This window comes from Miscanthus floridulus, chromosome 17, assembly GCF_019320115.1.
Source record: "Miscanthus floridulus cultivar M001 chromosome 17, ASM1932011v1, whole genome shotgun sequence".
In the NCBI taxonomy this organism is placed as follows: Eukaryota; Viridiplantae; Streptophyta; class Magnoliopsida; order Poales; family Poaceae; genus Miscanthus; species Miscanthus floridulus.
Genome location: NC_089596.1, coordinates 101,613,915 through 101,756,571, shown reverse-complemented (window position 1 = coordinate 101,756,571; position 142,657 = coordinate 101,613,915). Strand labels below are relative to the sequence as shown.

Genomic DNA, 142,657 nt, shown 5'->3' with positions numbered 1-142,657 from the left:
TGGGCTCTGAAGGCAGTACGGAACTTAGCCTAAGTTATTAGAATGCCAGCAGGTTGGCATAGCCACTAAGTTTGCCCACCAAGCACTTGCTGCTCCTCTAAGTTGCTGGGCGGCAAACACAGGTTTCTGATACTCCGTGCATGGAATAAGGTCAAATTTCTGCTCCATGGTTCGAAGCCAGTCATCAGCCTCCAATGGTTCATCTGCCTTAGTGAACACCGGTGGTCTTGTGTCTGTAAAGTCAACATATGTAGCCTCCTGTCTGTTATGGTGACGACCATGGTTTCCTTGCATCTGATTCTGATTACTTAGAGCGATCTCATGAAGCAAATGGGAATTTTCAGCCGTCACATTGACAAGTGTGGTTATAGCATCAGCTAGATTTGTTGGAACTGGTGGCAGATCTAGAATACCATCCTCATCTTATGAAGTTCCAGGAACATACGAACCCCGTGTACGACGCATCTGCTCATAACAAATCAAACTTTATTCACAAGCCTTTATTGAATTGCACAAAAGCTTACTCTAGACACATTACATAGGGTTTACTACTATAAACACCAGAACCTATAAGTACCAAAACAAGATACATAGCTTAACCATAATTAACTATTATACAACTCTACTCTTTTCCGTGATTACTTTAAACTTCAGACTCGGTATCCATTCCGGAATTATTACCGCCTTCATCATCACTTTCATTGATCATTACTAATTCTTTAGGATCTTCTTCTTCTTCCTCTTCCGATTCGTTATCATCGGCAAGGATGACACCGGGGTCCATGGCATCAGCTTGAGGCTCATGATTCGGGTTTAGTAGATTGCTAAGCCTATGAACTTCCTCATGTAGATAGGTATTATGTTCTTCTAAATCTTCTACATAGAATTCTAGCTCATGAGTTCTCGCTCTAGCTACATTTTCCCTATGCCAAGCCTTATTTTGTCCCTCCACCGTATGAACTAACATGCTTTTATAGTTCCTGTGTGCAGTGGTGAGACGCCTCAATTGATCCTATAATTCTCCTACCTGTATAGCATCCAAAGCCCTATCTCTAGTAGCTTGTGCTAATTCTGCAGAAATCCTCTGTATCTCTGTTTAGGGATCAGGCCTAGAACAACTACTGCTAGCACCATTATTTCTAGGGGCAAGTTGGTGACGAGGAACTCCTTTGGGTCCAGTGGACTTATGGGGCATCATCTTGGCATGAGCCATACTGTAGGAAACCAATTTAATCCAAGTAAGACCATTTGATCAAAGTCTAAAGAGCAGCTATGATGGATTACATTACTCAAACTAGACTCACTACTCAACTCCAGACTAAGAGGTGAAGGAAGTAATGAGTGAATTATTCATGATGCATGAATCGTTCTTACGAACAAAAACATCAAAGTTTATAATGCACATAAACAACAATTATTTTTATATAGGGCATAATAAGATTACTACTCCACCACACAAAACCTTTTTAATCAAATATGGAATGATGAGAAAGAAATAAGATAAGTCAGAAGCAATTTGGACCAAATTATCAAGTTAGATTTAGTCATCCCAAATCATTTTAAAGTTTTTGTAAAATAATACAACAAAAACCTTGTAACGATCGCTCTGATACCATTCTGTGGCAGAACCTCCTAAGTTATAGGGCCCACATGCACCTGTCACTGTCCGACGACCTTTGACATTTATGCATATGTTCCTGGTAACTTAAGAAGACTATCGGGTGTCCTCATGGAACCCTGAATCATCCACGATTTCCGAGCAGGATCACATTACAAAGTCATTGCAGTATTACAACATTTATTCAAATATCAGCACCAGAGTAAAAACAGCGGAAGTCTTATGATAACATAGTTTACAAACCAGTTGTTTCAAACCTTACAAACTAAGTTTGATAATTATTACAAACCATAGTAGTAGTGGAGTGGCATAATTAACATATACATAACACATAAAATAAACATCCTGCCCAAGGATCACACATTTACTTCTCACCGTCAGAACAAACGATAGTCATGCAGCACGATCCAAAACAGATATGCTCATGAGGCTCACCTGCAACAAGGGGTCAATGAACCCTGAGTACAAAAGTACTCAACAAGACTTAACCAAAATAAAACTGATAGAACTCAGGAATGCCGGCTCATGGGATTCAAGGTATGGCTTTGACAATAATCAAAGTTCTTTTGCGTAAAAGCTCTTTAACAAAATTCTTTACTTCAAAGGTAAAACTTTATAAGTACCACATATGAATCTGCCATGATCCGTAATGAGAACATGAACTTCATATCAATCTTTTTCGTAAACCTTTCTCAAGTTCCAGTTATTAATACTACAATGATGAACAGTGAGTTGAGTCTCCATAATCGAGGAGCAACGACGATTCGAACCGATTAAACCTAGCTGGGGATTCCAGATCACACGACATATGCAGGTCCCCGACCTACATATATCAACCTACTCTCGGATCCTCTAAAGCAAGAATGGGTCCGCACCACCCGAGAATACAGTACTCCACCAATCCAGCCCATTGCCACGTGGGTACATGCTATTCCCGCCATCTCTCCACTCCCAGTGTGCGAGTAGCCATTCTTATAATAGAATTGCCAAGTTCAGGCTTACCGGAGTATGTGGTTAGTACTACAAATTCTCACCTCATGCAATTCAACAACGGACGTGCCTTAATCAACACAGGCGGAAAGAACCCGCTCATAAGACCTCCATGTCTTGTGGCTCACACACACTGAGTCCGCTCGGTCTAGATTTATTACTCCACATTCTCATATCACATGATAACATAAGTAACCAAGGTTCCATTTGAAACTTGCATGTGACAGTTAATCACCTGACTTCATCGTTCTACGCATAGCTAAGCAAAACTAGGCATATACGAATTTAAAACTGGTAATATGATAAATATGGAATAACAAGGTTGGTAATGCACCAATTAGGCTCTTACTTAACTCCTAATCACTTAATGTAGTAACGGAAAGCAAAAGCAAAATTAATTTGTAAAACACAAGATAGGGTTGTATGCATCCGGGGCTTGCTTTCGTTGACGGAAAAGTCTGGCTCCTACGACGTTTCACAAGTATTCGATCCGACCTCAACAGACAGATTAACCTCCTCAACAACTTGATTAACTACCATGTTTTCACCTTCGTTCACTATACGTAATAACAATGCCATGCTTAACATGATGCGTAATACGAAACATGATGCTCGATGATGGATGCAAAATTAATAATTTGAATACAACTTTCCTTCACGGTACAGTTGCAAGTCAAACAGACTAAATCTTTTTCGTAACACATACATTAATTGCCAAGGATCATTATCAACTAATGACCCAAGGTCATCACTCAATCCAAAATTTCAAACAAAACCTAAATCATTAAAGGTTACTATTTGCTTTTATGAATTAATTATTTAATTCAAAATTATGAAATAAATCAACTTATTCTAATTGAACTTAAAATTTTAGTACATGTTCATTACATGATAAGTAAGTGGCAAAACAAATTTCATAATTTTTGGACAATTAAATAAGTCTAGAAAAATCATAGAAATCCATTTATTAATAAATTGAGCAATTTTTATCACATTCAAAAATTACTAAAAAACATTATTTCATATTTTTCTTAAATACTATACATCACAGAGAAGTCACACAAAAATTTTCATAGTTTTTGGAGCTCTAAATAAATCTACACAAAAATAACAAAAACAGACACTATTCATTCAAATCTGAAAATAGAAAAATCCATTTGAACGCTGAGTCACTGACAACGGGTCCCACCTGTCATCCCTAACCTCGCGCGTTTGACCACGATGGCGATGGCGCTGACTGACGTAAACTCGTCGACGGTGAGTCCAACGGCGACGGCCAACGTAACAAAATAATCACCAAGACTAGGCGTATCGATTGACGTCCCTATCAGCACTGATTACGGCCCTATACTGCTCGACGTCGGCCATGGCAGACGTGGTGGCATGGCAGCGCTGCGCCGGTGGTGTGCGACCAGTAGAGCTCAAACAAGGGATCCAGGAAGCACCGATGGCTCACCCCGAACGCGTTGAAGCAAGGAGTGAGGTCGGAGAAGCAACAGAGAGGCGTGACGGCGATCACGGTGATCACGGTGGAGCAAAGATTGTCGGTGAGGAAGAACCGGCGACTGTAGTGATCAAAATGAGCAAGCAACATAGGATTAAGCACCACAGCATCGAGACGAAGCCGTAGGTACACCGATCAAGGCCAACGGCTCACCGGAGTAGGCTGGCCGCGGTGAAACGGAGTCTCGGGTGAAGTTGCCGGCCGCGAGGAAGAAAGCGACGAACGGCGAACTCACGGTGAAATCAATCGACCAGAGCTAGCTGGCTGGGTGCGCAAGGAAACTGCAAATCTATCTAGTAGTATGCCGTGACGACGTAGATGCAGGTTCGACGGTGAGGGCTCAACAGAGCTGCGGCGACGATGACTAGAAAACAGAGGAGAAGAGAAAACGAAGAACGGCAACGGTGGCTGGCTTATAACGCGACCAGGAAGCGCAAAGAAGCCACGCGGAAGCCTTCGCCATGCCAACGCGACGCCCAGACGGCCACGCGCGTGACTGGAAGCTAACCAAAGCTCGCCGGCGGTGTAGCGCAAGCGGTGAACACTGTTCATCGAAATTATAGAATTGCCATTCGCCAAATTTCACAAATTATTCCCAAATTTTCATAACAACTCAAAAATCTCCAAAAACAAAAGTTGTTCAAAATCAAAAGTTCTACAACTTTGCTTCTATAACCATCTCCTAATTCGGTCTAGATTTTGAAATGAACTTTTGAATTTGAATAGGGAAATTTAACGAATTACGCCTTTTTGAATTACTCGAAATTTTTCTAAACAACTTGAAAAACTCCAAAAACAAACTTTATATAACTTGTCAAGATCTACACTTTTGCTTTTGGGCTCAACCCCAAAATATGCTTAGATTTTGAAATGGATTTTCAGGGTAGAATTTAAATGCTGAAAATCAGGGTTTTCTCGAAAAATTCAAAATCCAAACAAACTTTGAACTTAAGTCAAACAATACAATTCAATACATACCACATGAATATAAACTTGTTTTAGTGTATGCATCTCAAAGTTTTTAATATGACCAATTGCCTTTCAATGCATATGATGATATGGCAGTTTTAGTATTTTAAACACCCGAGGTGTTACAGCGCCCCGTCCCTGTTGCTGATGCCGCCGCGTCTCCCAACCTCGCTCCCCACACTGCTCCACCCCACCAACGCAGCGCCTTGCTGGTCCATCCATGCCGGGCCACCCAACTTCTGACGTGCCGCAGGGCTCTATCTCCACGCTACCCCATGTTGTGTCCCCGTCCGTGCCGACCTTAGCCTCACCTCCTGTCGACCGTCATTGGTCCCTCCTCGCTCCTCCTTTCGTGCTACTGGCCGCATTGCCCCGCATCGCTTTCCTTTCTGGGATGGCCATAGCACCGCTGCCCCTCTCTGTAGCTGCCCAAGCATGGAGCATCGCCATGGTTCCATGTTGGACCGAGCCGCAGCGCTCGCCGTGGCCACGCTTCCATCGCCGGCCACCGCGCACGCAGGCTCCACAACCTGCCATTCCGACCACGCTGCTCCACCATAGAGCACCATGCCGTTGCCGCGCCTCCCTCCACCATCGCGTGTGCGCGCGAGCACACATGCCCCATGGCCACATCGGGCCTCCGTCTCCTCGGTGTTGCCCCTTCCGCAGCGTCATGGCCGCTTCCACTACCCAGCCAGGTGTGCGTCAGGTCCGCTAGAGCCTTGGTGCTTGCACCTCACCTCCCCGGTCCCCTCCATCGCCGCAGCACCGCTGCCGCCTACCGAGTCCACCGGCAGCTGCCAACTACCATGGCCAGGCCGCCATGGACTATTGTGGACCGGATTCAGGCCGAGCATGGGTGCAGTCGGTCACCGCCCTGTTGTGTGGCCGGCCAGCTTGCCCTCACCACTGTCGAACCGTGCATAGGCCGGTGGATTGCTCTGTGCTCTACTTTTGGGAAGAGAAGGCAAGGTGAGAAACAGAAATAGGACTTTTCCTTGGATCTAGTTGCGCAACGCTAGACTCAAGTGAATAGTGTTCATGCCCTGTGGGTAGATTTAAGAAAAGTAAAGGGACCTTATCACAAATGTGTCGCTGGCCATGCGCCTGCCTAGGCCTCTGGCCGGACTACTCCCGCGTGTTGGGCTCCCCTGCTGGGGCTGGCTATTTCTGGCCTGTTGGGCCACGCGCCCTACGCATCCACGGCCTTTGCCTACTTGATGCCGTGCCCCGCCTGGGCTGGCCTAGTTGTCGATGCGCCTAGGCCACGCTGAGCGCCTATGGGCCAGCCTGGTGCCACACGCGTTGGGCCACGCCTACTGCACTTGGGCTGCTGGACCGAATGTGTGGCCGCTAGCCCTTTAGTCTTATAAAGCGATTGCTAATTTAGTCTCAAGAATAAAATTGTAAAATCAATATAAAATAGTATAGGGATCCAAAAATTAGGAAACCAGTTTTGTTGAGTTCCTAAAATCATAGTCTATCTAGTAGTGTAATTGGTTCATCTAGTTTTAAAATGTTTTCAAGGTTGCTCTAATTATTTTAACATGCTTAATATCGTTAAAATGTAAACCTGTAGGAATTTCAGTGATAAATCGGTGATAGTGTTAACTCTAAAAACTTTATAGTAAATTACTAATATTATTAGCTGCTCAAGGTAATTTCTGTAGCACCAGAATAATTAGTTTACTAGATAGATAATGGTGCCCTATGTCGAATAATGATTAAATTGGTAGAATGGAATAAAGAAACAACTTGGGTTGTATAGCTAAAATAATTGTTGGAAAATAACGTCTTATTCGACAACGTGTATATGTAGCCTAAGTACGGTCATCATTAGAACTAGCCTGTTAACTTGAGAGGCGTAAATCGTATTTTTATGAGTCACGATTGCAGTCGATTAATTACGTCTATGCATTTGCATCAATGCATGTCATATAGGTACGATGATGGGTCAACGGATCAATTGAAAGATGATTGGGAATCCAAAGATGGTGTAATGGTATTCTCTCCATAAGATGATGCAATAGGCTTTCTATTCAGTTGATGGTGGATGATCTGACGATGGAGATACTAACTTTTTAATATATATCTTACTCAGGCAAGCCCCGATGCATAACCTCTACTTTTCTGCAGTTTAAATTATATTTGTACATTAAGTTTTAAGGAGTTGAATAAAACCCACTTGCATATATATATATATCTTTATCCTATGAGTCTTACTAGTATGATATGATCGTGTAGATTACTATGCTATAGGACTCCGATAGAAGTCAAGTGATGGCTGTCACTCGCGAGAGATAGGAAATATATTATTGGATTATTATCACTTAGAAAATATAAATGGTGGAAAAGAAAATTATAACTGGGTAGGGATATGGTTGGGTATTGGTGGGTGTAAGAGGTTGTGTCGCTGTGGATGCGGGGCATGGCTTGGTTACACCGCTTTCCCTGTCTGTGTCGGTTAAGGACCGATCGTTGCATAAGGCATCGTGGATAAGTCACAGATTTATTATCCCGAGCACATACTTGTGTATGGGCGCTTGGAAGACTTATTGCTCTCTTGTCGTGGGTTTTGGCTCTTTTCTAGACCGACTGTCAGGGTTTCTTTTTGGTGGAGGAGGTTCTTGCACTGCACTGAGTCCAGGACTTAGGGGCAAGGGCTTCGAGTCCTAGTTTGGATGGGGACCTAGGACCCCTGTAAGTGCAATCAAGCCCTATTGTGGGTTTTGGCATTGAGGACCACCAAATTAGAGAACTAATGAGATTTATCGAGATGACAAGCAGAGAATTAAAGAATGAGGATGATATATAGGTTACATGTGTCGTAATTACAAAAGGTGGCCAGACCGAGCTCAAAGGAGGTTTAAATTCTTTTATGTTCTGAATTTGAGTTTAGGAAAAGCCATACTATCAAGATGGACTTTAGGATAGTTGGTCAACTGTTGAATCAAATGCTCAAATTCATAGATTTACATCCTCCCACCTAGTCAAAATAGCCAGCCAAATTTCATATCATACTACATGTTTTAGCTAGGGCGGTAGTGCCACCCTGTTAACAGCAGCAGTGCTGCCCTTAACTGATCATTGGGCTTGGGGGGGTATTTATATCCTTCAGGCCTGGCCCACAACGGTCATCTTCTTCACTGAGTCACTCTACTCGAAAACAGACAGAACCAAAGCTCACCCCTCTACTCCATTGTTGCTCCTCCATCCCTCAAGCTAACCCTTGATTACAACCATCAAAACTTGAGAGAAAAGGCAGCAAAACTCGATTGGAGAGGAGATCTACTAATTCCCAAAGTCTAAGAGCATTTGGTTCACGTTTGGCCAGCGGTTCTAGGGTTTGTTACTCTTGGAGCTTGCTCCTAGCCAGCTAGGCGTCGCCCTTGTGCTTGCCAACTCGTGTGGTAGTCTTGGGAGGTTTGTAACCTCACTTGAAAGCTAAGAAATCACCCCTCACTTCAAGAGTTCACTCTCTTGATTTGAGAACGAGGGTAAAGTAAGCCTTTGTGGCAAGCTCAAGCCTTTTGTGGCTTCCTCAACAACGTGGACTTAGGCAAACCATAGTGGTGAGCTGAACCACAGGATAAATCTTGTGTCTTGCATGCTTCTTCTTCACTGTACTTGCTGTTTACATTATTGCTAACTGTTGTTAGGGTTTAGTTGCTCGATTCACCTTTGTGTGAAGTTTCTGTGGTATCTAGTCTTTGAACTGGATCTTGACTCTATATTGTAGGATTAAGTAGCTAGTGGGGTCAGGTTCATCTCTGTTAAATCTCAATTGTGTAAGAGTATTTTTCATAGAGCGGCAGTGCCGTCCTGTAAGGCTAACAGTGTCGCCCTCTGTTCTAATAGAATTTCAAGTTGAATTTTTACAGGCCTATTCACCCCCCCCCCTCTAGGCCTTCTTTATCTTCCAGTAGATCCTACAAGTGGTATCAGAGCAAGGTTGCTTCGTATACGCTTTACCACATGAAGTATGGAAGAAGGAGAAGGTTCGAAGAACGTTCGCGTTGCAGACGCAAGTGATGTGCACATTGAGGATGTCGGCAGCAACAGTGAGCTGTTCATGTCCACAGCAAGTGATGCCATCATCAAAGAACCAAAGACCACCAATGCTGAAAGAAGAAAGGTAAGAAAAGAAAGAAAAGCCGCCAAGATCGCAACAAGAGAAGCTAGAGAAAAGAAGAAGGAAGAGCAGTGGCTCAAAGACAAGAAGAAGAGAAAAGAAGCTAGAAGAATCGCAAGAGAGGCAAGAGCTAAGAGAAGGGCAGCAAAAGCTAAAGAGCAAGAGAAGAATGAGTATGATGCATCATCTAGTGAGCTCTCTAGTAGCTCAGACGACAGAGATGATGATGTGTCATACCATGCTTCAAAAGATAGCAAGGAGGTGAAGAGCAAGGACAAAAAGAAGGATAGCAAGGACAAGGGCAGCAACAACAATAAGAACAAATATGCCGCCGTATCCTTTAACTATTCTTATTTGTCTAACCATAACAAGAGATCTTTTGTCAATGTGCCCATGGGCAAGTTGCCTTATTTTGATGGGACAAACTTTGCCAAGTGGAAGCACTTGATAAGTGCTTATCTTATAGGTCTTCACCCCGGTCTTTGGGAGATTGTGGTGAATAGATTGCAGCCACCGGAAGATCCCAAAGCACCAACAAATGAAGAGCTAGTTGTTGTCCATCTTAATGGCCAAGCCACAAGTATTCTTCTTAGTGCCTTGGATGGAAATGAGTACAACCGAGTGATGAATGTTAATGTTGCAAAATAGATTTGGGACACTTTGCATCTAGCACATGAAGGTGTTGATAAAGTAAGGAAGGCAAAGATTGATTTATTGATAGCCAAGCTCAATAGGTTTATGATTGTTGATGGAGAGGGGCCATAAGAGATGTTTGATAGATTGATGACCTTGGTGGGCAAGATTAGAGGCTATGGATGTGATGAGCTTGATGATCACAAAGTGGTGAAGGTCATGTTGAAAGCTTACTCACCAAGAAATGAGACCGTAGTCACCTTGATTAGAAATAAGAAGAAGTTTGAGCACTTCACACCAAATGATGTGCTTGGAAGATCATTGACATTTGACATGCAAAGAGAAGAAGCAAATGAGAGGAGAAGACTTGGTGAGTTGCAAGCCAAGTTAGAAGGCATGAAAATTAAGGAAGTGGCTCTCAAGGCAAATAAATCAAGCAATCAAGGCACCTCCAACAAGGCAAAGGGCAGCAAGCAAGCATCAACAAGTAAACCTAAGGAAATCAAGTCAACTCCACAAAATGATGATCCAAGTTCATCCTCAAGTGAAGATGAAGATGATGGGGCTGATTATATGAAGATTGATGACATGGCTTTGTTCATGAAAAGCTATCACAAGGGGTTGAAAAAGAATGGGTATAAGATAGTGCAAAGAAGGTTTCCCAACAAGAAGAAGAGGACTTGCTACAATTGTGGCAGCACGGAGCACTTCGTTGCTAAGTGTCCCTATGACAAGAAAGAAAACAAATACAAGAGGGACAACAATGAGGGCAAGTATGAACACAAAAAGAGATACAAGCAAATGGGAGAGGCACATATTAGGCATGAGTGGGACTCAACTAAGGAGTCAAGTGAAGAGGATGTGAAGATTGCAACTGTGGCTATTCAAAATTCATCCTCTACACCAAGGCTCTTCAACAATATGTCCAATGATGATGACCACCGCTCCACTTATGTTTGTCTTATGGCAAGGGTGAGAAGGTAAAATGAAGAGCCAAATCTCCTCCACCTCCTAGTGATATCTCTAGTAGTGAACTTAGTGATTCTAGTGATGATGATACTAGTGATGTTGAGAAATATGCTAAATTGACTAAGAAGTTGGATTCTAAAACCAAGCTCTTTATTATGAATCTAATGGAGGAATTAGAAAGTGTCAAAGCCGAGCTAGCCAATAGAGATTATTATCTTGAGAAAACCAAAAAGATGTATATTGGCTACAAAAAAGCTCTTGAGTTAGAGAGAAGTGAGTTGGACTCTTTGAACAAGGCCTTGGCCGAAGAACAAAGAGAACATGCTCTCACAAAGAAGGCAAATATTGCACTCAATGATAAGTATTGTGTCTTAATTGAAAAGCACAATAAACTTGAGAAGCAATATAACCTTCTATGCGAGAGCACCTCACATTCCTCCAACATAAATGACACTCCTATTCCCTCCACTAGCTAAGGATGTGGAAAATGCTATAATCTTGACTTCAATGTTCATTCCACTAACCTTGCAAACTTGGAGGTTATGAAAAAGGAGATTGCTAGGCTCAATGCTATGTTAGGAAAAAGGTGCATGGAAGGAAAGAAACCTACTAGTGGCAAAGGTGAAAAAACCAAAGAGGCCATAATACAAAGATGGAAGAAATCCACGCATCAAAGATGGGCTTAGGCACACTCATGTAGGTAAAACCAATGGGAGAAAGGTAATCAATGGATATGAGTGTGTTCAGTTCATGAGTAAAGGGCAGAAAGGTACAGATAGCTCTGCACAGATGGTGGCACAAGGCCAGCCCAGAGCAGCACCGCGGCCTATGGGCGGTAGTGCCGCTGTGAAGGGCGGTAGTGCCGCCCCCCACAGAAAAGGGAAGACCACCTTCTCCTCCTCTACTCATGTCAAGCCCAAGAAGAAGGTGTCTCATCCAGAGCAGATTGTCCAGAAACCAAAGAAATCTATCTAGGTCACTCTAAATAGATATACTTATCAACCAAAGGCAAAAATACCTCCTCAATGTTTGGATTCTAACTTTGTTTTGCAGCACAACAGCAAGGGGGAGGTGTTTGCTAAGTTTGTTGGCAATGGTCGAAATGTTTATCATAATGCTTCCATTCGGGTTCCTAAAGTTCTTGTGACTAACATGCAAGGCCCCAAGAATATTTGGGGACCTAAAACTAGGAACTAAACTTGTTTTGTAGGAGTACTCCTCCGGTAGGTCAAGTTGGGTGCTTGACAGCGGCTGTACAAATCATATGACCAAAGAAAGGAGTATGTTCTCATCATATTCCCCAACTACAAATTCATATGAGAATATTATATTTGGTGATAATTCAAAAGGGGGTGTGATTGGACTTGATAAAGTAGCTATTACACTTTATCATTCAATTACAAATGTCTTACATGTTGATTTCTTGAAATACAATCTGTTGTCCATTTCTTAATTATGTGAGATGGGCTACAATTGTCTTTTCATGGATAAAGGTGTGGAAGTCTCTAAGAGGGAGGATTCCTCTATTATCTTTATGGGTCACCTCAAGAACAAGCTTTACCTAGTTAATTTCAACAAAGGAAAATCTAAACTTGAGACCTGTTTAGTGGTAAAATCTAGCATGGGTTGGCTATGGCATCGCCGACTAGCTCATGTTGGAATGAGGAACTTGGCCAAACTCCTAAAAGACAACCACATTCTTGGACTGACCAATATTCAATTTGAGAAAGATAGGATTTGTAGTGCTTGCCAAGCCGGAAAGCAAGTAGGTGTACCTCACCCACCAAAGAGCATCATGACCACCACACAACCGCTGGAGTTGATTCACATGGATCTCTTTAGATCGGTTGCCTACATAAGCATCGGGGGTAACAAATATGGTTTAGTTATTGTTGATGATTATTCCCGGTTCACTTGGGTGTTCTTTGTTTATGATAAGTCCCAGGTGCAAGAGAAAGTCAAGATATTTATGAGAAGGGCACAAAAGGAGTTCGGTCTTCCTATCAAGAAGTAATAAGTGACAATGGGACCGAATTCAAGAACACTCTAGTTAAAGAGTTTCTTGATGATGAGGGCATTAAGCATGAGTTTTCAACTCCTTACACCCCTCAACAAAACGGTGTGGTAGAGAGGAAGAACCGTATAATTCTTGATATGGCAAGGACAATGCTAGATGAATATAAGACGTCGGACCTCTTTTGGAGTGATGCCGTCAATACCGCTTGCCATGCCGTCAACCGTCTCTACTTACACAAGAAACTCAAGAAGACTTCATATGAGCTTCTAACCAGTAACAAGCCTAAGATGTCATACTTTAGAGTGTTTGGGTATAAATGTTTTATACTTAATAAAAGACTCAAAACCTCTAAATTTGCACCTAAAGTTGATGAAGGCATTCTTCTTGGTTATGGATCAAATGAGCATGCTTATCGTGTCTTCAACAAACCATTGGTAGAGTTGAAGTCACGGTAGATGTGACATTTGATGAATCTAATGGCTCTCAAGTGGAGCAAGTTGATTCAAGTATTGTAGGAAAGGAGGATCCACCATGTGAGGCAATCAAGCAAATGGCTATAGGCGATATTAGGCCATAAGAAGATCAAGCCACTGATGATGAGGATCTCTAGGCTGTTGCTGCATAAATTTCCGCTGACATACTCCATCGACAAGGGTAGCACTCACCTGCTAAACATCAGCAGGGTGGTAGTGCCGCTCATAAGGGTGGCAGTGCCACCCCATCTACCTCAGCAGCAGTTCCCTCAACTCCTACTTCACCACCTCAAGGACTCAACCTAGAATCTATCTTTGAACAAGAAGAAGCTGGAAGGTCAGAAGAGGAATAGAGAGGTGTTGAGCACCCAAGGCTACGTCAAACTATACAACGGGATCACCCCATTGATAACATCCTTGGAAGTATTCGAAAGGGGGTAACAACTCGTTCACATTTAGCAAATTTTTGTCACTATTACTCGTTTGTTTCCTCTTTGGAACCTCTCAAGGTAGAACAAGCACTTGGAGATCTGGATTGGGTCATGGCCATGCAAGAAGAGCTCAACAACTTTGAAAGAAATCAAGTGTGGAAATTAGTGGAAAGGCCCAATACCAATGTCATTGGTACTAAATGGGTTTTCCGCAATAAGCAAGATGAAAATGGCGTGGTGATAAGGAACAAGGCAAGATTGGTGGCCCAAGGCTTCACTCAAGTAGAGGGTTTGGACTTTAAAGAAACGTATGCACCGGTGGCAAGACTTGAGGCAATCCGAATGCTTCTAGCCTTTGCTACCCATCATGACTTCAAGTTGTACCAAATGGATGTCAAGAGTGCATTCCTCAATGACCCAATACAAGAGTTGGTGTATGTAGAGCAGCCACCGGGGTTCCAAATTTCCTCACCATGTCTATAAACTCCAAAAGGCGCTCTATGGGCTCAAGCAAGCACCAAGAGCATGGTATGAATGCCTTAAGGAATTTTTACTCAAACAAGGCTTTGAAATAGGCAAAGCCGACCCTACACTCTTTACTCACAAAGTTAGAAATGATATATTTGTGTGCCAAATATATGTCGATGACATAATATTTGGTAGTACTAATCATGTGTATTGTGATAAGTTTAGTAGAACTATGACTAAGAGATTTGAGATATCCATAATGGGTGAGCTGAAATTCTTCCTTGGATTTCAAATCAAGCAAATGAAGGAAGGGACGTTCATTAGCAAAACCAAATACACCCATGATATGCTCAATAAGTTCGACATGGTGAATGCTAAGCCTATCAAAACTCTCATACCAACTAATGGACATCTTGATATAAATGAAGAAGGGAAAGCCATCGATATCAAGGTATATCGTTCCATGATCGGCTCTTTACTTTACTTATGTGCATCTAGGCCGGACATAATGCTTAACGTGTGCATGTGTGCTAGATTTCAAGCTAACCCGAAAGAGTGCCATTTAATGTCTGTTAAAAGAATTTTGAGATATTTAGTACACACTCCTAACCTTGGCTTGTGGTATCCCAAGGGCTCCAAGTTCAATCTACTTGGCTATTCGGATTGATTATGCCGGTTGCAAGGTAGATAGAAAAAGCACTTTGGGGACATGTTAATTCCTTGGACGGTCTCTAGTGTCTTGGAGTTCTAAGAAACAAAATTGTGTAGCCCTTTCCACTGCCAAGGTTGAGTATGTTGCAGTCGGTGTATGTTGTGCTCAACTACTTTGGATGAGGCAACCCCTTCGTGATTACGGATGTTAATTCACCAAAATCTCACTCTTGTGTGACAAAGAAAGTGCTATAAAGCTTGCAAACAATCCCATAAGCCACTCAAGAACCAAACATATAGACATCCAACATTATTTCTTAAGAGACCACGAAACCAAAGGAGATATCGAAATTCGTCATGTGATCACCGAAAAACAACTAATCGATATCTTCACTAAGCCTCTCGATGAGTCAAGGTTTTGTACTTTGCGTAGTGAGCTAAATATACTTGATTCTCGTAACTTGGTTTGAAATATAGCACATCTCTATTTGACTACCTAGTGAAGTAGGAAAATGATTTAAAAAGATATTATATTGTGTTTCAAAATCATTTCAAAAGACCAACTGAGTGTCATGACCATTGTCTGTATTGTTAATTGCTTACTGGTCATGATATTTAGAGAATATATATCCATATCTGAGGTGAAGGAGGTCATAAATTTTAAGCGTAATCCCTGTAAAATTGGCAGGGCGACAGTGCCGCCCATCCTGGCCGGTAGTGCCGCTCTCTAGAAACTGATCCATTTTTAGCCAATTTTGGCTGGGTTGCGGGGCCTGTTTCCTTCTACTTATTCCTTCTCTGGCCCCTGACCCAACTCTCTCCTTCTCTCCCAGCCAACGCCGATGCCCGTGCTTCTCTCTTCCTCTCTCTCAAGCACACGTCGCTGCTGTTCTTCGCGACCTGCCACCCCGGCAGTGCCGCTCCTACAGCCGGCCTGGTCCATACTTTGTTGGTCACTACAGGAGGCTCTTGGCTGAGCCGTTTCTTCTCTTCTCCCTCCACTCCAATGGTTTGGAAGCAAGGTGAAACCCTAACCCCTTTTCGATCTATGCAATGTGAAGCTTTTAGTCATGGATTTCAGTTTCTAGGGAAAGTATGAATGGTTTAGAAAGGTTTTTGATGGTTGAATCGAATTGATTTTAGATTTCACCGGTTGGATGATTTTGGGGAGAGCAGTAATGCCGCCCATGGGACCATTAATGGCATCCCCAGCAGATTCTAACTGATGTACTCAATCTCACAAATCCGATGAAGTTCAGAATGGATTGGATTCATTTATCAAAAATTGTTACTAAAATTTTCATACCCAATCTTTCAAGTTCATGGCTAGGGTTTCATGTATTCTTTGCTTCGACTGTGATTATGAAATTATGATGATGAATAGACAATGTTGGAAATAGGATTTAGCCAGAACGAGAAAATTGAAGATGAAATAGTGAAGCAACTGAGGGTGGCAGTGCTGTCCTACCATGCTGATTCTAAATCCAGCAAAGCTTCCTGATTCATCTTCAAAATTCTATTTCTTGTTAAAACCTGCTTGCAGCTGTGTCTAACTCATTATCTTATACAGTTTCTTATCAAGTCTCATTTAATTGCATAGATGGACCAAGGAAAGAGGAAAGTACTGACAACCAAGCAAAAGGTCAAGAGAGGCAGGGGACATGCAAGCTATACTCACAGAGACAGAAATCTTAATGAAGACCTTGCTGAAGAGGAAAATATTCAGAGGATGGGAAGAACCATTCGTGTGTGGCTTAATTCTCCTTTACATCTTTCAGAGTTTGATAGCAACTACATGAGAGATAACACTGATAGGTTCAACCTCATACCTCCACAAAATAGTGATGGTCATAGAGTTGTTAATTATTCCATGAGTTGGAAGAAGACAGGTGAAGCTAGAGAGATTGATCCATACTCCTCTGACAGATCTGATGGCATTGATTATAGATTTTGGAATACTTTCCAATCTGATTTTTATATTATAACCATTCTATCCAAGTCAAAGAGCAAGATTAGCAAGATGCAGTACATTGACTTTGGTGACTTAAAGAGCAGGAATGATCATCAGTTTGCTACAAGAATCAAGACCTATGATCGCTTTGAGATGACAGATATCATGAGTTTCAGGTATGATTGGAACAAGGAGATTCTTGCTTAGTTTCATGCCACTTACTTTTGGAATAGGGAAATGGATGAGCTTCATTGGATGACTGATGAGCGACATTATCGCATTGATTTTGTCACCTTCTATCGTATTCTTGGCTTTGGTCACATCCACAGGGGATATGAGAGGATACATAATGAGCATCGTTTTGAGCCAATGAAAGTAAGCTTCATGTGAGAGGATCAAAATCTTGCAGTTCCTGATTGGTCAAGGACAAAGCTCAAGAGCTTTTATTACATCATGAACAATCTCTTTAGGATTACTCTCAACCCTAAAGACAATGCAGCAGATTTGAATGGCTATATTACTAATGTGTTGTCTAGGTTTCCCAACAATGAAAAATTTAATGTTCCAAGATTCATTTGGGTTGAGCTAGCATATGCCATGGATGATGGGAGGAGATCTTTGCCCTATGCTCCTTACCTCATGTTTATGATTGAGAGAGTGACTGGCATGTGGTTCCCTAAAGATTATGAGCATACTGTTTACAAGATCAAAAAGACCCATGGTGGCTTAGGGGAACTTGGTTCAGCTACTCATCACACTAGTTCTGGAGGACTTGGAGGTAGTGGGGCAGCATGTCTTCACCCTTCTGGGGCTGCACAGAGAGATATTCCTGAGCCATCCAGGGTTAGGGAACAAAAGAAGAAATCAAAGTGGGGAAAGATGAGTGCATGGATGAAGGCAATCTTTGCCCATTATGCATATACTTCATAGACTATTTATGAGGATAGAATGGAGAATAGGGAAGCTATGAGGCATGCTAGGGAGATGGCAGGGCTACCACCACTTCCACCTATGCAGTCGCCACCTCGATTTCCTGACTTGCCTCGCCTTTCTTCTTCCGATGAGGAGCAGGATCAGTCACATGAGCACCATGATGAGCAGCAGGATGATCAGCAGCAAGAGCACTCATATGAGCCATTCAGTCAGTACTATGGATACCCATAGAGGCAGCATTTTGAGGATCCTCCATCGCAATAGGACCTTGGTGCAGAGATTCACCCTACAGAGGCTGATCCACAGGTATAGGCAGCTTTGCTTCGCACATACTCTAGGAGACCGCATCCTTCGATGGATCAGGCATGGCCTTCTACTTCACTTGGGGCTACACCACCGCAATGTTCAGCATGCTTCACTTCACACACCCATATTGTCGGATGTGCCCGCGTCGACTCCGACAGCGATGAGTGACTTCTCTTCTTTTTCTTCTCTTTTTGGTATTTGATGCCAAAGGAGGAGAAAATTAGAGGGGTCAATAGTTTTTTGATGCCATGTGTTCTTTGCTGCTGTGTTTGATGTTCAGATCCATTGAGAGTAGTTAGGTTGTGAGTTTGAGAGTCATTCAAAACTCTATTTTATGAAATTATGCTACTCTGTGACTTAATTTGCTTCGGATATGGACATGTATTCATGGTTGTTGTTTTAGCTTGTCATACTCTCAGTTTAAACTGTTTTATATTCATATTATCTGCTATAGAAATCTGATTGCTATCTGACTGACATGGTCAGGACGATAGTGCCGCCCTGTGGGGCCGGTAGTGCCACCCTGTGCTGTATCAGCCAGAATCTTAGGTGCCTGAACTGATATAAACTATCATATGTATCATGTTTATTCCTGTGACACTTTGTTCAGCACCCCACAGCAGGCATGGATGTAGGGGGAGGTTCCCCATCACACCTAAAATGTGAATCATGGCCTCTTATGCCAGATTGAGAATTAAAATCTCCATTCACATATTTAGGGGGAGGCTCCTACATCCATGATTTGAAAAATCTCAGTTTAGATTTCATATTATTTATAAGCTCTAATTGGGTTGTCATCAATTACAAAAAATGGGAGATTGTAAGTGCAATCGAGCCCTATTGTGGGTTTTGGTATTGATGACCACTAAATTAGAGGACTAATAAAATTTATTGAGATGACAAGTAGAGAATCAAAGAATGAGGATGATATACAGGTTGCAGGTGTCGTAATTACAAAAGATGGCCAGACCGAGCTCAAAGGAGGTTTAAATTCTTTTATGTTCTGAATTTGAGTTTAGAAAAAGCCATACTACCAAGAGAGACTTTAGGACAGTTGGTCAACTGTTGAATCAAATGCTCAAATTCAAAGATTTACATCCTTCCACCTAGTCAAAACAGCCAGCCAAATTTCATATCATACTACCTATTTTGGCTAGTGCGGCAGTGCCACCCTTAACTGACCGTTGTGCTCGGGGGATATTTATATCCTTTAGGCCCAGCTCACAACGGTCATCTTCTTCACTGAGTCACTCTGCTCAAAAACAGACAGAACCAAAGCTCACCCCTCTTCTCTATTGTTGCTCCTCCATCCCTCAAGCTAACCCTTGATTCCAACCATCAAAACTTGAGAGAAAAGACAGCAAAACTCGATTGGAAAGGAGATCCACTGATTCCCAAAGTCTAAGAGCATTTGATTCACGTTTGGCCGATGGTTCTAGGGTTTATTACTCTTGGAGCTTGCTCCTAGCCGGCTAGGCGTCACCCTTGTGCTTGCCAACTCGTGTGGCAGTCTTAGGAGGTTTGTAACCTCACTTGAAAGCTAAGAAATCACCCCCCACTTCAAGAGTTCACTCTCTTGATTTGAGAACGAGGGTAAAGCAAGCCTTTGTGGCAAGCTCAAGCCTTTTGTGGCTTCCTCAACAACATGGACTTAGGCAAACCTTAGTGGTGAGCTGAACTACGAGATAAATCTTGTGTCTTACGTGCTTCTTCTTCACTGTACTTGCTGTTTACATTATTGCTAGCTGTTGTTAGGGTTTAGTTGCTCGATTCACCTTTGTGTGAAGTTTCTGTGGTATCCAGTCTTTGAACTAGATCTTAACTCTATATTGTAGGATTAAGCAGGTAGTGGTGTCAGGTCCATCTCTGTTAAATCTCAACTGTGTAAGAGTATTTTTGTAGAGCGGCAGTGCCACCCTCTGTTCTAATAGAATTTCAAGTTGAATTTTTATAGGCCTATTCACCCCCCCCTCTAGGCCTTCTTTATCTTCCAGTAGATCATACAATCCTAGGATAGAATAGTGATGGGTTGGTTCTGCTTGTGCCTTGGGTACAAGTGGGGCGTGTGTTTTTGGGGTACCCAACTGGGAGCATTGATTCACGAATCACCGGGCGATCTAGTACGACTTGTTTCGTGTCTAGCACCATAGTAAGAACTAAAAGATGAAAGATGAAATAGAATAAGGAAATCTGATTACTTACCACCTGCTTGAAAGTAGCACATGTGCTTACATAGAATGGTTAGTTAATGAACCAATGCGGCTATTAATAAAAATCGAATATAAAGACGCACACTTAGTAATGCTTCCTGCAAATGCAATAAACCCATAAGCCAGATAGCCTTGCATACCCTTGGAGTCTTTTCTTTTCTCCTGTTAGGTAAGTCTTGCAGAGTACAATTGAGTACTCAGGGTTTTATTCCCCGTGTTGTAGGTAACAGGTGGATGCTAGAGTTGACCCTTGTGTGTGGATACCTCCTGGTGGGCTCAGCAAGGATTCCTTTATGCTGCGATCATAGTTGTTATTTATAACTTTTACCAAATGCTTTTATAAATGAAAGTTTCATAATTTGTTGTCGTGGTTTATACATCAATACTTCATCATGTCATGATTAGATATTTATTTCCGCTGTAATTCTAATCACATGTTTATATTCCGCTGTTACATTAAATTTTCATAACTCTGATAATATGATTACATTCCGCTGTTATAATAATAAATGTTATACTCTGATGTTGTATTAAAAGCGATGTAAGAAATGGTTAAGAATGATATAAGCTTTATTCTCTCATTTGTGATCCTGATGAAAAATATGGATTTTTGGGTTCTCCCCTGGGGTGTGCCCGACGAAACCGAGTAATTTAGTGTTCTCCCTTGAGTGCTTAGTGTCTAATAAAAGACGAGCACTCCTGGGAGGCATTAGATTAAGCGGTTCTGCCATAGGTGGTATCAGAGCACAAATGAGGAAATAAAGCTTAGAAAATATTTTCTAAACTAAAATTTGACAACCTATTCTTTTAAAAAACTTAGGGCGTTCAACTATGAAGTTATATAAACAACCCTATTACTATAGTTATGTATCTAGGATAGATGGTACTCTGCTGACTTAGGTAGACTTAATCAATTTTTCTACAGGTACGCTGACTCGAGCATATTTTGATAGTATCGACTAACTATAGGGTGAGAACGATATGCCAAAAATCTAAGAACGGTTGCCCAATATGCTGGTAGCAGTGGAAGGACATATAGGACGTGCATTCATGCATATCATGTTTGTGCATTGTAGTGTCACATTGCTTGTAGATACGCCATCCATAGGTGTCACTCGTGTCGTATTATGCACAACTAACTCATTCCTATTCTAGAGTTAGGTCTGCACTGTGGCTTCATGCTCTGCGTTCGCCCGTGGTTCACGCCGATCGTGACCCACATCTCCCCTTACCCCTTTTCTGTGCTCTTGTCGGACCCTTGCCCTATAGTCGTACTAGTCAGTAATAGCCTCGGACATCACTCGCCTCGAACGCGCAAAGTTTTGGAAGATTCGCTCATAGTGACCCCACGTAGGAACCCTTGTAGACCATGTCAGAACGCTCCGCCTTTATAAGTAGAGCCTAGTGTCGGTGTTTTGGATCGGCGAGCCCTCAACCAACTAGTGAAAGTGTACTGCGTGCCCCTAATCCCAGATGGTGATACAAAGAGACACAAGGTTTATACTGGTTTAGGCAATAAATGCCCTATATCCAGTCTAAGAGAGTGATCTTGTATTCCTTGCACCAAGGTACTTGTAGTAGGGGTTTACAAGCAGGGCGAGAGAGGAAGCTAGCCCCAGGTCTCTACGTGGAGCGGCGTGGGTTGCTTAAGATATTGATCTCTTACGGTGAGGAAGTAAACGTGTGTGTTCATGTTCATCTATCTTGTATGTCCTCCCCTCTTCTAATCGGCCCCGGTTACCCCCTTTTATAGTTGAAGGGAGGCATAGGGGCATTACATGGGGTTGCTACATGGCGTCATGTGAATAGAGGCGGCATGTTCGAGCCCTGTAGCTTGTCACTGTGGCAGTAGGGTTGGCGAAGCGGTCTTGTCCTTGATGCACTAGAGCGACGTGCCGGTCATGCCCGATCCTATGCGACGTGGGAGCTCTAGTGATAGCTTGATGCAGGGCATGACAGACAACGTGACGGTCGCTGTATGATGACAGCGTAGAGAGCTGAGGCCCAGTCGGTGCAGAGGCCGAACCATCATGGGGGGCTTGGTAGGCACAAATCCTGAGGCTACCGAGACCCTGAAGCGGATTACCGAGGCTCAGAGGGAGCAGTTGGTCCTATACACTGATTTCAAGGCTACAAGTACCTGGACTTGACTCCCCACGCCGTGCTGTCCTCGTAGCACAGTGTAGTACGGGCGTTAGTCGTGGGCACAGTACCAAGCACAATGACCGGTAACCCCTGCCCTGTCCTATCTCGGACGGCATGGTGTTGATGTGACTCCCATCTCGTTGGTCACTCCGCTGTGTCAAGCCATCGTTCGGCTGACATCACGGGAGTGGTTGGTCACGTTAGTTGGACGTGATGTTCTATCAGGGAAATCGGTCAAGGCGAAGGCGACAGGGCTGTCACCGAGCCAGCCTCGAGCGAGACAGAGAATCGATTCCCCATCCTAGGCCTTACCTGCGGGGCCTCGACCGAGACAGAGAATTGATTCCCCGTCTGAGGCCTTACGTGTGGGGCCTCGAGCGAGACAGAGAATCGGTTCCCCGTCCTAGGCCTTACGTGTAGGGCCTCGAGCGAGACGGAGAATCAGTTCCCTGTCCGAGGCCTTACATGCGAGGCCTCGAGCGAGACGGAGAATCGGTAGCCTCGGACAAGGTGGGGGTTAGCCGGTAGTTGTCTCTTGGCTTTGATTATTAAGGGTCTAAGCGATTTTTTCAATTTTTGCTTAAGGGACCCCTTTTTACGGTACCCAACACTTGGCTTAGCCATCGGTACCACCACTCGGCGCACTTTAGCTCGCTTAGCTTTTCCTTTGAGCCAGCTTTTTGCTCAGCCTTCCTCACCACCACCGCTAGAAATGACAGAAGTCTGGGTTAGTAGTTACTACCTAAACATTGAGGGTTTTCCTAGAATCCTGCATGCCACCCTACAAAAGCTTGGAGTCAAAGATCGTCCCAAGTATGAGGGCCATGAGTATGAGGAGTATGGCACCGAGCGATGTGAGGTTACCGTCTATATCGAGAAGAGTGAGGAGTTCTCCGACCTCACTAAAGCCTAGAGTGTGACCGCAATCGGGTTTAGCTTTATCGACACCTACCAGGTTGTGGCCCGTAAAGCCTTGCAGCACCTCTGCTAGATCTATGAGGAGCCCATTGCCCGCACCCCCATGAGGTTCTTTCCCCTTGGACAAGAATTGGTAGGCATGGAGGGCTCATATTGAGGCCTTGCAAGGGTGAGATGCATAAGAAGATAGTCCTACCATGGTGCACTTGACCACGTAGCTACTTGCTCTAGATGAGCAGTATGACTGGCAAGCCTTGGAATTGAGGATCTGCCTCCGTCGGGCTAAGGAAGCCGAGATCTTCACTTGGATGCTTCAGGTGCAGCTCGCCGAAGCGCATGCCAGTGCTGTAGCTGCTGAGAGCTGGGAGACTGCCATGTCGAAAGCCCTGAAAGAGGCGAAAGATCGGCATGTCCATCAGCTAGGTGAGGCCTATCTGTTCACTAGGGCCAAGCGGAGGACGCTGACTGCTGAAAGGCAGGATGCCCCAATCTTGAAAGGGATCCCTATCCACCCGCCAGAAAGAAAGAAGAACCGGTGTTGTAGTGCCGCCAGCACCTCCACCCTCAGAAATGTCAGAAGTAGAACCCTAGGTTCCTCTCACTCAGCCACTGCCAAGAGAAGAGGTAGATCCCTAGCCATGACGGTGGAAGAATCCATCGTGTCGGAAATGAAGATGCGTGGTGCCAAGTAGATTAGTCATCTTGGGATGCTGTACCTATAGTAGTAGTGCTTTTCGTCGCTGTCCTCCAGTATTGTACTCTTATCGTTGTTGTTGTCCATAGTTTTTAGGACCATCCGACTGTAGGTGAATGATGTGCCATAAATGGGTGACTGGATGCCTGTATGATGTACCCGCATAAGACCGTTGGAATATGTATTTTGTTATTTTGCTGTGTTTATTGCGTTCATCTACCCTTAAGTTTTGTTAGACGTGTTTAAAGTTTTCAAGGGAGATATTAAGTGAGTTACAAGAGAAGTTGCCATTCAGATATCAACAGATCAGCCGTGATTGGATAACATAGGACACTATATCGACTAATTGTGGATGTCCTAGTAGAACACTTAAATTTCTTTAAAACAAATTCGTCGTTGGGTTTGAATTCTTTATCTCTTGTTGTGAAGGAAACCCTTGTTGTTTGAATCTTCCTTTACAATACCCCTGTTACTTTGTGGTCTATGACCCCACCGCCTTTATGGCTTGTAAGTTGGTAATAGTTGCCTAGTTAAAAGCTTATGATGCCACGATGAAACCGATGGCTCCCTATGGAACAGCTGCCACATGGTGACGCTGCTCAGCACGCGCTGGTATCGAGGTTGTTGACTAAGTACCTTTACCAAGTTACACTACCATACCACTTTTGCTACAAAATATTTTCTTAGAAATATTTAGGTGTTTAAACGAAAAATCCACAACGGGTTGATGAAATAGTGTTCTCTCCAGTACACAAGAGAAGGTGGTTTTGGAGGAAGAAAGTATGACATAGTCTCAGTCTATATGAAAGACGGATGTGGTCGAGTAAAGGAAAGAAAAAGAAGAGTAGTAAGGGAAGTTAGCCTCGGATAGTCAGGAGTGATTGTAAAGGTCTGAATGGATGTCATGTCTCGAGTCCTGTGTTTAGTTGACCGTGCTACGCATGCTGGGCCATTCGCTGCGTGCCCTACGAAATCCATTTGTGTCGGGTCCATTAGCACTCCGTTTTTGCGTGGCCCCGACATCGTGCCACACTCGCCATCCTTGTGCACTGTGCGCTTGTCCTTTTTCTGGCGTCCGGTCGGCTCTCTACCCCATACCCTCGTCCCCTGTACCGGACCCACCCTCATTTCCTCTTCCCTTCTTTCTTCTTTTGGGGACACGACCACCCGCACGCCTGCCTCGTCGAGCGGACCCCTCTCCTCTCTTTTCCCTTATCCTCTGCTCGCTCGTGTAGGAAGCGCACCATGTCCGACCTTATCTCCATAGCATGAACCATCTGTGTATCCCATCCATGCCGTCTCCACTTCTGGTGTGTTGTGCCCCACCTCCATTCGCCACCATAAAATGCCCTGATCCTTGCTTTTCCTCTTCATCCCCATTCCCCTCGTATTTGGAGCAGAGCTACGAGATCCCGTCGTTATTGTGGAGCTAGGTTCGTCAGTATGAGGTAATGGTATAATCTGAATAGAAGGAATGATCTGGTTTTCGAAGAAGTTCAAGTTTCCTTGGTTAGTTTGGTTTAAGGGTTCACAATGTTTGAGTTCTAGGAGTCCTGTGTTTTGGATCTGTTGGTGCTATGTCATGTTTTGAATAATCATTATCCAGTTGTTTCTCTATTATCCATCTGTTGGTATTATCCAGCTGTTTTGAATCAAAACAGGATGTATAATCCACCGTCAGCTTTACTCCTTATGCACCATCTGTCCTTTGACCTTTACACAAGTCACAGATAAACCACACTTCCATTAAACGAGGCATCTACTCCATCTTATTTATCATGAAAGCCCATGTCATAAACCAAAAACACATTACTGCTAAGTCGAAGGGGTTTAATGCAAATCTAAGGCGTCTACTCACTCGAGACGCAGCCTTCTGGTTCTGGAAGCCTCGAACCTTCCTCCGCTCGTAAACCACGAGAGGGAAGTCGTCACTCCAGACGCACCCGCTCTCGTACGCAACTTCACAAAAAACAGCCTCGCCTTGTTCATTTTTACTCCGCTCGTCGGCGAAATTTTACACGCCAGCAAAACCGCCCCGAGGAGGAAATAGAAAAAACCCGAATCATACGCGTCCCCCGGAACCAGAAGTCCAGAAAGGCCAGAAAGGAAGAGGAGAACAGCGGCGCGGAGGACGAAGCGGCCCGCCCAGGAAATGGCGTCGATGCAGAGCTGGCGCAAGGCCTACGGCGCCATCAAGGACACCACCACCGTTAGCCTCGCCAATCTCAACTCGGACTTCAAGGTGTGCCTTCGATCCGGCGTCTTCTCCCCCGATTTTCCCGGGATTTTTCTCCGACCTAAGTTTGGGCGGTTGCTCCAAACCCTAGTCTCTCCGTCTGCTAGGCGAGCAGGTGGTGTGCTGGGGACGCGGGAGCAGCCTCGGATCTGCGGGTTTTGATTGGTGTCTGCTCGTTTTTGTAGGATCTGGATGTGGCGATCGTGAAGGCTACTAACCACGTGGAGTGCCCGCCCAAGGAGCGACACCTGCGCAGTGAGTTGATTCTTCTTATACCCCGTGTTTCCGCGTATTTAGGCTTCGGCCTAATTTAGTGTTTACGGGGGCGGGTGGAATTAGATCGTGCCTCTAAGTCGGTCAGGGTAGGCTAAGCGGGGAGGGGAGGCTCTGAAGGAGGGAAGGGCGTGCGTGCTTTTAGGTTTCGTGCAGTGTTTGATGATGGTTGATTTTTGTGCGGTGGTGTTGCAGAGGTTGCTGCGGCCACGTCCATCGCCAGGCCTCGGGCGGATGTCGCCTACTGCATCCACGCGCTTGCCCGCCGTCTTGCCAAGACCCGCAACTGGATTGTAAGTTCTATGCTCACATGAAAATTTTCCTTGTTCGTGCTTACTCTCGAGATTTAATTGTTTTTGGATGTAATTTTAATTGGACTTCCCTTTTGCGAACATGCTAAACATTAGTATGTCATCATATTATGGATGATATATTTCCCTGATGAGATGTGGAAGTTCTGTTGAGTTGTTTGCAAGCATGAACAAAGCCTTGATTCGTCTAAATAAAATGCTGAGCATTGGGTGAGCAAGCGTGAACAGTTTACTTGATTCATCCAAATAACATTACGACACACAATATGCTGCTTGTTAATCATCTAGCACTATGGAGTGAGGTTTGCTGATTGTTGGAGGAAAGCTAGCCATAATATTGATAAGGCTAGCATAACAGTGCTGTCATTTTAGGTGCTTGGACATTATGGATCCACAGAAACAAGTGTGTCTTCGATGGTGCTTCCCCCCTCTCTCAATGGCCTATCTGTATTTTATATGGAGGAGATGAGAATTTGGGGCCTTGGCTGGAGCTAGAAAGCTTAAGGAATTGGGCATAGGTCAGGGGCTAGGGCTAACCTGCTTAGTCCAGGGCTAGTGTCATTCCTTGATTTTCTGTTTCAGGTGTTTGTGGTTCTTCTAGTCTTTTATAAGGCGTCCCCTGCTTATTCTCCAGTGAGATATGAGGGTTGTGTTGTATGGGACGTTTCTCTCTCTCATCTCTAATACAAAGATACACAGATCTCCTGCATGTTCTAGAAAAAAAAGTCTTACTTATGGTTGATACCCTAGTTGAGTTAATATTTTTTATGATCTGAGATGAAAATCTGTGACTTGAAATGTAACCTGCACTATTTCTGGTATGTTCTTATCAAAGATTTACAAGTGGATAACAGAAGTTGCAATGCCTTGTTTCATTTGGAAATATAGTGTTTCAGTGTATACTAGATTAGTAGATCGGTTGTTTGTAGTTTCCTGATTTATGTTAATTGGGGCTTTGAAGGAAGTTAATAGTTACATTCTGTTATGCATTGAACCTTTTGGATCTAGCTTATGTAATTCCCGTGATAATTGTTTGAAAATGATTGGTTCTCTTTTGGTAGCAAAGCTAAATGTTGCAGTTGCGAGACAATCTTAAAATTCTTCTCTTAATTCATATACAACAACAACAACAACATAGCCTTTCAGTCCCAAGCAAGTTGGGGTAGGCTAGAGTTGAAACCCACCAAGAACCCCAAGTCACGGTTCAGGCACTTCAATAGCTGCTTTCAAGTACTCCTATTCAAACATAGATCTTTAGGTATATCTCAAGCTTTCAAATATCTTTTTATTGCCTCCCCCCATGTCAATTTTGGTCTTCCTCTACCTCTCCTCATATTATTAGCTTGGCTTAGGACTCCACAATGCACTGGTGCCTCTCGAGGTCTCCTTTGGACATGGCCAAACCACCTCAACCGATGTTGGACAAGTTTTTCTTCAATTGGTGCTACCTCTAGGCGATCACGTATATCATCGTTCCGAACTCGATCCATTCTTGTGTGACCGCAAATCCATCGCAACATACGCATTTATGCAACACTCAGTTGTTGAACATGTCAAATCTTTGTAGGCCAACATTCTGCTCCATACAACATAGCCGGTCTAATCGCCGTTCTATAGAACTTGCATTTTAGCTTTTGTGGTACCCTCTTGTCACAGAGAATGCTAGAAGCTTGTCGCCACTTGATCCACCCTGCTTTGATTCTATGGCTAACGTCCGCATCAATATCTCCATCCCTCTGTAGCATCGATTCCAGATACCGAAAGGTATCCTTCTTAGGCACTACTTGACCTTCCAAACTCACATCTCCCTCCTCCTGTACAACTTCGCCAAAGTCGTATCTCATGTATTCAGTTTTAGTTCTGCTCAATCTAAAACCTTTAGACTCAAGGGTCTGCCGCCATAACTCTAGTTTCCTATTTACTCCCGCCTGACTTTCGTCCACTTACACTACATCATCAGCGAACAACATACACCAAGGGATATCCCCTTGTATGTTCCTGGTAACCTCATCCATTACCAAGGCAAAGAGATACGAGCTTAAGGCTGACCCTTGATGAAGTCCAATTTTAATCGGGAAGTAATATGTGTTACCATCGTTTGTTTGAACACTAGTCACAACATTGTTGTACATGTCCTTGATGAGGGTCACGTACTTTGATGGGACTTTATGTTTGTCCAAAGACCACCACATAACAAGGAAATCATGAGATATTTTGTGACAACAGGTTGCTCTGAAAACACTTGTAGTAATCCATAGACTTCTTCGCGAGGGCGATCCTACATTTCGAGAAGAGCTTCTTAACTTTACACAAAGGGGACGGATTCTGCAACTTTCAAACTTTAAGGATGACTCCAGTCCAATTGGTTAGAATTTCTAGCTTGGTAGAAAATTGTTCCTACCCTGCTTATCATCTCATGATTTCCTTGTTTTCTGATACCGAGTTCTGTGCAGCTTGGGATTGTTCTGCCTGGGTGCGCACATATGGTTTGTTTTTGGAGGAAAGGTTGGAATGCTTCAGAGTTCTGAAGTATGATGTCGAAGCTGAGCGTTTGTCCAAACAAGGTCAAGGTCCTGAAAAGGTTTGAAACATTGCATCTCAGTTTGGTACTTCAAGCCTGCAAATGATTAGATTTGAGGATTGCAACTGTGTTTAATTTCAGTACCAATTCCAGTTTACTAATTAATTCGTCAACTAATTCTCTTTTTGCCATCAGGGTCACAGTAGAACAAGAGAGTTGGATTCACAGGATCTGTTAGAGCAGCTGCCAGCATTGCAGCAGTTACTATACCGACTTGTTGGATGTCGGGTGATTATCTCTTTTAACTTTTGGCTATCTAGTCTGCTAGCTCCTTCTCATTTGTTTTGTTTTCTTTCCTTTACTTGAAACAAAACATAACTTTGTTCCCCCCTCTGTAGCCTGAAGGAGCTGCAAATAATAACTACTTGGTGCAATACGCTCTAGCTTTGGTAAGCTCTGTTCTTTGTTTCGATTTGTTTGTGGTGTAGTGTGACATGTCTGCTATTTTAGGCTAGGAAAGCACTATTTATTTTTAACTTATATAATTCTGATTTTTAAACAAATATGTCAGCCTTGTCTCTTCAACCTATCAAAATGATGTTGGTGGAAAACTGAAAATAGAGCAATTCTTTCTGCTATAACTATAGTGCGTACAATTTCTATTGTTTATTATTAGTATCATATCTATGATACGTATCCTGGACGATAAGAAAATATTTCCTGAAATTACCTATGTTTACTGCTGGGAAATATTTCCTTCAATGCTCCATGTTGGTTGTTTCTGAAGCATCCATGAAAGCTTGTGTTATATTATTATTCATTGCTATGTGAAAGTAATCTACCCTATAGAAGTATTGAATTATGCCCCTATTTTTTCCTGCTTGGAAACTGTCATTGAATTGCTAAATAGTAAATAATAGTATCATCTATTCTGCATTTGCTTCATGCTTTAATAGTTGATTTGACCTCATGTTATGGCTATATTTTGCACAGGTGCTAAAAGAAAGCTTTAAAATTTATTGTGCGATAAATGACGGAATTATCAACCTTGTTGATAAGGTAAAGGATAGTTTTCATGTGGAAATATCTTCTTGCGCATGGCTGACATTGTGCACTTATGTTGGTTTTCGTTTTGTCTAGTTTTTTGAGATGCCAAGACATGAAGCACTTAAAGCTCTTGAAATCTACAGAAGGGCTGGCCAACAGGTAACTCCAGAGTCCAGAAGAGGATGATCTTTGAAGTATTCCAAGATTTTAAAAAGATCAAAACACGTGTGTTTTCACTGCTCTTATTTAGGTTATTTGACACATTTCAGGCTGGGAGTCTATCTGATTTCTACGAGAATTGCCGGGGTTTAGAACTTGCTAGGAATTTTCAGTTTCCCACTCTGAGGGAGGTGAGGACTTGTACTGTCTGTCTAGTCTTGACTATTTGCACTGGATTATGTTGTGACATCTTATGAGGGGAAATTCTCAGCCACCACAAACATTTCTTGCAACTATGGAGGATTATGTGAAGGAGGCTCCACGCATGGTCCCAGTTCGAGAACCCCTGGTTAGTGATTGGGTGATATCATTTGTATAAAATTTCTGTTTATGTGTACTCAATTGTTGGATTTGATATCTTGCAGTCTATCCTACCCCAACTTGCTTGTGATTAAAAATACTTTTTTCTTGTTCTTGTTTAATTATTTATTGTCTATTTATGCAATTGGGATTGGGAAATCACATGGCTGTTTTTATTTTCTGTTTTAGGTAACAAGATTGCTTTAGTGAAAATATATAGCTTGAATTCAAGCACACATTGCTGTAGCTTAAACCTTCATAATTTCTTCACCGGTTTTCCTTTATTCTCTTGTTTCAATTATAGGTCTACACACCAACTAATTATTTCATTTGCTTCTATTACTAAACTTAAATTTCACACTCAACCTTGTATTGACCAACTTGAGATTCTGTGGTTTATTTCTCATATTTGGTATTCTTCTGAGTACTGGAATAAGGTTGATTTATTTATTTTTTCATCAGGAACTTCCTGAGAGGCTTCTTCTTACATACAAACCTGAAGAATCAGAGGAAATTCCTGAGCCTGCTACTGTTGAAGAGGAAAAGGCACCAGTTGAAGAACCTGTTCCGGTACCACCTGTTACTGAAGTTGTTTCACCTCCTCCCAAGACTGAGGTGGCCGATACTGGTGACTTACTGGTGGGTAAAATAACACATTAATATTATGGTCTAAACCTTATGTGCTTGTTTCTACAATCTGAATTTTTGTTTGCTCATAGGGCTTAGATGATCCAAATCCTGCTGTATCAGCTATAGAGGAAAGCAATGCTCTTGCCTTGGCTATTGTTCCAACAGGTAGTCTGTTACTTCTAATTCCTAGCACATGTTAAGTACCTGTAAAGGATCTTTCATTAAGCGGTCGATTCTTTTTGCATCTTTATCAGATGGTGCTTCAACAACTGGTAACACTGCATTTCAAGATAAGGGGTTTGATCCTACAGGATGGGAACTCGCCCTTGTTACCGCACCGAGCAACACAACTTCATCTTCTTCTGTCGGTCAATTGGTTTGTTTCGTTAACCTTCATATCAGTTTTTATGATGTGTTATGTTTCCATTGCATGTTGACATGCTGTGGCATCTGAATATGTCACAGCTGCTATATTCACACGTCCCTCACATCATCAGCACTATTTAGTATGATGTTTCAGTCGTCCTATTAGTAAATCCATACATTTTGGTCAAAACTTTGTTGCAACATTTCTGTAGGCATATGTTCTGGAGACAATTTATGCCCTGTGCTAGGTTGTTCCGTGGATCAAGGCCACATCGCTTGATGTACTCAGTATTGCTGTGGCCCATACATCATACGCAGCCTTGCATATCTTACATATGACCATCATAGGGCATTTTTAGTCTTACTTTCCTTTTCCCCTTATTTGAAGAGTGCGGAGTGCCTAACCGCATGGATAAGTTCGGATCAGTGTTATGGATTCTTGGCTGAAGATAAACATAATGAGTAGCTCCCCTTGTCTGCACTACAGCGTTTGTGAAGATAAACATGCATAAGTCTTATGCCCTGCGTTACACCCATAATGAGTAGCTCTAGACTGCATGGTGATGCCAATGACATTAATTGCATGTTTGGCTGACCATGTGCACCTTGTGAAATGCTCCCTCAATTCCAAATTATAAGTCGTTTTGGCTTTTCAAGGTACATAGTTTTTTACTATGCACTCTAGAAAAGCTAAATCGACCTACAATTTGGAAGTAGTAATAGTAGTAGTAGTAGTATACCTTGAGCACTTGAACCAATTGATTGGTATTCTAGAATGCAATTTAGCCAGTTTAGTAGGCTAAGCATTGAATCATAGCAACAGTATTTCATACAATTTGACAATTTGTGCCATTGCGAGCTGCGTTCAATCAAAATAAACTTCTGGCCTCATTTTACAGGGTGGTGGATTCGACAAGCTCATTTTGGACAGCCTTTATGACGATGGGGCCTACAGGCAGAGGCAACAGCAACAGCTGTATGGTTCAGCAGCACCTAATCCATTCATGACAAATGATCCTTTCGCCATGTCAAACCAAGTTGCTCCCCCACCATCAGTTCAAATGGCTGCCATGTCTCAGCAGCATCCGCAGATCCCCACGATGATGCAACCAAATCCCTTTGGACCACCTATGCAGCCACAGATGGGCATGGGTCCTGCAACAAACAATCCCTTTCTGGATTCTGGCTTCGGGGCATTCCCAGTGGCGAACAACGGCCATCAGCAACACAACTCATTTGGCAGTGCCCAACTTCTGTAGGCTAACATAGTTAACAAGAGCAAATTTGTGCCCCAGCAAATGCGATTTTTGTGTGATTATATCATGCATTGTGCTTGGCCATTCTTGTATGCGACATGTATTATGTATTGGCTTCACCACACGGGGAGCTATGGCGTAACCCAACCCTTGTTGTAAAGAAATTAGTGTCCTGTGTAATGTCAGATATATGTCAATATAAACAGTAGGCAATGTTATTATGATTATAAACAAAAGAGCGGTGGTATGTAGGAATTTTCAATATTTAGCCTGTTTGTTTCGGCTGAAATGATCGTGGATTATAAGCCAGAAGTACTGCTGGTTTGGTGTGAGAGAAAAATACTGTTGCAGCTTATAATCTACGATCGAATAAGCCGAAACAAATAGGCTGATTGTTTATTACATTGCTGTTTTTTTTTTTTTTTGGAAAGCATTCCGTGGCTGTTTGATTGCCTCTCTTTTGCATGCCGTCTGATTGATCATGTGCTCAGTTGAATATTCTAAGCCCAGAATTGGAGCGTTTAGATTGATCATCATGTGCTCAGTTGGATATTCTAAGCCCAGAATTGGAGAGCAAATGTGGCTATGACCTCATGCATATACAAATTGTGACATGCATACTTTGAATTGCTTACATTTATTTAACGTCTGACTGAATCTGGTTGAGTCTTCTGCTGAATTTTGAATTGTAAGTTAGATTTAATTTTTTTAGATGTATAGGTTTTACTATATATCTTTTTTTTAGATGGTTTTACTATATATCTAAATATACTCCTTCGTCCTTTTTCAAGTGTTGCTATGGTATTCGTGTTGGTCAAATTTTTTTAAGTTTAACTAGATTTATAGAAAATATTACTAATATTTGTATCAGTTTGTTATGAAGTATCAACGATCTATCTAATGGTACTAATTGTGTATTATAAATATTAATTAATATTTTCTTGTATATATTGGGTTAAAGTTGAATACATTTGGCTTCTCGGTAAGTGAGAAGAATGACGGTTAAAAAGGGATAGATAGAGTAGCTTATATCTACGTGCAAAGTAAATTATACACATCAAAAAGTTAAAATAACTTATAATTTAGGACGGAGGAAATACATCTGAATGGAATTGGTAAGAAGTTTTCTATTGGAATTTACTTTATTAGGCGCATCCACCATACTTTGCCAATTGTATGGTTGTCGTTCTTCACCTCTTCGTTTTCCCCCGTGGCTCAATCAAAGTTGATGTTGCATCTCAAGTATAGGCATAGCAACGTATCACCAGTGCCCTGAACTCGATTGTCGTCTCTTGAGCCAGAGGAAAAGCAGCAAACAGTAGAGCCTCAATCAGTAGACCGGCTTTTCGCCTCGTGAAAGGCCTTGGGGTTATTATGGTTAGCCCCCACCTACGCAACTGCCACTATATTTCTAGTCATGTAGGGTAGATCGGAATCTTACGAGTGTTTTTATATTACATATACAAGAGGTAAAAATTGAAAAATGCTTCGAATACGGATATAGAAGGAAAGCCCTCAGAGTTCCAACTTCCAAGTAAAGTTCTCTTGCCATGTCCGAGAACGGTTAACAAAAAAACTCTTAAGCATCAATATTTTCTTGGATTTAATTAGTATTTTACGATGCAATTTTTTTTAATGGTAAATGGCATATCTGTCGACGAGATGTTTACGATGACTTCGCCAATCTTTAATCTTGAGATGTGTTCTTAGTCTTTTCGGATAGAGTTGGCTTACGTATGCGTGCGGCCGTGTATCATAGGGTAAATGTACGTACACAGTGTTTGTTTATACACTATGTTTTGTAAAGGAAAAAAGATACTCCCTCCATACTCGAAAATGAAGTCGTTTGGGACAGCGACACGGTTTTGAAAGCTCTAGTTTGGTTTTGGTGAATTGATGAAACCCTAAGTGCTAACCTAGTTTATCAAGTGATCATGACATAGGTAGCACACTTCAAGTAGAGAAGCTAATGAAGATCATAGCTTGACAATGATGATGGCATGGCGATGATCAAGGGCTTAAACTTGAAAAGAAAGAGAAAAACAAAAAGCTCAAGGCAAAGGTATAAACCATAGGAGCTATTTTGTTTTGGTGATCAAGACACTTAGAGAGTGTGATCACATTTAGGTTTGATAGCCGTACTATTAAGAGGGGTGAAACTCGTATCGGAATGCGGTTATCAAAGTGCCACTAGATGCTCTAACTCATTGCATATGCATTTAGGATCTAGTGGAGTGCTAACACCCTTGATAATATTTGTAAAAATATGCTAACACACGTGCACAAGGTGTTTGCAGGGTTGAGATGGGTTTGGGTCCCTCTCTCCCTCCCGCCGAGCTTGCTCAGCAGGATTCGGTGCTTTCGGGAAAATGAAATGTCTATTTTCTATTGCGCCGGATGCAAAATTCTTGGTGGTTGGCACATTTGAGCAAGGGTGAAGAAGTTAGAGTTGAAATGGAGTTGGTCGAAATGATGCTGGCGTCGGTCTACTGACCGGACGCTGGGTCACTCAGCGACCGGACGCTGAAAGGCTGCGTCCGGTCGAGCTGTCAGACGGCACAGTAGGCTAGGGTTGAGCACCGGACGCTGGCTGCGTCCGGTCAAGGTGGACCGGACGCGTCCGGTCGAAAAAACATGCCTCGGGGAGCTTACTGGAAACGACCGGACGCTGGGGCTTCAGCGTCCGGTCAGTTTTGACCGGAGCGTCCGGTCAGCTTCGTAGCCATTGGAATCTAACGAACAGCGTTTGAAGGGGATGACACGTGGCGTCCATCGGGCGACCGGACGCTGAGGGCTAGCGTCCGGTCAGTTTGACCGGAGCGTCCGGTCAGAGCGCGTTTTGCCCAGTGAAGGGGTATAACGGCTCTATTTGATGGAGGCTCTATTTATAGCCCCATGGCCGGCTCAAGGGCACTCTCTTGCACATTTTCATTGACATAGCAACCTTGTGAGCCTAGCCAAAGGACTCCCACTCATCTACATCATTGATTCATCATCATAGTGAGATTGGGAGTGATCCAAGTGCATTGCTTGAGTGATTGCATCTAGAGGCACTTAGTGATCGTGTTTCGCTGCGGATTTCGCTTGTTACTCTTGGTGGTTGCCGCCATCTAGATGGCTTGAAGCAGCGAGGATCGTCGAGCGGAGGTGGTGGTTGTCTCCGGCTCCGATCGTGGTGATTGTGAGGGGTTCTTGACCTTTCCCCGGCGGAGCGCCAAAAGGTACTCTAGTGGATTGCTCGTGGCTTGTGTGATCCTCATCTTGTGTTGGTTGTGCGGCACCCTATTGAGGATTTGGCGTGTGAAGCCAATTAGCGCGTGAACCTCCAAGTGAGTGAATCGCCACAACGAGGACTAGCTTGCCGGCAAGCAAGTAAACCTCGGTAAAAAATCATTGTCCTCATCATTGATTCCGAGGTGATTGGTCATCATTGTTATTCATCTTCGTGATTGATTGGTTCATTCATCTACACGGCGGTATAACCCTCTTGATCACTCTCTTTACTTTACCGCAAACTAGTTGACAAGCTCTTTAGTGTAGCTAGTTGTGAGAGCTTGCATGCTTGGTTGGTGTGGCTCTTTAGTTAGCCTTTGAGAGCACACTAACATAGGGTAGTGTCATTGCTCTTGTGTGAATTGACACTATCTAAACTAGAATTGTGGTAGGTGGCTTGCATTTTGAGTAGGCTAGCGCAACACTTGCTTCGCCTCATAATTGTCTAACCATTTGGTTAAGTGTTGTTGTAGAAATTTTTATTAGGCTATTCACCCCCCCCCTCTAGCCATTAGGACCTTTCAGGTTTTCAAAGCATAACTTTGACTACTTACTTTTATAAAGATATTTATCAAAAAGTGATATATGTAAATTTTTGTGAATGTATTTTTCAAGGCAAATCTATACATATAGTTTTCATATTTTCAAACTCAACAACTTAAAAGTTATTCATGATTTATATTCTCAATGTTTGATCCAAGCCTTGTCAAAAATAACTTTATTTTTTTAGTACGGAGGAAGTACTAGCTAGGATTCGTAGGTCCTTTGACATACCGTATAGTATCTTGTTAAGAAAAAAGATACTATACGATGATGGTCCTGCGCATTCTCACCATATTCAGGCACCTTTGCATTCAAGATACTGTCATTTGCAGCATTGGCGGAGCCTTAATTCCTTGTTAAATTACTGTAGCATCAAGCATAAATATTATTAAATCTTTATTATCAATTAATATGTCCATTACTTAGCTCCCTTCTTGATCTCATCCTGGATCCGCCACTGATTTGCAGCACAAGCTGCACGGCACACAAGGAGACGATCCTCAACATGCCGCTAAAAAATCGTGTCAACCTCAATCATGCCCGATGACGTGGCCTCTCGCTAGAGCGAGAGCAACAGCGCGCATACGGTTTTCTGCATAAACGCCTTTTCTCTATTCCTAGCAGACAAACTCGGCATTATCTTGTTTCAAAAAAAAAAACTCGTCATTATTCTATATATATGAAGGGGAAAAATCACATTTTTTCAGTGCGGTATCATGGAGAAGACGAAAGCATCAATCAAGTGGGACCCAGGGTACCAAAGGGTATCCACCTACCCAATTATTGGCCTCCACGTCAGGCAACACCCACACAATATCCCGCCTGTCCTACGAAACACCAAGATTGCCCACCAGATCCGCGCCACGCGTCTAACTACCCGCAACCGGTACTGACTGCTCCACACGTGACGCAGAAAAGAATCTAGGACCAGATGATCGCATGTCGTGATAGCTTACTCCGTAACTCCGTAAGTTTTATATTTGAAAAAAAACAAATGATGAAAAATAATTATCGAAATGTGGTTTGTGTCCTTATTTACGTGACTGAGAAATGTGTTTTCACAAATCCGCATCAAACATTAAATTTACTAATTTTAGATAGACAATTATCGAAATTTTAAACGGATCGCTAGATTACTATTATCGTGGTTTTGAACACAATGGTATTTTTTTGGAAGGATCCACCCTGCACAACAATAGGATAAAATAGCCTCTTATTAGGGTCAGAAACCAAAAAAAAAAAAATCTAGACCAATTGCAATGATTAACATTTTTTTTCCACATATAAACTACAGCCCCGTTTGGCACAGCTCAGCTAACAATGAACATGAAACGTTGCTGACTTGCGGGTTCAATTCACTTGAGGCCCCATTGGTTGGAGACCAGGAGATCTGGCTGTAGTATGTAACATCCTTACGTTCCAGTGACTGTATAGGTATATACTAGATGAGCACATCGGTTGTTTGGTTGTATCCTTCGCTGTGCTCCACTCTTTCTCGCACGGGCCACGGCGCACGCGCACTCCTGCTACCGCGAGCCAGGCTCGTAAAGAAACAGAATCGATTCTCGTTTCCCTAGAGCGGCTCAGTAGGGTTTGTTGCATGCTGCCAACCAGGCTCTGGAACTTGTCGAGGGAACCAAACACCACAGAGCGCATCTCACGGGCCACTAGCCGGTAGCCGCCGTAACCAGCCTATCTGAAGACTTAAGACCCTGTTATGCACCCAAATAAAGTTAGCTAGCTAAATTTCAAAGTAAAACTTTAGCCAGTTAAAAGTTTTTCAGCTAAACTTTAGCTGACGTGTTTGGATACTGCGGCTAATAGACTCAACTATATTTTAGCTAGCTTTAGTTGGGTTGAAATAGCTAAACTTTAGCTGGTCTTTTAACTATGTTGTTTGAATATCTAGCGGCTAAATAAAGCCGGGTAAAGTTAACATACCCTAATCACGCCAGCAAGCATCGCCGACCAAATACCCAACACATTACAGATGGTACATAAACTCTGCTGATTGAATTGTTGCAAACATGCACAACTTTCCTTTTTTTTCTTCTTCTTCTCTTGAATCTTGATTGAATGAAAAAAGCCGACATGCGAAACTTTTTGCCGTCCTGGGGCCTGGGCAGAGCGGAGCGCATGCATGCTGCCATGCATGTGCAATCAGCTAGCTAGCTCCGGTAGACTGGTAGCCATAGAACGTAGCAGCACGGCGGCAGCTGCCTGGGCCGTTCAGTTCGGCCGCACCCGCACTGGGACGCAGGCACGCTGCAGAGATCAATCATCAATTACCGAGACCGAGACCGAGACCGAACGAGAGACGCTGGAGCTGGAGACGAGCGCGCGCAGCGCGGCTGTTCGCCTGTTCCAACGGGAGCAGGCGATCCGAGGACCGAGGGCGCGCACCCTGCCCCACCCAGATCTCCACGGGGATTCTCGCTACCCCACCGCCGAGCCCCGCCGCCGCGCGGCTATAAAGCCCCGTCCCGCTCCGCAGGACCCGTTCGCCGCTCCTTCCCCTTCACCCATCACACCAGGCAGAGAGAGGCAGCCCACTCCACTCTCATCTCCACCCGGCGAGCGGACCTCCCCAGCCTGTCCCCTGACCCCCCCCTGTCCTCTCGACCCGCTCCCGTTCCCCCCGCCGCCGCGTGCGCTGGTCCGGTCCGGGCGGTCGGGCGCTGGTGATCTGGTGGTCTGGTTGATGCAGCAGCGGGGCCTCGCCCACAACTGCCGCTCCCGCAGGCTTCTCCCGCTCCCGCCTCGCCGTCGAGGGCGCCTGAACGCACCAGCCCGCCGCACACGCCACCAGCGCAACCGAAAACACGCCCCTCGATCCGGCTCTAGCTTCTCGCGTTATTGCAGCTTTTCTAACGCCGGCCGTAGACAACAACGAAAGCGAACAGAACAGAAATAAAACCCACCACACCACCGTCCGTACGCTCTCCGAAAGGAAGAGGAGTCGAGATGGACACCGCCGTCGGCGTCCCCGTGGTGGCCGTTGCGAATGGCGTCCCCGTGGTGGCTGTTGCGAATGGTAAGTTGACGGCCGATCCGCTCACTGTTTCTCGCCGTAGTGCCGGGTTGAACAGGTGGTGGGCGGACGGGAAGGGTTGTAGGTTGAGTACTCTTCTAGGTTGATGCGATCTGACATGGGTTTTGGGTTTATTTTGGGCGGTGCTGATGGCGGCGCTGCGCGCGTCGTGCATGCAGGGATTGGGGAGGTGGAGCGCAAGGTGCAGAAGAGCTACTGGGAGGAGCACTCCAAGGACCTCACCGTCGAGTCCATGATGCTCGACTCCCGCGCCGCCGACCTCGACAAGGAGGAGCGACCCGAGGTGCTGCATGAAAACATCCTCCTCTTACTCTCGCCCTCGTTTCTTCGTATTATCGGTCATTTCCGTTGATGCCTCCTGAATGATTAACTTTTGTGGGTTATGTTCTGTCCATACCGGAATCTTGCCATATCTTGGATGCAGAAAAATGATTGGTCCGTGCTGTAATGGCTTGGCGTGGTCTCTTTTCACCCCCCTGGAAAAAAAAGTTGACAGCAACTGCTTGAAATGTTCATAATTGGACAGTAATTTTTTTTCAGGACAGTCACATCGGCGAGATACTGATCAATGAAAACGTGTTTTTTTTTGGAACAAAGCACTAGAGCTGACAGCTGAGGCAGAGACACTGATGCTGACACTTGCTTTTTGAGTGTTTATGTTCCATTCCAATTATGTCCTAACACCAGCAGATCACTGCTTCAAAACTGTAAGGAGTTAGTTTCTAAAAAATTTCACCCTAAACTATCACATCGAATCTTGCGGCACATGCATGGAGTATTAAATATAGACGAAAAAAACTAATTGCACAGTTTAATTGAATATCGTGAGACGAATGTTTTAAGACTAATTAGTCCATGATTAGCCATAAGTGCTACAGTAACTAACATGCGCTAATGATGGATTAGTTAGACTTAATAAATTCGTCTCGCAGTTTCCAGGCAAGCTATGTAATTAGTTTTTTTATTAGTATCCGAAAACCCCTTCCGACATTCCCGAAACATCCAATGTGACATCAAAAATTTTCATTTCGCGAACTAAACACAGCCTAGCTTCCTCAAGAGTAGACACCTAGCCAATTAGCCAATTGCACTAGAATGGTGCCTGGTGCTTGTGATGTGGCTTGACGATGGTCAACGTGCTTGCTAATATGAGCTCAACAGAGATGTGGCCTGTATAAATAATTGTGAACCGGTACAGTTGACTTGGAGGCTTATGAGGTCATAGTACTACAATTGAAACTAGTGAAACCAAGGGTCCTACTGCTACATCTCTGTGTTGTAAAATATCTAGCGCGTCCACCTTCCCAGCCTGTGGTCCTCTCACGCTGAAACTGCCCCCACTATTTTGTTACTAGTAGCTATTATGATTTCCAAGTCACTTAGCCTCCAAGTGGTCACTTACATGATACATCTTGCTTTTGCTACGGCCACATATTATCATAATAAATGAATAACAAAATTGTTAGTCCGCTAGGGAGGAATGAGCGTCTTGTAAACTTTTATGTCCTCCCTAGCGCGCCGGGGGTGCGGCGCGTCGTTGTACTTCAAAAATTTTCTCGACCTTAATACAAAGATACACAAGCCCTTTGTGTATTCGAGAAAAAATAGCAAAATTGTTACTGAACTTTTTTTTTTGTAACTAAGACATGGCTTCTTGCTCTTCCTTCCTTTTTGTCAAAACAAAAAACACTATTTAATATTATTTACCTGGAGGGCTAATTTTCACTACTGATCTGCAGATCCTGTCTTTGCTTCCTTCTTACAAAGGGAAGTCAGTTCTAGAACTTGGTGCTGGAATAGGACGCTTTACTGGAGATCTGGCAAAAGAAGCTGGGCACGTTCTAGCACTAGATTTTATTGAAAGTGTGATTAAGAAGGTGGATTTTCTACCTCTGAATTCTCATGCATCTGAAATACTTATGTGCGTAGCTACATAAGTTTTCACTTCTTTCTCTTCTTGTAGAATCAAAGCATAAATGGACATCACAAGAACATAACCTTCAAGTGTGCTGATGTAACATCTAACGACTTGAAGATTGAAGATAACTCTGTTGATCTGATATTTTCAAACTGGCTGTTAATGTACCTTTCAGACGAGGAGGTAAGAACCGGAAATACTTATGAGTTATGAATGCTGGTGCGCTATGATCACTCTCTCCTTTTAGAAGAAGTATAAAATATTTACATGCACCAATCTCTTCCATCTTTCATCTTGTCTCACTTCAATAAACAACAGCCATACTCGAAAGGTCTAAACATTTTTTTGGAAAAAAAATCCATACTTAAAACCTCGCTTTTCTTTACTGTAAGTTTTTAACTGTTATCTCATATTATAGGTCGAAAAGCTTGTGGGGAAAATGGTAAAATGGTTAAAGGTCGGAGGCCATATTTTCTTTAGAGAATCATGTTTTCACCAATCTGGAGATTCCAAAAGGAAGGTGAACCCAACACACTATCGAGAACCAAGGTTTTATACTAAGGTACAAGAGAGCTGGGTTTTATCTTTCATATATACAGTCAGTTGGTCACTAATAAACCATACTCTATCATTGTTTTCCAGTAGCTAATATTTTTATGTACGCAGGTATTTAAAGAGGGCCATTCATTTGATCAAGATGGAGGTTCTTTTGAACTTTCTCTAGTGACTTGTAAATGTATTGGGGCTTATGTCAAAAACAAGAAGAATCAAAACCAGGTACTTTGTTATTCTTGAATGCGCTTGTTAACTCTTGTGTTGTTTCAGTCAAATTGAAATTACTGACTAGCATAAGTAAATAATATCAACAGATGTGTTGGTTATGGGAAAAGGTAAAATCAACAGAAGACAGAGATTTTCAAAGATTTCTGGACAACGTGCAATACAAAACAAGTGGAATCTTACGTTATGAGCGTGTCTTTGGTGAAGGTTTTGTGAGCACTGGTGGAGTCGGTGAGCCCACACCTTGTCTTACTGTTAACTCGCCAATCATTTATGATATACATAAATCACACAATATACCTGTTTCATGAACAGAGACCACAAAGGAATTTGTGGGCATGCTGAATCTTAAACCTGGCCAGAAAGTACTTGATGTCGGATGTGGAATTGGAGGCGGCGACTTTTACATGGCTGAAAACTATGATGTCCATGTTCTTGGTATTGATCTTTCGGTTAACATGGTTTCATTTGCAATTGAACGTGCCATTGGACGCAAGTGCTCTGTTGAATTTGAAGTTGCTGATTGCACCACAAAGGATTACCCAGAAAATAGTTTCGACGTCATCTACAGCCGTGACACCATCCTTCACATACAAGTATGTTTTATTCTGTATAATTCAATGATGTTCCTTGTAAGTAATTAGTACTTATTTCCACAGTTATATCATGGAATGGAATCGAAGGAATGCATCTTCAGATGAAAAGAACTTAAGTTGTGTCACTCCTATTGATCCTTGTATATATACCAAATTGACAAATGTACTCGAAGTTGGTTTCAGGAAAAAATATTTGAGATGCCGTCCTTTAGATTGTTGATGACATCTGAACATTAAAGTTAGCATCAAAATCCATATTCCTGACAAATGCCCCGCTTTGTTTTATAGGACAAGCCTGCTCTGTTCAGAAGCTTCTTCAAATGGCTAAAACCCGGTGGCAAAGTCCTAATCAGTGACTACTGTAAGAATCCTGGAAAACCATCAGAGGAATTTGCGGCGTACATTAAGCAGAGAGGTTATGACCTTCACGACGTGAAGGCTTATGGACAGGTTTGTTTCTACTGTTACAGCCACGAATTATCTGTCTAGTTGAACTGGAATATTTGGATCAGAAGGGTGAGCTCCTCTAACGACTGGTTATATGACAACCCAGATGCTCAAGGATGCTGGTTTTCATGATGTCATTGCAGAAGATCGCACTGAGCAGGTTATCTCCCTGTCTGAAAATCCTCTTGTTGTTGAGCAGTTCCTTTTATTATAATGCTTGTTGAAGTTGAAAACTGATATAAGGGGTTGAATATCTTTGATTTTTTAAGTTGAGAGAAGATTTGATACAATGATACATGACCCCAACCTTGTGTTTTACCACTATGCCTTCAATTTTCTTAGGAACCAACTATGTCATCAATATTTTACCCATTTCCATATGCTATTTTTTTTTTCAGTTCCTGAATGTGCTACGGAGGGAGCTAGGTGAAGTTGAAAAGAACAAAGAGGCTTTCCTGGCAGACTTCACCCAGGTGATGCATCGAGGAGCTTATTGCTTCATGGCTTCCCTAACTTGTGCTTATGCTTCTTTTGGGCGCCTGCACCTCTGATTTTTCAATTCCACCTGTTGGCAGGAGGACTATGACGACATTGTGAACGGCTGGAACGCGAAGCTGAAACGGAGCTCTGCCGGTGAGCAGAGGTGGGGGCTGTTCATTGCGACCAAGTGATTTGGCCTGGCATCATAGGCCTCTTCGGAATAAGAATGGCTGTCTTCTAGACCGGTGATTCAGCCTAGAAGTAGAGGATCTTCGTCAGAATAAAAACGTGTGCTGTTGTGTCTACGCTACTAGCATTTCTGTTGTGTATGTAAACTGCGCACCCAGAGTTGCAGAATGTGGTTGTGTCTGCGCTACTAGCATTTCATTTGTTGTAGGTGAACTGCGCACCCAGAGTTGCAGAACGTGTACTACGAGCTAGTAAGGTTGTTGTCAGAGTCGATGTCACATTGTCACCGGTGGTCCCGGTTCACTTCAGATGTGCTTTGGTACGTGCTATTCGAAAGTATATTTTATGTATAATATATTGTCGCTTTCGTGCTATTCGTTTGGACGGAGGCAGCTAGTGTCAAGTACAGTACCGTGTATCGCGATTCGGGGAAAAACAGAAACACAGCACCAGCCGAGTTAGGTGCGTCTATTTAAGGAAAAGCAACGATGGAATCCTGCAATGGGCCAGGCAGGCAGCTTCTGGGGCAGGTGGACATCACATTCAAACGTCCCACGTGGCAATCCTATGCTACCAGCCTATCACATCTTATCTAGCGGCCAAGTTAAAATAAACTAGCAGGGTCCCCGCGCGTTGCCGCGGGCACAGCAGAGCATGATGAAAAAAAAGGAAAGATCAACGGTTTAGTTGCAAGTTAGTACACTTCTGAATTGGTTGACAGTAATCTGTTTGGAATAACAGCAGTTTTGTCCATTCGATATTTACAGGAGCGACATTGGTTGGTACAAAGAGGAATGGGATTTATAAGTTGGCAACAGGAAAACTGTTTCTGAAACCTGCAACCATTGGAAGCGGTGTCCCTGAAAGGACATGTAGAGACCAAGGTTTTAATTAAACATAGCAATATCAGTCACAAAAAATATATAATTATTAGCGAAAGCGCAGATGAAAGCATTTTTCATTGCGTAAGGAAATTGTTGCCCGTATGGTGTATCCATGTATACTGTCTTCAACAGCAAGAGAATGGGAGACACGACTGGTCATTTACACATGTGCGCATACGAAGCATTTAAACAAAAGGCAAGCAAAGATATCACAAAATTATTTGAACAAAAGGCAATACGATTTTATTATTCCACAGAATATGATAGTAGCCTTGAAAGCAAGAACTCATGATATAAGGTGAGGGTGATATGACTGGAGCATATTCTACTTAACAGCTGCAGAATCATAGGAATGTAGCATGAAACAATGTGACTATGCAGAAAATATAAAAATAAATTACCAGGGAAAGAAGGGACAAATGCATGATGAGGAACGTACAGGCATGAATTGGTATACGAATAGCAATAACTTTTGAGGACATGGATTCGTTGAACTAAAATACCATCAGGTAAACATTCAAAAAGCCTCCCAGGGTAGTGCAGTATTACACAAACTGGGATGGAGAAGCATGTTGGAAAAGACGGCTTTAAGTACAACCAAAGCAATGTTTTTGTATTTCTAAAGTATGTTTGAATGAAAAAGTGATTTGCTTACCTTTTGAAACGCGCACATGATGTTTGGGCTAGTGCATATATGGACTAACCCCTGCAATGATAAATGGACCGACATTAGCTAATGTTTCGAAAATGCCCCCAGGGCAGCGCAGTCGTATACAAATTGCGATGGAGCAGTACGTTGGAAAAGATTGCTTGAAGGTAGCAGAACCAAAGTAAATGTTTTGTCGTCCTAAAGTATGTTTGAATGAAAAGGTGATTTGGTTACCTTTTGAAATAGGTACATGATTGTTGGGCTGTGCATATGTAGACTAACCCCTGCAATGGTATTATAACAAAAAAATTGTACTCAGTGTGCATAGACAGTATATGTCTAAGCTGGAAGATCTCAATCATGAGAAGTGACAGTAAAGCCCATTTATAATTAGGGAGGGTGGTTATTATACGCATGCGAGACAAATCCAATACATAGCTAAGAGCAAGCATAGAAAAAAAAGAGTGTGCAGGAATATAAATTGAAAGAGGACCTTTTTTTCCTCTCCTATTGCAGTTTGTAATCAGCTGAATTGATAGCAAGAGCATTGATAGTTACCTTAAGAAGAATAAGGTGAAGACGTAAACTGGATACATCAGTCCATGGTGTTTCAAGACCGTTACTGTCAAAGTTTTATGTACTAGGGTGTGGACCTGCTCAATATATAAATTAAAAGGATTAGCCTTTTCAGTGTTTAGCAGGGCTAGCTTGGATGTACATGTACACTAATTAGAAGTAGTAAATTGTTCAGTAGGTGATTGAAGGACACAGAACAAAGAGATAGCATTTACCATGACCTCTTGTGTGCCCGATGGCCGCTGACATTTTCAACTCTCAGGCTACATGGAGATAGGGAGATATAATATAAGCATACATGGAGATAAGGGAAAATGGGTAGACTGAGAGATGGATATGGCATTAAGCACCTGAAGTTTCTTGGGAAGGATGAGATCGGTTCGCCATGATGGGTGCAAGGCGAGGATGAATGCACTGTGAATTACCTTTGCAACTATATGTCTGGTGTGCTGCTACAATTTGGAAAAAACTGACGGCGATTGAAGACGATCTCAATTTTAGTACCATGATTCTAGAATTCCCAACCTGTCCAAAACATAATATGGAACACATTGTAAGGACAGTAACTGTAAGCATCGCTCACATATTAAGACGGGAGATTTTAAAATAGAGAACAAAAACAAATATAATGGTTAATATCCTGATTTGTTTCGTGGTCCATTGATGGAAGAAAAACTGAGAAATGCATCAAAACATTTTTAAGTAAGGTCACATGTCGTTTCGTATTAAGGTTTTCGTGGATACTGGCTCCTTGTTAACACAAACATGGAGCTCGTTGAACAAACCTAGGGAAGTTAAAAACCACCTATCATTTGAGCACCTCTACAATCTCATTTCCTGAGATCAGTTCTACAACGATTGTCCGCAAGAGAGCAGCATGTAGGTAATTAGTGCATGTAAATAGCAATGGGAAAGGTACCTGCATTGGCAACACATGTAGAATCGGTAAGGTAACATGGTACATGTTCTGGATTGTCGGCTACTGGGTCACTGTAAAGCACTGGGAAGTGGCAGTTTGAGATGGGAGCAAGAGAACGAATGGTTTTACCTTCATTTGGGGTGACCCAACTATCTGTGCAGGCTCTTCAGGTTAGGGCATGTACAACCTACAGACAGGGGTTCGTCTCTAAGCGCCTCGAATCTATCATACAGACAGGTATAAAGACAGGTCATACAACCCACAGACAGAGGGTCCGTCTCTAAACTGTTTAATGCTTTGCATGTAGTTAGGATCAACTATAAATAAATTTTTGAATACCATTATGTGGCTATTTGATAGAAAATGTATCAAGGATAAACAAGAGCAACATGATTACAATATTTTTAAAAACCATCAATATAATAATTATATTTCATATAGATGCAACGTCTTTTATCTAATTTCCTTTGTTTCCATAGCGTTGCCATATGTGCTCGATTAGATCCTTCTTGAGTTTCCTATGTGTTGGCCGAGCTTTGATAGTGGAATTTCTACGAAGTACCTCTGCGAAGGTAGGATTAGGGTTGTCACTTGTACGCACTTCAGGTGGGAGCACTATCGTCGCACTTGGATTCTCATTCAAATCCAAGACTTCTCTAATTGAATCCTTCTCATCTTCCACTATCATATTGTGAAGGATAACACAAGCTTGCATTATGTTGATAACATCCCCCTGCTTCCATAACCTTGCCGGTCGACGAACAATATCAAAGCGTGATTGCAGCACACCAAATGCGCACTCGACATCTTTCCTCGCCCCTTCTTGCATCAATGCAAATAATTTGTCTTCCGCCGACTGAGGGGCCGTCACTGTCTTCACAAATACTGCCCATTCTAGATATATTTTATCGGCAAGATAATAACCCATGTCATATTGTGTTCCATTTACATTATAGTGTACCGCAGGAGCTTCCCCTTTTATTGCTTGAATGAACAGTGGTGACTTGTTTAGAACGTTTATGTCGTTCTGAGACCCGGCGGTACCAAAGAAAGCATGCCATATACGAAGATCCCGAGTTGCCACCGCTTCAAGGATCATAGTAGGAACGCCTTTATCACCACGTGTGAACATGCCTGCCCAACCTTTCGGACAATTCTTCCATGCCCAATGCATACAATCGATGCTTCCCAACATTCCTGGAAAACCACGAGCCTCATTTTCTCGTAATATTTTTTCCAGTTCATCGCTTCTTGGAGGGCGTAGATATTCTTCACCGAATTTTTCAATCACCCCTTCAGCAAATTTTCCCAAAATCTCCAAACAAGTGCTTGTAGCTATCTTTAACACCTCATCAAGTTGATCAGCCGAGGTTCCATAAGCTAGCATCCTGATAGCCGCGGTACACTTTTGAAGCGGTGAAAGTCCATTCCTACCAGTAGCATCGGGTCTTTGGGTGAAATAAGGAGACCAATCACTGAGTGCATGCACGATACGTAAGAACAGCGGCTTATTCATCCTAAATCTCCTACGGAACATCTCATCGGTGTAGATAGGATTTGCAGAAAAGTAATTAGCGACAAGATCATCATGAGCTGCTTCTCGATTCCTTGGTATGTACCTGCGTGGTCCTAGTTTGACGGCGACGGCGAGATACTGTTGATGCTTCTCCATCGATGTAGGCCTTCAATTCCTCTTGTATCATATCTTCTAAGATTCCATCCTCTGCTAGCATATCTTCTACGGTGAACACCTCTGCAGGATCAAAGTCCTCAGCATCTTGCACCTCATCTTGCTCCATAGGAACTAACTAGAGCAGGGCGGTGGAAAATGAACTAACTGGTGCCAATTTATAGTATTCAAGCTTCTGCCTCACATTCACATAGCTAGCACATTCACATTCAGATGACATGTTCACATTCAGATAGCATTCACATTCAGATAGCATTCACATTCAGATAGATAGCATTCACATTCAGATAGCATTCACATTCAGATAGAAAGCATTCACATTCAGATAGCATTCAGATTCAGATAGATAGCATTCACATTCAGATAGATGCAGTCACTAGTAGATGACATTGAGATAATAACCAGTAGATAACAGATAGATCGCACCATCAGGTAGGTCACCACTCATCCTCTGCAATGTGCTGTTCTTTCGCAGATATTTTATCCTTAATCTGGTTAACCTGCAAAGTTCATAATATAAAAATGCAAGAAACAGTTAAATCATCATGAACAAAAGTACTCATGCCTATCTAAAAAGTAGTTGAGTATACTATCAGTCTATCATGGCTCGGATCGTGCATCCCATGCACTATATAACTTTAGCTGAAAAGATAATAATAAATATTGTTCTGCAGGTCATCAATTAAGCCTGGAGAACTTTGATTACTTTCATATTTGCATTTAACATGTTCTCATCTTTATATTCCCATGCACTATATTCCGAAAGCAATGTAGGCAACTCTGAGATAGTGTCAGCTGATTTTATGGTTTCCAGATCAAACTAATACAGAACAAGGATAGCAAACATAGATAGCAGCTGAAGTTACTGTAAATCAAAGAATAGAAGTTGAGGTGTAGAGGTGTACAGGTTGCTCAAGTTACCTGTTCAGTCACTTTCAGGAAAAAGGGCCTTCCTAAGACACTTCATGGCAGCAACTCGCTCCGCCTTTTCCACATCGGACATTGAACTTGTATCTTGTAAGATGAGGCTGTTATAAGCCTCCATCATCTTTGATTTTTTCTCAAGCATCTTTCCCTTTTTGGTCTCTTGTGCAGTAAGGTGGGCAAGTTTTGCGGTCTCAAGCTTCTCAGATGATAGCTTCTGCTGTAGTTCCAATATCTTCATACGGTTTGCATTTGTTTCCTCCTGAAATTTGCCTAATTTGTCTAGATCAATAGCAGATTCCTTTGAGTTACCATTATCTTCACTGCTGGAGCCTTTTGACTTGCCTTTTGCAGCTAGAGCTGCCTTTTAGCTGCCTTCTAACCCATTGGTCGATTAGGCATCTCTTCCAAACTTTCATCATTTTCCTGATCCCTTTCTTCTTCAAGGTGAAATGATTTCCTTTTACGTGCATTCCTCAGCTCTTCATTGTATGTTTTCCACTTTGACACTTCTCGACAAATTTTCCAAACCTCAATCCCAACAAAGGGTCCTAGTTTTGCATCTTTGTTGTCCTCCACATAGAACTTGTGGGCTGCATCAATCCACATTTGATCAGAATATCCACTTGTAAATACTCTGCGAGCCTTTACATAAGCACATTACAAAGAGAGTCCATCCACCTATTAATCTTGTGCCATCTATCCTTGCATTGCTTCAGATTTCTCTTTCGAAGTGGTGGGGTAGTCTTGTTGTAGGATTCAACAACCTCACCCCAATACTGGTTACCACCCTTATCGGCTCCACAGGTAGAGTCTGTTGAATGTTCTATCCAAGCGCTCATCAATCTAAGATCCTCTTCCTCTAGTCCATAGGATCCTCTTCTCAGTCCTAACATTGTCATTGTCAAGTAATATTTCTACTTCAGGCTGTGAACTTGCATCATTGTTGGTGGACAGTGGTCTCTTCAAAGGGCTGTTGTGAATAGGTGCACCAACCAAATGAAAGTTGTGTGGCTGATTTCTGAAGTAGCTCATGAAACCACCAGATGGACGTGGATCTTTGTCCCTGCAGGAAACAAACAATAACAATCATCTATCCAATATATGTTATTCTTCTACTAGATCTTAAACAATGATTGTAAATTGAAAAAATCACAAACCAGGAGAAGAGGGATTACCATGATACAGGAGAAGAGGGATCACTGCCGGCCGCATCAAACAAGGCTTGAGACGGTGAATGAGGGAACATAAATCCATCTATGCTGGGGAAGCCACCAACGCTGGATCCATAAATGGAGGATGGTGCCGTCGCTGCGCCCTTGCCGACACCACCGGTGGTTGGGCGGGTCCCTGCTGCTGCTGAGCTGCCGCCACGTCCGAGAGAGCGGGCCGTCAGTGCCGAGCCGCCACCACGACCGAGAGATAGAGCCGTTGGCGCCGAGAAGCCGTCTGCACAAAGAAGCTCTTTCAGTCTAACACATTCAGTTGGGTATAATACATAATTCAGAAAATCATGCAACAATCATGTAAGAGCTGTTTCAGCAAATTGATAGCTCGGTTCACATTTAGGAAATAGCAACACATTTAGGATCAAGTTCACAGAAACTTAAGGAACTTAATTGAATCTTATCTAAAAACACAACTGAAACTTAGCAGTACTGCTACTTACTGAACACCCCTGGAACTCAACTGAAACTTAACTGGATAGAGTACTAATACTTAAATGACAAACATACATACATCAATGAAATGAGAAACCAGCAGAACTGAAATGAGAAACTAGCAGAACTAAAATGACAAACCATGGTGAAAACATGAAGCTGTGCTTTCGATAATACGAAAGTCAGTATCTGTGCCCCTAAAGTTAAACATGGTTTTCAACTGTAGTAACAAACAGCAACATGTATATATGCAACGAACAACTATATATGACATGGTCCAAATTTCATTTTCATTCCATATTTTCAGTGGAAAAAATATAAGACTCTAAAGCAATCAAGACTACTCAAATTAGTAATTAACTAGATAGAAAAAGGATGCATATATAGTGTAGACATTTTTCAAATCCAAGGAGAGGATGCAACTACTCGCTTCGCCGGAGACGCATTTCGTCGAACACATGAAAGGCAGGAACTGTGATGGCACATGCCATACTAAGCCTAGGCGCCTGGCATCAGTCACCGATCACCATAACTATTAGCAAGCAAATAGGTGATGTTCCAGCACTTTATGCTCAATTTAACCAAACCAATAATTAATGACGCAATTGCAAAAGCAAATAGGTGATGTTCCTTGAGTAGCAGACTGAAATGGGAAGCCACCGCCATTGGATCCATCGTCAATGGAGACTGGCGCCGTCGTCGTGCCCTCGTCGACGCCAATGGAGGTTGGGCGGGTCGTTGTTGCTGCGGAGCCGCCACCACGTCCACCACGACCGAGAGAGTGGGCCACCAGCACCGCGCCGCCACCACGCCCAAGGGAGAGAGCCCCCAGCGCCGATCCACCACCACGACCTAGGGTTTGGGTTGGGGCCGCCGCTGCCGCATCCAACGCTGAAGTTGTGGATCCCTTCTTCTTCCTAGCTCCAACCGACGTAGACATCTCTGCAGCACCCAAATCGAAGGCGAGGAGGGCGAGGTGGATATGAGAGGGGCTGGGGAAAGTGACGAACTGGAGCACCTGTGAGGGAGATATGGCGGGCGGAGATGATTTGGCGCGAAAACTTCCCGCGCGCCCAAATCGTCGCTGCTCCCGCGCGCGCCGAAGGCTGTTGCCCACGCGAGATCCGGGCGCGCCGACGACGAGGCCGTACAACGGAGTCTCGGACGTCTCTTCTGTCTAGGAGCACGGGACAAGCCTGTCACCTCGCGAGGCGACGGGGCGCTCGTCTCTCCGCTACATTGGGGGGCCTTCTGCAAAATCGTCATCAAAGAGACGGGAAAAAGACGTCCCTTGTATGTGCCCTTAGGTTTGTGCATGGCAACACCGAAGAAAAGAACTAGAATATGCCATTAGACTATTTTCGTGCCACCTGTACAAAAACATAGATGGTTGAAGGGCTGGTGCATGAACAGATGACATTTTGGTATCCTTCATGCTTATCGTCTGAAGAGCCTTCGTGGCAAAGTCATCGTCTGAGGAGCCTTCGTGCTTAAGGAAGCATCTCGCGTCTTCAATTATCATCCTTTACTGATGCCTGGACAGCTGGATGAAAAATAATTGTCCTGTCTACAGTAGAGTGACTGCATATTCCTTTTGCGCTGTCCTTCGTCGCGCATGGTCTTATCCTTCTGGATATTCTTTGGTATGGTCTTCCACGCCCGAATGATTGATGTTGCAAACACCAAATCAAAGATCATGGCATGTAATATGTATTGTAATATATCTCTTCCCCCGGCCAAATTATTGATAACACCTTATCAACATAGGGAGTATATTTCTTGTATATATATTGATATTGAACTGAGTCTATATTGACTCTTCAATATTTTCTTCGTTGTCCACTTCTTCAGGTTGCCATATTTCATACCAGGACAACAATTCACGATATTCTTTTCTTAGTTGGCATTCTTTGCCATAGCTAGGCTTTATTAATCTTCCAACTTCTCTTTGTATTATGATGTACCTTCCATAGTATTCTCGTAAGAACATTTTGATTATTTTATTTTGGTACATCATATAATATTCAGGAGCAAATTTGGTATTTCCTTCTAATTCTTTTGCTTCACTGAAAATTCTCCAATTATCATGATTCGAGCCTTTTACAAATATCTCTTCGTAGTTTTGCCATGACTCTGAAGTCCATGTAGTAGGAAATTTGTATGAACCCTTCGTGACATATATCATGGCATGTTGGTCTTATTGGTTATGTAAATTTTGGTGGATTAGAACAAAAGTTAATTTTGTATTTCCCTTGAATACATGCTAATTTCTTACAAGCTTCTTTGATAGCTATTCCAAGGTTTGATTGGAGTATTTCTTCAAGTGTTCCATATATATCATAGACTAACCCATGATCAATAATAGTTTATAAAGAGATATTATCTCCAGTATTTCTTTGTATACTTCTAAAATATTTTAAATTTATATGAGCCCTCAATATTAAGAATCTTTGATGAGGCTTAACAATTAATTTATCATTGAGATGAAGTAAAGGAAAAGTATTTGCATTCACAATTATTCCTAGATGTCTTTCTTTACCTTGGTATAATTTCATAAAGTATTTTTGTATATCATGAAAGGTTTTGTAATGCCTTTCAGCATATTTCTTCCAAATTAGATCTATAATATCACGAGTAAAGTATGATAAAGTTTGTTCAGTCTTAAAACTTAATCTAGGAATAAGAAACTCTTGTGGAATATTGTTTAAATATTTATTTCTTTTTTCCTCTAAAATTACTTCTTTTTTCTGATTGCACTTTATTTTCTTCATATATTATTTTAGCTTCTGAGTTCTTTTTCATATCGCTTTGCTATTTTAAACATGACATGCATGCTTGTCTTAAGCATAGCCTACATGTTGCTCTTTTTGCTGGATCTTGATAATATATGCAAAATACACAATTTATATTAGAATCACCTTTTTTATGATCCCACTTGTGTTCGCAGTTTATTTGATCCATCATTTCTATTTTTAATCCTGCTAACTCATCAATTAAATTTAACTCTTCATCACTTGATTCTTTTTCTTCATCATATTCTATTTCATCTGTCTCTATAATTGAATATATCGATTCATCGTCCATTATATCATCATCACAGACTAAGGTATTTTCATTCACACTATCTATTATTTGAACCTTTTCTTGTTCTTCTTGCTTATTGAAATACCTTTTCTTGTCTTTGTTAGGACATGTTTTGCTTAAGTGATATGGCAAGTTGCAAATAAAGCATCTACATGTACTATCATAATTTTTCTAGGATTATATCTTCTTACATTCCTTTTATGGAGGAATGGAGCTCTATTGTCTGATCTTCTAAGAAAATAACGTCTCTTTGTCTTTATATTTCCTTTCTTATAATTCTTAGGATATTTCTTATTTCTATATCTCTCTTCTCCATATGTCAATGGTATTTGAACTATTTTATTGCAAAAATTATAGTCTGATTGTTTCATTGATCTTTGGGCTTGTATGTTGGTGCATATTTTTCTTAACTGTTTGAAAACAAATGTTATAGCCTAAGAGATATTATATTCTTTACCAATAGTTTCCTTTTTATATTCTTCTAATATCATAGTACCTAAAGGCTCTGGTAATTTATTAAAATATTTTTCTACTATACCTTGGTTATAGCCTTGCTTGACAGTCGTAGCATTATACAAATAGTGTTGAGAAAATTCCTTTATTCCTTTCCAGCTTGTTAGTGACAATTTTTCTATTTCTTTTAATCTTTCATTTTGTAATACAGTAAATCCTAATTCAGGATCTTCACATATTACAATGCTTGATATAATATTTGCAAAATTATATGGGTTACTACCAGCCATTTTTAATTGGGCATAATGATTAGGGAAAGCTTCTACCCATTGTTCCCATAAAACTTTGACTGATTCACCTAAAAATGTTTCTAAATATGTAATCATATCTTCTACTCTATTTCCAATATTATGCTGATTTTGTATATACTTTTGGACTATCAATCCTTTCCATATGCTAATTATATTTGACCAATCTATAGGATCATGTGCTGCTAAATTTAGTATAGCACCATCACTTTTATAATTTTGGAATTGCACCTTCTTTTCAAATTCTCTTCTTTTTGAACCCATATGCTTATATTGTCCAGGTATATATATCTATATGCAAGTTCTTCTTTTTCTGGTGGCCAAGTTCCTGGTTTTCTAGTTGGTCTCTCACTTTCTCCTTCTATCTTTATTTCAGGACCTCGTCTTCTTTTTGATGTACTTGGATCTATTTTCATTGCTTCTATAGCATTATTTTTACGTAACTCTTTATTTTCTAAGGGGTTTATGAGAGTTATTGAGTTACTGCATATCTCAATTGTATCATCATCCTCTTCTTCATAGCTTTCTAATAATAACTTATTATTAATTTCCCATTGCTCATCTTCGCTTATATCATTATCTTCTATGTCATTTATCTTATCCTTGCTATGTTCTAATTCTTTTTGGACTTCTCTTATCCTGTTATCTATTTGTTTTGACACAAAGTCATTTTTCTTTATTGGAATGCTAAATTTCTTAGCATTTAATTCTCTATCTTTCTTGATATTATCAAGTCTGCATATTTCTCGTCTAAAGTAGAGTTCCCTTTCTCTTATAGCAGCCCATTTGCATATCATGGAGGTTTTATATTCATCATGAATTTTGCTTAGCTTTTGCTTATAATGTTTTATTTCATTATCTATATCTAATTTTTCCATAAATTCACATATGCTATGCCTTCTGTTTCCTTCTAATTTTGCCTCTGAACTAGATGCTTCTAAATCATCTAAACTTTGTTCTTTATAATCTACAAACCTAATACTAGCCAATACTCTATTATTTTCATAGCTTATGTAATCTTTAGGTTGTTTTAACATTTTTGGCTCTATTAATGAGCTTATATTCCATTCTTCTCCTACTTTTTCTTCAGAACTTATTTTCAGAGGACTCATAAATTTTATTTCTTTAGATTGTATACTTTCTACAATATTGTTCACATTTACCTTATATCTGATTCCACTTCTGCTGGTTAACCTTCCTATAAATTCTATGCTTACTAGTAGATTTGTTCCTTTAAATTCTTCATATCCTTTAGTTTGAAATCTAAATGCCATCTTATCTATAAATTCTTTAACCGGCATTATTAAGTCTGGAGCTATATATGTTATCAACATATTTTCATTCATATCGCCTTCTAGAAATCCTAATGCTGCTTTATTTATTGAGTCCCATCTTTTATCTAATAAAGTTATTAGAACCTTAGTTCCTAATTTTTTCCTTGTCATACCTTTAATTCCAATAATATACATTCCCTGATGTATATATTTATACCCTGAGTATTTTAAAGCATTCTCAAATTGTTTACTAACAATTAGCAGAACTGGTTCTACCAATACACTTAATTCTACTTCTCTAGATATTCTATATAATCCATTTTTATTTTCAAACCAACCTATTTGATATATTTGTTGAGGCCTTATTTTTCTTAAAGTATCTTTCTGATATCTTTCAAGATCTCTATCTACGTCTATCATTTCTTCTAAGGTTTCAGTATCTTCATATCCTCCTTTTAGTTTATCTTTAAAACCTAGAGGTCTTTTGTCTTTATTAACTAATTGGAGTGACTTGTCTCTTCTAGAGAGGCTCTCAGATACTTCCATCTTTCTAAATTTAAAGATCTAGTGGACTCAACTATTCCTACTGATGATAACACAATTTCTTTGTTATGCTCAACAATATTATCAGTCTTCTTATATAGATAAGTTATATCTTTTTTTAATATAATCACTATTCTGGCTAATTCTTCATAGAGAAACTTTATTTTTTTTTCTAAAATTTGTAGAGCTAATTCCAATTTATTATTGGTAGCTAAATATTGCTCTTCAAGATGCTTATGTTCCTTTTGCAGTCTATCAAATTTTAGTTCTAGCTCGTCTTGTCTCTTTCCCCAAGATATGTAAAAGTTATGTATCAAATCAACTATTAAATTTATCTGTCCGTGAGAGGTATGCCAAGTATGTTCTTCTGAGCTATTTAGTCTGCACCTTATGTTTATGTTCTCTTTAGTATTGACTGTCTTTCCTGTATTAACTTCTAAATTTAAATAATGTAACTTTTTAATCTTCAACAGATTATAGTAAATCCCTTAAATTCGTAATTTAATAACCAGGCTCTGATACCACTGCGTAGGGACTTTCGCTAAACCGCTGGAACAAACTCGGACTCAAAATTCAAATTTAAAATTCTTGAGTTACTATTCATAGCACTATTCAAATTCAGTGTTCACTATTCAAATTCGTGGCACTATTTAAAATACTCGCTACTATTTAAATTCGGAATATGAACAGTGCGCGAGCACTCACCCGAGAGTGGCTCAGGCACTCGACTTCTTCACTCCGATGCTGAATGCCGATTCTCTGATGATGAATGAATGTGCCCTGCGTCTCGCTTTATAGCACGAAAGAAGTGTCATTCATGCTTATCGTCTGAAGAGCCTTCGTGGCAAAGTCATCGTCTGAGGAGCCTTCGTGCTTAAGGAAGCATCTTGCGTCTTCAATTATCATCCTTTACTGTATGTATTGTAATATATCTCTCCCCCGGCCAAATCGTTGATAACACCTTATCAACATAGGGAGTATATTTCTTGTATATATATATTGATATTGAACTGAGTCTATATTGACTCTTCAATATTTTCTTCGTTGTCCACTTCTTCAGGTTGCCATATTTCATACCAGGACAACAATTCACGATATTCTTTTCTTAGTTGACATTCTTTGCCATAGCTAGGCTTTATTAATCTTCCAACTTCTCTTTGTATTATGTTGTACCTTCCATAGTATTCTCGTAAGAACACTTTGATTATTTTATTTTGGTACATCATATAATATTCAGGAGCAAATTTGGTATTTCCTTCTAATTCTTTTGCTTCACTGAAAATTCTCCAATTATCATGATTCGCGCCTTTTACAAATATCTCTTCATAGTTTTGCCATGACTCTGAAGCCCATGTAGTAGGAAATTTATATGAATCCTTTGTGACATATATATATATATATATATATATATATATATATATATATATATATATATATATATATATATATATATATATATATATATATCCCAAATGCATGTTGGAAAGAAGGCACTATAAAATTTGCAAGAGATTACAACCCAATGATTTGTTGCCGGGGTGCATCGTGCACGAAGCCAATTATTTGTCTTATTCACCTCGGCATTTCAGCAAACACCTAGAAGGCATCAATGTGTGGGAATAAACACATCACACAATAGATTTTTGTACATGGATGTATTAGACCTCTTGCTTTGTGAGGTGTCCATAGCTGGTAAATGGAACCCGTGGTGGCCGTAGCGAGAAGACCAGAGCATGAGGATTCATCAGAATCGAATCGATTTGAGCAGGGGCAAGGCAGGCGAAAATGAAGAAGGTCCGTACCCTGGGACATCTGGCGTGGCGGCGATAGGCGTGAAGTGGACAGCGACGGCGTGCTGGACCGGCGAGGCCAAACGAAGGAGGCATTGGCTGGAGGCGGCAGGGGAGAGCGGCGCGGACGTGATGCGCCGCTAGGGTTTCGCCAGGCTGGGGCACACGTGCTGGCGCGGCGCAACGTCGGGCCGGCAGATCCGTGAAGAAGGGTGGAGCGCCGTCGCTGGTACAGGCGGAGCGCGTCATCAAGTGGAGGCGGACAGGGTGGAGCTGCAGCGTCGCGGCGTCCGCGGCGGCGTTGGTCGAAGCAGCGGCGGCGCGGCGTCGGGGAGGGAGGAGGGGTCGCGGAGGGCGGTGGCGGCGCCGAAGGAAGCTGCGGCGTTCTGCGGGTCGGAGCGACGGAGGTGGGAGGAGAAGTGCCGGGAAGCGTCGGGTCTGGGAGACGGGAAGTGGAGAGGATAAGGATGCCAACGAACGACCGGGATGGATCCGTAGGAAGGAACGGCCGGGATGGATTGACTGTAGATGGAACATTGAATCTATAGAAGCCGACGGGAAGATCTAAAGATTTCATATGATGATATGATATATATGCTACGCTGTTCTCTACGACTTTTGTTGCATTGATCTAATCTTTATTAGGCGAAGGAGAGAACAACAATCCTTAAGAGCAAGCTCGATAAAACCTATCTATAAATCATGTTAATCATCAATAGATAAGTTTAGAGCTTATTCAATTGAATATGTTCAACATGATAGAATGACCTGTTGAGCCTCTGTACGTGGGAAAAGAAATCTCGGCTTGTTCAACCAATCAATGGAATGAGCCATAAGCTTGTGTTTCTGTCTCCTCAATCCGATCGATGAGGCTAATGTGTCGGTCGGTACAACCCTTGTTATACATGCCTTAAGAGAGAAAATACCAGTTACTGTTGAAACACTGTATAGAAAAGACGATGTAGAAACCTCAAACCTATGTTTAGTACTTTTTTAAAATCGAGGGTTTGATCCCTGCTTATCTACTCACATAATGATATGAAAAGGTTGTAACTGATTTATTTTCCAAAAGGAAAGCATGCCTATATATTTCAAGCACCTGAAATCTTCGCTAAAACAAGTGTGAATTTGTTAGGGGAGAATATTTTGTCTAGAGAGGAGGATGACAAGGTGGATAGAATAGCATTGGAGGTGGCAAGGTCAGCGTTAAAATAGAAAAAAAATTTGGGTCCTTGTAATATGTTTCTCTCCAATAATTTATTGGCAAGGTTAATGTCGGTGCAGTGACCGGTGTCAGCGAGGGAGGCAATGGCGAGGGCGACCGGCGAGGGAGGCGCTGAGGATCGGGGGCACATGTTGGGAGAGAGCCAGACACGGGAGGTGAGGCCCAATTTCACCCAATACCAATATAGAGCGTTATCCCTCTGTATTGGGAGAATCCACTTCTAATTGTAATCTAATACCAAATGTATGGGAGGTTGCAATTTTAACCTCAATTTCATGATACCCAAACAACAAAATTCAGGAGGTGATTCCGATCCTCAATTTCAGACTCCAATATCTACATCTAAATGGTGTATAAGATATTATGGCCCGAGACCATAATGATCATGGAGTTCAGCCAGAAACAAAATAATTTAAAGGCCACTTTGAAACATAGGAATTTTATAAAAAATCTTTATATAAATTTTATAGAGTTCACTTCATTTTCACATGAAAAATATACAAAATAGGAAAAAAAAAACCCTGCATTCTAAAGGTCGCTTGAGTGCAGCACATGATTTTGCTATTTTCAAGTTGTAATAACCACGCTTGTGGACTCTTTTTTTTTAAGTAAATTGCACGGCCGGTTCTTAAAGTATTAGACGGATTTTATCTGGGTCCCCAAACTATGAAATCTCACATTTAGCTCACTAATGTATTTAAGTGATCTCATCCAGGTCCAAAATAGACATGATGGGAGTTAAAAGCTAACGTAGTCGTCCACGTGGACATTAGTTAAACAGAAAACCCCCAACAACGTCCCCATCGGCAGCGCCCCATGCCACCGCTGCCGTTGGGGCAGTTGCCGGTGGCGACAAGGTGGCGAGGAAGCAACTAAGAGCGGTGGTGAACTCGTGGGTGATCTCGGCTCTATCGGAGGTGGACCAAGGCGACCTGGCCATGTGCACTAGTCGCCTAGTTGAAAGGTCCTTGTTTAGTTTTGGTAATTGAGTGACAACCTAGGTGGACTAATTGTGTTTATGTGAGATACACAGGTGATTAGTCCACAGGTACATGTGTGTGAGCAACATATGCCATGAAGGTGAAAATGGCTTGGAAATGTTGCAAAGCTCACACATGTGATGATGAAGGAGCTTAAATGCACATGAGACATGACATTGAGTCATGTGATCAAGGTGAAAAAGATCAAGATAAGACTTGGCTTGATGGACCGGTTGCAAGCGTGAAGGGCAAGTCGAAGGCTTTGGAGTGATGGACCGCGTGGCGGTGAAGCTTGAGCAAGACTTGGCGCCGATGGATGATGGCAACGATGAAGAGTAAGTAAAGTCAAGATCGATGAACCAATATGATCATGTGATGATATAAAGTGGATCATATCATTGTTGATCGTGTTGGTGCATGTGTTGCATCGACATTGGAGGAGATGGAATGGAATGCTCAAGGCAAAGGTATAACCTAGGGCATTTCATTTCACCGGTCATAGGTGTGTAGAGAAGTTTATAACCGGGTTTAGGATAGATGGCCGTACTATCAAGAGGGGCAAACTTGTTTGCATATCGGTCATCTAGTGCTACTCGAGTGATCTAACTTTGCATTGTCGCTAGGATCGAGTGGCGTGGCGGCGCTTTCGGGAAAATGGAATGCCTATTTTCTATTGCGCCGGATGCAAATTCTTGTGGTTGGCACATTGGAGCAAGAGTGGAGAAGATAGAAGTGAAAACGAGTTGGTCGCGAAGACGCTGGTGTCGGTCAACTGATCGGACGCTGGGTCTGAAAGCACCGGACGTTGGCAGGGTGCGTCCAATCAGGCTGATGTACGATGACGCAGAAGCTAGAGTGTGACCGGACGCTGGGCTGCGTCCGATCACGTGCGACCGGACGCGTCCGATCGAAGAAATACGCCTCGGGGAGCTTACTAGAAACGACCGGACGCTGAGGTCCAGCGTCCGGTCAGTTGAAGCTGCTGCGTCCGGTCTGGTCAAGTGACCGTTGGAATCGGGACACGTGACCGTCTGCGGGCGACCGGACGCTGAGGTCCAGCGTCCGGTCAACACGACCGGAGCGTCCGGTCGGCCCGATTTTTGCCCAGTGAAGGGGTAACGGCTAGTTTAGCCCTTGGGACTATAAATAGAAGTGGCCTTCGGTCATGGCTGGTGCTAAGCACCTAAGGGGACTTAGTGTCCATGCTTGTGAGTGCTTGGGAGCCCTCCATCACAAATATACTTGATAGTGATCATTCGATTGTGTGAGTGAGCGATTCTAGTGCGATTGCATCGTGAGGTTGCATCGAGTGGCACTAGGTGATTGAGTTGCAAGCCGGTGGTGCTTGTTACTCTTGGAGGTTGCCACCTCCTAGACGGCTTGGTGGTGGTCTCCGTCGAAGCGCGCAAGAAGCTTGTGCGGCGCTCCGGAGAAGTGCTTGTGAGGGACATTGTGCTCGCCCCGCGGGAGCCGCGAAGAGCAACTCTAGTAAAGCGTGTCATTGAGCTACCCTCACTAAGGGGTAGGTTCTTGCGGCGCCCGACGTGCGGACTTAGCGGGTGATGCTAATTAGCCGCCGAACCACCAAGTGAGCGGTCGACACAACGGAGACTAGCGTGTTGGTAAACACGTGAACCTCGGAAGAAAAATCATCGTGTCAACCTTGTTCTTCCCGTTGGTTTGCATCCCCTTTACACAAGCTTGCAATTACTTTTATACATATTAAGCTTGTGTAGTTGCTCTTGTAATTAGATAGCTTGTGTAGCTTGCTAATTACCTTCTTGCTTGTGTAGCATAGAAATAGCTCCCTTGCATGGCTAATTTGGTTTTAGTAACCTTGTTAGTCATATTGCTTAGTTTGTTAGCTAAGTTTTTGCGCTCTCTAATTAGGCATTGGTTGCTTTGTTATTGAGCATTGCTAGTGAGCTTAGTTAGCTTTGTGCTTTTGCTTACTAGCATGTGTAGGAGCTCCCTTGTTGCTTAAAGTACTAGTGGCATAGGTTTGTGTAACCTTGCTCCTAGAATTGGTTAGGTGAGCTCTAGCTAGCCCGGCACCTTTGTTGCTTGATTAGTATCTTTGGAAGGTGCTAGAGAACATAGATAGATGGGTGTAGTCTTGGCTAGACCGATAGTTATAATTCCGCACTTGTTTCGGTTAGCCGACGCGATTAATTTTAGAAAAGACTATTCACCCCCTCTAGTCCGCCATCTCAACCCTTCACTAGTGCGCGTGCACTCGGCGTCAGCTCACTAGTGGCACTGCGGCGATGCGAGGCCAGCGCGGGTGCATCCCATGGCACGACGGCGAGGGAGAGAGGTGAAGGTGTGGCACGAGGGCGAGCGAGACGTGGTCTGTCGTGCACGCTTGTGCGGTGACTGGCTCAGAAGCGCAAGGACGACGGCGATGTCACGACTCTCGGCTCAATTTCCTTTGGTTCACGCACGTATGGTGCAGGGCAGTGACGTGGCTCCATAGGCTGCTTCATACTCATGTCTGCCGCGTCCAGCGACGCTTCTCACCACCGCGTGCAGCTGGTCTCTGTAGTAGCCTGCCGCTGGCTACGACGATGGTGGGGGCAGCCTTATCGGAGCCATTAACGCCAAAAACAGAGCTTCCTTCGTTCTTCAAATTTGTACGGCCTAGAGCATCTCAACCCAAATTCCTTCCACCGGTAAGCAGCCATGGGAGTTACCTAGCCACCCCACCAACATCGAGAGTCGGTCGTGACTTGTAGATGACGAATTTGGAGTTTCCCTCGCCGCCGGTCGTTTCCCTGCCGAATCCCTAGCCGTTTTGGGGGTAAGTCTCGATTCTTGGAATTAGTTCAATTCCTTGCACCGGTGGACTGCCCTTGACCTCCTTGTTACGATGCTCTCCTTGGTTTGGCCAGAAACCTCATCGTCGACGACATGACGCCGCCGTGTCAGTCTCGGAACGCCGTCATCTGTCGGTTCGCACGTGTCTAGCCCTGCTCGGACTTCCTCCGCCTCAACCGCCGCCTCGGCTGTGTCCGTTGTAAGCCCTTAGTGCACACCCGTTGTTTCCAGTCGTCGTAGCCATGTTCGCTGGAACGGCCTCGCCACGCCGATGAACTTATGCTGCCATGGTCGCGGCCCATGGCTAGCCATGCCACGGTGCGTTGAGTGTCACGTCGCCCCGCCACCAACGTATGCGTCCACGCGTAGCATAGACCGCCGGCCGTTCTACAGCCACCGACGAACCCATCGCCGACCGACTGAGCCGTCGCGTCGCACTGATGCTTCTGCCACCCTGCGTACCACGGACCGTGGGGCGCTCAGCTTAGAGGTTTCTGTGTAACTCATATTCACGTGGACGACCATGTCAGCTTTTAACCCCCATCACGTCTATTTTGAACTTGAATGTGATCACTTAAACACATTAGGGAGCTAGATGTGCGATTTCGTAGTTTGAAGACTTAGATGAATCTGCCCAATACAGTACCGGCCTTTGCAGTTTACTCCGCCCCCGCGCCTAAGCCTGGGCAAAATACCCGATACCCATTACCCGTACCCGAATTATCCGAACCCGGACCCGAATTACCCAAACCCGAGGTACCCGATCCTAAATTCGGATAGCGATTTTGATTACCCGAAATTAGTTTGGGTAATTCGGGTAATATCCCCCGGTACCCAAACTACCCGAACTACCCAAAGATTTGTTTTTGTCTTTGTATTTATCATGTGTTGTTAGCTGAACCATTTAACTTATCACTTTATTAGAATATAATTCTCTCTATTTGAATGAGTGACTGTAATATATTATTCTCTATAAATTGCTATTGAAATTCTATACAAATTGCTGCTGAAATTATGTATAGATCGCTATTGAAATTTAGTGTAGTTTGTTGTTTTTTTGTAAATTTGGGTATATCGGGTAATACCCGAACCCGAACCCGAACCCGAATTATCGGGTACCCGAATTTGCGGGTATTGTTTTTTCGGGGGTAATATCGGGTAGCAATTTTCATTACCCAAATTTTGAATTACCCGAATTACCCGACCCAAAAAAATTGGATAACCCGAACGCCCAGGCTTACCCGCCCCCCCCCCCCCCCCCCCCCCCCCCCCCCCCCCCCCCCCCCCCCCCTCTTTCTTGTTGAGCTGACCACACTAGTGGAGTCGTTCCTGACTTGGCTGAACCCGCGGAGACAAACGGCCGTGCACCCACTGGCAAGGAAGCCCCACGTGCAGAGAATACGCGAGACACGACGCCACCGGCAGGCAGCAAGCACCAACCCGAGTCGGCGAGTCCCGACCCTACAAACTGCCTGCAAGCGAACGAAGCGACGGACGAGGCGAGACGAGGCGCGGAACGGAGGGGAGCCGGGAGAGCCAGACTACCAACCCAGCGCCATGAGGGGCAGCGAGATGTTGACCGCCGCGGGGGGCGCCGGCACGGCCCCGTCCACGGCCACCTCCGGGGCGGCCGCGTCGGCGGACCTGGTTGCCGGAGCGGGGGGCTCGGGCGCTATCGGCGGGGGCGGCGGAGGCAACTTGCCCCTAGCCGTCGCCCTCCTTGCCTTCGCCTTCGCCAACTTCGTCAACCTCCTCTCCATCTGGTGCGTTCCCCCCTTCCCCCTCTCCTAGATCTAAATCTAACGCGCGGGGGCGATCGATACTTGGTCGTTGCTTCCGACGCGATTGCTCCCGTGTCCCCTGTCGGTCGCGTTCAGGTGGTGGTGGTGGTTGTTGCGATCAGGTTTGGGGTTTGGTTCGGGAAAGTTTAGTTTTTTTTTTTCTATCTTCTCTCCTGCGGAAGGCTTGGATTGAGGGTTTCCTCTCTTGTGATGTGTTGTCGAAGCAAGGAATGAACTTTGCTTTTTTAGAGTTAAAGGGCAGAGCCCCGGCCATTGCATTTAGAACAAAGACCAACAGTTTACAGCATTCGGGTAACAACCCATAGTTCAGGTACCAGAAAAACTCAAAGGATGCAAACCAGCAAGGCACCACAACAGGCACACTCTTTACATCAACCACTCATCTCTCCTATTAAGGAAGCTAACCCACTTTCCTTGCTGAAGATCACTTACCTTAGGCATGTCATCGATCAGTAAGTTCTGAACTTCGGCTGGAGCACCAACAGACCAGTCCAGTGCCAGGTGAAACAGGCGTTCATCATCTCGGCCCTTCACTGTCGCCAGCCAATCGTCAGTGGTCTTGAGCTTAACATTTTCAACGCCATCAGCTTGGAGTGGTATTCTGATCTCTTTTCGGCAGGACAAAGGATAGCCCACCCTTGCAGCATCCCATAGATCATTACCAGTAAACACTGCTCGTTTTTTCATCAGGAATCCTGAAAACATAAGCTATTCCTTAGTTTCCAAAGCCCCCACAGGGCTGCAGCACAAAAAGCATTTTCCACAATGAATTTCTTATTGCTAAGCTACATCTGAGCTATAGAGAGGAAATCAAAACCTACATTCCTTCCCAAAATTTCAGAAACAGTGCACCAAAGACGTTTGGCAACTACACAATCAAAAAATAGATGAGCAACAGCAGACTCATTCTCCTTACAAAACAAGAAGACATGTCATCAACTTTCCTGCAAACACTAAGATTGTCCCTGGTTAAGACTTTGTTTTTCGACAATAGCCAGAGAAAGAAGTGTACCCGAGGTGGATTTTTCAGATTCCACACTGCAGGCACATGAACAGGCATGATGCCCCTGAAATTGATAGAATGAACTTTGCTTTCACCAAGCTTAATTTCAAGCTGGAGATGAACTTTTACATTTGTTGGAATGATGTGGAGAAGACTACGCCATCTGTATGGATGGCAGTGACTCAGTTTGTTAGGAATTACTAATGTCATTATGTGCTTTTCTAAATTCAATTAAAAAGTATGACACTGAGGCAAGGTTGAGACATGTTGCACGAGAGTGGTACTTCCTGTTTCTTCACACACACACACAGAGCATGGGTTTTGATTGCTTCTGCCTTGAAAGTCCAATTGTACTGTTTCCACATGCGAAATTGCAAACTGAATCCCCTAGATATTGTTATGGGACTGCTAGGATTGAGAGGAGAGAGTCGAGGGAAGCGACGGCGGCTAACACGCTTCAGTACCCGCGGTGCTACAGTACCGCGGCTACTGTTCACGGCTAGGGTTGCGAGGGTGAGAGAGAGCCAGCCGCGGGGCGTTTGCCCACGGCCGGGCAAGAGGGAAGGGTTTTCCTTCTTAATTCTTGCCTGATTAGATTGATACATCTCCTCTCCTTATATAGAGAGGTTTACTTGACTCCTAAGCAAGCGATCCTTATCTCTAATTAACCCTAACGCTAATGGGCTATACATCCAGCCCAGGCCCAATAGACCCCTGCCATACTCTAACACTATACCCCACCTGGACATGCAGCTCGTCCTCGAGCTGCAACCTAACCAACTTATAACGATGTCTCGACACAAACCTATCACTTAAAAAACAAGCCTTTTACATCTCGGCTTATTTTATTATTATCAACCGAAAATAGATGTGAACTCTTTATTTTTGCAGCCTCTTCAATTGATGGCGGACACCAGCCCGACGCATAAGCTGCACGTAGACAACCACCTGGATCCCATGGACACCATCTTGACGAAAGGGGTGCATGTATATGGCCACCTAGAAGTAGTCGCAACAATGGCCAGCGACGGCGCCCTCGCGGTGGTCGGTGGCGGAAAGCGGCGGTGCTAGGCAGTGCGCTCCCACCGGTGACACCATGCCTTCTCCCCGTCGGACGGATGCTGGCCTGCACCGCACAAAGAAGAGCGGATGGCTTTCGACGGAGAACGACGAGGGGAGCGCCTCCCCAACCGCCGCCACCGCAGAGTTTGAGTTCGCCGCCCGCGAGAAAAACAGCATGCCCTTCACCCGTGGGGGAAACCGCCGACACCTGGTGAGTAAGCATCTTCCCCGCCGGCTCCATTGCGATGTCCGTCGGCTGCTCGATCTGCCGCGACTTCTCGCCTCGTCTTGGATCTGCTGGACGCCGGCGCCCCTATAGAAGATGCCATCGGTGAATGGGTGCTGGAGGCTCGGCCCACCGGAAAGGACAACAACGCCGGTGGTGGGCGCTGGAGCGACCGTCGTCGTGGCCGCCGTGGTGCGCGCCAGCGTGTACATCGGCCCCATCATCGATGCCATAGCATAAGACGGGATCGGCGAAGGAGAGGGCGGCATCCACGGCTGGTGGATGGGAATCGGGGCGTTCGTCGACGGCAGCGGTGTAGAGGTGGAAGACGATGGGCTGGCATCGGTGGGCATCCCGTAGGGGTACGAGATCGGCAGCATCTGCTGGGAAAACGGCAGGGACGGCTGGGGTGGTGCTGCGTAGGTCGGCATCGGCGGATGGAGGTACTGGAGGATGGACTGCATCGTCAGCCGCATCTCCGCCATGCCATTGCTGAGATCGACGATGGCCGCCGTCGTTTGCTCGGGCGTGAAGATGACCCGCGGGGCAGCCGGCGCGCCCATCGGCAGCGACGACGTCGGCACAATCGCCGACGTGGAGGAGAACGCAGGTGGCGGCGCGGTGGTGGGGGCAGGCAGCAGCGTCGACGAAGACGCTAGTGGCAGCGGGTGGACATGATCGAACCAGAGATCTCTGATACCAGATTGTTATGGGACTGCTAGGATTGAGAGAAGAGAGCCGAGGGAAGCGACGGCGGCTAACGTGCTACAGTACCCGTGGTGCTACAGTACCCGCGGTGCTACAGACATGTTGCACGAGAATGGTACTTCCTGTTTCGGCCACACAGCATGAGTTTTGATTGCACTACTGGCTTGAAAGTTCAATTGTACTGTTTCCACTTGCCAAATTGCAAACTTAACCCCCTAGATATGTTTTTAACAGTAACTACTTCTAAACGAGACTATGCGGCATTAACGCTAGGCTGATTGGATATAGCTGGATGTTCAGAACTATTGAGATTTTAAGCTATTGAATTTTTAAGCTAGAGAATTTGCAGTGCCGTTCCAGTAATCTGTAATTTGTTCTTCCTAGACATTGCAGGTTAAAAGAGAAGAGGTGGGATGCAAGGAAATTTCTTACTTCAGCTGGAGTCATGTCATCTCTTTCTGCAACTGTGGGGAGCTTGGCCTTCGCTGTGGGTCAACAAGAAGGCGCAGATAGCTCTGCATTTGCCCTCGCATTGGTTTTTGCTGCTGTTGTATGTACTTAAAATCAATCAGGTCTCATGAATTTCTTTTTGTAAGCATGTGGGTGTTGCAACCTTTGAAGCATTCCTTTTCTGTAGATGTTGCCATCTAATTTCCTTCCTACACAGTAGTAGTTTTTATTTATCATCTATTGCTTATAAAAGTAGGTTTTTTAGTACAAATTCAACCAATAGTTGATCTATTAGCCTTGCTGGGCATGGGCATGTTCCTTTCTTTCTTTCCTATTTTTTAAATAATCGGAGATAATAATGTTGACATTGCTCCACATCCACTTTATTTATGATGAATATGGACATCCTTTATGGCAGTGGCTGACTTGCACTAGTGGCCAACATTCATTTTGTTTCAGTTGTACATTTCCATGCACTTTCATGCCAAAGCCATTCGCATGTCAATTTGACAAAGTTCTTTATATTTGTGGATAAGAGCTTCTGCATTCTGGAACCATGCCAGCTGATGTCCGCTGGTGCCATCACTCACTCTGAAACCGTGCCAGGATTTGCATTTTAAAGCAGTTTCTGCACTAATGACTAATATGTTTCCCCCTGGTTTACTTAAGTATTTTATCATTATTTAGGAAAAAGAGAATGTAAAAATAGCTAGGTTTTGTTGCAAGCATATTCACATGAGCCCTTTTCTATAGATAAATAAATGTTAGCTGCCTTTTTTTATAAAAAAAATATGTCCTAAGCTTACATTTTCTTCATATAGGTAATGTATGATGCATCAGGAATTCGATGGCACACAGGTCGCCAAGCTGCGGTAAGCTTGTGATTTTCCATGGATAATGCAAGCATAAGGCACTGTTCTATTGCACAGTGTTGTCAGTTGAATGTCGCCTCTTTATCTATTGGTGCCTGTCTTCTAATTAAGTCTAATAACTTTTGTTGCAGTTGTTGAATCAAATAGTCTGTGATTTCCCACCAGAACATCCAATCATTTCAACCTTTAGGCCACTACGGGAACCTCTTGGACACAGTCCACTTCAGGTAGCTCTACTACATACTCCTATCTTCTATTCATGGATGCAAGTGGTCCGCGATCCGTCCGCTTAAAGTGGCCTATTTGTGGGTTCGAGTATAAACCCCCATTTGCATCCCTACATCTATTCCTTACATAGTTAATATGGTATTTGTTGAGTTCTCTTCTTGAAATGAAGCTTGGTGGTGGAATGATCCATCTTTGATTTGGTGCCCGTTTCTATTATAAATGTTGCATTGCAGGTCAAATGCGTCTCCTTAACTGTGCCTTGTATTCCAGAATCTAATCTGGAATATTTCATGCTAACCAAGAAAACAAATCTTTGGTTCTTGGCCCATGGCTAGTATTTTTAGGTGCATGTGTATCTTAATACAACTGTTGAATTGTCAGTTGCTGCATATCTAGGGGGTTAAGTTTCTGCATTTCTTCTATTTTCTACCTTAGATTGTTTTCATTCTCTTTCTTTTGTCACTGCAGGTTTTTGCAGGAGCACTTGTTGGCTGTGCAGTCGCTTATTTCATTGGGAAATCTGTATAAGGAATAGCTAGGATTTGGCTTGTACACGAATTCTATTGACTTAATATATAAACCTTTTTGTCAAAAAATCTCTTGTACATCTTTGCCCATGAGAAATGTCTCATTGATCAACCGCTTCATTTTTTTCTCTGTTTGCACTTCAGAGTGAACTGCAGAGGGCATTATTTAGAAAATGGTTAGGATATTGCGTTTGCTGACACAGAAACCGTTTAGGTTAGACTGTCTCCAACGGCGTAGGTAAACCGCGACCCAAACGCAAAATGGCTGTTACACAGTGTTTTACGTCCCGAAATCACGGTCCAACGGAGAACGCAAACACGGCAGCCATTTTGCCTAGCATCGAACTCGTAAGGCAAAAAAGCGTCGGCGTTCTCGACGACGCAAAACACTGTAGAGAGAGGAAGACGCACGGAGTCACTCCGGCGTCCGCGCGCACGGAGTCACCGGAGGAAGACGCAGCAGGTGTCGGGGCTCCTGTCGGCGATGGCACCGAAGTGGAGGTGGCGGCGCGTCCACTAGAGCCGGACCCGCGGCCAGTGGCGACGGCTGTGCGGCCTCCTCGGGAGCGGCCGAGGCGTCGGTGGTCGCGGGCTCGGAGCCGACGGAGGGGGAGGACGAAGCCGCGCTCGCGGGCTCGGAGCCGACAGAGGGGGAGGAGGGAGCCGCGTCCGCTGGGGCTCCGGCCGTCGGCGGCGGCGCATCCTCCAGATGCGGACCGAAGTGGAGGTGGCGGCCGTTGGAGAAGGAAGGGGATGGGTCAGTGACCCATTCACTGTGCCGAACCCAAATACCTGAATGGGTCACCGATTTAGGTATGGCCGGTTGGAGATAGTCTTATGCAGCACAGCGGCAGTAATCTTTCACTTTAGCGGGCCTCTATTGCAAGTGGCGCAAAATCCATATTATAGTTTGGCTTTCCTGGGTCAAAAATGGAGAGGTCGAGAGGATGTCTTAGGCTCAGCTAAATTCTAACGTGAAACGAGCAACATACAAGCTGAAAAAGAGAGAAGTTTTGATACATTCAGCGGTTGCCTCCTGATGATTATCAAAGTCAAATACAGCAGCAGAACAATGTCACTCGAACCGAGTGTCAAGATGATGACACCAGATGATCGACGAGCTTCATCTCACTTGCGCTGCTGCTGCTGCTGCAAACGCATGCAGCAACAGACTGCCACCCTTGTGCATCCAGCCGCATCCCCCTCTGCCCCATCTGCTCCAAGACGAAGCAGGCCTCCTCGGCCTTGCCGTCCTCGCCGAGCCCCCACACCAGGCGCCTGAACGTGGGAACCAGAGGGCAACGGCCGCTCGCCAGCATCGCGTTGAAAACCCGCAGACCCAGGTCGAAGTCGCGCGCTTCGCAGCACCCGTCGAGGAGGACGCGGTAGGTGGCAGCGCTCGGCACGGTGCCATCCTTGAGCTGCATCTCGACCAGCGCCCTATGTGCCTCGTCGACCCTGCCGGCGTCGCAGAGGCACCTGATCAGGACGTTGTAGCTCGCGTCGTCAGGCGTCAGCTTCCGCTTGCGCATGTCGGAGATCAGCCCCCTAACGCCGCCGGCATCCCCGCACGCCGCGCGTGCGCTAATCAGCACGCCGTAGTTCGTCACGTCGGGCTGGCAGTCTCGGTACTCCATGTCGAACAAGAGCTTCTTGGCGTCGTCATACCGCCCGGCGTCACAGAGCCCCTGCATTAACAGGGCGTACGTCACGGCGTTCGGTGCCACACCCCGGCGCGCCATCTCGTCCACGAGCCGCTCCGCCGCGGCCAGTTCCCCTTCCCGGCACGCCGACCCCACCAGCGTATTGAACGTCACCACCGTGGGGCGCACGCCGCGGGCGAGCATTTCGTCGACCACCCCGCGTGCGCCCGAGAACCCGTCCCGGTGACAAACGCCCTTGAGGATGATGTTGTAGGACACGGCGTTGGTCCGGACGCCGAGCTTAGGGGCCTCCGGGAGCATGTCCCGCGCGGCGTCCACACGGCAGTTGCAGACGAGGGAGTGGAGGAGGGCGTGGAACGTGGCGTTGGAGTGGGAGCAGAAGGCCGGGACGGCGCGGAAGACGAGGAGCGCGGCGTCGGGCCGGGAGGCGGCGCCGAGGTGGTCGATGAGGGCGGCGAACGCCGTGGGCTGCAGCGGGACGCGGAGGGAGCGGAGCGCGGTGAGGAGCGGCGGGATGAGCGGGAAGAGCCGCGCGCGCGCGAGGCGGTACAGCACGCACGCCGCGAAAGGGTGGTCGTGGAGGTGGCGCGGCGCGGAGAGGAGCGAGGCCGCGGCGGCCACGGGCGAAGGAAGGGACTTGAGGTGAAGGAGGAAAGGGTGCGGCTCCGGCGGGGGCTTTGGCCTGTAGGGAAACTTCTTCGGGCTGCGGCGGCGGCGTTGTACCGTGGCGGTGGCCGGCATCGGGCAGCCTCACAGGTGGTGGCGGGAGCCCAGATGCCGTTTGCCCGTTTCCATGCTCATAAGGTGAAAGCATTAGTGGGCCTGGGCTAACGAAAAGCATAAGCTAGCAGCCTATCATAAGGTGAAAGCTAGCAGCCTATCGTTACCATCGGCGGCCCAACAACCCCTCGGCCGGCGTTCCCCGCCCGCGGGTCCCACTCCCGACTCCGACCAGCGGCGATCCTCGCGTCCGGCGCTTGCTGCAAGGCTCTTCCCTTCCCCTCGGGCCTGCCTGTACCGCGGATCCGGCATGGCCGCGCCGTACACCTCCTCGTCTCCTCCCGCGCGCGCGGAGTACGCTACCTGCGGTATGGCCTTAAGACTTTAGCCCTTCTGAAGTTCTTATCGCTTTCCTGTGATTTCCACCGCTGAGGTCGTATGCGCGGAGCCAGGTCGAATCAAAATGAACGGCGCTGATTTTTTTTTTGCTGGACTGATTTGATGATTAATGAGCTTCAACGGTTCGGTATTTGATAGCCTAGTAGTACGAATTACCGCCTGGCTAGGGGCTACCATTTCCGGGTTTCGCCAGAAGTAATGCAAACGGTCCGTCAAACAGAGATTGAGCTACTGTTGATGGTAATTGTTCTCATTGCAGATTGACAGTATGATTCGTCCCACATGAGGCGACAACCATTCCTCTTGGTGATTTCACAGGCATGCCACTGTTCTAAATCTTTTGTTTTTGCTAGTTCGCATTTGTAGATATAGCTTCTTGAACTTAAATGCTTTTCAAGGTAAATGCAATGCAAGTGATCCATATGGTTGTTTATACTTGTTTGGTTAACAAGTGTTCTAGATAGTATTGATCATTGTAGTACTCAACACTTGGCTCTTTGATAACTTAAATACAGGATTGGGAACACTGTGCAAAACTGCAATGGGTACCCTACCCTACCCCTACCAAACTTATAGGTGGTAACCAAAAATTATTTCATAAACTGTTAAATCTTGACAAGAGAATTGCCATCAATTACTTGGCTCAGAACTGTATACTCCCTCCGTACTAAAAAATAAAGTCGTTTTGGACAAGGCTTGGGTCAAACATTGGGAATATAAATCATGAATAACTTTTAAGTTGTTGAGTTTGGAAATGTGAAAGCCATATAAATAGATTTGTCTTGAAAAATACTTTCATAAAAATATACATATATCACTTTTTGATAAATATTTTTATAAAAACAAGGAGTCAAAGTAATACTTTGGAGACCGTGTCGCTGTCCAAAACGACTTTATTTTTGAGTATGGAGGGAGTATTATATTACATGGTGCGAAGTTCCACAAGTGAAGCATAGGCTCCACCAGCAATGCCCATCAGCGTCTCATGTCTTCCTTTTTCCACAATTGTGCCATCCTTTAGGACTGCAATCATATCGGCTCCTTGGATTGTTGAGAGGCGGTGTGCCACAATGACAGTTGTCCTGCCAACCATAGCATGATTTAATGCGTCCTGCACGATGCTCTCTGATTCAGCATCTAATGCGCTTGTTGCCTCGTCCAGAAGAAGTATCCTTGGGTCCTTCAAGATTGCCCTCGCGATAGCTATTCGCTGTTTTTGACCACCTGACAGTTGTGTTCCTCTCTCTCCAACAGTTGTATTGTACCCCTGTGGCATGCTTGAGATGAATTCATGGGCATTGGCTGCTCTAGCTGCTGCGGCAATCTCTTCTTCTGTTACCTCTTCATGCTTTCCGTGAGCTATATTGTCACGGATTGTTCCACTGAAAAGCACTGGTTCTTGGCTTACCAATCCCATCTGGTCCCTCAACCAGCTGACCTTTAGGCTACTAATTTCCACTCTATCTAATAAAATCGCACCATTGTCAGGTTCATAGAAGCGCTCTAACAAAGATATGACTGTGGACTTTCCACTACCGCTTTGACCAACAAGTGCAACTGTCTGCAATAAAAGGGTTCTGTGTAAGACCTCAGAAAAATGATGGCATAAAAAATTAAGTCCTCATAACAACTGAGAGAAGATTGACAAATTAGATTTCTGGTATAGTTTTGACCTTTCCAGAGGGAATGGTTAAGGTGAAGTCAGTGAAAATTTGAACATTGGGACGGGATGGGTATTTGAAGCTGACATGCTTAAAATCAATGTCACCCTTGACATTCTCCAAGGTGGAACCTTCTTCACTGCTGGAATCAATTAAAGATTTTCTATCTAATATTGAGAATATGGAAATAGCAGAATCATTTGCCTTGGCTGAGTCTGAAGCCATAGCACTTGTTTGTGATGCTCCAATCATGGCCATAACTAAAGCAAAATAAGCCTGCATTCCAACAAAACATACATATCAAATAATATATTCACCAAAAAGGTAAAAAATACAATGATTATTACTTACCTTTAAGACATCACCAAAAGTGGATTTGCCCTGACTAACAAACTTTGCACCAACATAGTAACAAAGAGCGGCATTGGCATATAGCATCATATATGAGAAAGCAAAACCAAGGCCTCCAACTATTCCAGTTCGAATTCCCTGATCCCTAGAAGCTTGGCATCTCTGATTGTATTTGTCCATCACTCTCTTCTCGGCACAAAATGATGCTACTGTTCTGATGCTACCAACTGCTTCAGTTGCAACTTGACTTGCTTCCTCATACATTATCTACAAGCACATACCAGATGCGATAGTAAAAATCAGAGAAGGGAAGAAAAATAACATAAGTGTCATCCACATGACCACATCCAATAGAAAAACTAAGCATTATTGACAACATTTAATTCAGTGATTACTGTTAATTATGATTACTTGTCTTCCTTTTGCCAAGCATGAAGGATCTATCAAATCTAAGTTTCAGCTTGTGGAAATAATAATTTATGGTTTATTGGGAACAACATAACAGTATAACATTTCATGATTGGCATATTTGTAGCTGGAAGGATGGAACATGAGAAGGAAAGTCTAGAAGTCTAATTTATAGCTCACCTTAGCATCTTGACTGAACCCCTGTAGGAATTTCACTTGAGCATAACCTTGGAGACCCACTAAAGGAATTACGAATAAGATTACCAATGAAAGCTTCCAGTCCGCGACCATTGCAATCACTATTCCACAAATAAGTGTTGCAGTACTTTGGACCAGTAAGGCCAAGTTATCTCCCACTAGACGTCTTACATTAAGTGCATCAATACATAGCCTTCCATTAAGCGCCCCACTGTTAATAATGCAAATGACCGTCAGTATATTGATTGTTTGGTCCCGTGAATAGATTAAAATATACATTACTTACCTGGAATTTTCAGGATAGTCAAACCAAGCAACTTCTTGGTGCACTATGCTTTGGAATGTCAAAGCGCGGATTCGTTCTATAAGCTTCCCACCAGCTATTGCAAAAAGAAAGCTATTTACTATCTTTGATATCATAGCAGTTGCACCGAGGCCAACACACAGCAATGCCCAAAGGATAGAATCTTTGCGCTGCTGGTCTGGTGATTCGTAAAATATTTTGGAAGCACTAGCCATTGCTAAACCAAGTGTTGGAAAGACAGCTCCGTCAATTGCTGCTGCAATAGACCCAAACAGAAGAACTGCAGCCTCTGGTTTGTTTAGGTTAATTAGGCGTCCCATTGGTGCTTTATTTGGTACCTTGTCATCAATGTTTTCAATTTGTCTGGCACCTTGTCCAAAGTTATACTCCAGTAGCTCAGTGGGCCCAGGAACGCCTAAGGGGAGGCTTAAAGAATGACGGCTGCTCCCTGCTGAACTTCTACTTATTGATCGTCTGAGTGACACACTCCTTTTAGATGCTGAGCCTGATAATCTAGCATCTGACATGCGGCCATTTTCTTGTTGTTTCTCTTGCAGCCGTATAAGCTGAGAGTATGCTCCATTAGGATCCTTTACTAATTCATCATGGTGTCCTGCATTTATAGGTATAAATGAATAATCTTTCTCTGAACCTTTTTGCACAAAAGGAAGCTAAAGAATGTGCTCAAGAGGCAATTACCTTGTTCTACTAGTTTTCCTTTAGAAACAACTGAGATGCAGTGAGCATTTCTTACAGTGCTCAAACGGTGCGCCACAACAAGTGTGGTTCTCCCCACCATGATCCTATTTAATGCATCTTGGACTATCCTTTCAGACTCCAAATCCAATGCGCTAGTTGCTTCATCAAGCAAAAGAATTTTTGGGTTTTTAAGGATGGCTCTCGCGATCGCAATCCTCTGCTTCTGTCCCCCAGAAAGCTGTGCACCCCGTTGTCCAACTGTTGTGTCATAACCCTGAAATCATATAAATACATGATCAGTCTTATAGTTTTATACATGACCGTGAATTATTATTGTGCAGATCATGTTCATGTAAGTACATCAGGCAAGTTCTCAATGAATCTTGCTGCATTTGCGAGCTCAGCTGCTGTCTTGATTTCTTCAAGGGTTGCATCCTCTTTTCCATAGGTAATATTCTCCCTGATGGACGTCATAAAAAGCAGTGGTTCCTGGTTAACAAGGCCAATCTTCCCCCTTATCCATTCTAGCTTGAAACCTTTGATGTTCATCCCATCAATTAAAACTTCTCCAGCCTGTGGATCATAAAATCTCTCAACCAGATTGATCACAGTTGACTTCCCACTCCCACTCTCCCCGACTATGGCCATTGTTGTGCCACTTGATGCATGCACTGAAAATCCATTAAATATCAGTTGATCTGGCCTGCTTGGGTAGCTGAAGAACACATCCTTCAGTTCTACTTCACCCTTGATGTCCTCTAACACAATGCCAGTGCTATCCCCATAGTCAATTTCAGGTCTCCTCTTGATTGTTTTGAACAATCTGTAAGCCGCAACTCTTCCTTCCTCAAAGGAAGCTATGCAGGGGGTTGCATCACCTAAATTTCTGTCCCAAACAGTTAAAAAAATTCATGTTAGCAGACAGATGTGATGTATTTTGTTGTGATAAAGTACTAGAACACGGATCAAAAGCAGATACCGTTAATATAAACTTCTTACGGGTAAAATACTAGAACAAGGCACGCTATTTGTTGAATTTTACTATTAGAGAAGGACATTTTCAGCATCAGTGCTCACCTTGCACCTATCATGATTGCAAACATTACAGTTAGGATATCTCCTCCGCTATATCCTTTAGTGAGGCTTAACTTGCTGCCATACCATATAAGCAGTCCAAAGGCGGAAAAATATATTAATGAAAGTAAACCCATTCCAAAGCCTTGGACAGCCCCTTCCTTGACTGCGCCTTTGTATGCCTTCTTTATGAAATTGTTGTACAGGGTAATGGCTTTCTTTTCACCATTGAAGGAAGCCACCTGTTATTTACTATGATTACAAGTCAGTCACAAACTTATTATCTGTTGCATGATCAAGATAGCATAGGGCCTACCGTTCTTATGGAGCCAATTGTTCGTTCAACAATATCACCTGCATCACTGTATGATGCTAGGCCGTCGCTAGATATTTTGGATAGCATCTTTGCGACAATTCCAGCAGCAGCAACAAATGGTGGTATAGTACAAAGCATAACAAGAGTTAGAAGCCACCCTTTGATGAACGCTAGCACAAACCCGCCGAAGAAAGTTGTAATAAGCTGTACAAACTTGCCGACCTAAAGACCGAAAGATCAAGAATGTGCGAGTGTAAAAAAAAAAACTAAATTAAACTGCAACATACTGCAAAGTGCATGCTCAATTATATTAGGAAGGTTAGTTGGAGCATCACTGGGGTAGCAGCTGATCAGTTTATTTGTTCTTTTGTACCCAGTGCAGAGAGCTCCCGCTCTGTGCGGGTTCTGGGGAAGGGTGTCAGTGGCAAGCCTTACCCTCGCCTGTGCAATGCGAGGAGACCGCGACTCGAACCCGGGACCTTCCGGTCACAGGCGGTAAGACTCTACCGCTTGCATCAGGCCCGCCCTTCTTATTTGTTCTTTTGTATCAGATCTAAATCATTGAAGATGCAAGGTTTATGTGCTTACCTTTTCACCTATAGCACCCTGAATTAAGGTCATGTCGGCAGATATGCTGGAGACTACCTGTCCAGTAGTCATTTCTACATCAAAGAATGTCATATCCTGTCTGAGGACCGACTTGAGATACAACGATCGAATACGAGTAGCCTGCCTCTCCCCAGTCATTGTCCAGCATGATATCTCTGGTAAGCATTGGTGTTATGGTCATGTATTTGCATTTGAGCATTATTTAAGATACTAAGAATGATTCAGCGGCATTCCAATGCTTAAAGACCCACAAAAGTACTACCTGGCGATCTGATACTCAGATTTCTATTCATAGGTATTATACTATCACGAAAATATTGCTCAGATATGATTCCAAGCTCAAAAGTTGCCCGTATTATATATGTTATAGATGGCCAAATAGGATAGTGTGGCATGTTCACACGACTTGGTCGGGAGAGAAGTATCCTTTTCAGCTTTTAACGAATCATCTTCTGGAGACTGACAACCATTTATCCACTTAAAATTGTGCTTAACAGTTATACTTACGAATGAAAGAAGTGAACCCCGTTCCAATGGCCAAGTAAATGAAGTTCAGAGCTGCCTGAAAGAAAATGCTAGCCATATCAATTGTACATGCAATAACTAGCCAGGAAGATCACAAAACAAGTATTCTTCTGTATAACATACTGCAGCTGAACTATAATTATCATCACGTTTTTTATGCGTAAACAATTATTGTTACTTACACAGAAAATTGAGGACATGAAGGTGCACGGATATCAAATTTGTCATCTATTTTACAAGTAATCAATGGCTAATCCTCTATATAATAAGAGTCGCGGACTATGGCTGGCAGAGGGCCGTTACAGCCATACCTTGCTGACTCGGGGAACAATGGTGTCTGGGGTGGCGCCCCCAAAGGCATCAATCATCTGCCCGAAGATGATTGTCATGATCACCATCGACATGCCATTGCCCAGCGCCCCAACCATGCCGACCAGCATCAGCAGAACGTCCGTTCTGTCAGCGTACTTAAACATGCTGTGGAACGGAACCTTAGCCATTGCCACCATCTTCTCGCCACTCTCCTCCTTTTCCCCGCCATTCACTACATCACCAGCGGAATCTTTGGGGACGCTTTTTTCTGCCATTTCGTGCCTGCCCAGTACCGGGTTGTCCCTGCTGCATATGGCTCCGGTTGCTCTATGGAGAGTGCCTTTTGTAGTGCCGTTTTCTAGGTTTTCTATAAGCAACTTACTTTGCTGTTAGCTGCATTCACAAGAACGATAATGATGCATACAGGCGTCCAAACTGACAGAGGAGCTGAGTCCACTATGGAGCATTCGGATGTACCGTAGTTGCTTGTAAGCATCTGTATAATGTCGTCAGCTGTTATCTTAGCTTCAGTCAGCATTTGTGTTAAATCTGTTAGATTAGTTATGCTTAATACTAATCATGAAGATATAAACTGTCCATGCCCGAATCATGGTGATGATTAAGTGATTAACTAAGATACGAGGTCTTCTGACAGAAAGCAACCACTTGTATTTAGCAGCTGTTTGCATCATAAGGTGACTAGGACATTTGGCTGAGTTTGCTCGGATTCGACCGGATGAGTTCGACGGCATGACCTGGTCGTGCAGCTTTGCTGTCTGTTGCGATGATATATCTGTACTTGGTCTGTGACCCAGCGTAGTTTCTGTTTTAGAAGGAACCACGGCAGCCAAAATGCCGGCCTGAACTTTGTTTAAACGAATGCATAGGCATTTTCATAATGCATACAAGGATTTGCTAGATCATGCCTTAGGCCACGTTCGTTTCACCAGGAATGAGCCCTGAGAAGAAATCCTGGCCGGATTGTTACTTTAATTTATGTAAGCTTTCACTACCGGATTGATTCCTGGCCTTCTAAAGCCGTAACCGAACGAGCCCTTAATGGGTTCGTGTACGAGTCTTCTTATACTCATTTTTTTTCTCTCAATATACTGATACGTTCATACGCAGATGTCACATTGTCACGTGTATTCGAGGGGGGAAAAGTCATTCTTCAACTTTTCAGTCCACTGGTAGCCCGGTGAGCCCAAAGCCCGACCGCCTGACATCAGTAATGGTGGAGTGTTGCCAAGGATGCGTGGGCACATACACCTCCTGATTGCTGAAACTCTTCAGCATGGCGCCCCTTCCAAATGTCGCAGGCTCGCAGTGCAAGCAAATGATGGTGGTGGATTCAACTCTTTCCGAAAGTCCAGCGACCAGACTTAAGGACCTGAGGCTCTCGACTGCATCGTCCGGTGGGCTGAAGCCTGAGGAGAAAAGCAGCTTCCAAACCTGGTTCATCTGAGCCGAGGGTTCTTGGTCTTCATCGCCACAACAACTGTCATGCCATCTTCTGGTGAAGTTTCTGTGAGCAAGGAGGGTTCTAGTTGGGACATTACCACTTTACCAGACAATAGAAACTGTACTAGCAATGAATGTTTGAGTACGTAAATGACGCAGAGGCTGTAATGAAATTTCTGTTACCAGAAAAGTTTATCACATGGCGCGTCTAAGTTCATCACCCAGTCTGCTGGTGCCTGTTGCCATGACTGCGACCTTGCAGACTGCAGGACGAACCAAGTGCAAAATGGCAAGATTGCTTGACCGCAGGATCCTGGTTGAGGCGCCATGGGTATCAACCAGCTCGATCGCCTTCCGTTTGTCCGTTTGGCGGGCCAAGTGAGCAACGTCCTGCTGTCTGCTGACACATGTCAACCTGAGCGCTTCCCCAACGCAAGGACGTGTGGTGTACTGCCTCAAAGGCTCAAACTCCAGGTTGGCGCCTAGCATCCATATCAAACCAACAGATAGCCTCGCCGATCGAGCGCATAGTGACCTGCAGCAGTGATCTTGTCTGCTGAAGGTACCACCAGAGCAAGCGTTGGCTGAGAGAGGATTAGAGGAACTACGCTAGATCAAGGGCAGGCATCTCTAATTTTTTGGTGAAACTACTACAAAACATTAGCCTCCCTTGAGTTGGCATCAAATGGTGTCCGACACAATACAGTTTGTTCGGTAAAAGAGGAAGATACACAGACTCCCAGCATGAACACCGGTCACGTACAAATGGTGTCTGACACGTGAGCCCAGGCATCGGAGGGAAGGTCATGCTGACGAGGAGACACCGGCGCGCTCGGACCTCATGCGGAGCTCCACGAGCGACGCGTACACGCCGTCCCTGGCCGCCATCAGCTGCTGGTGCGTGCCCTGGGCGACGACCTCGCCGTTCCCCAGCACGGCGATCACGTCGGCGCCCCTGATCGTCGACAGCCGGTGCGCCACCACGACCGTCGTCCTGCCGGCCGCGGCCCGGTCCAGCGCCTCCTGGACGGCGCGCTCCGACTCGGCGTCCAGCGCGCTCGTCGCCTCGTCCAGGAGCAGGATCCTCGGGTCCCTCAGCACGGCCCTCGCGATGGCCACCCGCTGCTTCTGCCCGCCGGACAGCTGGGCGCCCCTCTCGCCGGCCACGGTGCCGTAGCCCTGCGGCAGCGCCGAAATGAACCGGTGCGCGTTCGCGGCCTTCGCGGCGGCGGTGATCTCTTCTTCCGTCGCCTCGCCTTCTTTCCCGTAGGCTATGTTCGCGCGAATGGTGTCGTTGAACAGGATCGGCTCTTGGCTCACCAGCCCCATCTGCCGCCGCAGCCAGCTCACCTTGAGGTCCTTGATGTCCACACCGTCCAATGTGATCGTGCCAGAATCAGGGTCATAAAATCTCTCCAGGAGAGCGATGATGGTGGATTTGCCGCAGCCGCTCTCGCCGACGAGGGCAACCGTCTGTCGAGAGAGCACCAAAGTTAACTGCCTGCTGATAACTGGTAGTAGTGGTGCTGATTGCAGTAAAATTAAAGGAACGGAAATGTTGAGTGGTTTCGTACCTTCCCCGATGGTATTCTCAAGTTGAGATCTCTGAATATTTGAATATCAGGTCGGGATGGATATGAGAAACAGATCTGGCGGAGCTCAAGTTCACCAGCGACGTCAACCAAGACCATGCCGTCATCACTGCTAGGATCGATCTTTGATTTACTATCAATGAGTGCAAATATAGTTGATGTTGATGCTTTGGCCTTGGCATAATCTGAACCTAACACACTTCTCTGTGAAACGCCTGCGGTTGCCAAGAGCAGAGCAAAGAACACCTGCAGAAGAATACAGCAGTTTGCTATGCATAATGCGAGCGAACTTGAAGCTTAGTAATCTGAACAGTTTGCTTACTCTGAATACTTCAGTGAACGTGGCCTTGCCATCAAGAATAAACTTCGCTCCAATGTAGAAACAAAGGGCATATGTAGAATACATTAGGAAGAATGATACACCAAAGGCCAAGCCACTGACAATGCCTTGACGGGTCCCCTGCTGCACTGGAGCTTTGCATTTTCCATAGTAAGTCTTCATTACCTTACGCTCCGCACAGAAAGAAGCAATAGTTCGAATACCACTGACAGCATCATTTGCCACTTGAGTTGCTTCTTCATACATTGCCTGCAGTCCACCATTTAGGGAAAAAGAATAACTAAGTTCAATTAGCCAAATGACATTATTCTCTTTTTTTTACCAGAGATGCATGGCATTCAGCATGCTACCTTGGCATCTGCACTGAATCCCTCCAAGAACTTTATTTTGAGGAATCCCTGGAGACCCCCCCAAGGAAGCACTACCGTGGCAACGAGGGCAAGCCTCCAATTTGCAACCATTGCAATGACAAATCCTGCAATAACTGTAACAGTGCTTCGAACCATCAATGCCAATGAATCGCCTACAAGACGTCGTATATTTGAAGCATCGACAGACAGCCTTGCACCAACATTTCCACTGGACATAGAAATTAATGACATAAAAAATTTGTAATGCAGTTGTCATCAGAAATCTGGTGAATAGCAGAATATTTGGAGGCTGACCTAGCATTTGAGGGCCTATCAAACCAGCTGATTTCTTGACAAACAATGCTTTGAAAAGATAACGAGCGAATGCGTTCAACCAATTTTCCACCAGCTACTCCAAAAAGGAAATTCTCCACTGGCAGGATAATAAACGAAGCAACTCCTGACGCTACATACATCAATGTCCAGAACCGTGAATCTTTCTGGAGTTGATGAGGAGGCTCATAAAATGAATTGATGGAACTGGACATCAGCAAACCTAACATTGGAAACATAACACCTGATATGACTGCAGCCACTGTACCTAACAGAAGGACTGGCATCTCAGGTTTATTCAGAGAAATAAGACGAGAGAGGGCAACCTTCCTGCATTCTTCACCTTCATCCGATACTTTAGGCAGTGGTTCAGTATCTGTGCTCTCCAGGACAATCATGTTGGCACTAGTGATCAAGTGCACGCTGGTACTCCCTAATGAAGCGCCACCAGTTATTGACCTCTTGAGAGATGGAGCATGCTTAGATTTGTTCAAGGACTCGACATTTCTGACAGCTGAAGTAGACCTTTGATAATCTACATCAGATGCATCTGGTTCTCCAGTTATATCCTGCAGCTGGATAAGCTGGGAATATGCACCATTGGGGTCCTGAAGTAGTTCAGTGTGTGTGCCTGTTTAACATTTAAAGGTGACAAGATCAAACTCCAGAATCATCAGATAAACATAATGAAAGCATGCAAGGTTCAGACCTAGTTCAACTACTTTTCCGCGATGTATGACTGATATAGTGTCAGCATCTTTTATAGTGCTCAATCGATGGGCAACTATGATCGTGGTCTTCCCTTGCATAATTCTGTTAAGGGCCTCCTGAACCACTCTCTCAGACTCCATATCTAGTGCACTTGTTGCTTCATCAAGCAGCAAGATTTTGGGATTTTTCAGTATTGCCCTTGTGATTGCAATTCTTTGTTTCTGCCCTCCAGACAATTGTGCTCCATGCTCACCAACCATTGTGTCTAGGCCCTGAAATAACAAAGTTCACGATTAATTGTGGTTAGTTATAGTATAGATGAAATTTTGCACAAGTATAAAACAATTTAGTTTAATCTACATACATTAGGTAACTTATCAATGAAATTTGCTGCATTAGCAAGCTTTGTCGCAGCCATTATCTCCTCGTCTATTGCATCTTCTTTCCCATAGACAATGTTCTCCCGAATACTAGTGGCAAACAACAGTGGTTCTTGACTAACAAGACCGATATTTTCCCTTAGCCATCCAAGCCTCAGGCTTTTTATGTTAACACCATCTATTGAAACTTCACCAGCCTGAGGGTCATAGAATCTCTCCACAAGATTAATCACTGTCGACTTCCCACTACCACTCTGTCCCACTATAGCCATTGTTTTTCCACTTAATACATGCAACGAAAAGCCATCAAATATCAATTGATCACGTCTAGATGGGTACGAAAAGTATACATCCCTTAGCTCTACATCACCCTTCATGTTTGCTAGCATGATCCCATCTGTTCCATTAGGATCAATTTGTGGCTTCCTTTGGATTATCTGCATCATTCTGTGCCCAGCAGCCCGGCCAGAAGCAAAAGCAGTCACGCATGGTGTTGCCTCACCTAATGACCTGATAAGGAGAAATGTGAAGAACAATTATGCAGGAACGAATATGCATTTTCATGATAAAATGAATAGTAATATCACCTCCACCATAAATCAAAATACTGTCAGTGCAATGGAAAACCGTTATTGAAATCACTTCTGGAACAAAGTGATTGAACCAATCATTTAGATGGTTTGTGAAAATGTATGCCTAATGATTCTGTCATGTTATACATGAATTAGAGTATGATCAAATAATATACCTCATGTTGGGAAGGCTAGAGCACATTACATGTAATCAATGGATTCAAATTCAAAATACTGGAAAATTGTAGTTGAGGATTATAGAATTGTGTCTATGCACCTTGCACAAGAATTAATTGATCAAGAAAGAAAATATATGCATAGACATTTTAGAACAAGGTTCAATGAGTATTGATGACTTACATTGCACCTGTCATGAATGCCATCCAGACACTTACAACCTGACCTCCTTCATATCCTTTATCAATAATTAGTTTTGCCCCATACCATGCTGTTAGACCATGGGTGCAGAACAGAATAAGCATAACGAAACCAAAGCCCAGGCCAGTAGCCGTTCCTTCTTGGACAGCAGATACATATGCATTCCTAATATACTTATTGTATAATGCAATGGCCCGATTCTCACCATTGAAGGAAGCAACCTTTCAAAAATTAACCCAAGAAGAAGTTGGTTACAAATCTAAACCAATAGTAAGGATTAAAGAGAATATTTAAGCAAGGGTCTACTGTTCTGATGGCTCCAATTGTCTGTTCAACGACAATGCCTGCTTCATTGTACTTAGCTTGACCCTGGCTTGACAGTTTCGATACAGTCCATGAAATAGCTGCTCCAGCAACTACTATAGGAGGGACACTTGACATCATAACAGCAGCTAAAAGCCATCCTTTAGAGAAAGCAATCACCAACCCTCCAACAAATGTGGCAGTAAGTTGTATAAACTTCCCAACCTGGAATGGAAACGAATATTTGAGTTGACTATCCAGAATAGACATCAGATCACAACAATTTACAATCACATATTCGCATATAAGCAAAATTTGTACTCCTTAATTCGAAACACAGAAGATAAGTTTAGATCATTAGATACAAATATGCTGCCTATGTGCTTTGTAGCTTTAGTAAAGTTAATATGAACCAGCATCACAATTCACAAGCTGACAATGATGTGTTTACAGTTTACATGGGTCAACCTTTTCACCAATTGCATCCTGGATAAGTATTGTATCTCCGGACATACTCTCAACCAATTGTCCAGTGGTCATTTCCTTGTCAAAAAATGCAATGTCTTGTCTCAATAGAGCTTCAAGATAGAGACCCCGTATGCGAGCTGCTTGTCTTTCTCCAGTGATGATCCAACACGCAACCTCTGATAAAACAATGAAAACAGTAACACCTTAGTGCTAATCTATAACTAGCAGTACTTTAAAACGTGAAAAACAGTAACACCTTTAGATGCCCCTATGAAAGCTCTAGTTTGGTTTTGGTTAATTGATGAAACCCTAAGTGCTAACCTAGTTTATCAAAGTGATTATGAGATAGGTAGCACTATTCCAAGTGGTGAAGCAAATGAAGATCATGACATGATGATGGTGATTCCATGGTGATGATCAAGTGCTTGGACTTGAAAAGAAGAAAGAGAAAAACAAAAGGCTCAAGGCAAAGGTATAAATTGTAGAGGTCATTTTGTTTTAGTGATCAAGACACTTAGCGAGCGTGATCACATTTAGGATCGATAGCCATACTATTAAGAGGAGTGAAACTCGTATCGAAATGCGGTTATCAAAGTGCCACTAGATGCTCTAACTCTTTGCATATGCATTTAGGATCTAGTTGAGTGCTAACACCCTTGAAAACATTTGTGAAAATATGCTAACACACGTGCACAAGGTGATATACTTGGTGGTTGACACATTTGAGCAAGGGTTAGGAACTTCACCGGCGCTCTCTACAGAAAAGACAGAGGTCACTGTAAGTGACCGGACGCTAGTCTTGGTAGAACCGGCGCGTCCGGTCAGTGGAAGCGTGAAGACGCTGGCGTCGGTCTTCGACCGAACGCTGGGTTACTTAGTGACCGGACGCTGACGGGGTGCGTCTGGTCCTGCTAACGTGGCAGCGCACAGAGGAGACGTCGAGTGACCGGACGCTGTGTGAGTCCGGTCGGGCATGACCGGACGCGTCCGGTCGTGATTTTTCGCGAATGGAAGCTTACTGGAAATGACCGGACGCTGAAGTCCTGCGTCCGGTCACTTTCAAGCAGCGCGTCTGGTCACAACTTAAATGTACTGATGACCGTTGAGATCGGACGATCAGGGTTTGAAGCAGGGGACACGTGGCACACATCGCGCGACCGGACGCTGGGGTCCAGCGTCCGGTTGATCTGACCGGCGCGTCCGGTCGCCCTGTTTTTCAGTGGACTGAGGAGCCAACGGCTCTATTTCGTGGGGGCTTCTATTTAAGCCCCATGGCCGGCTCAAGCTCACTCTCTTGGCCATTTGCATTGACATAGCAGCCTTGTGAGCTTAGCCAAAGCTCTCCCACTCATCTCCATCATTGATTCATCATCTTTGTGAGATTGGAAGAGAATCCAAGTGCATTGCTTGAGTGATTGCATCTAGTGGCACTTGGTATTCGTGTTTCGCTGCGGGATTCACTTGTTACTCTTGGTGGTTGCCGCCACCTAGACGGCTTGGAGCAGCGAGGATCGTTGAGCGGAGGTTGGTGATTGTCTCCGGCTTCAATCGTGATGATTGTGAGGGGTCTTATGCCTTCCCCAACGGAGCGTCAAAATGTAACTCTAGTGGATTGCTCGTGTCATTGAGTTACCTCACTTGTGGGTAGGTTCTTGTGGTGTCCAATTGTGTGGACGAGGTTCGTGCAACACCTCTTAGCTGCCGAACCACCAAGTGTTGGTCGACACAACGGGGACTAGCGTGCCGGCAAGCACGTGAACCTTGGAAGAAAAATTGGTTGTCTCTTGCCCTTTGGTATTCTCCCGGTGATAGATTTAGTATTCATCTTGTGATTGGTTCACTCCTCTACATGGTGGTATAATCACCCTACTCACTAATTTATATTCTTGCAAACTAGTTGTAGCAAGCTCTTAAGTGTAATTAGAATTAAGAGCTTGCTTTGTTGTTTTAAGTTCATCTAGTGGAGCTCTTTAGTGTAGCAAGTGTGAGAGCTCTTAGTGAGTAGTGACATAACAAATTGTGTGTCTAGAGATCATAGCAACTAGAATTGTTGGATAGGTGGCTTGCAACCCTTGTAGAGCTAGAGCAAGTTTGCATTTCGCTATTTGTTATACTAATCAAACTGCTCTAGTTGATCTGTAGATTTTTAAATAGGCTATTCACCCCCTCCTCTAGCCATATTAGGACCTTTCAACCTGGCAGTATCCATGCTGCAGAAAATGGATCTAAGTAGTTTATTACACCTGGTTAATGCTTCTCCTTTCTGAAAGAAGATAATGTTACTATGGGATTTCTTGGTTTCAGAGTTATGGACTTATGGCAATATGAATGACATACCATCATATGAATAGACTTACACATGATTAACATATAGTTAGATGATTTATCATCCTTACATTGATCAATGGCTAGAGGCTTATGTGTAATTAGTATGATCTTTTTTGTATCCTTTTTTGTCTCATGATTAGACTTTGTAAAACTTTTGCTCAGTTTAATAAAAGACTAGTAGGGGGCTTCCCCTCCTGTTTCACTAAAAAAAACATATAGTTAGATGATTGTGTCTTATTTATGGAGGGAAAATTTGGTTCCCATTCCTTGTGCTCATTTCATTCTTGGTATATATGGTCACATGGGCTAGGTGCAAAACCGTCCTTTATTCTTTTCCATTATGAAGGTTAATAAGATTCAGTGGGTGACTGAATAACTAATATTCATCACTATAAAGGCTGACTAAAGCATAAACAGACACAATAAACAACTAAGGAAATACTAGTACTCACGTAGGAAGCAAGCAAACCATGATCCAATGGCCAAATAGACACAATAAACCACTGAAGAAATACTAATACTCACGTAGGAAGCAAGCAAACCATGACCCAATGGCCAGATAGACGAACTTCAGGCACACCTGAAACAGCAGTGTTAAAGATTTTAGCTGAGGATGAAACCGATCTATTTTTATCGTAGGAAGATGTTATCCAGCAAATAATCAACAAATGGTACAATGGGTAGCAATCCTATTTCGTAGTACTATGGAGTGCCATGTGTTTACTAGTAACTAACACTACCCGTGTGATCAGATCATCAGAATAGTTGAACAGCTGGTCGAAGTACATCAACAGATATTCCCCACACTTTGCCTTTAGCAATCTAGGAGTACTCGTCAATCCCTTCCAAACTCCAAACTAGGAATGGCAACACAAGAGCTGCAGTTAAATGGGGATGGAGATTCGAGGCGTACCCCGGAGACGCGGTGCAGGATGTCGTGGCGGGAGCCGGAGCCGAAGGCGTTGACGACCTCGCCGAAGATGAGCGTCATGAGCAGCTGTGCCACGCCGCTGGCGACTGCACCCGCGGCACCCGCGGCCATGAGCACCGCGTCCGCGCCGTCCGCGAACCGGAACAAGCCGGTGCAGCCCAACCAACCCCTTCTCTTCCTCCTCCAGGCCAACCAACCCCTTCTCTTCCTCCTCCAGGGCTCCTGGTGCTGGTGAGGCCATCCCTCTCCCTCCTCGACTCCGCGTGCTCGACGACGGGGGAGTTGCATTGCCGGGGCGGAGCAAGGCGCGCTTTGTAGCAGCGGGGGCCGGCCGCGGAAGGGCTGATTCCGAGGACTCGCGCACGCGGGAGGAAGCTGAGCGTGTAGCGAGCTGCAACTGCATTTTAAATCGCTAATCGGCTAGTCCATCTCTATCTATATACGTATCTATATCTACATATATATTTATATCTTTATCTTTATTTATATCTATATATATATATATACCTATATCTATATCTATATAGAGAATATATTTAGTTTCCAGGCACGTGTAGCCACATCATATTGTGGCGGTGTCGAAGGTGAGACATGAAAATCAGACGTCATAGTTGTGCCAAGATTCACTACTCTAGCAAGTTAAAAAAGTTGTGACAACCTAAACTTAATGTTCAATCAGACAATTGTTTTGATGAATGTGACAGCAACTCTATTGGGTTAGTTGTTCTGTAAAAAAAAAACTCTATTGGGCTAGTTTAATTCGGTCCTAGACTTTGGTGGGCAGCTATGAGTTTTTAGTGTGGAAATAAATAGAGTTAATGTTTCAAGCCGGACTTGAACTAAGAATTTTTTTTGGCAACAATATAATACCTCTGTCATCGTCAGCCACACACCAATACATGCGCGCTTCACATCATCCTTACAGGGGCCCCTCCTTATAGGGTCACCTCAGTAACATAACCGTCCAATTTATAAAAACACAAGTACAATAACAATCATCGAAGCGATCAAACTATTATACTTGAACTCATATAAATCCGGTAGTCCAATAAAATCACGAATGATCTCAAATAAACCAACATACAAATCAAGATTGTACATGATTCAACACAACCAGTCACATGTTACATCACAATTCGTAAATAGTTCACAAATATCTCACATACATCGGAGTTCACATAGTTATTACAAACCAAATTTAAATAGCGGAAGCAAAGTAGTTTGACATCAACATCACACTTAGTTCAAATACATGCCAGTATCACGGTCATTTTCAGCAAAAGCATAGAGAGAATATCTTAGGAGCACCATGCCACATGGTTTAGTCCTCATCCATGGCAGGATGAAGGCAGTTCTTACAGTACCCATGATACATCATGTCATCTGTAATAAGAGAGAATAAACCCTGAGTATGAGAATATACTCAGCTAGACTTACCGGTCATAAACCAGAAATAATATGACACCAAGGAGTATGTAAGGCTTTATCGATGGAGTTAGCTTGACAACATTTTGCATAAAAGCTTAAGTAACATAACTTAGAGATTTAGTACATTTAGCATCAATTTGAATACCTATTCAATTAAGCATTTCTAGATTAGCACATCTACTAGAGCAATTACTTGATCAAGCTAACAAGCAATAGTAACCATAACCGGTATAATAATTTGAGCATCATCATAACCATCAAGTTCCATCAATTAATGCCACGTTGCCGCTGCTCAGTCAAGTTCTCACTATCCGAAAGAGACGGTGACTCGAATCGATTCCAACCAGCTGAGGAGTTATTCCTAACACAAACCCATACTCCCTCCATCGGGGTCGCGTCGGGTCACCTTTGGTACAATTTAGGTACAGTCGTGGGTCCGATCAGCGCCGCACCCTCAAAGATTCTACCAGTTTGCCAGGAAGTTCAGGCCCGGCCTGTCATTGGACTCACGCTACTGGCTCCCCGCACATCCTTACTGCCTCCAGTATGCGCACTTTCACTTACCGGGTCCTAGCTTGAGTTGAGCTACTTGGCTTCGCGGTCGGAACGACTTATCCGGCCAACTAAGTGCTAGGCATGCGTTTAACATGACATGAGGACGTACAACGAATCGATCCTTAACCGACACAGACGGGGATAAATAGGCACCAAGACCTCCATGCCTTGTTGTTTCTCTATCACAATCCCGTCTGGTCTCCTTTTTATTCATCAACACATGATTATTTCCACGATAGCAATTATAGCCAACCGTGATTAGATATCTACCTATATCTTGCAGGTGATAGAAAATCATCCGACTTCTACCGGACTAAGCATATATTCGATCCTAGACCTACAAAGGATTCAAGATATACTTGTCTGGACAAGAAAAATATATGCAGCAAGTGTTTCCAATCAACTTCTATAACCTAATGCATCAAACATAAAAAACGCAAGTGATATTTGTAAAAGCTTAGGAGGCTTATAATGCTCCGGGGCTTGCCTTTCAAGAACGAGAAAGGTTGGTGGTCAGGACACTTGGGAAGATCTTCCACATTGACTCCTCCTTCCGCCTGAACCATCTGCTCTTGGGTTGCTTGCTCCTCCTCTTGATGCTCGAGTTTGAACTCGAGTAGAGTCACTCCTTCCGAAAAACCTATTGCATGCATATGCACAGATGAGTATCATGAATGCATAAGAGATGATATGATAAATTGTATATGCACGAGCATGGTTATCCGCAAGATGTATGATAAGTTTAACATTCGTTGATCAAGTAAATATATAACTTTTTTCTAGTTGATATTTACTGAGTAGGTGCATATCTTTTCTATAGAATAAGAAACATACACTCACCAAGTTCTAGTAACCTAAAGTAAAGTTGTTCATCATCAGTAAGAGACTTAGAACCTGCAACTAACAACTAATCTCAATTATCCTAAGCATCTACACAAGCATCACATAAGACAAACAATTATAATTGACTTAATCATTTACTACTATAAACAACAACTACTTATTTTAGCCATATCTAAAGTTCTAGTCAATAAAATACTATGATCTTAGACTTTCGGGAAAGCTTATAAAACTGCCTACAACTTTATTATAGTTATCTCAAGATGATTCAGTGGCTATCAAGGTCAAACAAAGCAATTTTCCAGATCTATTTAGAAATTTCAGAGAATAAATATTTCTAGAGACCAACTTCTAACAGCTATAACTCTCAAATCATTTATCCTATTGCCATAAAAATTTGACACAAGCAAGATAAGTAAATTACCTATAACTTTGTTATTGACAAGATTTACAGAAAACATTATTTGACCCATGCAATTTACTTAACAACAGAAACTGTCCAAAACAGTTGCTAAAATTAAATTATAGAGCAATTAATATTTCACTGTATACAAGCAATCAAATTTGGGCATAACCAATGGTACCAACAGTTCATAGACATCATATACACTTTAGAAAACATAATGGTCAAGCCCAAATATATTATTTTAAATGCCTTTATTAATTTATTTGGACACTAAGGTGAAATAAGGAAAATATATCAAAAGTGTACAATAAATTCTGAGAAAATTACAGTAGCCTATATATGACCCCAAAAGTCTACTGTATAAATTTTATGTCATTTAGATAAGTATAGCCATCTCTATGAAAATGACAAGTTACATAGGCTTATTTTAGCAAAAATAGTTTAGCCTAATGAAAAGTATCAAACAATAGATTTCATATTTTTCTTACATTCATCCTAGCACCATAACACTATGTAAAAAATTGCATGATCATTAGTTATGTATTTTTACCCCATTTATTTTCACTAGAAACTAGCAATTATTTAAGATTAAATAGGAAGACCATATACCAAGTATGCTTACTCTAGGTTTATTATTTTTCTTAGCTAGAGCATGTCAAAACAAGATAAGCAAAATTAGAATCACAATTTTATCATTTTCCTAGCTCAAGTTATATATTTTACAAGATATAAACTACTTTAAAATCACTTATGTAGCTCAATTTAATTCTTCTAGAATAATATCCTAAACAGCAGGTTTCATATTTTTATCAAATAATACACTTCATGATGAATCGAACAAAATTTGGGTCACTCAATTTGGACACTCCTAGCTCTAGATATGAATTTTTGAAACGTGTATTCAAATCTGTGAAAAAAATAAGAAAACCAAAGAACACACAGACTAACAGATGGGCCCCGCGGTCAACGGGGCCCGCTCGTTAGCGAAACAAAAACAGAGGACGGAGGTTGACCGGTGATAGCTCACCATCGGCGAGGTCTCTGGCGACAAGGTTACCTCTGTCGTGTTCCACTCAACATCCCGCATCGAATGAGGTAGGTCGTCGGACCTCTAACGACGATTGGCTACAGTGACGGCGCTAATGGTGGCTCGGCGAAGGCGTGCGGCGGCGCTCCGGCCATCTCCGGCCATGGCGTGCTCAAGCGAGCATGGCTATAGCTTCATGGTGACCTAGCGGAGCTCTAGGGTTAGGTCTAGGTCATGGTGGAACGGCGGCGCACAGCGCACGGCGGTGAGGTCAACGTTCCAACAAGACGGCGGCCAAAGGCAGGTCTCCGTCTTTGGGAAAGACAATAAGGCTTTAAGCGAAACGATAACGGGCACCTGAGCGATCTAAGGGCGGTCGGCGGTGATGAGCTCGTGTGTGCGGCCATTGCGAACACGCACGGCATGGCCACGTGTTCCTACGTGGTGGTGGTGGTAGCGGTTAAACCGGCTTTGGCCTTAGCATCTAGACTCTATGGCGATGAGCAACCAAGGGTGAGAGAGGTCAGAGGAGCACCGATTACGGCTGGCCATGGCGAGCTTAAGCTTGGTGGCGCACCGCGACCACGGCAATGGCGGTGATGGCACAATGTGGCCTTACCCTTGCTCAAGTCACGAAGCTAGCGGGTCAAGGAGATAGATGAGGTGGTGGCAAAGCAGTGGGTGAGGTGGATTGGGCGGTGGTGCTACGTGCACGGTGAGCGAGCACGACGGAGGCACACGGTGATGGCGACGGCGGCGTGGCTCGGCTACGAGAGTGAGAGTGAGAGCAAGGCGAGGTAGAGAGAGTGAGCGCGAGAGAGTGAGCGAGCGCGATGCAGTGCCCTCTTCTGCCCGCTCTGGCCTGATGCGTGGGCCTGTTGTCGGTGTATAGCCTCCACGCAGTGGCCACGGCCTATGGCCGGTCGGCCACTAATGCGGGCGGTGAAGGTCGGTTAGGGCTTGCGATTGCTGACTGACAGCGTAAGTTCAAGCCATTGGTGTTCCTAATCCGTGGCGAATTAGCAAAAACTCCATTACTAAGAATTGTAGAGCTACACAAGATCTACAACTTTTCTTTAAAAAGTTTCCTCTAAATCGCCATGGTTTTCAAAATGCAAAGCTTCAAAGTATGGTACATGAAACTATAAATTAGTTCTTAGACTTAGAAAAATTTCTAAGTTTGAAAACAACATTTTGTTGATTCTTGTGAGCCCTATTTGACCATGTTAGGCACTGAATTAGGTCTTGGCACAAAAATGAAAGTTGTTACTCTACTCAAGTAATACAGCTTTGCTTAAGGGTGCACTACCATGCAAACACTCTAAAGCATAGTTCAACTTTGGTTAAAGTAGGATCATGAAAATTGGAGTTTCTAGAATAACTATGACTTGGGGCTGTTTTGGTCCATGTCATGAATACCAAACTTGTTCCAAGTACCATCCTAGATATGTCTAAGGTGTTTTTGTGACCACACAACCATTTCTCACATTGGTCACCCATGATCACAAGCATATGTATGTATATAAGCAACATCACATGTGATAGAGATAAAGTGAATGAGATGAAACTTCTTATGCTCATGCCCATGAATGCTTAAATGATGCTTGTGCTCACAAAATGCAAGTGCAAAAGTGCAAGCCTAACACCTAGGGTGTTATAACCTCCATGAAGCCTACTGCTTTTTATCGGAAGATCACACATGATTTCAGGTGCTCCACCTCACGAACTTCGGTTCTCATGGCTGCCTTACAATCACAAGTATATGGATCACTCTCATTTATGTCTCTCGTGCCAACACATGGGCTTTATTGTCACATTCTTCTCTTCTTGAGCTTCATACTCCCCTCCACTTAACCCATGGCCAAAAGGTACCAGAAAAAACCCCTTGGGAGGGGGGTATTTCTAGCCCAAACCTTGGGAGAAGGACGTTAACAAACAATGCCAAAAGTGCTCCAATGGTCACATGAGAAAATACAAAGATTGGACAATCTGCTAGTCCTAGCCTGATAGTCTGGTGTATTCATTCACATAGTGCACCTCTAATGGCTAGTTCTAACACTCCAATGACTAATTGATGTCATTGTCTAGTGCTCACAATCTTCTCCTAGCTTATCCTCTGTTCACATCTACACAGTCAAACACATCTTTTGACAATTGTTCGGCATTCATAATTCCATCTGGTCAAGCTGTCCATTGTAGTTATTTGAATAGACCATCAGAAACCCTAGCCTCTATCACTGTTATCATTATCCAGTGCCCTCATTCTTCACTGGCTAGACTAATTTCAACATCGCCCTTCACACAAAGGCATTGGCCGGACTCATCACCAATTCTCTGGTGCATGTTTTTCCTCTCTGTTAGAATGTCCTCTACTCCTCTATGTGCCTTCTTCCCTAAGTTCACTTCTAACTTTCTCATATGAACTCTAACTAAGGTGAAAGTGAAACCTTATTCGTTGGACTTATTGATGCACAATCAAGCTCTCTGGACCATATGTTCTTCAAGATTGCAACAACATGCACACTTATTTGGTTGACCCTTTGCATACTTAAATCCTCTTATTAGCAAACCTAACTCTTGAAAGGTATTCAACCTTGAGGCTTCACTTGCCACACTTAACTCATCCATGATCCACTTGATCTTGAATCCTTGATTGATTTGCTTGACTCTTGATTGCTTTGTCTTCAATCTTGAGTTCTTGATCATCTTGTCATCAACATGTGTGGATGTCTATATTCTTCATGCATTGTGGCCTAGAATTAACACTTGATCCTCCAAACCATATGCTAGCCACACATGCTAAGTTGTCCTCGACTTTCTTCTTCATCAATGCTTGAGGACACTTCTTCACCTTCATACTTTATGACATAATGTCAACCTATTTTTTCCAAAACACATTCGTTAGTTGCAGAAAGTAATATTGCCATTAACCATTGAAACTACTTACTTGAGGGGCCTAGAAGCTCAAAGCTTGTTCTAAGCTCAAGAGAATAATATTCTTTCTTACATCTTTTTATGAAACACAAATAGTCAAGAGAATATTATGCTCCTCAATCTGGAATATTATTCTCCTAAATCCTAGTTCTTGAAGCTTCAAGAGAATAATAACAATTTCTTGCTCTAAACTTAATTTAAACTTTTTATGTCCCACATGTGGTGGGCTGGTGTGGCAGAACCACCTAATCTAATGCCTTCTAAGAGTACTTGGCTTCCATTAGACACTAAGAACTCAAGAGAAGACACTAAACTACGTAGTTTCGTCGAGCACACCTCAAGAGAGAACTAAAAAATCTATATTTTTCCATCAGGATCATAAATGAGAGAATAAAGCTTACAATATTCTTAAGTTATTCTTTACATTACTTTATTACAGTACCAGAATATTACCTCAATTTATTATAATAGCGAAATATAACAATGTTATTAGAGTTACAGAGGAAGCATGATTAATTTAATGACATGGTGAAGTATTAACATAGCAGACATTTATATACAAGATATGCTACTAGATTTTTACATCTTTTCTTATAAAAAACTTTCATGAGGGTTATAAATAAACACTACGGTCGTAGTGCGAAAGGAATCCCCGCAGAGCCCACTAGGAGGTTTCCCCACACAAGAGTCAGCTCTAAGTATCATTCGATCACCTGTAACAGGGGGAATAAAACCCTGAGTACTCGATTGTACTCAACAAAACTTACCCGACAGGAGGAAAATAAAAGACTTCAAGGATATACAAGACTTATTTGGCTTGTGGGTTATTACATCTGTGGAAGCATTACTAAATGTGTGTCCTTATATTCAATTTTATTAGCAGTCATCATTAGTTCATTAATTAACCATTCTATGTAAGCATCCATGCTACTTTCAAGCAGGTGGTAAGCAATCAAAATCATTTTATTACCTTTCAAGTTTCAGTTCTTACTACGGTGCTAGACCATAATCAAGTCATATCGTATCACACGACGATTCATGAACCGATGTATCCCAGCTGGGTACCTCGAAACACACACCCCACTTGTATCCCAGGAACAAGCAAGACCAACCTACCACTCTCCTATCAAGGGGTCTAGGTCTCTGTCTAAACTTGGACTCCAAGCCCCCACTCCTGAGTCCTAAACTCAGTGTGGTGCTTAGACCTTCACCATCCCTACCTCCAATTAGTCAGTCCGAAAAGAGCCGGATCCCACGACAGGAGAGCAACGAGCCTTTCCGCTCCCATAAACAAGTATGTGCTCAGGATAATAAGTCTATGACATGACTACCATCCACAGCAATGGACAGTCCTCAATCAACATAGACGGAACAAGTGAAATCTGAGCCTCGCTCGAATGCCTAACCAAGTCCAGATCCAAAGTACCATTTCGCCCGGTCTCCAATTATTATTCATATATATTCCATGTGATAGTAATATAACAACAACAATAATATCTTTTCTATCTCTCACGAGTGATAGGTAATCACTTGACTTCTACCGGGTCCTATAGCATAGCAATCTACACGATCCTGACATACTAGTAGGACTCATAGGATAATGATATATATATATATATGCAAGTGGTTTTTATTCAACTCCTTAAAACTTAATGCACAAGTATAAGATAAAGTGCAGAATAATATGAGTTATGCACCGGGGCTTGCCTGGGTAAGATATAACGAAAAGTTAACATTTCATCATGGTGACATGATCAACAAGGCACCATCTTTTCCGCTACCTCAGTTGACTCCATGATCCATCGTTGTTCCTATTATGATATACGTGGATGCAACACAGAGATGTAAATAATGAACGACAACTACAACTCTAAATATGATTACACTCTGCAAGCTAACAAGCTAGGTTTAATGACTAATGTACTAGCCTACATATCCACGTTGTCGAATAAGGTGTTGTTTCTCGAAAAATATTCTAGTTTTAAAATCCCAAGGTGTTTTGGCATTTTATTGCTTAAACAAATATTTTCAAACTAGGGCTCATTTAGTTATCTTAGCAAACTAATTATTATGAAGCTACAAAAATTACAGTGAACACCTAATAATGTTAGAAATTTACTGTGAAAGTTTCAGAGCCAACACTATTACCAATTTATCAAAACAATTCATACAAGTTTATATCTTATAATATTAAGCATCTTAAATTAATTAGATAACTCCTAAAAATATTATAAAACTATGTGAACAAAATATACTAGCAGATAGATCATGATTTTATGAACCTAACAAAATTAGTTTTACAATTTTTGATTAACTACACAATTTTATATTGAATTTACAAGTTTACCTTAGAAAATAAATTAGAAAATACATTAGAAAAAGGAAAGGGCCGGCAGCGACCCTTTTGGCCCGACAGCCTAGTATGGCGCGGCTCCTAGTACAGTGCGGCTAAGCACGTGTCGCAACGGCCACGCGCGCGGTGACCATGAACTCTGGCCGAGAGGTAGCTATAACAGAACCGACCAATTTATAAGAGCACAAGTACGAAAGCAATAACCGGAGTGATCAAACTGTCACACTTGAACCTATATAAACCTGGTAGTCAACTGAAACCACGAAAGATTTAAAACCAACTTACATACAACCAAGATCGTAGTGATTCAATATAACAAGCCACATGTTATATACATTTCACAAGTAGTTCACAAGTATCTCATACATCAGAGTTCACATAGTTATTACAACACAGGTTCATAAATAGCGGAAGCAAAGTAGTTTGTGACCATCACACATACTTAGTTCAAATACATGCCAGTTCCATAGTTATATCCAACAAAAGCAACATGATAAGATAACATAGAAGATTATGCCCATGATCTAGTCTTCATCTCTCACAGGGTGGAGACAATACTTGTAGTAGCCGTTATAGAGCACGTCATCTGTAATAAGAGGGAATAAACCCTGAGTACGAGAATGTACTCAGTTAGACTTACCTGTCGTAAACCAAAAGTAAATGACACCAAGGAGTATGCAAGCCTTTTCGGTGGATCTTGCTTGACAACCATTTTGCATAAAAGCTTTAATGATACAAGAGTATATAACTTAAATTATTAGTTAAGCAGCAAGTTATCAATATTAAGCATGTCAACTAGATTAGCACATGTACTAGAGCAAACAATTGATTAACTCTAAACATTAGTAACCATATCCGGTATAATGTTGTAACATCATCGTCATCATTATAACCATCAAGTTCAATTAAGTGTATCTATGTTACCGCTGCTAAGACAAGTTTTCACTATCCGAGAGAGACGGCGATTCGAATCGATTCCTATCCAGCTGGGGAATTAGTCCTAACATAAACCCAATCAACCTGATCAATGGTTGCCTCGGGTCACCTTTGGTATAACTCAGGAATAAATTTATGGGTCCGTCTAGCACCGCACTCTTAGGGAGTCCACTCTATCAGGTGGTCAATCTCACCTTTAGACTTACGCCAATAGCTCCCCACACATCCTTACTACCATCAGAGTACGCACTTTCACTTTTCGACTCCTGACCTGAGTTGAGCTACTCGGCTTCGCTGTCGGAATGAGTTATCCGCCCAACTAAGTGATAGGCATGCGTTCAACATGACATGAGGACGTATAGCGAATCGGTCCTTAACCGACACAGACGAGGATAGATCCACACCCAAGACCTCCTTGCCTTGTTGCTTCTCTATCGATATCCCGCTCGGTCTCAATTCATTATTAACACATGGTTATTTTTCACGATAGCAAATATAGCCAACCGTAACCAGACATCATCCTAACTTCCTGGTGACAGGAAATCACCTGACTTTACCTGTCTAAGCAAGGCTAAGCTTTGATTCACAACTAGACCTAAATATGATTTAGGGTACGTGTACTAGATAAGGAATAGATATCTATGCAACAAGTGTTTGCATCCAGTTCCTATCACTTAATGCATCAAACATATAAAGATACTCAAAGTAATCATTTTCAAAACATAGGAGACTTAGAATACTCTGGGGCTTGCCTTTCAAAAAAGAGGAAGGCTGTGATCGGGACACTCAAGACCTTCTTCCTCGTTGGCTCCTTCTGGGGCCTAGGCCTTCATCTCCTGAGCTTGCTACTGCTCATCCGGAAGTCCTTGCTCGAATTTTAGAAGCGTGACTCCCTCCGAAACACCTATTGCATGCATATGCATAGCATAAGAGTCATGCATGCACAAGAGATGGAAGGTGATGATGAAATGTACATCCATATATAGATGAAAATAAGAATAACACGACAATACAAGATTAACATCTGTTTTACTGATTAGGTGCTTATTTCTTTTAGAAAATAAGAACTACACACTCACCAAGCTCTAACAACCTAAGATAAAGTTGTTCATCTTCAGTAAGAGGTCTAGCACCTGCAACTAACAATTTATCTTAATTAGCCTAGCATCTAAATCACCACATCAACTCATATAAAGCAAACAAGTCATTCACTGCATTCACAGATTCAAGGCTACATACAACATCTGCTAGTTTAACTCATAACTGGAGTTGTACTAATCCAAAAGACATGCAACAAGACAATATGGAAATCTTATGAAATTGTCTACAATTCATATTTAAACATCTCAGCATGATTTCCAAGTTAAAAAGGTCAAACTGGCACATTTATCAAATCCGGTCCAGAAATTCTAGAGAGCTATAATTTCTGAAGACCAACTTTGAACAGGCATAACTCATAAACTATTTGGAAAATGCCATGAAAATTTAACAAAAGCTAGTTAAGTGAGTTATCTACAACTTTGTTATAGACAAGATTCATAGCAAACCTCATCTTCACCAGTTAATTTGCTTAACTCTAAAATCTATCCAGAAATTCACTATAAGTGAATTATAGTAAAAATAATATCTTACTACATACAAGAATAGTACCATGAGCACTACCAATATTACCAACAGTTAACATACCTCAAATAAACACTAGAAAACATAGTGACCATTCCTAAATAAATTCTTTTGATACCTTTATTAATTTATTTAGATAATTAGGTTAAATAATAAACACCTAGCCACATTGTATAGAAAATTCCACAAAAATTATAGTAGCTTATATATGTCCCCAATAGACTACTGTATAAATTTCACATCATTTGAACAAATATAACATCCTACACAAAAATGACAAACCAATAGGGCTTAAAATAGCATAAATAGGAAACCCTAGTGAAAAGTGTCAAGCAATAGATTTCATATTTTTCTTGGGTTCATTACAGCACAAGAACATGGTGTAAAAATTTTCATGTCAATTGGATACATATTTTTCCCATGAAAAATAGCACAAGGATATAGGGTTGCTTTTAAAGAAATTTGTAACTAAATTATTAAGTATGCACTAGACTTGGAATTTTTATCATAGCTTAAGAATATCAAGAAAACTCCACTATAAAAATTTCACAATTAATGGAATACTAGAACTCTAGATATGAAATTCACAAGTTTCTACACACATAAAGAGCACCTTTGTAGATTTATTTAATTCTAAAATTAAATTCATAGAGCATGTCCACTTTATAATTTTACCACACTCTACACTTTATAAGCAACCCAACAAAATTTGGTTGACCTCAATTAGACATTTCAAACCCTAGATATATTTTTCCAAAGTTAGCATGCAAATCAGGAAAGGAATACACAAAATCAAGTATTGCAGTCACTGACACTCGGGGCCCACATGTTAGTGGACCCCATAGGTCAGCCTAACCAGAGCAGGGGACATCAGTTGACCGACGGTAGCTCGCTGATGGTGAATCCTCCAGTGAAACCGACCCCACCATGGTGTTCTCCTCTCTCTCCCGCATCGATTCATATAGGTGGTTAGCATGGAGGTGCACTAGAGGTGGCTCGTCATCGGCCATGGCAGCATGACGCCATGGTACGACGGTGCGCCGGCTATCTTTGGCCATGGCTAGTTCAGGCGAGGGGCGCAACAACTCCATGGTGCTAAGGCGATACTACCAATGCTAATCTAGGGTTAGGAGATGCTCTTAGAACACCTGGCCACGGAAAGGTCCACACGGTGGCGGAGCTCACTCTGACAAGGCTCACACACTGACGACATCCGGGCAGTAGCGATTAGACAAGGTAGGATTAGAGCCACTATGAGGCATGGGGAAGACAATGCGGAGGAAAGGGGGCATGGAGGAGCGGTGGTGAGCTCGGGCCACGATGAGCTCGTGCTCTGGTGAGGCGCCAGTGATGGCGGCGGTGACAGGATTGGCCAATGGGCCCTCACCTTGGCTCGAATGAGACTGCGAAGGGGTCAAGGAAGTAGAGCAGAGCCAGGCACATCTATGGGTGCAAGCAATTGCGTGGCAGCTGGCTAGCGGAGGAGCTACATGACGGTGGCGTGCTCGACAGTAATGGCGGTGGCGCAGCACTGTGCTTCCATGTGCTCGAGCGAAGTGAATGGGCACAGGCGAAGGCAGGAGATGAAGCCATGGGTACGTGGCGTCGTCGTGTCTGTGATGGCCTGACAAGTGGGGGCAGCATCGGCGTACGGCCTCCACCTATCATGGGCGGCCAGCGTCGGTCGAGCACGACGGTCTGACGGAGATGGCCATCAGGCCCGCCATCAACCGATTGATGGCGTGTTTTCATCCCTCCAAACTCCAAATCAGTGGTGAGTTAGCAAAATCTTCTTGAAGCAAAGTTGTAGAGCTACGATAGGGCTACAACATTGCTTTAGAAAGTATCAACTAATTCTCAAAGGATCACGAGTTACACCAACCCAAAGTCAGCCACATCAAACTGTAAATGCAGCTATGACTTAGAAAATTTTCTAAGTGCCGACTCAGCACCCAAATCTGACTTGTGGGCCATGTTTGGGATTGTTCCACATATTTTTAAGACTTGGCCCCTAAACAAAGTTTGTTCCATATATAATTTTATACAACTTTTCTTTAGGTTGCTCAGCCATGCAAATCTTCTAACTTGTAGTTCATAAAAAGTCAAACAAATTTGTTCCCTAGGTCAAACTGAACACATCAAGACTTAGGGGCTTGATTAGGTGAAATGTTCTACACAAACATTGTTCCATTAGGCATCCTAAATGTAGCTAAGGTATTTTAGTTACCAACATCACCCACTTGCACTCAATCACACATGATCATAAGCATACATATAGGAAAAACATAAAACACAAGTCATGTTTCACATGTTTAAATTGCACATTTCATATAAAAATGCTTATGCATGAATGAATGATGCTTATGCTCATGCAATGCAAGTGTAGTTATGCAAACCAAAAACCTAGGGTGTTATAGTAGCAACTTGTGATGCGCACGCATTTTAAAGCAAACCAAAGGATGCCGATCATCTCAACTGAAGTTCAACCAATCCTACTAACCTAAAGTCAACACTACCAGCTAGCTAGCGGAGCAATTGTCATGACCCGAGAGCAACCAGAGAGGGAGATGCAAGAATGCCAACTTGGGTTCATTGCTGGAGTGTTGGTTCACGAACAGAGCACCAACAACGCGGTTACAACGCGTTCTAAGGAGGTTTGGCTAATTTTTACGAGAGCAACGTGACATCCAACACAACTTCGACCTACACCATGCTCATATACTCACTTTGATGCAATCAACAATACCAAAACATACAGCTAGTGTTTAAACATTTTTGTTAGAAATTAAATATCAAGATGGCATCGTCTTACTACTTTTTCATACCTAGGAAGTTCAGGATTTCAATTGAGGCTAAGTAACCATTAACTCTTTTGTCGTAATTTTTAATAGATCTAAACCTTGTTAACTTCAACCAACAAATACTTCATGCAATAGTCCATACCTTATACTAACCCATAGGAGCAAAATATTTAAGCACCATTTAACTATTTTGCTCAATATAATTAGCCAAAAATAATATTTTAACAATAGTTCAAGTGTTTGTCGACTTAACGAAAAGAGCTTATCTTAACGTCAAATTTGATTTTTGAGCTCCCAAAACACTAGTTAACAACATTTATTTTCCAAAAGTTAAAGTTACATTTCCATCTACTAAACTTGTACTTCAATTTTTATTTAAGTATTAAATACAAGTTATGTTTGATCCTTGTTCCTAGAAATTGTTTTTTGCCTCAGGTGCGTTATAAAATTTTAAAACCCTAAAACTTGTTAGGCTAATCCTTCTCGGACCTAAATCTCGGTGCTAAGCAAACTCTTAACACCAGGGGTGTTACAGCTGGTGGCTTGCTTCAGTAGCCCGTTGCTCTCTGTGTTGAGCTTAGCCTGTGTGGAGAGGCGAACCGTAAGAGGCACTAGTCTAGGATGGTCCATTCCCATCTCAACTTGCTCATGAGGCAAGCATCACTCTGGAGAGAGTCAGATGCCAAGTCACCAATATTACCTCCCCCTACCCACTTATGACCTAGGGCCTCTTTGGCAAGGCTTATGCCGGCATCGACTACACCATGGGAATTATATTGTACCACACTATAGCTAAAGGCTTAAAGTTGGTGAAGCCCTCAAATTTTGGCCTCTCCATCTTTCTAGTGTATTTTGGGCTGGAGAAAGTAAAGGAGCATTTGCTACAGTACACTAAACAATGATGTTGCACTGTGCCTGTCAAAAAGAAGCTGAAGGTCGAGAAACCACTGTCAAAGGAGGCCCTAGCTGCTCGCCTCAAGGTCTGTTTGTCTCTGTTTTTTTGCTGGTTTCTACCAGCCAGAAGCCAAAAGGTGAAACAAACAATCCAATTGTTGAACTGGCTTTTGAAAAGCTTAAAGGCTGGCTTTGAGAAAATGAACTAAAAGATGAAAAGCATGGTGAGAGGAGTTTTTCCTTTTGGTGTGCTAAGAATCTAAAATTTATTACAAAAGCGCATAACAAAAAGCCAACAGCCACGACAAGTTACACAAGCTAACCTGTGGGATCAGGAAAAGCCTTGGCTTGCGACCGCCTCACCCTAGCGAGACTCACAACCACCGCCGCCGCTGCTGCCACTGCCACCGCTGTCTCTACCACCGCTTGTCCCCCTGCCTTCCCCCTTTGGCATCTCGTCGGAAGCCAGAGGGAGTGGAGATCCATCGTTTTAATAAGTTTTCTTAGTAGATCGAGTCATTAGGGTTAGAGTCTCTTCATGCCAAGTTTCTTGGTACTAGGGATTTATCTCCTCCTCCTCCCGGTGACGGCGAGGGGGCAGGGTGGATTCGTTTTCTCCATGGCGGCTCTGTTGAAGATGAGGACGACAACGACGTCAGCAACTTTCTCGGCATGACGACATGGAGGCTTGTTTTTCTGAACGGCGACATCAAGACGGAGATGATGTCGCCACTATGGAATAATTTTCTCCCGTCTCTTATCCGTTTTGGTGTGGTTAGATCTAACCATGATGAAGGACTAGGGAGAACAAGTTTCAGAATAGTCTTCCTTATTCTTCGGTGGTAGAAAGAAGAAGAGAAACACATGAAAGAAGAAGTTTCTCAACTCCGCCTGCAAGAATGTTGGCCATCGTTCGTCGGGCATCTGTTCTCAGGCCTTTTTACCGAGTGTTTTCTTATGCGGTCATCCATACAAATCTTCATACAGGTTTGGATTTAAGATTTGGAGCTATACAAAGCGTGGGTATAACTTAGATGATTAGTTTCTGGATATACGTATTACGGAGTCATACAATTCTTCTTTCATCTAAAAAAAAGACACAAGCCAGTAAGCCAACTTGTAATTGAAAAAATGGGGTTGAGCCCATCTCAATTAAAACCAAGGAGGATAATTAGCTCAGTATTAGCACACACATGGATCCAGCTAACCACAGAACTTGTTGGTCTCAATTAACACATAGGATTGTTTGCTAGTTTCATCAAATTCTCCAATGAAACAGGGTCTTAATATTGCATTTATTTGAGATTGTAGATGCTATTCTATTTTTTATAATTTGAATTAGAGAAAATTAACTTCAACAAATATAAAAATAAATTATAACTTGGAACAGAGAAAGTATTAATTTCTAATACACTAACTAACTTCAATCTGTTGGGAGTACTTCCACACATTAACAACTGAAGTAAGCAAATGAGCCCACTGAAATAATCTACTCTAGTCTCGGACTTCGGAATAAAAAGGTTTCCAGTCTATTCAAGCTACTCTAAAATAAAAATACTACTCCCTCTATTCTATAATATAGTATATTTAAGCATTCAAAAACTATACACAAATATAAAGGATTCTAGGGGATTATATTAAATAGTTGTATAAATTTGGTAGATATTATATTGCTATTGTCATTTATCGATCAATCATCATTATGATTTTGATGATAGTGTCCGATTAGAAAATAAAAGAAGGATACATACATCTTTTGTGTTCTCTCTTAATCCATCTTGAAATCTATAAAATAATACATTATAGGACAGAGAAAGTACTTATCTTCTAAAGTTTGCCCCCCACATAACAAAGGATGTAAATTTGAATTATTATGCATACATTGCATTATTTAGAGTCTCTTTGGTATGGCTCCAGCTTCTTGAGCTCTTTTCGTGAAGCCGTGCCAAACGTGCATTAAAAAAAACAGCTCCTTGCAAGGAGTCTAGATGAGCCAAAACTGTTTTCATACTATGCCGGAGTTGCAAAAATATGGCTTCTCTCATGGCTTTTGTAGGCTCCTCGTACTTAACATAAATTATTACCGAGCCGTTTTTGTTAAATAAATTCCAAAACGATTTTAGCTTCAGAAGCTGCTCTAGGTAGAACCCGAAGAGAGCCCTGCCACATTGATCTTAATTAAAATATATGTTTTGGACAGGAGTTTGTTTTTATTAAAATATTTTTTTGGACAGGAATTTGGTCAAAATTCTAGCCAGGCCTTTCCAGCCCTGGCCTGGGCCATGAGCTGGTCTATCGAAGAGCAGTAGCACTGTGAATGAGTTATCAATTCATCACAGACACTGTAACGTGAGAACAGTCAGGCCAACGCCCAGTTCGGCTTACCCGTATTCGACTTGTTCGGCTTTTTTTTTAAGCTAGGACAGTGTTTTTCTCTCACAACAATTCAGACAGAACAATATTTTTTAGCCTGTTTCAGCCAAAATTCTGTTTGGACCAATGCAGCAGCAGCCACACCAACTAACATGGCTTAATAAGCAACAACCCCCTGCCAGTTCCTTTCAATGGATTGATATGCATGTCCAAGTACTAACTCGGTGTAGTACTAGTCGAGTAACTTCCCTCAATGCCATGCCAGACATGCATCATCCTGGACATCAATTCGTCAGATTCCCACAAGAACAAGCTTCCCGTTTTGCATCCATGCCGCCAAGACATGCATGAGTTATGTAATCACGAAGTCATTCATGAATCGTGATCACTTGGCATTCAGCAAGCATCTCAGATGATCGGTCCATGAATTTGGATTCACTCGAATCAAAGCACGGATTCACGAATGAATGGTACTTAGAATCGAAGTCCAACAGAAAATTAACAATTCACAGGTTCACGCACACGTTCTGGTTGCTAGGAACACGGACATGTCAAAAACATGCGCCATGATGCCAAGAACCAAGAACACGGCCGTCGGCCGACATGCCAAGATCGCCAGGAAACGCATCCAAAAGGACACGCGCCTTCTAGGCGAAGAGCATGTCCGCGTGCGGGGTGAGGTCCTTGTGCGCCTCCTTGATGGTGGCCTCGGCGACGCCGGTGGCCATGGACACGTCGCGGACGGTCTTGCCGGCGCCGGCGCGCTGCACGACCATGTAGCTGATGGCGGCCGCGATGGACTCGGGGTTGCGCCGGACGTCGAGGCCGTTCTCGAGCCTCCGCGCGGCCTCCTGCGCGGCGCGCATCTCCTGGTTGCCCATCCCGAGCCGGGAGCAGAAGCGGCGCATGTAGTCGGCGGCGCGGACGACGCCGATGTCCATCACCTGCCCGGCCTCCTCCCCGAGCACCTTCTTGATGAGCGTGGTCATCTTGCCGATCTCCTTCTTGGCGGCGGCGCCGGCGGCGGTGACCGTGGCCAGCTCCTTGTACGTCCGCGGCTTGCCCTCGTTGCGGCACGCGACGTAGAGGCACGCGGCGTAGAACACGTCCCGCTTCTTGCCCCTGGTGGGGCACGCCTTGGCCTCGTCCAGCCTCTTGTAGACGTCCTTCGCGCGGTCCCGGATGGTGGCGACGAGGCCGAGGCGGTCCGCCATGTCAGCGATGGCGTGGAACGCATCCACCAGCGTCTGCTCGTGGTCCGCGCCGCCGCCGCCGGCGCTGACCCGCATCCTCGGAAGCGCGTGGCCGCCCTCGCCGTGCGTCTTCTGCGGGCCGGCGTAGGCGATGCGGGTGACGAGCGGCGTGTTGGAGAGGAACGGGTCGTTGGGACCGCCGACGCGGCTCGGGTCGAGGTCCTCGCCGCCGCCGCCGTCGGCGAAGTTGCGCCACTCGGAGCCCTCGTCGATGTAGTGCGCCTCCAGGACGAGCGCGCACTCGGTGCAGATAGTGTCGCCGGTGGCGTGGTCCAGCACCACCTCCGTCGTGCGGTGGCAGTCCGGGCAGTAGACCGACTCGTCAGCCATGGTTATTGCTGAGAGTCTTCAGTTACCGGGACAAGGCTTGGGGGCGAGCGGGGAGGCTGGCAAGGGCGAGGGCGAGGCTCGTGCTGTGGTGCAGATCAACTCGATGGAAGTTGCAGCGGCGGCGCGGCGGAGTTGGGGATTAGTTCGTGAGGAGGAGGGGTCGGCTGAATTTATAGACGGGTTAGGTCGGTTGCTCCGGGGATTAGGGGATCCACGGGTCAAAGTCGGTGTCGGAAAGCGAGGAGGGATCGGAGTCGAACGCCCGAAAAAAAAACCGTGGAGCAATGGCTCCGATCGGTCGGATGAAAGATGCTCGGCAGCTCCTGCGTGATGTGCCAATCGGCTCACGGCTACGTTGGCTTGTTTTACAGGTATTAAAGTTGGCTCATAAGTCGATCGAAACTAATTTATTGTGAGAGAAAAGTAGTGTAGATTCTAGCTGATAAGCCGGCTGGTAAGTTCAAGTGAACAAACCCGTTGTGTATTCACCCAAATTTTTTAGGGACTCGCAACAATACAAGCAAGAGCTCGAGCTCATCCTGTTCGATTAATCGTTTTTGTGGCTTATAAACCGGCTGATGCTATTTTATTGTGAGAGAAAACCACTATATCATAGCTGATAAGTATGGCTGATACGATCAAACGAACATGATGATGAATCACCACCTATCTTGATATCTTAGGTCCTGGATACATTAGATGATAGTGGTTAGCTAGCTAATAACACATAGCTAATATTAGCTGGCTAATAATTTACTGCTAGCTATTAGCTGGGAGGGTGCTTGGATACACTCTGTAGGAATGATTTAGCTCAAGTTATTCTTCGAGCAAAGAAGTCTTATGAACCTCACATTAGTCAATGGCTAGAGAATTATGTGTAATAGCTATGATTTTCTTTGTAACTTTTTTTATCATAATGCTTGTTGTAAACTATTGCTCTTTTATTAATAAAAGCACAGTAGGGGCTTGCACCCTCCTGTTTTCCTCAAAAAAATTAATGAAATGGTTATTTCTCCGCCTATTAGGTGCTATTATCTAATTTGGTTCGACTAGTGAGATAGTTGTTATCTAGAAGTCCAGCTAATAATTAGCTAGTCTATTAGTTGGATCTGTTTGGACCCAAAAGAGACAATTATCATTAAATAGTTATTATCTATAGGGATCCAAACAGTTAGCAAGCTTTTGTCTGATCTTGGTCACATGATAGTTTCTCCTCCAATCCTTCTCATTTTCTGAATTTCCGCGAGCAAGTCTCAATTGTACTGCAGAGGCGAGAGTTGGTTTGATTATACTTCGTTAATAAGTTTGCCTCCTAAAAAAATGGGCATCGGCTACCTTGACGGCAAACCAGAGAACATGCGTCTCAGCCTCAGATTCCGAAGAAGTGAGAGCAGTAGCAACATGCAGAAAAAAATGAAGTTGAGTAGAGACTATGCATTGGTGTGGAAAGGATAGCATACCAAAACCCAAAATGACGATCATTATGTGCCTCCATATAAACACCAAAGGATGGAAAAGATTATTTACAATATAATTGTAGTAACATGAGACGGTCATGCTGCAGAATCGAGGGAAGAAAGAAGCGAAGTCCACCATGTATGTGACAATATGAAGCAAGGTGTGAGCTCCGAACTCAATGTTGGAGCCAAACCACACAGCCCTATTAGCAAAGCTGTATTATTTTTAAGAGAAACCGACATGTTAAACTGCTGCCCTATGGATTAATAAAGGAGTAAACCTGTACATATGAAACTAAACAATATACACTCTACAACACCACCACCGAAAACCAGCGCACGACGTTAGCAACGACACGACTGACCACCAATCAAAGTTGCCTGCGAAACCAAAAGCCACCCTGTCCCACCAGGGGTTTTACTAAGTGATATGATGCCTCTGGAGAGAATGATATCTGTAGACGTCGTCGTCGCCAATCGGAATACCAGCACAGTTTTTTTAACTAGGAAAAAGACCCTAGGTAGAGGCAGGAACAGGGGAGAGGGCACAAGACAATGCCTCCAATGAGGTATACAATGCCCATAAGCGTCACCATTATAATCATCAGTGTAGCAAGCAAGGACTTCCCTAATGCCTCTCATCCCAAACCACAAGCCCATAGAATGGTTCTAACCGAAGTGAGCCGCCACTAACGAGTTGTTGCAGCCACACCAAATGAGTAGCCTCCATGCAAAGGTTTAAGTTCTTGGTTGGATTAACTTGTCTGCCCAAATTACTCGTAGGATTTACAGCACCCGAATGGATATATTAAGAGGAGTGTTTGCTTGAGTCCTGAATTGCCAACACCTTGTATGCACTCTTGGTGAGGACTATCCATCTATGGCTTCCATCCAATAAAGAATATCCTGTCCGATCCATCACCTAAGATTATGGGATTGTAAATCCATATTCCCCATTTGTTTTTTACGACAATATTGGATGTGAGGTCTTAACGCTTCACGTGATAGATGCAGAGCACGGTTAAACATGGCCTAATTTTTTTTTCTACATTCAACATATTCCCTCAATCTTGTTCTTCCTTCCTTTCTCCACTCTTCCTTCTTTAAGCCCTAATGGTGTTCATGCATAGTATCGGGGTTAGAACCACCATCCGCGCTATGTATGCCCATTAATGTTTCCTCAAATGTACCTTTGCAGATTGTCTTACCCTCTCTAGTCTCTCCACACAATATCGGTATTGTAGACTTTCAACCAATATACACCTTGCTTTATGTTTACCTGAGTAGCTAGAATACTCACCTTCTTCATTATTGTAGTCGGTTAATCCTCGTGCAATTCTTGAGAGCCTGGTTGCTTAATACATGTCCTTCCTATTACTATTACAATATTCCCAATACCGGGTGCTATATGCCAGAATTTTTTAGGCGATCACAGGGTACGGAGATCATTCCTAACTTTGAATGCTAAGATCTTGTTTGGCCAGGCTCTCTCTAGCTCCAGATCTAGGCTACAGTATCGAAGAAGCCATAAAACATGACTTCTTTGTGCTTCTAATTTTTTTTTCTTGAATACGCAAAAGATTTACACATCTTTGTATTAAGATCGAGAAATAATAGTGAAAGTTACAACGACGTGCCACGAACGTGGCACACTAGGGGGTGTTAGTGTTATACAATCGGCTCTGTTCTCCCTAACATAAGGAGATTATATACTATTACTTGCTAATCATGCTACGTAGCCATGCTCATGGTGATCAGACGCGCTGGGGTTCATGCAAACAATGCTGTTACAATTGCTGGTGCAGTATGAGCCGGAGTCACGAGAAGCTGCGCCACTGCGGTATTGATTGAGCACTATTTATACATTTGGTACGTACGGTCACACAAACTTGACACGTCTTTGAGCACTAGTATCTTTTAAAATATATTTTTTAAGTCCTTCAAAATTTTGATATATCGTTCAAGTAGTTTCCAATACAACTCTACACAAATATTAGGCATGTCTCCAAAGTCCAAACAAAAAGGTTTGAACAAATCTATAGTTACAAAGGACATGTTTTTTTATGGTGGGAATAAGCAGGGATTCTCCTCAAAATCGTCCGAGAAAACATTCATAAATGTTTTTGTAACTTGGTTAACGAACAACATGTATTTTTACTTAAATCCATATCTATAATTATTACATGGATATGAAATACTTGTACATTTGGTAGCCTCTATGTTTTGATCAATAAAGCAGCACGGAATTGTTCAAAGACGTGTTCATATAAGTTTTTACAATTTTGTTGACCCCACAAAGTTTTGTTTTATGTAAAACCATCCTATGTGACTTGGATATATAATATAGTACAAACATGGAGTCTGTTTTCAACAAAAAAGAGAATACACCGAGTTCAACCTGTTCTCCAAACAAAAGGAGCCGTGTTGGATCCAAATCCGTCTTGACATGCCGTGGGCCCATGTTGTACCATCACATCACCGGCAGCCCCGTCCGTTCGATCCGGATCCGACGAGACGTAACCGCAGCGGCAGCAGACGCCGATCCAAGCCGGAGTCGGGACGAATCGGCACCGACCTTGGGGCCGCGCCTTTAAATAGCACCCCCCACCCTATATGCGACGTCGCCGCCACCAGACACGACCAGAGCGCCACTGCCCACAAGGCCACAAAACACGAGACCAGACTGCAACCGATCGAAACGGCGTCTCTGGGTTCGAAACGCCGCCACCGAGTGACGTCAGCGCCCTTCGCGAACTCGTGCATGGACTGCTACTAGGCGCCGATCGACACGCACAACGCCGCGGCCGAGGAAGCCGCCCTGCCGAGGAGGACGGCCTGCAGAGGATGCGCGGCTACGTGACCCTGTCGCTGAGGACGCCCGATCAGGAGCCCGAGGCCGTGGCGCTCTCGCTCTCGCTCAACACCACGCCTCCGCCGGGTCATCTGGAGGAGGAGCCCGCAACGGCGGCGGCCGTGCACGAGCGCGTGCAGCCCCGCGGCGGCGAGAAGGCCATGTCCGAGGCGTACCGCGCCATCGCTGACATGGCGGCGCGGCTCGGGATCGAGGCGGGCGCGCGGGACCGCGCGGTGGAGGTGTTCCTGAGGATGGAGCGCAAGGGCAAGGCGCACCACTACTACACCAAGGGCGCGGGGCGGAGCGGCGACGCGCTGTACGCGGCGTGCCTCTACGTGGCGTGCCGCCGCGCGGGCGCGCCCCGGACGTTCAAGGAGCTGGCGGCGGCGACGCGCGACGGGCCCGCGGCGAGGAAGGACATCGGCAAGCTCATCGTGCTCATCCGGAAGCGCCTCGGGGACGAGGCCGGCGGGGAGGCCATGATGGACATCGGCGTCGTGCGCGCGGCGGACTACGTGGAGCGCTTCGGCTCGCAGCTGGGGATGGGGGAGGACGAGGTGCGCGCCGTGCAGGAGGCCGCGCGGAGGATGCAGGACCAGCTCGACGTGCGGCGCAACCCGGACTCCACCGCCGCCGCCATCATCTACATGGCCATGGAACGCCGGGCCGGCGCCGGGAGGTCCATCCGGGACGTGTCCGCGGCCACCGGCGTCGCCGAGAACACCATCAAGCAGGCGTACAGGGAGCTCTGCCCGCACGCCGACATGCTGTTCCGCTGAAGTAGGGCGACATTATTGGCTTTGCTTGTATATATGGTTCCTTTTGGTTATAGATGATCTGTTTCTTAATCACATTCCCCTGTTTGCTTAACCGAGACGAATTCATCTGTCATTTGGAATATATCTGTAACAAAAATTCATCTGTCATTTGGAATATATCTGTAACAAAAAAGTATTTCATCTATCTCTAGTGTCTAAAGAGTCGTTGTCCCTGTATTTGTTTTCTGTGCACAAGAAAAAACAACTAAGGAAAAAAAATCAAATTTTCCAATTGCTAAAGTTTTCCACTGATGAAATTTAAAATGTCAACCCTAAAAAAAATGTCTTTCGGAGTCGATTCAAGGTAGGAAAGCCGCTGTCGCTTGCCAGGGCGTTGACAAAAAGGGGCTCCACGATTGGGGATCTCGCCGTCAAGGTTTGATGCCCTTGCCGCCGCCGCCGCCGGTGCACTCGCTAGATCGCGGGATGGCGGCGCGCTCGCTAGGTCGCGGGAGACGAGGGGCGGAGGGGGAGATTCAGACGGGCCGTTTTAAGCTAAGGCCCAAACCGGCTGCATTTTCTATTGGGCTTACTACTACACTTTTTTGGGGGTAATATATAGAGCCTCTGGAGCCCAAAACCAACCATCCAGAACCTCAGCAGCATGCATGGCTATGGTAAATTGGTGGTGTACTGGTGTTCAAGATGCTTCTTGTGCATCAGTCATTTCAATTTCAATTTCAACTGTGGACAGGATAATAGTCTGTTTAAGCCCACAATCGTCAATCGTGCATGCAAAAAACTCGTCTCTGAGCATCTTATCACCTTCCAGACTGTAGTATCACTAAACTGCACGACTATCACGACTAATCAGGTAACGGTAGTAGCAGAGTATCATTTTATATAGGAACCGAACTGTATGACTATTAGAACTAATCAGACAAAAATGATAACTATCTGGCAAAAATTAGAACTATCGGAACTAATCGCGCTGTCCAATATGCAACCTAACGTCTACCAAAGCCAGCACAGCGAGCGAACGTTAGCTCGAGTGGTTCCGTCCCCGTCATGGGAAAGCCCCGGTCGGGAGTTCAACTCCTGGTTGCCGCGGGCACAGCTACGGTAATGTGCAGTTTGTGCAGAAAAAAAAAACCCTCGCCTGTCCGGCCTACTCACAGGGTTACGGGCCCCTGTGTGAGGGTGAAGCATGGGGTTCAGAGGTTTTATCGGCCTACGTGAGATGTCTTCTTCCTAGCAAAAAAAAAAAAACTACGGGGCTATCTGCCTACCGTGGGCCGAGTTTTTTTTTTTTACCAAAGCCATCACAGAAATCTACTGCCGAGGCACTTGGTTAGGAATGGACGCAAAGTCCACTTCCAATCGTCCAACCGTCCAAAAATCTACCATCCATCACGTTTTCCTGACACCACATATCTTCTACCATCAACAAAAAGCACAAAGAGATAACCGCCACTAAGAAAATGGCATTTGAGCATGCCCTGATACAAATAGCTTGTGTAGGCAACTAGTTATCTATACCTTCTCCCGCTGCTTTCTCTTTATTTCTTCTCCCGCTCGTAGGTTGGGTCCCATATGTGGTCTCAAGAAAAGTGCTGCCCCACCTCCTGGTGATGTCGAGTGACTTTCCTTTGTCGTGCTGCCCTTTTGTGTTTTTATTTTTTGTTTTTTATCTCTTGATGAAATAACTTTGGTTTTTCTTATAAAGACAAAAAAAAAACTAATAAATACAAGGGGACTTTGAAGTTTTGAACCTTTACTTAATAAACAAATAACTTTATTGCTAAGTTGTTGGTTTTAGTTAAGAAGAATAAATTATTGTTATAACATGAATAATTAGCTGATGGCCTAAATAATCAAACCAAAAATTAAAATCTTGAGCAATTTGTCGTATAATCTAATCAAAAGAAATGTTTCTCCAAGCTGTCCGCACATATCAGTGCAAATCTCTAAGCTATTCGAATATACCAGTGCAACTTTCAACAAGGGGTGACATGTGAAAACCGATTTTAATAAGATATTAAAATTACATAGCTATCTATATCTAATACTAAAGAGGCAAATTAAGATGTCACGGCCGCTGCAGTTGTGTAACAAGATGAAGCGAATAGGATTTGATATTTTTTTACAACCGTTGCAACGCACGGGCATGTTTGCTAGTTTAACAATAATATAAGAACATGCCCATGGAACTTATTAAGATATAAAACAGAACCAAGCTAGACAAAGATGGTTGCCAATAAGATAAGTTGACCGAAGAACTCAAATCCAGGCTGATTCTCTGCTATTTAACTTAATCAATCTGTACTGCTTCACATCACAAATATAGTAACATCCCAATGAAAACCACTGGATAGGAAATGGACAGAATAAGATAGACTCCACCAATAAGTTACAGTGCTCCACAAACAGACAAGCCACATGGTTTCTTGTTTTACACAAGGAGATGCAGCAATATGATATGTGTACACACACTTGACGAATGAATAACCACAGGCATCAATCAGGTGCAGATCGAATCGTTGAAGCTAGAAGTGTTCGGTTATACTTCCACCTATTCTTTTAAGTAATATGCACTCAGTTCAGTCGCAAACCCACAGGTGATAATTGGCAAAAAATGCCTGGAGCAATAGGTAGCCACATATAACTTTTATCTACAAGCAAAAGGGCGCATGCCAATTGCCAATGGAACAGACATACCTGACTAGCTGCCTATTGGATATCCAAACATTGCTAGGCAAACATGTTACATCAAACCTTATGGTTAAGGGGGTATCCAAACCAGTTGATCAATATTAAAAAGTGGTATAGACTGATATGCTGCCTAGCTTAAATGCAAGGGATGCTAAATTTCTACAGCTTTTCATCTCAAATCTCAAACACAGTAACAAGCTTTTCATCTCAAATCTCAAACACAATAACATCATACTAAATACAGTGGTTACAGCGTCCACATGACTCTGAAACAAAACCCACCAATAATTCTAGTAAAGCAACAAAAACAGAGTTTGCTGTTTCAGCCAATACACGATACTGCTAGTTGATATCTTTACAGAATGAATGACAAACAACAATCAGGTGCTGGTCAAAGTATCTTCCAATTACCTGAGCTCATAAGAGATTGTGCAGAGTTTTAGCTCTTTGAACTAAATTGCTAACCACTGAAAGTACTTGAATATATAGTGACCACTACCTCTTTAACTGAACAATATTACTTAGTACATTTGCTAACTTAACAATGACTCCATGAAGCTTGTAATGTCTATTTATTTCTCTCACCAATTAGTCTCAACCTAAGAGCAATTGCAGAAGCATCAATGTTTTGCTGAGGAACACCAATCAAGGTACAAACTTCACTTATAAAGAAGAGGCAGACATTAGTTAATATCTCGATAGTAATCAATATTAAAAGTCACCTAGCAATAACCCAGCTAACAAAGTCATGAATCCTCAATAACAAATTCATAGATGCGCAAAATATATCCATTTGATAATCCATTAAGGTCAACACATCTTTAATTACTAGTAGTGATATAGATTAGCAGTCAGCATATTATTCAACAAATGTCTCTACAAGCATCAAGCAGTAAGAGACATGCAAACAATCATTCATATTTCAAATTTGCAATTAAAAAACATCTCCAGGCATCCACTAAACAAAGTAGCATCCTTGCTCATCGATCACCTGAAAAGACTAACAACAAATGTCGCAAGAAAATTGGTATGATCAACAACACTTTCTGGGCACACCAATCCACAGCCTCGCTATTGCCGAGTCAAATAGCCAACCAGAAGCTATTAACCCCAGTGACAACGCACCCTGATTCTGAGCCATCAACATCTCCACCACATAGACTTCACAAACAAAGATAACAACCAGAGACACGAGACATAACAGTACAAACCATCCAAGTCATAATAATTCGAAGTCTGGAATTAGGTGCAACTTCAAAAGAACATACCAGAACTCAACTATCTCTCTCATTTGTGTTCACAACTCTTATTAGCATGGAAAACTGCAGAAAGTAAAGGTACTTGCGATATAGGTCGCTCTAATCTATTATCCAACTGATAGTAAAGATACTACTACTGAGTCCAGTAACACTAGTACCACGACAAAACGGACAACCCATTCTCATATAGGCCATAGCAGCAGATCAAAACTTCCCGCGCATCGGACCACCAGATTACCTCTTGAGGTTGAGCAAGACCACTGCGATGGCAGCCGTGGCAGCTGCTCCAGCAGCCGCGGCAGCCACCAGTACGGGAGGCACCACGCCCTCATCCTTAGGCGTCCCGGCCCTGGCAGCAACCGAAACACATTCCTCCTCTTCCCTGCTCTTGCCATCGGCAGCGGCGGAACCCTTCAGGGTCTCGATCTCCTCCTCGAGGGCGGCCTTCTCCCGGTACGCGGTCTGCAGCTGGTCACCGAGCCCTGCGCCCCTGCGCATCTCCCCCTCATGGCTAGCCTTCTCCGCCTCGAGGAGGCCCTGGAGGCGCTCGACCTCGGCGCGGAGCGTGGCGGCCTCGCTCTCGTTGGTGGCGGCGTCTTGCTCGGCGGCGGCGACCTCCTCGCGGGCCTGGGACACGAGGACCTCGAGGCGGCGGGACTCGGAGGACAGGAACCGGTTCTCGTGGCCCACGGCATCGAGCTTCTCCTCCAGGTCGCGCTTCGCCGCGCGGAGGGCCTCGATCTCGTCCGCCGCGTCGTGGAGCTTGGGCGTGCCGTCCCCGCCGTTGGTGGAGAACTCGAAGTCCGCGGCGGCGGCGGTGGGGGAGGCGAACGTCTCCTCGCCGTTCTCCATCGGAAACCCTCGTCCTCCGGTCCTCCTCTCTCTCGCGGCGGCGCGGTGGATGCGGTGCGAGGGTGGAAATGGAAATAATCCTTTCCCCGTCGGGTATGACGGGATTTTAAACTTTTTTTTTTCTCAAATGGATGACGTGTCAGTTTTATACGCGCTGCCGTACCTCATATATTTTTACCATTTTTACTGACATGGCACGCTAACGTGACACTAAGCCTGAGAAGGCCTACAGAGCATGCGAAATTACCTATTTACCCTTGGTGCTTCTCTCCCTCTACTCGCTAACGTCTTCGTCTTCAACCTCCAACCATCACCCTGAGAGGGAAGGCGAGGAGCTCGTGCAGCCCCGGCCGCGTTGCTGCCCCTCCTCGACCTCTGGCATGACTTGCCGGACCGCGCCGCTGTATCGCGTGCCGGTCCATTTAATTTGACCGCGAGGGGCTAGTAAAAATCAAGCTACACCAGCACCATGCACCCGACGCGCTGCGACGTCATCCTTCAATGAAGCCGGTCATCCGGAGCACGGAGTCATAGAGATGGCGTAGGTCACTCGACGGCGGGCCAATGGATGCCCGCAACGTCCACGTCGCCGGTTCTGCCTCCTTTGACCGCCGCCAGCCGGCTGATAGCAGCAAATGCGCAGGAGCGGTCAGCCTTGGGGCAGGGCATGTCCACGGGCCGAGAGCGCGCTGCGAGCGCGTCGGGTGGCTGCGCCGCCTGCACTGGCATAGGTGACGAGCTAGGCGGCGACGGCTTTGTGCGTGTAGCAGGTCTCCGCCCACAACACCTCGAACTGTCGAGCTCTTCCATTGCCATAGCAGAGATGGTGAATAGGCAGAGCCCAAGAGCATCGAGCGAGTGTGGCAGGAGCCGTACTTATTTGGTAGTCGTGTCTTGAAGCTCTGAATCACGACGGATTTCGGCGAGAGCGACCGCGGCGTACGCTGGTAGGGCGAACTCCGCACGCCTCGCGAAAGGGGCGACAGCGAGTGGGTGCAGATCCTGTTGCCGAACGGGAGCACGGCAGAGCACACGTTTCAGCGAGGCATGCCGGAGGTCGAGGAGGGGCAGCAGCGCGAGCGGGACTGCACGAGTTCCCCTTCCCTCTCTGTGTGGTGATGGTGTGAGGTTGAAGATGAACCTAACGTGTGGGGTCCACACATCAGCAAGTGGGAGAGAAGCTGTAGAGGTAAATAGGTCATTTCGCATGCTCGGTAGGCCTTCCCAGGCTCACTGCCACGCTGGCGTGCCCACCTGGCGTGTCATGTCAGGAAAAATGGCAAAAACGTAGATGGTTCACTGTTTGCGATGACAATTATGTAGGACCACGCATAAAGCTGATAAACGAAGGAGTGTCATCCGTAACGATGACAAAAATTTAAAAATCCTGGGTACGACAGTCCTGATCCCTGTCCCCCGATCCCTTTGGCCCAAATGAAGCACAAGCAAAGTAAAAGCCCATTAGCCATTAGGCCCACTAAGAGCTAGGTGCGTAACTTTCTCTCACGTGCATCGCCTCCGCCGTCAACACAGCGCATTCACACTCCCCACCTCGCAGCACCGAGAAAATTGCATAGAAATGTCAACTTCGCAAAAATAACCCTCCAATAGTTGAACTCTTGATTTTCTTGACATTATATGTATTTTCTCTCTTCTGTGGTATTTGTCCGTGTATTTGTGACCTTGATGGACGTATTTGCCCTTGTGTGTAATTGACGTGTCCCTGATCTCTTGTTCGCCTTAGCCCGATCATACGAAGTCGTGCCGCCCTTCCCTTCGCGACCCGCCTCGACGGAGATGCGGCAGCCATGGAAGGATCGGACGACCTTGGCCTGGCCGCGCCCACTCGCGACATGGCCGCGCCCGCTCCAGAGGCCGCGCCGGACGCTTCGGAATTGGCCGCGGCGGCCCTAGGGCTGGCCGCGCCCTTTGCAGGCCTGGCTGCGCCCGCTCCAGTTGTGGCCGCGCCTGCCCCAGGCCTGGCTGCGGCTGTGTGTAGCCTGGCCGCGCTGGATGCCGAAGGACTGCCAACAGCCGTGTCGCGCCCAGCCGCCCAGCCAGGCATCCCAGGGGCGGCGGCGGCCTGCTTGCCTGCCTGCCAAGGGCGAGCGTCCAGGCGTACGTATGAGCACGTACCAGCAGCCAAGGCACGGGTCACCTACGTACGAGCGGCAAAGTACTGAGCAGCACGGCAAAACATCCAAAGGGCAAAAAGTGCATTGAGGTGACAAATACACGAAGGAATACTACACAACGGAGAAAATACACATAATGTAAAATCAAGAGTCTGGAGCGTTACTGTTGCGAAATCGATGCTCGGAGTCCTGAAACCGCGAAACACGACGATTGAAGTCCCACGCAGCGACCGCACACCGGCCACCGAGTGCCGCAGCAACGACGCACACGAGCACAAAGAGGCAGTGTCGCAGCGAGGACTCCATCCCAGATTCCCAATTTCGCAGGTGACGGCGGATCTGGGACACAGCGGCTTCATCGCCGGTGGCCGGCTGTACGCACAAGTGCTCGCACTGAGCGCCTGCTCGCCTGTCCGAGCGACAATGGCTGCGGCGACCTAGGTGAGCTTCGCTAACCTCCGCTCGGGGACGTGGACCCCGCGGTAATTTCCCGTTGCCATCTTTTCGGATGTTCCAATCGGACGGCGTGGAGAAGAGGTTTCAGATCGGACGGCTGAGATTGGACATTGGGGGTGGAAAGGCGAGAGCAAAAACGGGTCGCGTTGCACCCACGCGGAAAGGAACAAAAAAAAAAGGCTCGATTCGCTGTTCCCTGCCACAGGTCCACAGCTCGCCGCGGACGCCGTCCCCGCTCAAGTGAAGGTCCGGAGTGAAGAGCCTTGCGATCTCCGCTGCGCGCGCAAGATGGTGAGATTGGAGCTCGGATTCCAATGTTTCTTTGATTGAGAGGATCTGTGGACTTCTGTCTGTGTTTGAATCTTAGGGTTTTAGTTGTGTTTTAGCGGGAAGATTAAGCATCTGATGGGCTGCGATCTGCGATTCCCCTTTGTGCTGCGTTCTTTGATTACTTACTTATCCTGATCCCTGTTCTTATGCTTAATGCCTCACTCGGATTCGGTGCCTACTGGTTTAGTTGTCTGATTTCTTAGAAAGCGCGAGGGGGGACTGCGCCCAATATGTTGGCACTTAAGACTGAACATGCTGTTTTGAAAATATTGTGATTGTTCTGGTTTATCAAATGCAAATAGCTGAATAACGGTGAAAAAATAGTGGTTTAGCTACCTTTAGAGATGAGCTGGAGTGATGTTGTTTGGAGCTGCTCATGTAAGCGTGCTGAGACTGAGAATAATTTGGATGCTCATACTGATATGTTTCATGGCGTGTATTTGCACATGTACATCCAAAAGAACAAGAAAATATGTTCATATCTGGTATCATTTTGTTAGAGCTGGAGGGTTCCTTCCATCTCTTCTGTCATGTTTTGTGTGCCTTCATATCTGATATCAGCAATTCAGCATGTCTTCCTTTACCTTTGAAAGATTACTTCTCTGATATTTTGTGGTAGCGTCCCTGTCATTTTGACTCGCAATCAATGACCCAACTGCATAAGAACTTTAGGAGTTGTTGAAATAAATCAGTATTGGTTAACTTGTTTTTTTTTCTGGCTTAAATCTTTTCATGTTTCTGTTTAACTTGGTCTTCTAGGAAAAAGAAAATATCTTAAATTCAATGGAATTTAGGATGCTCAGACGTGCTTTATCCAGTATCCACAGCCATATGCTTTTGTTGCATTTCTTCTGATGGAATTATATAATTTTGTTTGACAGGCTGACCCAGAGTTGGAAGCTATCAGGCAGAGGAGGATGCAAGAACTAATGGCACAGCGTGGTGGGGTAAGATACCAAACTCCATGACATAAATTGAAGCTGTCACATGTAGATCTCCTTGCTAATGCAAGTGCTTGTTTGGGTACTCCTTAGTTTACTGACTTTTGATCTAATGTTAACTTTTAATTAGGCAAATCAGCAGAATGCGGGCCAACAAAAAGCTCAGGAAGATGCGAAACAGTATGGTCCATTCCTCCACCATCTTGTCTTTGAAAAAAGCTCAGGAAGAATACTGAATTGTCTTTGAATATTACTCTCCATCAGGGAAGCTGAGGAACGCCGACAGATGATGCTTTCTCAGATATTATCTTCTGAAGCCAGAGAAAGGCGTAAGTTCTTGTTATCGAAGTCATGTATATATGTGCTTAATGCATTTTTTTTAAATCATTTACATTCAAATGGCTGATGCATCTTTTAGCGAGTTGTTTCCACCATTGCATGGAAACTGTTATGTGTTTTTAGGGAGCTCTGCAAGTCGACCTGCAAAAGTTGGATGAAACACTTTACAAAATTTCTTTTGCTATGCAATTATTGGAGTCTGTTAATTTCTCTCTTCTGAATTTTAGTTTCTGTCCTTTTGTAGTGGAATGTTTAGAGTGAGTTTAGCAGCGATATGTGGTTAGGGTCCCTGCCCAATTATGTGTTACCTCAAATCATGCTGTCATCGTTTCCAGTCTAAGCAAAGTCACTTAGATTGTAATCATGCTGCTACAATGTAAGCTGTTGTTCCCTGTGAATGCTGTTATTTGCTTTTCATAAAGCAGGGCCAGAAGCCTTTGGTGTGAAACTGTTATGTGTTTCAGCAGTTGTGTGCTGACCCAATGGGTGTATATATTCCTGAAAAGAACAGGACAGTTGCTCTGTCCACATAGTTACAGTTGGAGATCACCAGTATTCTTTCATGAATCATTGCATAATTTTCCTCATCATATATAGATATTGCAACAAATAAGAAAAGAATGCATATTTGGAATATAAGCTAGGTGTTAAGCATGGAATTTTATTGATGATGTTTGCCATTTCAAACAACTTACTCTTCTGATTCATTAGAAAAGATGGTTGATATGGCCTCTATTTAGTAAAATCTTCTATGCTGTTTATGTTTGTGTGACTAACGATGTGGTCTAAGATGAAAATGTCTCTAATCTAGAGCAACCAGCACAAATACTAGAAGGGCTACACTGATCAAAACACTTCATATAAACATTTAAAGTAATCGTATCTGGGTGACATCAATATACGAATAAAACGAAAAATACTAATCATGTTGAAGTTCAATTTGTTTGTTGATGTTTGTTTGTAGTTGATCATGACATATTTTGCTTGAATGAATAATTTAGGTTTCTGCATAGGGTTAGAATAGTTATTGTTGTTCCAGAAGTAGATGCCTGTTACTGTTATAAATAGATGTTCTGAATAGCATATATGTTTGGCTACTATTTAAGTATTCAGTCATAAATCTTCCAAATAAAGTGTAAACAGTTGAAGTGGAGGAAGGAAGTGTAATACAATGCTTATTTTTGCATGAATTTGACAGTTTCCCGCATAGCTTTGGTCAAACCTGACAAAGCAAGAGGGGTGGAGGATGTTCTGCTGAGAGCTGCTCAAACTGGTGGAATATCTGAAAAGGTAATAGTTAAGCACAGATCCCTTTGTCTACTTTTTGGCGCTTCAAGAATTCAATAGAGCAACCATATAAATTACTGCCTTCGTTTTTTGGTTTATAGGTGTCTGAAGAAAGACTTATCTCCCTTCTCGAGCAAATTAACACCCAAACAAGCAAGCAAACCAAAGTTACGGTATGTAAAGCATGGTGGATTTTATATATCAAACTTTGAACATGTACTATTCTTGCATCGGTCCATCTGGCTTATATTGAACAAAGCTACTGTGCGTCTGTGCGTGTCTCCAACAGTGGGTACACTTCTATATAAACTGGCTTATTGTCAGAACAAGTTAGCAGTCTTTGTTAACTCTTGTTTGCCTTACAGATTCAGAGGCGTCGAAGTGTCCTTGACGACGACGATTAGATGCGACCTGTATGATGGGCTGGTGATTGATTAAAAGCGGTACCGAACTGTTTGCTTAAAGACAATGATCTGATGCGACTATCAACAGCCATCAAAACTTGGTAGGCTATTTCATGGATATTCGGTTGTATATGATCCGATGTCTTATTGGTGTGTGCCCCATTGAGGACAGTCGATACTGGCTGTGTTTATCCCTGAAACACTGTTCTTCCTTGAGTCATGGCATTTATTTATTAATATTAATGGGTGTTTGTCTCCACTCCGAGCCTGTCAACCCGGACCCGGCCCTCATTTCAGTTGTGTGATCGAGTTCTTCAGTTCTATTATGTGATGTGGCATGTTTTTTGCAACTTTAGTTGCGTTGCTTGCGACAAACTGATCCACAGCCTCCGCTGCATGGATGATGGATCCATAGGACCATAGCGCACTGCACATGACATGTCATTTTGGCCCCGTTCGCGTGCCCTTAAACCCGACTTATCCGCTTTTTTTTTTCATCCGAAATAGTATTTTTCTTTGTCAAATTCTTCCAGTATTTTTCCAAACCATCCAAATTTCTCTAGAATTTCTCCAAGCGAACAGGCCCATGCAGTGGAGGCTGTGGATCAGTGCATGTGCCCTTTGTAGCATTGTTCGGCTAAACCTGTACTAGAGCTATTTGTTGCATTGTTCAGGTAAGCTCTTTTCCTCTCTTCTCAAATACTACGGCTTTGGTTTGGTCTAACGCTAACGGCGCGCAATGGCACGAAGTACGTGTTGGCCAGGAAATGTCCCTCCCCGTCCCCGTATTCCCTGGCATCGTGGCAGCTGCATCATGCGGCAGCGGCGCTGGTGCAGCACGGCCGGCCGCGGCGTGTATGTACCGAGCGGCGAGCGCTGCTCTGGCACCGGGTGGGTACGCACGCAAGCGCGCTCCCGCTGCGTCCCTGCGCTGGCTGACGACCACGCCACCCTGCTGCAGCCACATGCATCCAACGAGAGCAGCTAGCGTCCAGGCCAGCAGACCGGCCGGCCGCCCGTCCCCACGGCTGGCTCCACACGGGGACGACGGACGAGGGCACGGAGCCAATCCCCGGCCGCGCGCGTCGCTCGAAGCGCACGCCGCATGCGTCCAGGCCCCCACCACCCATGCCGCGCCGCCCGGCCGCGCGCGGGCCACGCCACGGGAACGGGAACCGGCAAGGTCTGCGGCGTGGCGCCCCACCCGCGCGCGCATGCTCGTCGCAGGCAGCTCACCCGTCCCCATCGCGACCAAAGCGCCGGCAGCGTGCGTTGGTGAGCACGAGTGAATGCAAGCATTGCAAATTTGCAATGCAACAGAAACCATAGATAGCCTCAAAAAGCTTTAGAATCATCACCGTTGCTAATTAACCAGTTACCGTTGAGGTTCCTTCCTGTGTTGTGCCTGCATGTGCACTCCAAGCTCATCTTCGCAAGGATCTGTCTAGCATGCTTTATGTTGCTGCCGTCGATTGTTCTTTGACGGATGCTGTGCCGTCGTTGCTGTTCGGGGGATGCTTTGCCGCCTTGTCGCTTCGGGCGCCCCCCTCATGGCTGAGGGTGTGATGGCTCCCCTTTTACGGATACTTTGTCGCGTTCTATCCGGCGGATGCTTCGCCGCCGTGCTGCTCGGGCGGATACTTGCCGTCGCAGTCTTGTCGCTTCTTGGTGGATGCTTTGCCACCGCGGCTTCATCTCTCGTGCTGGCACCCTTGCGTTGATGTATTTTTACCTTGCAGGTATAGTCAATTAGGTGCTAGGGGTGTGGTGGAGGGCCCCTTCCTAACGCCTCGTGGCGAACGGCGGCCAGCTGTCTGTCCGAGACTCGTGGCAGCTGGATCGGCCCGGCCGCGGCCTTGGGCGGGTGCCATTGGCTATCTGCTGCTAGGGTGTTCATCTGGGCCGACGGCGTTGGTGCAGCACGTGTCACCTACCTTCTTGAAGGTGTCGCCGAAGCTCTGTTCATCCGGTGGATGAAAATCCTACCTGTGCTTCTCCGAACGTTATTGGCATCCGCGGATGTCATCCCCTTCTTGAAGGCTTCGTTTGGGGCACTACAATTGCCACAACTCTCTTACCCGCACGTCGATCGTCGGTGGTGTTGTTGCCTGCTCTGCTATGCCTATCTGTGCTTCAACTCTATCTTCACATTGGTTTGTCCTTCGGTGTTTGTTGTTGCCGTTGTCGTTTGGTTCGTTGGCGGATGCTTTGCCGTTGTTGCTGCTTGGGTGGATGCTTGGCCACCTCGTCGCTTCGGTCTCCACGCTCATTCAGCTGCAGAGCGTGTGATGGCCCTAATTACGGATGCTTTGCCGTAATGGTCCTTTTTCAGCGGATGCTTGGCCGCCGTGGTCGTTTCTCGTGCGGATGCTTTGCCGCTGTTGTCGTGCCGGCTCCCTTGGCTTCCTTGGTGGATGCTGGCTATTGCGGCTACACTACACCTTAGGCTACCAATGTGTTTGTCTTTCTATAATAGGCTCAATCTGTATAGGTTTGGTGGTGGAGGCCCCCCCTCGTGCTTTCTTGCTGTATCGTTTGTGCTTGTGGGATTGCGCTGGTAATTCTAGGATTACCGGCCAGTCCTTTGTAAAAAAAAAAACTCTGCTTCTGCTTAATGAAATCCGTGCCTGAGGTACGTCTGAAAAAAAATTTAACCAGTTACCAATTACTGGTAGACGAAAAATATTTATGCATGTATACAGCTCCCGGACCGTACGGCTTCATTCCCTCTTGCTCGCTGCTTCAGTGACCATGGCATCCTTGTCCTTCCACCTCCACCGCCAAGCCTCCACCTCCACCTCCACGACGCGCACCAACTTGAATTCACATGGAGCCCGAGTCTCGCGGCGCCTGGCCATGGGTGGACGCCTTGGATTGGACTAGTACATCAGTGGCCGGCCACCGTGGAGTTGCGACGGCGGCCTGGAATTTGCATTGCAGGCGAGACCAAACAGACTGTCAAAATCGTAGGTTCTAAATCAAATAGGAGGGCAAAGATCATAAATACAAAAAATCGTAGAATAGACTCCTTAGGAATTCATGCTATTTTCGAAACTTAAAACAGTGCTGGTCAAATCACAGCCGAATGGAGTGGCAGAGAGAAGCACGTACTCCTACCACTGCACTTGCGCCTTTGCCCTTTGCAACAAGATGATATGATTGCAGATATTGATTGCACGGCAAAGCACGAAACAGGAAGGTCCATATATAGGACGTGCAGATCGTGTAACAGGGCAAAAGGCAAAGGCAATTGGTTCGGTTGCCATCAAGGTCCAAAATTGGCCCACACAAATCTTGGCACACATGGCACAACTGAACGGATTTATGGGCACTCTGTACGGCAGCAAGGCATCAATGCAACACACGCCGAGCACGGCAGCAGAGACCAATGCATGCTCTACTAGACCAGAGCACAGTGCTGCTCTACTCTTGTGCAATGTTCATCTCAACAAAGAAAAAAAAGTCCTTGTGTTCCATTAACCGACTAAAGAGAAGTTACTAGAAAGAGATTCACAAATGCAGTGCGCAGATCTATACCAGGCACAGGGCCGCAGGTAGATGAAATTAAACGGCCAAATGCACAACATGCCTTATCAGCCATGGCTTCAACTGTCTTATCAGCCGCAAAAACCATCAGTCGAACAAATCCGCAAAAACCATCGGCCGAACAAATCTCTTTGAAGCTTAAAGCCCTAGCTAACATCCAAATAAAAACACTAGTAAGCTGAACTCAAAGTATTTCCGACATACTAACAACAGGATTATGTGCTTAACTATTTCCTTAATTGTTGCATTCATTTAAAAAAAACTCTAAGTCAATAGTTTGCACTCAATGACTCAACTTTTCCCTTTGTGAAACAACAGGTGTACAAGTGCTAGCCAAAGGTTTCAGAAAACAAGAATCATCAAGCAACATCTACTCTAGGCTCTAGCCATGCAAGCATCTCCAACCTTATTTTTTTTTATTATATAAGATGCATCTGCTACTTGTGAATGTTTGACACAACGCAGGAAACAAATCTAACCCTAGTACATTCAGCATTATTATTATCACACACAAAAAAAGGTGCAACTGATCGATTCAACATGCGCATTCAAACCTTTAGTTTGTTCTAAAGAACTCAAAGACAAATCATAGCTCCATACATATCCATCCCTCCTGCCCCTTTTTCTCCCTTCACGCCATGATGAAATGTTAACGAATATTCGCAGCAGGCAACAGCATAAGAGAAGAAGGACGAGGAGTGAGTAACTGACCTGCTGCTCATCCTGCTCTCCCCGACTCCATGGATGTCGGGGGGCAACTCGGTGGCCTCGCCTCCCTTGTCCACCATCGCCATTGCTGCCGTCGTCTCTCCTGGCAGCCGAGCCGCCCTGGGCTTCCAAAGGAGCAACGAAAGAGGAAGCAGGAGGCTCGGAGAAGAAGCCGCGGAGGAGAAATGGGAGGAAGCTGATGAGTGAGGAATGAGGAGGAGAGAGGGAGAGCGGAGGCTGTGTCTATGTCTGTGTCTGTGTCTGTGTGTACCGCTGCACTGGTAGCTCTGTACGCAAGGAAAGGAGCCAAAGGAACGGAAGGGAGCAATGGCTGTCAGCTATTATTTCTGCTTTTCTCCGGCCTGCACAGTACTGCTTTGTACGCTTGCTTGCTATCACGGCACACCGCTAGAAGCTCACTAGCTCTCTCTCTCTCCTCTGTCTGGAACTGCAAGTATTCTTGGACTAGCTGGACTGATTTGAGCCGGCTGTCAGTCTTATCAAGCGGATGCGAGTGCAAAGCACACCATCGTGTCACATCACCAGACGGAGGAAGACCCCGGTGGACCCCACTCATCATGGCATGGGGGACCACCTGCCAGGGATAAGAGAATCTTCGTTTGCTACCCTGAGCTGAGAGCCTCTGAACTGAAATGTTCTCAGTTCAAGATTGTTTAGCGTTGCTGATTGCATTGCCGCTGCTACTAGCTCGCTCTCCTCAGCTTCTCGCCTCCTCCATGGCTCCATCCATCACTAAAATCTCTCAGGCTGCTTGTGCTTGCGCTCTGTGCGATGGCAGTTCCAATGCTCTACGGAGTACAGCTCACAAGCATGGCCTGATGATGGCCACGACCGTCCCTGTCTGTGCACCATTGGCTTGCATGCATGGTTTATAGTATAGCATCTCACTGTGTTCAGGACCACGTAGTCTTAGCGAAAGAAGCTCCTCTTTCCAGTTTGTTTGCCTGCCCTGTCTTTGAACTTGGAGCGCGCATGCACGGTGTCTGTCTCTCTGCGCTTGCGCTGTGCTGTGTGTGATGACCGAGCAGCACACAGGCACAGTCAGAGTCAGAGATGGCTTTTGCTTGGCTCTGTCTCCTCTGCCTGCCTGCCGGCAGCTGCTTGCTTTAATCGTGCGTGTCTCAGGAAACGGGAAAAGGACCGCGAATCCAGAGAGAGAGCCAAAGATATGCCTGTTTGCTTTCCTTTGAATTTTGGCTCCGTCTCTGCAGCGGCCATGCATGGGGGGTTTCAAGTTTGAACAGTCCTTGGGTCTCTGCTGTAGAGGTGACGGGGAAGAACAGGCCTTGGTCGCCTCACTCTTGAGAATCTCGATGGTCTCCAATAGTCCAAATTGTGCCTGCTGTAATCAAAGTGATATGTCAACTTCTTTGGACTTGGACTTACTACGTACAATTTACAAATTACAAATAAGGGGAAACCACAGCTAAGCATAGCCTAAGCCTCAAGAACATTTTATTCAGTTCAGACTTCAGACGGCACGATGACTTTGCAAGCTAGGCCAAGCATTGGCAGCAAGCTGCTGACCTCCAGCTCCTCCTCAGTTTAAAGAATGACCTCGTAATGCAGGGGGGTCAAGGATAGTTTAAGCATGGATTAGGATGCGTTAGGTTTTCCTTTCACACCCGTCCTCAGAACTGGTAGGAGGAGTGCGCATACTTTTTTTTCAGGAGATTTATGAATCATATATAGCCATTGTTTGGTTGGGCACTAACGTTTGGCAGTCACAGAGAAAGTCAGTTACTGTATTCATGCCACACTTCTGGCGCCACCGCACCCGTGGTGGTATGGATGGAAATTTCTCATTAGAAAAACAAATGCTTGTGATTCTAGTGGGTTCTACCTCTAGTTAAATATATTTTTGTTGTTTTCGATAAAATTGAAGTCAATTTTTTATAACTATGAGTATGAATAACTATGTACTCCATCCGTTTCACAAAGATTGTAGTTCTACCTGTCTTAAGTTAAATATTCTATCGGTTTCTAGAATTGATAGCAAACATAATAATATTTGACTTCAATCAAAACTAAAAAAACAACCGTTCAGAAATAGAGAAAGTATGCATTAGTCTTGAAAAGTAATAATTCTAGAAAAAATATATATTTATTGATGTTTATAATTACATTGGAAAATCATATTCAGAACTGTGTTATATATTGTGTCATTGTTCAAAATGTCAAGAATTATGGAAATAGAGGGAGTATTTAGTTTGGCTATACTTCGCTTGCAAACAATATATGTGGACCATGATCGACGCCATTGTGAACCATACTGGGGAAGTTGATGGAGAGATTTGATTTGGCACTCGAATTGCATGCCTCATTGAATTCGAACAAAATATGTGTGACTTTTTCAAGATTTGACACCCAATCTTTGAGTTTTTAAAAATACGATACCATGCACGTGAATTTCTTCAATTGAAGGTGCTCTCTCTCCTCTTATGTTTTCTTTTCTTTTCTTTTCCAACTCATGTGACCAGAGGGTTATGTTCTGCCCTCTTCTTCTACTTTGGGCTAACTTCCTCCTTCCTCTAGCAGTGGCCTGCCCCGCCTCGCTCCCCGCGGCCTGCTCCCTCCTTCACCGCCGGCCCGCTTCCTCGTTTCGGCCTAGCCAGCCTGTCGGTATTTCGAGTTGTCACCAACAAGTAAATTTCTAATATTACGCGTCTAGCACGGATGGTGTGCTAAGAGGACACGAGGTTTATACTGGTTCGGGCAGAATGTCCCTACGTCCAGTTCGTTGCTGCTGCTCGTGTTACTAGCACTGAAAGTTCGTAGTAGGGGTTACAAACGGGCGAGAGAGGGACATGTCCCAAGTCTCTGATGGAAAGGATGAACGGGTGCCGGGAGCTCGGTTGCTATTCGGGGTTCGATGAATTGATCGGATTCGAGTCTCATGTGGTGTGTTGCGATGAGTTTCAATCGTTGGTCCGATGCCCCCTAATGGGACGCCCTGCTTTCCCTTTTATAGGCCAAGAGAAGGCAAGGGTTATAGCGGGGAAAAAAGGAGAGTCAGAAGGAGAAGAAGTCCTCCAGGATCATCGGGTCCTTCTTTTCTTCTATGCGGGTCCCACCGACCCTATAGACGTCAACAGGGACAGCTTCACGTCGCGGCCATGTCCGTCACTGGTGCCATGTGCAGGCATCGTCTCCCGGTCATGGCGCTCCACTCCGTCCTGACGGACGTCGTGGCGAACTGACGCGCATGTCAATGTTTGTACGAGGGTTAGGCAGAATAGCACCAGTTCGCTCGACACTGTTCCTGATGTGAATCCTCAGGTATGGCCCGTCACGACCACGGGTTATATTGGGGCATGCCGGTCACCTCCCTGATGTCAAGGCTTTGACCTAGGCCCATACGCTTGGACCTAGAGCGGTCGGCGGCGGTATGGGTCACCGTCGGGCGAGACGGAGTCCCCGGCCTTAGGGTCGGGCAAGGCGGAGTTCCTCCCCAGTGGCCAGGCGAGGCGAAGTGCAAACCCAAGGCTCAGGCAAGGTGGAGCCCAAACCCAAGGAGCCACCCTCAAGGGTCGGGCGAGGCGAAGCCCGCCCTTAGGGGTCAAGCGAGGCGGACCCCGTGGCCTCGGTGTCGGGCGAGGTGGAGCCCGCCCTCAGGGGTCGAGCGAGGCAGAGCCTGTGGCCTCGGTGTCGGGCGAGGCAAAGCCTGCCCTTAGGGGTCGGGTGAGGCAGAGCCCATGACCTCGGTGTCGGACGAGGCGGAGCCAACCCTCAGGTGTCGAGCGAGGCAGAGTTTGCGCACCTAGAGGTCGGGTGGAGCTGTAGTCATGCTCTTGACCGCTCGGATGAATCAATGTTGATGGTTATTAGCTCCTCCTCTTTGGGTACCCTGGTATTGGTCTCCGACACAGCCCAACGCTGCACCGCTCCGCTCTTCCCCTCTCCCCGCGCGTCTCGCTAACAGTCGGGTCTGCGCTGTTAGGCATCATCTCCTTCCTCTGACTTGGCACCACACCAGACTCCACCGTGCTGCCCGACTCCACGTCGGCCATGCCTCGTCCTTGCCTTACGCCCCAAGCTGCTCTCGGCCATAAATACCGGGCGCCCACATCGTGCCGCTTCCATCCCGAGCCTCAGAGCCACAGCCACCTCGCCAAGTCACCGAGCCATGAGCCCTAGCACCGCCTTAGCTGTCATGTTCACCGAGCTACGCATCGCTTCTGTGCCTCTATCATCGGCGAAAACTACCTTGGTGAGTTCGTGTTGCCTTCCTCTCTCTTTTGGTGCCCTCTCCTTGTGCTGTTGTGACCCGTAGGCCTAGATCCCACTACGCCGGTGAGCTCGCTCATTCCGGCCATGGCGTCGCCGCTGTCTACGTCGCCGCCGGCAGCTGTTCCCTCCCGATCTAATGTGTGCCATCCAAGTTAGATCCAACGGCCGTGATCGCACCGTACCGGTTTGCCCGGCAGTTTTGCAAAGAACCCCACACGTTTGTAGTTTTGAACCCGCGGTCCAAAGCGCATTCAGTAGAATACGTTTTTTGTTTCTGAAAACATAATTTCTTCGGTTAGATCTAAAATACGCTTTTAGCTAATTACAGTTTTGCCACTAATCTTATTTTAGCCATAAAATCTTCGTTTTAACTCCGATTTGATCCATTCAAGTTGCGTTAGATTCGTAATTGCATAATCCACATGTTTATATTACTATTAAATATAATTTCAACTTTTGAAATTCAAGGTTAGATTTAATCTATTATTTTATTAAAGGAAATCTTGTTTAATTCATAACTTCTTCGTTATAGCATCGATTAGAGTGTTTTTTGCGTCTGTGTGCTCATAGCAATGCGTAGATTAGTTTTCAAACCTTTTTATTGTTTAGTGTACTATTCTAATTTAGTTTTTTTGCTTGCTTCGTGTATGATTACATGGATGCTTGTGTGGTGCGTCATGATTTTGTCGAGTCGATGAGCTTTGCGTTGGTGATATAAAAGAAGTTGGTGATCCAGAAGAAGTCCTTTGGAGGTTACAATTCAATAGAAGAAGGATCTGAGTTTAAGGCAAGTATTGCATGGGATCTTTCTTGTTGTCCTATTCACCTTTAATCATTTAATTTATGATGCATGTGTCTACCTAGACTACCACTAAGGATTTTCTAGTACTTTGTCACCTTGTACCTTGATTCCTATGGGTTTATGCATTGGGCAGTATGATGCTAGTGCTCAATTAAAGACCATGATCTTGTAACTTGACTAATGGAGTATGCAATAAACATTAAAACTTGATTTTTTAGCGACATAGAACAAGGGGGCTAGAGCATTGGACTATTTTTATAGTGCTCTCGATTACTCTCTCTAAGGACTTATCTATAAGCGAACATCACGGACTTACAGTATAGCTGTGAGGGCTACATGGCTCTAGCTTTAGCTCGGTATGAGGACCTTTTCTAGCTTGTTAGTGGTTACTTTTATGGCACAAGAGGGGCTCCGATTGGTTTGATTTTGGCCTGCCAAGGGAGTGCACTTTGGTTTCCTTAGTCACTCCTTGGGGGAGCGATCTTACTGGTTGATGGGGATTCCTTAGCGGCCCTAACTTGTTAGACGAACCTTTAAAAGGCTTCATAGTGAACCCTGTCGACCTTCCTTGAAAGTGGGTCAAGAGATTAGCTACCTTGGGCGAAAGGGTAAATCACGACTCACAGTGAAAGTATACAACCTCTGCAGAGTGTAAAACTAGTATATCAGTCGTGCTCATGATTACAAGCGGCCTTGGACCCTTACAGAATAGATGATGAACACTGACGATACTGATGATAAAGAGGCTCACTAATGATTATTGTTTATGCTATTCATTAATCATGTTTACCTAATCATGTGTTTATATGGGCTTGTGATAAATATGTTGCTACTCCTATACTAAAATTGTGACAACTAAAAGCTAATCGCAGTAAACCAGTGTCAGCCTTTTGAGTCTCATGAACCCCATGTTATATTTGTTGAGTACGACATGTACTTATGCTTTCTTTATTTTTCAATACTTTGAAAAAATCCTAGATGGGTACCAGATTGCTAGAGTTTGGAGAAAATAGGCGTGTGATCAACTAGACAGTTGTCCCTATGAAATTAGAGTCTTCACTCAAAGATCGGAGTTGTTTTCCGCCATTTGCTATCTAAGATTATGTCCTTTTTATACTAAGTATGGTATATATTAAGCATTGTCTATTGATATTACCTTTATTTATAGCTATATGTGAGATTTGACTTTCTAGACTCACATATGGTGTGTATCTAGTTTTGTCCTTAAAACCGAGTGCTACAAAGTGGTATCGGAGCAATGCTGACTGTAGGACGCAAGCCTAGTAGAAACTGGTCGTTCTAAGGTTTAGAAGTTGCTACAAAAACCCTTGCTCTATGAACCTTGATATTTTCTTTTCTACTATATCTCTATCCTTGCTATTCATCTCTACCTTGGTGCTTATTTTAAAGTCTTTGTTCTCATCTTCACTCCTTGATTTGATATGCTTTTAGAACTGTTCCTCACCATCTTCTTGCGGAATCTGAAGATGAGTCTTAGGATTGTTATCCCTAGTACAATAAGGACGATAGTACATTGCTCGTGCCATTGAGCTACCTCACTTGTGGGTAGGTTCTTGCGGTGTCCAATTATGTGGACGAGATTCATGCAACACCTCTTAGCTGCCAAACCACCAAGTGTTGGTGGATACAACGGGGACTAGCGTGCCGGCAAGCACGTGAACCTCGAGAGAAAAATCATGTGTCCATCTTTGTGTTGATTGGATTTCTCTTGGTGATTGGATTGACTATATTGTGATTGGTTCATTCCTCAACACGGCGGTATAATCACCCTACTCACTCCTTACATTCTTACAAACTAGTTGTCAAGCTCTTTAGTGTAGTTAGTCTTTGAGAGCTTGCTAGTTGTGGTTAGTCTGGCTCGTTAGTTAGTCTTTGAGAGCACACTAACTTAGTGAGTAGTGACATAGCTCTTGTGTGACTAGAGATTATAACAACTAGAATTGTTGGATAGGTGGCTTGCAACCTTTGTAGAGCTAGAGCAAAATTGCATTACACCGTTGGTTGTACTAATCAATTGCTCTAGTGCTTTGTAGAAAATTTAAATAGGCTATTCACCCTCCTATAGTCATATTAGGACATTTCATATGGTCCCTCTAGTCCAATTGATGGGTAAAAGATAAGGACAAAGACAAAGTTATCTTTTTTACCAAGCCAAGAAAATAAAAAAGGAGAAGAGAGAAATAGAAAACAGTGAAAAGAATTAGGAAACAACCAAATCGATGAAATTCATGTGCATGGTGTCATATTTTGGAAGGCATGTCAATTGAATGTCAACAGTGGTGAGGCCAGTGTACATATTTTGTGTCAAATGTCGAGGTATCTCTGAGTTACTAGTGTGTGTATGTATAGAGGCACGTGTTGCTCCTAAAGTCCTACACAACGGGATAAACACATATTCAAAACAGTTGTAAATTATGTCCATGGTCAATATTGAAAGCCAGAGCCATGGTTCATCATGAGCTTATTTATTAGACCCATTAGCTCTAATGGTTAGTTGTTTTAGATCCAAATAGTCTAGTTGAGGGAACAACTATCCTGATAAAATCTTTGGAATAGATTGTCAAAAGACCCCTTTTGTCCTCTGGTTATTCTCTTCTCCACTTTGCAAGCACGTCTCTTGTCAAGGGGCAGTCTATAGACAATTAACAAATACCAATTATCTATAGCAAAAAAATCATTGGCTAATAGTTAGCCTGCGAATATGAGTTTTAAGAAAACATCATGCCACCTATAAGGAAAATTGACCCTTGGCCCATTTACTTTGGATTTTGGTGTTTGATGACCAACACAACCAAATTGGACTAATGAATTTGCAAGTGATTGTTTTGTAGTTCAATAGGGTGCAAGACGTGACTTGGATGAAGGCGACATGATGATCCGATGATCAACACCATAAGCAAGACCTTAGAAGCACAAGAGAAGATCCAAGATATCAAGCAAAGTCCAAGCACGAAGATAGAAACCAAGTCGAACGCAAGATCATGAGGAAACGAGCTCACAGAGGTGACCGAATGCTGGACCGGACGCTGGCAGCACAGTGACTGGACGCTTCGATCAAGAGGCTCAGCAGAAGTAGCGATCGGATGCTGAAAAGCAAAATCGACCGGACGCAGGACAACAGCATCTGATCGAGTACAGAAAGGTTCTAGAGCGGCGATACTGCGACCGGACGCGTCCGGTGGCATGTGACCGGACGCTGGCAGCATCCGATCAGTGGATCGCAGCTCCAACGGTTGAGACGACCGGACGCGTCCGATCAGAATGACCTGAGCATCCGGTCAGTAGCAGAAATGTGGAATTTTGTCCCCAATGGCTACTTTCTCAGTGGGGCTTATAAATACAACCCCCAACTGGCCATTTGAAGTGAGTGGAGCTAAGGAAACATATCAAGGGTGTTGATACACTATTTTAGTGATCTCCACTTGCATAGTGCTTAGTGATTCATTAGGTGATTAGCGTAGGTGCTTTGCGAAGTGCTTAGGTTGATTAGACCACCGCTTATGCGCTTGCTCTAGGTTTAGGCCTAGTGTTTAGTGAGGTTTGCATACCTCTTATCACTCGGTGCTTGCACACATCATTGTTATACATCGAAGGGGCTTGTAGTCTTACGAGATCACACCAACCACGGTTGTGATGTGTCCGCCACCGTATACCGGAGGGAACAAGGCCCGCGGTGTTTTGGCTGGAAGCTTGATAGTGAATACGGCGAGGAGCATCCGGGAGAGGCTTGCCAGAAGGCACGTCGGAGACCCACTTGCATGTGGGAAAGGCCCGAGGCTATCCACGAGGTTACCCGACTGGGAGCTTGGCCCTTGCGAGGGGCTCCAACGAGGACTAGGGGAAAGCTTGCGCGCTTCTCGATACCTCAGTAAAAATACCAAAGTCGTCGATGGGAGTTTGCATATCTCTACCTTGCTCTTTAGCTTCCACATTTACATTGATTATTTTACTCCTTTTGCGGTAGAGATAGCAATAGACTAGCAAAACTGTAGTTGCACATCTAGATAGTTTATCTTTTGCATAGGTTTTGCTAAGGTTAAAAAAAGAGGCCATTCTTTAGAAGTTGAATTTCAAGTTGCCTAATTCACCCCCCTCTTAGACGTCACGGTCCCCTACAAGTGGTATCAGAGCCAGTTGGCTCAATTTGGACCTTTGGCTTAACCGTCGTTGAGCCGACGCTATTTAGAGTGGTTGGGATGGATACCTCTAGGTCTCTATACTTTGACGACACTAACTTCCCCTATTATAAAGCTAGAATGGCTTGCCACCTTAAGGCAGTTGATTTAGGAGTTTGGAGAGTCACTCGTGATGGGATGAAACCCATTAAGAATCCCGATAAACCCACAAAGAGTGAAGAAAAGAAAATACATTTCAATGCTACAACTAAGAATTGCTTGTTTGAATCTTTTAGCATGGATGTGTTTAACCAAGTGTTCACTTTAAATACGGCACATGAAATTTGGTTAAAACTCCAAGAGTTCCATGATGGCACATCTAATGTTCGTGAGCAAAAACATTATCTAGCTAAACAAAATTATGATTCCTTTATAATGAATGATGATGAGCTTGTTCGTGATATGTATTCTCGTTTGAATCTAATTATCAATGAGTTGCATTCAATAGGATTATCAAAGCTAGATGATGCGGACATCGTGAGGAAGATCATCTCTATGCTACCACAAAAGAAATATGCAAGCATCATCACCATCCTTCACAACATGGAGAACTTGAGCACCATGACCCCGGCCATAGTCATTGGCAAGATAGTGGCATTTGAAATATCATGCAAGATGGGTCAAGAATAAGTCTCTTCATCAAGCAAAGGCAAAGCTCTCACATGTAGCAAGAAAAAGAAGATGAAGGGCAAGCAAGTTGAGACAAGCTCAAGCTCAAGCTCAAGCTCCTCAAGTGAAAATAAAGAAGAAGATGAGGATGAGGATGATGAAGATGAAGATTCAAGTGATGATGATCAATCTTCCTCCTCCACCTCCGACCTTGATGAAGAATCAATCAAGCTTATCAACAAGGTGAAGAAGATGACCCAAAGACTCAATGTCAAGGGTGTGCCCATCCAAATTCAAGATCTCATTTTCACCAATCAAAGAAATGAGCAAAAAAAGAGAGGATGCTATGGATGCGGCGAGTTGGGGCACTTTGTGGAAGTTTATCTAAATAAGCCCACACCCAAGACAAAGAAGGCATGCAAGAACCAAGCCCTCACATCAATAAGGTCATGGAATGATTCTTCAAGTGAAGAAGAACACCATCACAAGAGGCGAGGCCGTAAGCACTCATCATCAAGCTCTTCTCGTGTGTGCCTTATGGCACGAGGTAACAAAAGCTCATCCTCTAGTGAGAGTGATAGTGATGATGAAATGCTTTCTTATGATGAAATTGTGCAACAAAATCTTAATTATGCTAAAGTTTGCACTAGTCAACAAAAGAAGCTTGAAAAATTAAAAGAAAAGCTAGATAGTTCACAAGAAGTATACAAAACTTTGCTTGGATAATATGAGAACTTTGCTAATCTCAATGTTGAACTATCTATTAAAATTGAGCAACTTGAGGCTAGTGCAACAACAAATGCATGCACAATCAATGATGAGCAACTTGTAAAGAAAAATACAAAATTAAAAAAAAAAGTTAGCTAGCTCATAAGATGCTTATAAAAGTTTGCTTGTTAAAATAAAAACCATGTGCAAATATTGTGATGAGCTAACTAATAAAGTTGTTAATCTTGAAGCCGTTAGTACAACCCTCACCAAGGCATCTAAAAGGAAAAGTTCTATCTTCAACATGTCTAAAAAGGATGCTTCTACTTCTTGTAATGATTTATGTTTAGACTCATCTTTGTGCAAGCAAGTTTATGTTGAGAAAGTTGTTGTAGATACATGCACACAAGAGGTTACAAAGGAGAATGAGCAACTCAAGCAAGAAGTAGCTCGCCTCACCAAGGACTTGACTCAAGTGAAAGGCAAGACGAAGCAAACCCAACTTCATCAAGATAACACTGTCAAGGGAGTTAAGAAGCTTGATAAAGGACAAACCATGGTTTGCTACGTATGCCACAAGGAAGGGCACAAGTCCTATGAGTGCAAGATGAAGAATGGGGGAGGAGCAAAGAAGAAAGAGAAGAACCAAACAAGCAAGCTCTCCAACACCTACACCAACAAGGTGGACAAAAAGGCCTCCACATCATACTTATTAAGGAAGAAGAAAAATGATAAGGTGGTGGCCATCAAGATGAACAAGCAAGCCAACAATGGGGTCAAACGCTTTTGGGTGCCAAAGGAAATTATTTCCAACATGAAGAGCACCAAGAAGGTTTGGATCCTGAAAGAGAAGTGAGAAGTCCGATGGACTTCAGGGAATTTGGGGACTTGGCAAAGTATGGATGCATTTCATGGGGTGCATCATGATGGACAAAATCATTGCCAAGTGGGTGAGTGAATACTATGGACCCAAATTCCCCTTCCCATGTTAGGTAACTAGATTAAACTTACTTCAAGTAGTATCAATTTGCATTTCCTACAAGTGGTATTTCTTACAAATTGGTATCTTTAAGCATCTAGTTACTTTTCATGCCTATGTTTGCATTTGCATGCTTATATCTTTTGTCATGCATATACTAGGTATATCTTATGGTAGGCTTGCTCAGTTTTATTCTTAACCCTTAGAGCAAATCTACATGGTTTAAAATTGTTTAGGAGCACGACACATAGCTTGTCTTTCGATTATTCATCTAATATATGCCAAAGTCCAAATTGTAGATAATTTCTTCTGAATATCGCTCTCGAAAATGACTCTCACATTCATGTGATGTCGTCTTTCAAGTGGTATTTTTTATTCTAAAATCAATGTGCATGTTTCCTACAAGTATTCCATACTTGTGTGCACAAATTTAGGGAGAGGTTACTCTACAAGTTGGATGCTTTGAGACTAACACTTTTTTAAGCTTATCATGTGTGTAGTAGTCTCATTGCAAGGAAAATGGAGTCCCCGGAGTTAAGCATCATACTTCAAGTATACACCACACATTACAAGTGCTAGAAATCAAATTGGCTTCCACATATGGTATTTCTAAACCGATATCATCATGTTGATTTCATTTTGATATTTATATGCTTTCTCCATGCATTATATAGACTAAATTCCCTTGAGCAATAATTTGCCAATTATGCATATGCTTTTCCTTCTACCATATGTATGCATATATTTAGGGAGAGCTTAATCTATATAATGAGAGAGTCAAATTTTGTGACCTGTTCCACTCTACACACAAAGGATCACAAAGTTTGACC

General features: G+C 44.1%; 9 protein-coding genes and 4 pseudogenes across 10 annotated transcripts; 5 read left to right on the top strand and 8 right to left on the bottom strand.

Moving 5' to 3' along the window:
* The first annotated feature begins 26,083 nt into the window (after positions 1-26,083).
* Positions 26,084-33,407, top strand: LOC136516205 (putative clathrin assembly protein At2g01600). Its single transcript, XM_066509566.1, has 15 exons — positions 26,084-26,254; positions 26,434-26,503; positions 26,717-26,814; positions 29,059-29,197; positions 29,286-29,413; positions 29,549-29,641; positions 29,752-29,802; positions 30,347-30,412; positions 30,494-30,559; positions 30,670-30,750; positions 30,831-30,908; positions 31,382-31,558; positions 31,639-31,714; positions 31,804-31,925; positions 32,815-33,407. Exons 1-15 carry the CDS (start codon positions 26,165-26,167, stop codon positions 33,172-33,174), a joined length of 1,695 nt encoding a protein of 564 aa, XP_066365663.1. The 5' UTR covers positions 26,084-26,164; the 3' UTR covers positions 33,175-33,407.
* Positions 33,408-39,514: 6,107 nt separating this feature from the next.
* LOC136518210 (phosphoethanolamine N-methyltransferase 1) lies at positions 39,515-44,694 on the top strand. Of its 2 annotated transcripts, none has more exons than XM_066511860.1 (12): positions 39,515-39,994; positions 40,198-40,322; positions 41,779-41,916; positions 42,003-42,140; positions 42,376-42,519; positions 42,624-42,734; positions 42,827-42,968; positions 43,053-43,333; positions 43,622-43,783; positions 43,887-43,940; positions 44,179-44,253; positions 44,356-44,694. In XM_066511860.1, exons 1-12 carry the CDS (start codon positions 39,952-39,954, stop codon positions 44,449-44,451), a joined length of 1,509 nt encoding a protein of 502 aa, XP_066367957.1. In that variant the 5' UTR covers positions 39,515-39,951; the 3' UTR covers positions 44,452-44,694. The 2 variants fall into 2 exon arrangements, with proteins under 2 accessions (XP_066367957.1, XP_066367956.1); XM_066511859.1 differs by having other exon boundaries at positions 39,516-40,021.
* Positions 44,695-47,666: 2,972 nt separating this feature from the next.
* On the bottom strand, positions 47,667-49,664 carry LOC136519052 (uncharacterized; annotated as a pseudogene).
* A 428-nt stretch (positions 49,665-50,092) lies between these two features.
* On the bottom strand, positions 50,093-52,692 carry LOC136516100 (glutathione S-transferase T3-like; annotated as a pseudogene).
* A 1,871-nt stretch (positions 52,693-54,563) lies between these two features.
* Positions 54,564-56,898, bottom strand: LOC136516099 (uncharacterized; annotated as a pseudogene).
* Positions 56,899-65,655: 8,757 nt separating this feature from the next.
* LOC136517028 (uncharacterized) lies at positions 65,656-71,179 on the top strand. The gene is made up of 5 exons (XM_066510539.1): positions 65,656-65,989; positions 69,421-69,577; positions 70,299-70,349; positions 70,481-70,576; positions 71,046-71,179. The coding sequence occupies exons 1-5, from the start codon at positions 65,784-65,786 to the stop codon at positions 71,103-71,105; spliced, it is 570 nt and encodes a 189-aa protein (XP_066366636.1). The 5' UTR covers positions 65,656-65,783; the 3' UTR covers positions 71,106-71,179.
* A 962-nt stretch (positions 71,180-72,141) lies between these two features.
* On the bottom strand, positions 72,142-73,850 carry LOC136518718 (pentatricopeptide repeat-containing protein At1g07740, mitochondrial-like). Its single transcript, XM_066512406.1, has one exon. The coding sequence runs from the start codon at positions 73,507-73,509 to the stop codon at positions 72,196-72,198; it is 1,314 nt and encodes a 437-aa protein (XP_066368503.1). The 5' UTR covers positions 73,510-73,850; the 3' UTR covers positions 72,142-72,195.
* Positions 73,851-74,435: 585 nt separating this feature from the next.
* Positions 74,436-80,619, bottom strand: LOC136516098 (ABC transporter B family member 9-like). Its single transcript, XM_066509495.1, has 12 exons — positions 80,344-80,619; positions 80,015-80,069; positions 79,487-79,662; positions 78,899-79,120; positions 78,586-78,824; positions 77,869-78,394; positions 77,509-77,782; positions 76,792-77,422; positions 76,488-76,716; positions 75,900-76,166; positions 75,561-75,824; positions 74,436-75,475 (listed from the first exon to the last, which is right to left on the bottom strand). The coding sequence occupies exons 1-12, from the start codon at positions 80,617-80,619 to the stop codon at positions 74,810-74,812; spliced, it is 3,825 nt and encodes a 1,274-aa protein (XP_066365592.1). The 3' UTR covers positions 74,436-74,809.
* Positions 80,620-82,260: 1,641 nt separating this feature from the next.
* LOC136518717 (ABC transporter B family member 11-like) lies at positions 82,261-90,639 on the bottom strand. The gene is made up of 12 exons (XM_066512405.1): positions 90,474-90,639; positions 90,086-90,140; positions 87,233-87,408; positions 86,768-86,989; positions 86,444-86,682; positions 85,496-86,021; positions 85,130-85,403; positions 84,403-85,051; positions 84,088-84,316; positions 83,720-83,986; positions 83,380-83,643; positions 82,261-83,278 (listed from the first exon to the last, which is right to left on the bottom strand). Exons 1-12 carry the CDS (start codon positions 90,600-90,602, stop codon positions 82,610-82,612), a joined length of 3,699 nt encoding a protein of 1,232 aa, XP_066368502.1. The 5' UTR covers positions 90,603-90,639; the 3' UTR covers positions 82,261-82,609.
* An 18,590-nt stretch (positions 90,640-109,229) lies between these two features.
* LOC136514841 (transcription initiation factor IIB-like) lies at positions 109,230-110,338 on the bottom strand. The gene has a single exon (XM_066508545.1). The coding sequence runs from the start codon at positions 110,242-110,244 to the stop codon at positions 109,309-109,311; it is 936 nt and encodes a 311-aa protein (XP_066364642.1). The 5' UTR covers positions 110,245-110,338; the 3' UTR covers positions 109,230-109,308.
* Positions 110,339-114,314: 3,976 nt separating this feature from the next.
* LOC136514924 (transcription initiation factor IIB-like) lies at positions 114,315-115,426 on the top strand (annotated as a pseudogene).
* Positions 115,427-119,223: 3,797 nt separating this feature from the next.
* LOC136518106 (uncharacterized) lies at positions 119,224-120,211 on the bottom strand. Its single transcript, XM_066511765.1, has one exon. The coding sequence runs from the start codon at positions 120,134-120,136 to the stop codon at positions 119,519-119,521; it is 618 nt and encodes a 205-aa protein (XP_066367862.1). The 5' UTR covers positions 120,137-120,211; the 3' UTR covers positions 119,224-119,518.
* A 2,675-nt stretch (positions 120,212-122,886) lies between these two features.
* On the top strand, positions 122,887-126,287 carry LOC136517654 (uncharacterized). Its single transcript, XM_066511277.1, has 7 exons — positions 122,887-123,018; positions 123,939-124,004; positions 124,129-124,178; positions 124,263-124,327; positions 125,536-125,627; positions 125,726-125,797; positions 125,990-126,287. Exons 1-7 carry the CDS (start codon positions 123,016-123,018, stop codon positions 126,026-126,028), a joined length of 387 nt encoding a protein of 128 aa, XP_066367374.1. The 5' UTR covers positions 122,887-123,015; the 3' UTR covers positions 126,029-126,287.
* Positions 126,288-142,657: the final 16,370 nt, after the last annotated feature.

Bases quoted from the DNA above. Each gene is read 5' to 3' on its own strand.
- LOC136516205 (XM_066509566.1), top strand. From the start codon at position 26,165: ATGGCGTCGATGCAGAGCTGGCGCAAGGCCTACGGCGCCATCAAGGAC. The intron at 29,414-29,548 runs GTTTGAAACATT...TTTTGCCATCAG, and splicing joins AAGGTCAAGGTCCTGAAAAG to GGTCACAGTAGAACAAGAGA. The intron at 31,926-32,814 runs GTTTGTTTCGTT...CTCATTTTACAG, and splicing joins CTTCTTCTGTCGGTCAATTG to GGTGGTGGATTCGACAAGCT.
- LOC136518210 (XM_066511859.1), top strand. From the start codon at position 39,952: ATGGACACCGCCGTCGGCGTCCCCGTGGTGGCCGTTGCGAATGGCGTC. The intron at 41,917-42,002 runs GTGGATTTTCTA...CTCTTCTTGTAG, and splicing joins TTGAAAGTGTGATTAAGAAG to AATCAAAGCATAAATGGACA. The intron at 42,969-43,052 runs GTGAGCCCACAC...TTTCATGAACAG, and splicing joins TGTGAGCACTGGTGGAGTCG to AGACCACAAAGGAATTTGTG.
- LOC136517028 (XM_066510539.1), top strand. From the start codon at position 65,784: ATGAGGGGCAGCGAGATGTTGACCGCCGCGGGGGGCGCCGGCACGGCC. The intron at 70,350-70,480 runs GTAAGCTTGTGA...CTTTTGTTGCAG, and splicing joins ACACAGGTCGCCAAGCTGCG to TTGTTGAATCAAATAGTCTG. The intron at 70,577-71,045 runs GTAGCTCTACTA...TTGTCACTGCAG, and splicing joins TTGGACACAGTCCACTTCAG to GTTTTTGCAGGAGCACTTGT.
- LOC136518718 (XM_066512406.1), bottom strand. From the start codon at position 73,509: ATGCCGGCCACCGCCACGGTACAACGCCGCCGCCGCAGCCCGAAGAAG.
- LOC136516098 (XM_066509495.1), bottom strand. From the start codon at position 80,619: ATGGCAGAAAAAAGCGTCCCCAAAGATTCCGCTGGTGATGTAGTGAAT. The intron at 79,121-79,486 runs GTAAGCACATAA...TTCGGTCTTTAG, and splicing joins AGGGTGCTATAGGTGAAAAG to GTCGGCAAGTTTGTACAGCT. The intron at 77,783-77,868 runs GTACTTACATGA...ATATGATTTCAG, and splicing joins TCATTGAGAACTTGCCTGAT to GGTTATGACACAACAGTTGG.
- LOC136518717 (XM_066512405.1), bottom strand. From the start codon at position 90,602: ATGGCCGCGGGTGCCGCGGGTGCAGTCGCCAGCGGCGTGGCACAGCTG. The intron at 90,141-90,473 runs GTACGCCTCGAA...CTGCTGTTTCAG, and splicing joins TCCTGCACCGCGTCTCCGGG to GTGTGCCTGAAGTTCGTCTA. The intron at 86,022-86,443 runs GTAAGTCATCAA...TCTCCTTATCAG, and splicing joins GCATTCATGACAGGTGCAAT to GTCATTAGGTGAGGCAACAC.
- LOC136514841 (XM_066508545.1), bottom strand. From the start codon at position 110,244: ATGGCTGACGAGTCGGTCTACTGCCCGGACTGCCACCGCACGACGGAG.
- LOC136518106 (XM_066511765.1), bottom strand. From the start codon at position 120,136: ATGGAGAACGGCGAGGAGACGTTCGCCTCCCCCACCGCCGCCGCCGCG.
- LOC136517654 (XM_066511277.1), top strand. The intron at 124,179-124,262 runs GTATGGTCCATT...ACTCTCCATCAG, and splicing joins GCTCAGGAAGATGCGAAACA to GGAAGCTGAGGAACGCCGAC. The intron at 124,328-125,535 runs GTAAGTTCTTGT...TGAATTTGACAG, and splicing joins TTCTGAAGCCAGAGAAAGGC to TTTCCCGCATAGCTTTGGTC.